A 144,179-nucleotide genomic window follows, 5' to 3' on the forward strand; every position below is an offset into this window, starting at 1 on the left:
CAAACGTAAAAGAAGAGGTAAACCACGAAAGGAACCACAGAGGAGCCTTTTAGAGGAACAACAAGAGACGAGAAGCGCAAAATTTAAAAAAACGTATAACAGATGAGGAAAATAACTGGTTAATAAGCTCAAAAAGAAGACCTGTAAAGAAAAAGAAAATTAAGCAGTCAGCCACAAGAAGAAGAGGAAGTATCCATGCCACAGTTGGTGTGAATAAGAATAAAGTTCTTCAACTCTGCTGGATCCAGGAAAGTCCATGTTTGGTTCTGGTGAGTGACTTTGAAAATGCAGGGATGAAATAAACCATATCTAGCACCAATAGAGCGCAAAGGAGCACAGAGGTTTAGGAATTCTTTCCTTCTAGAAGCAGTAGCATTGGAAACATCTTGAGACAGAAACACTCTCTGACCCAGCCAAGAGATCTGACGCTTAGATCTGGCTGCGGAGAGAACTGAAAGAAGATCCATGAACCTCAGGAAAAGAATGATGACACCACGGGGCTTAGTTGAGGCAGCTGAACGGGGACCTAGCCGATGTGCCCTTTGGATGCTGAGAGAAGTGGTAGATGTCATGTCCAGGAGCTTCGGAAGAAAGGAGGAGAAGAACGTCACAGGGTCATCACCTTCCAAAGACTCCGGTAAACCATAAATGCGTAAATTATTCCTCCTGTTCCTATTTACAAGTCCTCAGTGTACTGCTGAAGAGCAAGGACCGACTTTTCCAGCGATGCGATACGTTGAGAGCTGACTGTAAGTCAGAAACCTGCTGTTCCACAGACGACACTCTGCCATCCATTGATGACCATTTCTCTTCAAGAAACTGCATTTTGTTATTGATCTCCTCCACAAACGGGCGCAAAGCACGAATTTCCTCAAAAAGCATTTCCATAGAGATGGGAGATGGCGTCTTGTCCAGAGAAGGTGGGTCATGTTTCAGGCGTTTAGATGACGCAGCAGGTGGGGAAGGTTTAGTTGAAGAGGACTGGCTGGAGGAAGAGCGATTAGGCGTGGCACCCGCCATTTGGTTTGTATCAGAAGGAGAGCCCGGATCAGAGGAGGGAAATGATGGAGCAGCCTTTGAAGGTATAAAGACAAACTTTGGATGGCGCAATTTACCCATAGAGAGAAGATCTTCCGTGAGGAGGATGAACAAAGAAACTTTATGATAATTGAAGACAGTGGCACCAGAAATATTCCTCTCAAAAACAATCATCCATGGAAGGCAGGTAAGTCAAAGCTTCTTTCTCAACAAGAAAGACATCCAGCCCAATGAGAAAAGGAATGCACCACAACAGCGACACAGAGAATCGTGAAAAATTGATGATGAGAGGGCACAGGCAGAGGTGCAAAATCTGCTCACATATAAGGCTTCAGGAGGGCTAGGAACTCTGATGGCAGCCAATAAAGAAGCAAATGGAGCTTTATAGATGGATTAGCCTGAGGCAGAACAATTAAACCATTCCTCCTCACTGAATTAAATAGTAATTAATAATAAAAAACAGACGGAAGTCCATTGAGACAATAGAGGAGCCAGCGTGTGAGAGGCATCCCTGTAAGCCAATTCCCAACATTGAGGCAGTGTAGGAACTTGCAGGCAAACAAAATGGCGGCCGTTGTGAGGAGATACAAAAAACTGTGAAAAATCGGCAAACGCGGCTCTTTAGACATCAGGAGAAAGCTCACCAGGGGCAGTCAAGTTTCCGGTTCATGATGCGTGCAATGACAGGCGGCGAACTCCAGGGGAAACGCTGTAAATACGCCGACGTGCGTCTCGGTGCGGCGGAGCGAGCCCTCTAAGCGGCCATCTTACGCGGCGTCACAGCCATGCCCCCCCTCCCTCTAAGCGGCCATCTTGCGCGGCATCACGGCCACGCCCCCCCCCTCAATTTTCAGTCTCTTTGATCCACTGTCCATTCCTGATTAGACTGATTATTTAAATTCCTGGAATAGATTTGTATCATTAATGGTCAATATCTACCAACTCATGTCCCTGGATAAGTTTAGTAATTTCATTTTCTTTAGGTCTGGCCTAGCTATAGCTTTAGCTGTTTCGCCAGTCTTAGGTTCAGATTTAAAATACATACATACATGAATGCATCGAGCAGGGGTCTCCAACCTTTTATGTAATAAGAGCTACCTACGTTCAATGAAAATCCACCTGACCCACTAATAATATCAGAGATGTTGTAGTAGCCACATCAGACAAAATCATATTAGTGGCCATCATATACTAAATTATCAGCAGCATCCTCCGGTTTAGGACAACAGCAAACAACAACAATCTAGTAGTAGAACCCGAGTTTTTTAGTTTGAAAGATTTCAGTGAAAATAGTGCCAAAAGGCATAAAGCACTTACTGTGATTATCTGGTAGTGCCAGTCCAGGACAAAGTCTCAAGTGCAGGCCAACAGCGACAGAGCACGGGCTGGCTACATGTACTCAATCAGGCCCACTGAACAAAGTACCATAAATCTTGGTTTGTGGAATATTGCTAGGATCCACATCAAAGACGAGTTGTGCAGCAGAAGCAATGCATCAGTATGAGATGTGGTGAGGATTCAGCTTTGTAGAGGGTCATGCCGATGATAGGTTGCAATTTGAAGTATTGTGGCCCTGAGGCTTTACATCAGGAGGCTAGCCACTTGCCTTTGGAATCAATCTTTGGTTCTGGGTTTAAGAGATGCAGGTCCAGTCCTTCTCACCCAGGCAAGAGGACAGCAGTCCAGCAAGGCAGTAGTCCAGGAGGGCAGCATTCATGCAGAGAAGCACTTCTTTAGCAGCACAGCAGTCCTTTTCCTCACAGAGAATCCATAGGACCAGTGGTGTTTTGAAGAGCTGGTGTCTGAGGTCCAGTATTTATTCCCAGATGTGCCTCTAAAATGGGGGAGAAGCTTCTGGAGGTTTCCTTTTGAAGTCCCCAGGCATACTGCCTGCCCTGTCCTGGCTCCAGACTACTACAGTGGATATGCAGCCCTTTGTGTGGAGGCAGGACAGAGCCTATCCAAATGTAAGTGGGGCTAATAAACAAAGCCCAACTGTCTGCTATACCCAGGCATGTGACCAGATACAGGTTAAAGGCAGTAAATGGCTAAGGCAAGACAAAGGCAACTTTCTAAAAGTGGCATTTTCAAAATTGTAATTTAAAATCCAACTTTACCATAAATTGGATTATTTCATTATAATTCCAGAGACCACACATGAACGAATTACCTGTTCCCATTTGGAAATTACAGCTTATTAAATGTAATAAAGTAACTCCAATATTATTCTATGGGAGAGGAAGGCCTTGCAGTAGATTTAAAATGAATGTAAGATTTTTTCTCTACCAGTACATGTCCACCTTTTTCAGTACACTGTAACCTGCCCTCTGGCCTGCTGAGGGCCTGGGCTAGGGGTGAATTATATGTATTTAAAATGAAGATTGCAGCTTGGCAAAAGGTTTTTTTGCTAGGTCGAAATGGCAGTTTAAAACTGCCCACACGGACTGCAGTGGCAACACTGATCCATGTTTTAAAGGGCTACTTAAGTGAGTGGCACAATCACTGCTGCAGGTCCACTAGTAGCAATTAATTTACTGGTCCTGGGCACATGTAGTGTCACATTACTCAGTACTTGCAAGTACATTAAATATGCCAAACGGGGATAAGGCAATGTTACCATGATTTAAAAAGGGAGCATTTGTACTTTAGCACTGGTTAGGGGTAGTAAAGCGCCCGGGCCAGCAGAAATAAGATAAGCAAAAGCAAAATGTTTGGGGGAAGACAACCCTTAAGCTGACTAAGTCTAACACAACCAGTAAACACTGAGCATCACCATATGAATTCCGAAAATACACACTTTTTCATTTCAAAACACAGTTTTAAATTGTTATATGTATATAATATTTCAACTAAGCAAAAGCTCATATTTTAGTTCACTGGGCTGCAAACTTACTGGTCACTGGAGGGTTTATAGTAGCTCAAGTGCCACTCATTAGAGAGAGCCTGACATGGAGGTGCTTTTGGGCCGTGCTCTTGTTTGACAGGTTTGTTCATTTACTATTCACATTTTATTGCTTGTATTCACACCATAGGAAGGAACTCAGATTGGATCTCCTCTCAATATCAGTTGTCAGTTCATCCAATAAGGGAATTAGATTGTTCCTCCTAATGTGTTTTCCAAATCTATGTTGACTAGGGCCCCCAGGTATTTCAGTTTGATTTTCTTCATTGGAAGGAAGAATTGCCAAGTGATGGTTCCTCTTGGTGGGACTTCTTGTTAAAGTCCAAATTTTCATCCAGTAGTTTTTGGACATTGCAAAAATGCAAGCTGTGTTGCAATATTGCAATATTGGGAGGAGCATCTCCAACAGAGAGATGATGTTGATGGTTTTGCCCTTACTAGCCTCTAAGTAGACCACTGCCACTTTTGTAGTATCATAAAATATCACAGTTTCAGTTAGGCCTCCCTGAGTCCTTTATCACAGATCCCATCCTTCTTTGGGGATCTCTAGATGCAGTCTATGCACCCACCGATGCTGTAACTTGTTGAAAATGTGATCCATGAGTAGTCTGTACAAGCCAAAGACAAAACCTTTAAATGTCCCCACAATATTCAGATATTAGAAGATGGGTGATTTGTCAGTTTATAAATAAGCAGAACCCAACCTGCTCAGCAAAAAGCTTTGCAGTTGGTAGCATCGCCAGATCTGCATATACGAGTGGTTATATTCTGTTTGTCACTCTGTGAATGTTTTATAATTGCTGTCTGATAATAAGTCACTAATCATTTCTATGCCATGATCTTTGTGTGAAGACCATAATATAATGGAATGAGCTATGGTTTTTTCCCGTTTTATAGAAGTGGTGTGTTGGCATAAAATCTAGTGCTCATACCCACATTTAAACACACCCTTCTCAAGTCATTTAGGGCCTCATGTAGGTAGCCATATACCGGTCGGTAACGGCCGATTTTCGGTAATTATACCGTTACCGACCGGTATATTGGCTATTGGTATGTAGGGGGTCAATTTCTGAAATCGGAATTTACCGAATCGGTAAAACTACCGAATCGGTAAAATTACCGAATCGGTAACGTTACCGATGTGGTAATTTTACCGATTCGGTAATTTTACCGAATCGGTAAATTCCGATTTCAGGAATGATATGTAGGGGGAGTGTGTGTGTGTGTTTATGAGTCGGTATTTACCACCAACTTTTAGTTGGTGGTAAATAATTAATGTATGTGTGTATGCATTTGGAAGCGCGTAGCAGTGTGCAATGTGGCATACATACATGCCCTTAGGGCATGTATGTGTGCCACATGTGCACACATGGCCGAATCAGGGGTGCAACAGGGTGTCAATGTGACACCCTGCCACCCTTGCATTTTCTCCACCATTACCGAATCGGTATTTACCGATTCGGTAATGAGGCATACCTTCCCCTCAATGGGAAGGTATGCCTCATTACCGAATTGTAACAAATCGGTAAAAAATACCGACTCATTACCTACATACGAGTTACCACTTCTAAAATACCGATTCGGTATCGTTCGGTATTTTAGAAGTGGTAACTGGTATGCTACCTACATGAGGCCCAAAGTGAGGAATTAATGATGGGACTTGAACTGGCAGGACAGGAAGTCTAGTACGGTACAGTGCTGCAGATTTCAGGAGTGCATTTCCTCATGTGCCTACAGGGTTATCTCTGTGCAGGTATGCAACATATATTTGACTTGGTCTAACGGATAGGTCACCTGGTATTTTTTTCATTTGAAGGAAAACACCAAATTCCGTTAATATGTCCAGTTTAGTGGGCTTAAGCGTTTGCTTAGATCCATGCCTACAGCCATGCCATGTACCCTTGTTCCTCATCATGTGTTCTATTTCTTATCAGTCTCTTTCCATTAGAAAGGAGAGATTCCAAATGACATATTTGTGATACAGCTTGTTTAAGGTAGTGCCTGGCATGTATTGCACTTTATCTTATATCCAGAAAAACTGGGAAATCTCAAAATCACAGAGTTAAGAACATTAATGAATGTCTGAGGTTAGAACAGTGTAACTAAGATATCCGCTATATAAAGGAGTATTTTCTGCTCACCACCGGTCATGGATTGGTCTTTTATATCTTTTCATTTCCGGGTTGCTATAGCTAGTGGCTCTAAAGCCAATAGGAAGAGTACTGGGCCAAGTGGACACCCTTCTCTCATGCCTCAGGTGATTTGAAAAGGAGCAGATAAATAGCCATTACAATCAAACACCACTGTGTGGTCTAGGTGCAATCCCTTTAAACACTGAATGACCTCATTCCCTATTCCCATCTTTTCCATAATATAATATAGATTTGTCTACTCAATCATATGCTTTCTCTGCATCGAGGAATATGGCCAACGTCTCATCCACATCGTATTTGACATGCCAAAGTAAATAGCACAGGTTTCTCAAGTGGGTAGGAAAGGATCTATTCCTGACAAAGCCTTCCTGTATGGTGTGTACTAAGCAATACTCAACTTTATTCAGGTATTTAACCAGCATTTCGGCAAAATGTTCATGTGTACATTAAGTAGAGATAAGGGTCAATACTGGTTCACTCTTAGAGAAATTGGATTATTAGTTGTGCAGGATGTGAGGGCTTTGCAAGTAATAGGGCCACAATTTCCCCTTACTGGGAACCAACCTCTCCATTGTAGCACTTGACTCTCTCTGGATAGCGAAGCAGAACAGTCTAAACCCTACTCCGGAGAGGCGGTGTGGCTAGTGGGCTAGAGGTTGCTGAACTCCCAGGTTGTAAAATAAAATATCCAGCCTTAGGAGTGCTTAACATTTTCCTGAAAAACCAGGAGGCTCATAATTTCTTAGACCCTGTAAAATTAGGATCACTTGCTTATTTTCTTATAGTGGGGAGCTGCTGAGATCCTACAACCATCACACACTCTCCTTTATTCAATAGACATTGGTGGTACCTCTGCCTTCCTTGGGCTAATACATCCTGTAAAATCTATAGGCTGCTTCAGCTTACAGAGTATTATCTCACCATACCTCCCAGGAGCATGAATACACAATGAGGGGCTTGTGCTGCAGCTTTGTTTTTGTAGTGTGGAGCTTTCCATCCCATGACTTCTTTGCTATTAGTTGTTTTTTAAGTTTGTTTGGGACTTTTCTTTACATCGTGCGAAGCTCGAGGAGCCTAACCTCAGCTGCCCTTGCCAGCTCCCCCAACCGCCTGGACTCCTTTACTTCCAGCTAAGGAGGCGACTGATTGTTTCTCCCCTGCCCACTCCATGCGGGCAGAGTCCCATGGTGCGGTGGCTGCCTCGCTCTTCCCAGAAATGGGAAGGGGAGCGGGAATGAGCACACTGCAGTTTGGAGTGCAATGGCACTCCCCCTGTTGTATACCACAGCGGGCAAAGGAATGGGGTTGCTTTCCTCTTTATTGGAGGGGCAAGATGATACTCTTCCACTTGGGGCATCAGAGGCCAGAAATGGGCTCCCTGGGTTCCTTGCTCCATTCTTGAGGGGTGCAATGGTGAGACCCTTTCTCCTATCTCGGTGTGGGCTCGGAGATAGTGTCCTGGGCCCCTCTTTTCATGAACTGGCCTGGGATCCCAGGACCTCAAAAGCTCTGGCTCTGGGATTCCATTCCCCTCCTCCTCCCTGGGCTCAATAATTCATAAATAATGAAAGCTTTGTGTCGTCCCACTTGCATGGGCTCACTCTGGTAGTTTTCTAAGGAAATTCTGGAGGACACCACAAGCTCAGTTTCTCAAAAAGGTAAAAAAAATCCCTGACCTTAAAAGACCATAACTCGGGCCATGTTTGGCTGATCTGGATGGTCCTGGGCTCATTGTACTTCTGGTAATGAGCTCTGGCTACTAAGAGCAGTTTCAGAAGTCCTCTTGGCCTTGAAAGCAGCAAACATTGCAGGGAACTGATTCCACTTCCTCCCCATACCAGTTTTTCCCCTGGTCTTCTTCTTTGGCACAGATGTCCAGATTTTCTGCCAATTGGTCCTCAGGGGATCCAAGGGGCAAGTATCCCTGGTCCTGGAGAGAGAGATCCACTAGTCCTGGTGTCAACTATAGGGTAAGTCCTTAGTCCATTAGGGCATCAGGGGCCCTCTCCTACCAGTTATCCATGGTGTTGTTGTTGCCACAATAACAACAACTCTCTCTCACTTGTGCAAGAGTTTTTGAATGGAGCTGAAAAGTTCTAGAAGCCAGGCATCCCTGGTAAATACCAGGTTGCTACATTACCCCTCCAGCCCTATCCCAATGCTCCTGGGCAGCAAGCTGTGACAGTTCAGACACCCACTGTTCACATCTCCTCTGGGGGCTGCCAGGATCTTAGTCACCAAAACTTGAAAGTGGATCCAGCTCCTGTGCTTGCTCTATGGTCTGGGCTTGCTAGTTTAGTGCGCATGGGTTATTCCAACCCTGGTACATTGTGAAATTTAATTATTAATAGATGCAGATGTAAGGTTACTCTCAGGTGAACACCAAACTAACAGAGTCCACCCTACTCACCAGGCTACCTGTGGTAGTCTCACTTGTGCAGCTGCACATGTGTAACCAGCTAAGTGCCCCTTACCTTAGCTGTGTGACAGCAGCCTTATCTTTTAAGGCTGACACTGGGGGTAAAGAAACATACTCCATTTACCATGTGATCACAGTGGGTGAGACAGGGTAGTGAGGCTCACCCACATTAAAATGCCCAAATCCGGGTGACCAAAAATGCAAAGACATCCGGGCTTACTAAATGGATGGAAACCAATTGTAACACACTCAATAATTTCCATGTTTGGTTTGAGGATCAGGAAGACTTTTGCTGTGCCAAACTCAACTTGAACGCCCTCCATCTCTGGCTTCTATAAATACTTTGCGTATTAGTGGTACAATTAAATAATTATTAAAGTTACAGAATTCCATGTATCTGCATGTCTTTCCCATTTCGTACACTCTATGGTACTAGTAAATTTATCTTCTCATGTATCGTCATCTACTTGAGACTATGATACTGATAAAAGCATGGGGCTTTTAGAAACCACTAACAATCACTGGATGATGTAATTTGAGATGTCATTAGTGATGTCACTGACCATGTCATGAGGTATGTAATGTGTTGGGCCATAAGCAGTGCATTGCGGGGCGTAGGTTATAGTTAGCTCAGGGAACTATAACTGCTAAATTTATTTAATTTTGTATTAGTGAAATACCAGCCTAACTATAACGTCCCTGTAACCTTTGTTTTTTTCAGTGAATTTCTACGTTTTTTAAAAATTCTAATTCCTAACTACAACGTCCCTGTAAGCTTTAATTTTTAAAGTGAATTTCTATGGTTTTTTTACGTTCTATTTCCTAGCTATGATGACCCTGTAACCTTTATATTTTTCAGTTAATCTCAACAGTTTTTTAAAATGTATTTCCTAACTGTAACCTGTTGAGGTTTAATTTTGTGAAATGAGCATTGTGCCAGAATGAATCCTGTACTGCATGTTTACACAAGAAGAGGCAACTGTGTTGTGCAACACCTCTAATGTATAGTGAATTTCCTATACTGCATCTGTGTAAAAAACGCCAAGGAAATGTCTCCAGTTGCATTATGTGTCATCCTGGGATAAGAGGGGAAGACATTGGAAACCGCTAATGTACATGGAGGGGACCAATTACTTGTGACTTCTAAGCAAGGTTACATACTTCTAGTTTTTAAAAGTTTATAACACAATCTCTGGTCTGAGCAGCAGATTACAAAAAAGATCCACCTCATCACAGACACTACGTGAGATATTGCACTCAAAAAAGCAAGGATGCAATCACCTCTTTCACAGATTACAGATATCTTTTCAGTGGAAATTCAGAGAAAAAACACTTGCTTTGCATTGGCCATGCGTACAAAGTAAGGAGGATTAGTTCTTAACAGAAGTGGAGCTTCATTGTGGACACCTGCTTTGTGTATATCTGCAAGTGCTTCCCATTGAGGTTTCATTTCTGTGAAATGCGCATCGTGCCAGAATGAATCCAGCCCTACTTTTTATTCCGAAAAGATGCCACCATTTTGTGCAACATCAATACCCAAATGGAGTACTTTGTAGTGGCTGATTAGTAAGTAGTACCGCATAGTGAAAATATATAATGCATCTCCTACATTGGAGCTGCTTAAAGGATGCAGAGGAAATGTCTTCAGTGACCTTGTGTGTCTGTAACTCCGCCAATGTAATTGTTACTTGAGTATCTTCAACAGATAACTTTACAAGGTGAAATTGCATGGAAAACCCACATGCTTTACAGACGTAAGTGCGTCTTTGTTTGGTTGAGATGCGATTGTATTCCTAGTCATCAAGAACCTATCGACAAAATTGGCATAAAAAGCACTGGAGGGTCTTTTAGTAAGCTGGGGAAAGTATAGGAAGACACTGCATACCACTAATGCATATGTGGCGGGGCCAAATAGGTGGTTTCTAGGCAAGTTTACCTACTTCTAGTTTTTAAAAGTTTATGAAAACCATCTGTGGTCTCAGCAGCTGATGACAAGAAAGTACCCCCTCATCACAGACACAATAATTTGGATATTGCGCTCAAGAAAAGCAAGGATGCAAACACCTCCATCACAGATTACAAATAACTTTTTATGGTGGAAATGCAGAGAAAACACACTTGGATGATTTGTACTTTACATAGTGCTTCTTTTTTTATAATTATGGAGGGGGGCTATGTGGCTCCCCTACCGGGGCCAATTTTGGCCCTGGGGAGCCCATTCCCTGGGGCTTGGTCATGTCACCTGGGTGTCCCTTAGGCACCCAGTGTGGAATGGGACCGTGGGGAGAATCAAGGCTCCTGTGATTCCCTGCTGGCTTATGCCTCCTGTGGGAACCAGCATTTATCTGAAAGTCAGGGGGCTGCTGAAAGGCAGCTCCTTGTTTATCAGAGCAATATTTTCATCTGTATCTCTTCACACATATTTGCTTGCAGGGAAACACATGAAAAATCCGCTTTCTGCAAGCCATAGTTGTTTGGCACCGCCAGATTGCAGAAAGCAAAGTTATGTTTGTTTTTCCTTGTAAGAGCTGTCAGCTCCCGCCAAGCAAAAGCAAACCTCCCGAGGGTGGGCACCTTGGGAGGTAGCAGGAGCCGGCCCTGTGGGGTAATGGTCCCCAGGGTCATAAATGGCTCCACAAGGTGGGGGCATGAGGCCCCCTCCAGCCTTGAACTTAGCCCCGGGGAGGTGGTGGTGCCCGTGGCTGGGGATCTGTGAAGGACTCCCTACATTATTTTATTTCAGCCCTGGAGAAGTGGTGGACCCTTGGGTTGCAGGGGGGCAGCGCAGGCACCCGTAATAATCTTAACTGTTTAGCCCTGGGGAGGTGGTTTACCCTAGGGTGCTGGCAGGCCCAGCGGGCCCTCTCGTACATATATTGTTAAATGCCCCAGGGAGGCGGTGTTCCCTGGGGCTGCAAGGGGGCTGAGCCGGACTCACCACATTAATGTAAAATGTTTATCCCCGGGAAGGCAGCAGTACCCTCGACCACTGTGCTTGTTAGGAGGCAAGGGACATAATTTCCCAACTGGCAGTGCACTGAGAGGCACGTTTGCAGAGGGGTGGAGAAAGGCGGTATGGCCTATGACCACGTCTCAGCAATTCAGCTGTGTGGAACTTACTGAAGGTAACTGGTCTTGTTGGCTACTAGGCACCCTCAGCTGCCGGGGAGCCTTCATCCCCCCACCAGCAGTGCGCAAAGAGGCACAATTGCAGAGTGGAGCAGAAAGGGGGTGGGGTCTCTCACGTCATGCCGGTAGCATTTAGTTTTTTCTTTTTTTTATTATAAAGGAAGGGGCTCTTTTCCCTGCGCTGATTTTAGCCCGGGGACCCCATCCTAGTAGGCCTGCCCTTTATTTATTTTCTTAATGTATAAAACAACGGATGGGGTCTGTGATGCCCCTCTCCTAGGCTGACCCCATCTCCCGGGGCCTGGTCACAATACTGGGTGCCCTGGTCCCACTCATGACTATGTCATCAGCAGTGCATTGCGGGGGTGCGAGTTATAGTTAGCTATATATATATAACGGCTGAATTTCACAGGATTTGTACAAGTGAAATGTCAGCCTAACTGTAACGTTCCTGTAGCCTGTATTTTTTCTGTGAATTTATAAGGTTTTTTAGGGGCTAATACCTAACTATAAAGTCCCTGAAACCATCCTTGGGGCCTGACCCATTTTTTATTTTATAATTGTTATAAAACAGGAGGAGACCCCTTTGTTTTTTTTTCCTTTTCAAAGGGAAGGTGGGCCATGTAGCCTCCCTCCCGAGGCCGATTTCCGCCCCGGGGACCCCATGTCCCGGCCTTTTGTTAACATTATTTTGTATTATTTTAAGGAAGGGGGCTGCGTGGCCCCCCTTCCTGGGCCAGTTTTGGCCCCAAGGACCATATTCCCCAGGGCCTGCCCTATATTTTACTTAAAACTTTTTGGAGGGGTCACACAACCTCCCTCCAGAGGCCAATTTCAGTCCCGAGGACCCCATCCTCCGGGGCCAGGCCTTATGGTTAAAAAAAAATGGGTAGGGGACCTATGTGGCCCCCCTGCCTGTGCCGATACTGACCTGGTGACCCCATCCCCCAGGGCATGGCCTCGACATAGGGGACTGCCAGGGAGCCTCAAGGCCCCTCTGGTCCCTGCTGGATCCCAGCCTTCCGTGGGAGCCGACATTGTTTTTGGACAGAGGGATCTGCAAACATGCAGCTCCCTCTGCCCAAAAGCAATTCTGCTCCACTTCATGGAAGCAAGAGAATATTTCCTGCTCTCGCTTCCATGAAGTGGGCACTGAGTCTGCCACCACCTACTTCTCAAAAGTCACCTGCGTCAGTGGTGCCAGAAAAGAAATAAATACAGGATACTGCTGTGGGCATGTTTAGGCAGGAGGAGCCATACGACCACAACCACTCAACAGCATGTTTGTAGAATGGGGAGCTGGCAAAAATGTTAGTGCTGGACCTCCTCCCTTTTTCTGTTGTGTAAGGAGTGGGATTCTTAGAATTTTCAGCAGCCATTAGTCTGAAATTAAAGTTTCCAAGTTTGACCTATGTTGCCAGAGTTGCTGTTCCAGTACTGCATCATGATGTGCAGCAATTGGTTAAACAAGCTTTGCAGAAAAGTGTTGTTCATACTATCCACCCAATGACAGACATATGGACCAGGTGTCAGTCAACTGAGTACACGTGCATCACTGTACACTGGATCTCATTTGTAGGGGAAAAGCAGAAGCTAGCTGTGGATCTTGGCCCTGAAGAAAGTTTTAGGAGAGTTTGGTGGCATGCAACAGTAGCCATGTTTGCCATGGAGGAATCACATACAGCTGCAAACATCTTTGATGAATTTAACAGCAAGGTGTTTGAATGGCTTTGACCCAGAGGAGTCAGAATTGGAGTTCCTGACATAGACAAAGGCAATAGCATAGTCAAGGCCATGGCAGATGGTGGCTATTTCAGGGTCCTGTGTTTAGTGCATTGCATCAACATGGTTGTGGAAGACCTTCTGCAGAAGAATAAGCACACATTTTAGCTATTTGTTTAAAGCCTGGCAGCAGTTGTGAATCACTCAGTTAAAGCCCTGATACAGGAGGTGTCAAAACACTGAAACATGACATATTACATGATCTGTCTGAGCAGTAAAAACATATCAATGGCTATGTCATTCAAAGAGGAGAGGATACAATTGGGAAAGCTATGACTAAATGTGCAGACAAATGGGGCCCAGTTAAATGCCTGACACAGATGCTACTCTCTTGTGAGGTTTTCACACAGGACGTTAGCAAGGAGGACAGTACAATGGCCCAAGGTATCCCATTGTTGCATCTGCTACAGGACCAGCTAAAGAAGGTGTCTTAAAGGCTTGCACTTGCAGGTGTGAACAAAAACACAGAAGCACATGCCTTGGATGAGAGCTTAATCTTTTGCCTGGCTTGTAATACAAGGCTGTGAAATGACAATACATCTGTGCCGTGCTACTTGATCCACGCTATAAAAGATTGGGCCCACTTTCATTCCTTTTTCTGAAGGGAATGTTTCAAAGTACAGGAGGTGGATTGTTGAATAAGCCAGAGACTTGGAAGAAGAATGGAAATCCAGCAACAGAAGGACTGAACCCAAGCTGTGCATGGGATTGGCATCAAATGACAGGGCTTAAGTCCAGTGCAGAGGAGATGGCTAAAGAGGCCAAGCAAGTGGCAGCACCAATGATAATTCAGAGGATGTTCCAAGAGTATCTGAATGATCCAACAGAGGTGTGTGTGGATCAAAACCCATTAATGCATTGATTATGGGTAGATTCACCAATGGCCGGAGCTCATCAGGCTGGCAATAAAGTACTTGGCTTGTACTGTAGCCAGTGTGTTTGCTGAGTGTGTTTGCAGTGCAGATGGCACAGTGGGAAGGACTAGTCTCTCACCTCAAAATGTGGTGAGATTGGCCATGATCAAAACGACCCAACATTTCATACCACACACTTACACTATTCCTGAAACAGTACAGGTGGAGGAGGATTGGTCAGAATCAAACGTGTTAGCTGACCAACTTCTGAGTTTGAGGATGAACTATGCTTGCCGGACTGACTATGCTAGTCCCACTATAGAACTTTTTAATTATATTTTGTTGGACTTCTTTCTTTGCAAAATAAAAAGTAGCTAGTGGAACATTATGTTTGTGTCAGATATATGCTGCCCACCATTTTGTTTGTCACATATATATCTGGAGTGAAGAAGCCTCCACAATTCCTTCATGACATTGGTGACAGTGCCTGCCTCCCTTGTATGCCTGTCCTTTTTTGCATCACTTAGCAGGGCTGCCCCAGAAGATCATTGATTTACAAGAGTGCCAATATCAAATTCCAATGTGTTGATTGTGTCAAAGATCTAAATATGTACCTAGTAACTAAGCTACCCGTGCTTGGATTGGAAGAGGTAACTATAACTATTGCAACAATGACTAAGTGATTGTGAGTGACAATTGATTTACATGATGGCAGACAGTGCAGGAGGGTGTTCAATAAATTGCAAACGTGATTTTGATGAATTGCAATGTTTGGTGATTATTTTTCCTGAAGGTGATGGGCCTTTTACAAAATTACTTAGCAGAAATTTACCGGTACGGTCCACTCCTGTCCTTCGTTTTTCCATCAACAAGAAGGGCTGCCCAAGAAGATCATTTGATTTAAAATACTGCCAAATTTTAATGATTTGCTTGCATCAGATAGAAGATATAGTTATGTACCTACCACCATGCATGGTTTGAACAAGGAACTATTGCACCAATGAGTGATATATTGTTGAGTGATTGTGAGTAGCAGACAGTGAAGGAGGGGGCTCAACTAATTTGGAAACTTGATTTCGATGATTTGTGTTTGGGGCCTGATGGATAATCATTTTTCCTGAAGCCGATTGGCCCTTTTACACTTAGCGAGATTTACTTGCAGCGTCTACTCCTTTTTTCTGGTTCCAGACCAGTCATGTTAGTTAACAAACGTAAACCTATACAAAATACTGCAATTCTGTTTCTCTACTTGTTCTATATCAGCAGCGCACTGCACATCTATCTTGCTCTGGTCAGGCCTGGGACGGAGTTACTCGGAGTCAGATGCAGGATAGAAGGACTCAGGGCAGGACTGTGTCAATACACACATGAATAAGGAAGTTATCAGCTTCAAAGGGAAACCATGAATCTGAGGCCCAGTACTCAGCTATGTGGAATAAAGAGAGGTGCGTTGATTTGGGAAATCCTGCTGAATGTGTGTGTTGCACTGGTGGCAAAAGTTAAACTCAGAGTCCTCTCATTTTTTGCTCTGTTACTGAATCTGCTTGGTACAGTCCTCATGAAGCTTACCTTCCTTCTGTCCTTCTCCTTGACTGTACCATATAGTTTCTGTTTTACAATCTGCAGGCCTTCTCATCTCCTGCATGAATGAAAGGTGAAAACTGAGCTCAACACTCCTGATTACCTACCGGACTAGTCCAGACAGGCAACCAAGAGTGACAAACATTGCTGAGGAGAATGCAGATGCACCACCCAGTTTGGCAGTACAGTATCATTTTTAACAATCATATTTTTAGAACTGGGTGCGTTCACATCTCCATAATTTGATATTTTCAAACCGATAAGACTGAACATCTGGTATCTGATAACATGGGTGTCTGGGGCAGAAGGACTGTTTGCAATGCATTTTTACTGAGATGTGTCATATTCACTCCTTCGTTTCCTTTCACCATAGATTGATGATGATGATGAGCTACTCATCACCCAGATTAATATTGTCCTTGTGCAGTGTTTGCCTTTGTCACACCTTTCCCCAAATCCCGTTTTCCATCCATTCATCAAAACCTTAACCCTCTTCCCCTGGGCTGGGTGGTTTATTGAGGTGTAACTTAATTTATACCTTAAATGGATCACATACTTGGTGGGGCAGATGTGGTAAAAGCAACACAAAATCACTGCAGGATCTTCTATTACCTAAGCAATAGCCCAAACGGGCCCTATTTACTAGGCCTGGGCAAAATTTCCGTTCCATTCGCGGAATTTGCGAAAATTTGGCATTTCCGCGTTCCGCGGAGAGCGCGGAAATGTCAAAATTTCCGCATTCCGCAGCTTTGCGATAATTTGGTTCTTGCTCGAGCTGTAAAATAATACATTCTCGCACGCGCGCGATCGCCTTACCTGAATCCCCGCGTTCACCAACAAGTTTTCCCGATCCGGTCGCGTTCTCCATGAGATGTTGTATTGTTTTAGCCATTTGCGCTGTCTCGCGACAGTTCGCGTCCGCAGTGACGTCATGCGTCGCGCGATCACGTCTTTCTTCTCGCGATCATGCAACTGAAAACAAGATGGCCGCGCCCGCGAGCAACCGCAGGGGTAAGTTAGCGACCCGCAACCATGCAGAAAATATCGCGAACGGGCGGGAAAAAAACTTCCGCATCTTCGCGATATTTCCGCTTGTTTGCAGAGATTTTTTACATTTTCGCGATAATTTGCGAAAGTCGCTTTCGCAAATTCCGCCCACCCCTGCTATTTACCCACCTACACATAAAAGTGATCCATATTTTAGATATAAAAGAACATCGTTGTCTACTCCAGACTTTGGGTCCACTTTTTATGACTCGAGGATTTCATAACTTTAGTTTAAATACTAGCTCCTCATTGTTCACAAGAGGTTACTATTACTATTTTTTGTTATATTATCACTATCAGGTATTCTTTGTTGTGTCATGTAGTAGGCTGGTCTCAAATCTTTGTAAAGCCAAGATGTAATATATAACCCACTAACTCAGTGATTTTATTGCAATTTAGTTGCCTGCAATGGATAATCCGTCCAGTTAATCCTACAGTTGGTGTCAGCTCACGATTTCCAGACAAGAGATTCCAAACCTCAGGAGCGAAGATTATTCTCCACTCTCCCACCAGGGCACGACCAGACTCGCATATAACCCGAAAACTGGTCAACTACCCCACTGGGAGAGAAGAGACAGCGTAGGACCACCAGGCGTAGAGGAGGACCGGTAAGGAGGCAAGGCTGTCAGGAAAGAGGCTTCCCTACACAGAGAGAGAGAAAGGAACAGCAGGTAAGTGAGGGGATACTTTAGAGAAACACTTGTGTACCTTCCCCCCGCTAGTTATGTTCCTAACCCCTATATTAACTACCCTTCCCAGGATGTGTGCTCTCTCAGACTCACCGGGGCGTTGTACTGCAAAGGGGTGCCTCAGCATAAACAGGAGACTGGACTGGACTCGAGGACAATTAATCCCAGATGGAAATGGCAGCAGGTTTTGAGCTGGTTACTTTCTATCCAACGTATTCACAGATGGCAACAAAGTTCTCCATGCGAGTCTCTCACGCTCCGTGAAGTGCACACCAGGCACTTGATCTTGCCAGCTGGTCAAAGGTATTCCACACAAGGAACACGGAAAGACGAGTCCAGTAACGGCCTTGAAGGGAAAATGCCGTCGTGTGCAGACAAGTCAGGCCTCCTCTGTGGTTTGTAGAAGGCAGAGGTTCTGAAAGTCCCAGAGCTGTCTTAAAGCGGAAAGACGAAGGTGGGAGGAAAATGCTGACTGAAGTATTGCCAAGTTGGTGGGCGATACACCCGACTGAGAGCAAGCAACACTCACGGGCTTCGGGGAATTCAATATGTCTCTTCGCTGGTTCGCGGGGGCCGCGGAGGAACGATAAAGAACAAAATGCCTCAGGGACAGGAAAGGCAGCAATAGTACTTAGCAGGCTTAGAGAAAACGGGAACAAAGCAGGAAGGCAGCAACGCGCTACCCGACGAAACTCAACTGCCGGCAAATTACCGACACACAGCTGAGGGAGGCGTGGTCCATCCAAAGGAGGGATTGTCAAGCACCGGCATCAAGTAGAGTGACGCTATATATCCGCCTCTCTGATCAGGTGATCTCTGCAAGTGCACACAACCTCCTCCCCTTCCCACTGCCTTCTGGGTTATGTAGTGTTCTGACTAAACGGGGACCTGGAACGGGCTCTAAGGTGTAACAGTTGGAGATAACCTGGGTAGGAGTGGGATCTCGCTTGTGAAGTTCTGATGCCTTTCCTGTTATTGCTTCATCTATATTCAGGTAAGAGAACTATGGAGTGAAGTGAACTAGTTAAGATAGTAAGCAATCAATTAACTTCTACTGCAGATAAGTAATCATTTATCTAGCTTGTTGTAGGCAATATAGGTCATGGCAGCATCCCCCAAATGGTCACGATAGTTACATAAGGTTGTAAGACAAGGGTACATAATGAACTATAACTAACCAGTATACGCTATTATAAGCAGATTAAAAATACAGGCTGCACAAAAAGGCAGCAGTGCAAAGTAGAAGGAAAACTCAAATAAACTACTTCAAACATAAAGTTTGGTCAAATAATTTTCCCTTTCATTTTTTACAAAAGAAATCCACCCTCTCCACCCACAATAGGCCCACCCCTCTCCCCAGACAAATTGACCCGTCCCCACCCAATGTCTAAGGGCTTAGAAGAAGGCATTGCCAGACGGATCTGGAGCTGGTACTGGCTATGCTCTCTACTCCCTAGTCAGCTTTGAATGTGCTTGAGCTGCTGCAGGAGGTGGGAGGTGATTCTGTAATTGCCAGTCCAAGCGGGAGGGGTGGCAGTCAGGGTGATAGACACTAGGCTTCCTGTATATTATCCTTGTTGTAGGTCTGAGAACTACCCTTCCCATAATGCATCAGAATGTGTTGTAACTTGTGTGCCATCCCATACTGCACTAGGGTCCTATCAGCTGACAAGCACAGCTTATAAGCTGTAAGCAACCGGTCCCAGGTGCTTGGCTTTGCTTTCTGTTTGGGCCATGCCCAGTTTCTCTTGGATTCCTACAGCCTCTTCCTCCGCCTGTGGCTGTATCCTGTTTGTGCTGTGGAATTATTTTTCAGCTGCCCCAGTACACACTGTTGTTTGCCTTCGTTCTGAACAACAAACAGCGTGAGGTCGCGCTGTTTCTCTCTGATATTCCTTTCAATCGTAGCGCGAGGACGTGCTGGTCTTTATCTTTTGATTGCCTTCACCTGATAGCGTGAGGAAGCGCTGTTCGTTGTTTTCCAACTCTTTCACCCGACAGCACGAGGATGTGCTGGTTCCAGATTTAACACACGCGAGGGCCAGGAAGCACTGCGTGTAATTGCTTTGCCCTGCAGAGATCAAGTTGACTCTCGCTCGTCACTGTTTACAATATGCCTTCAGGACACGAAAAGACATAGCACCCTGAGATGCTAATTTCTTTCATCTCCCTTATAAAGCGAGACTACGTTAAGAGACACCTTTTGTTTTTGTGAATATTCCTGCATAGAGCGAAGTGGCTCTCCTACGTCAGAACCTTTATCCTTCCTCACATGTGGATGCTAGCACAAATCTGCACTGCGTTATTTTTGTCCTTTTATTGGAGCCCTGCTTAAAGTGAACCACGTGAGTAACAAAGAGCTTGCAAGCGCTTTGAACTTTCAAAGCCTCCTCTCTTTGGATTACAATTTGTTGTCAGCTTATCTGGTTTTTTATTTTGTTCTTTGAAGAGAGGCAGACGTATGCCTTTGTCAGAATTCTTTTTGGATGTGATAGGAACTCTCTTTACAAGCTCCATTCTGATGTTTCCAGTGTAAGTGTGTGAAGGTACACATTTCAGACCTATATTAGAGTTATTGTAGCCTGTTATTGAATAGGGTGTTTTCCTTAACCTGTCCCTTTATGCTTGTCTGTTGCTGCAGGTTCCTTTTTACCTACTGAGCCGCTCCACCGTCCTGTAGGATAGGTCAAGACATTCCCTGGTGGCCCATCCTTGTTTCTGCACTCCCTGGGGATACCGCTCTATCCTCTTTTGTTGTACTAACAGAGGGTGGCGGTATCTCAGGGGAGAGGAAAGACTCTCACTTCGCTCCTCTGGATATTAGTGAATTCTGTTCAAGAAGCCGGAGGCCGAGGCAGAAAAGCCAAGCCTACGGTTATATCCCCCGAGCAAAGATTGATAAGGGCGCCTCGTTTGATGCCCTTATGGATAACTCAATGTCCCTTGAGACCTCGCAAACCTCTATGAGTGAGTTAGCGGCAGTAGTAGCAAACCTACAAGCAGAGCTTAGAGTACTGAGAGGGGAAAATCAGCGCCTAGTCTCTGAGTTAGATAGACTGAAAACACAAAAACAGATAGAAGCTAGAGGAAATGACACCACTCCCAAGTTCAAAAGGAGTTACATACAGCCTGCACATTTCCAGGTCCCTTCTTCTGCTTCTGTCACTACACCTGTAGTCCCTTCCCATTCCCCAGTTAACGTAACAGTCGTAACACCACCCCAGACCCCATTAGCGATGCCAGAAAGATTCAGTGGGGATAGTAGCAAGTATGGGGTGTTCATGAACCAGTGTCACCTCCAGTTTTTATGTAGAGCGGCCTCATTCCCGGATGATGCGGCTAAAATAGCCTTTATTATTTCATACCTCAGTGGTAATGCGGCCCTTTGGGCAGTGCCTCTTGTAGAGAATGATGACCCCATTTTATATGACCTCTCTCAATTCAAAGAAAGATTGAGAAGTCTCTTTGCACGTCACTCCTACATGCAAGCAAGTGATAATGAATTATTGAGTCTCAAACAAGGATCAAAAGATCTGTTAACGTATATCGCCACCTTCAATAGGTTAGTGACCGAAACGCAATGGCCTGAGGAGAAAAGAACTTCTTTGTTCTATAGGGGTTTAAAAGACGAACTAAAGGACATACTGTCACAGATAGTGGACCCACCTGAGGATCGCTCTTCTTTCATGGACCTAGTTGTCAAATTAGACCACAGATTAGCTGAAAGAAAAGGAGAAAAATCCAAGGGTGATTACACCCGTCTTTTTCTTGCCAGAAGCGAGAAGAAAGAAGTTAAGGATACTAGTGAACCCATGCACATAGGGGGAGTTAGGGGCCCTCTATCTGCAGAAGAACGTGAAAAACGTAGAAAATTAAATCTGTATCTTTACTGTGGCAAGGATGGCCATTTCGCTAGGGAATGCCCTGTTAAACCAAAACCCCCTTTGAAAACCACAGCGCTCAGAACTGGAGCCGTGGCACAGTCGGAAAACGGAATGACTTGGAGAGTACAGAGGTCGCTCTTCCAAGTCCTTCCCCCATTCACATCTCTCATTTCCTGGCTAATATGCTGGCTCTCGTACCTAAACATTTTGCCATCTCAGTTGTGGTTTTATTACCATCCCAACATAGAAAATCTATGTCCATATTTTTAGACTCTGGGGCAACCGGAAACTTTCTTGATATATCTTTGGCTAAGGCGCTAGAGATAGACTTTGTTCCAAAAGCTCAAGCTGAAAAGGTAAGAGCAGTGGACGGAACAGAATTGTCCTCTGGCTTAATCACCTACCAAACCCCTGATCTTATGATGATGTGTGACAATGGGCATACTGAAGCCATTACATTTGACTTAATTGATGCCCCTAAGTTTGGCGCCATTCTTGGAGTCCCGTGGCTACAGTTACACAATCCGCTCATTGATTGGGTCTCTAGGAAAGTCACGCTACGCTCTTCGTACTGCCTGATGCATTGTTACCATGAAACTGTCATCTGGCAAACTCCTTTAAGTTGTGCCTTGTCCATTACAGACGCCTCTGCCCTACCCCCTGACTATATTGAGTTTGCAGGAGTATTTGATGAAATAAGAGCAGTAGCATTTTCCCCTCATCGGTCCTACGAATGCAGGATTGATTTGATACCTGGTGCGCAGCTTCTTGTCAGCCGGGTGTATGCTCTTACGGAACCTGAAACAAAATACCTCTATGAGTACCTACAGGACATGCTACAAAAGGGATTTATACAACATTCAGCTTCCCCAGTTTCCTCCCCTATTTTTTTTATTCCCAGACGTGAAGGTGGCTTAAGAGCATGTTTGGACTATCGTGCATTGAACAAAGTGACGATAAAGAACAAGTACCCTCTTCCGCTCATCTCCAATCTCTTGGATCAGGTGCGAAAGACCAAGATCTTTACTAAGCTGGATCTTAGGGGGCCTATCATTTGATCCGAGTTAGAGAGGGAGATGAGTGGAAGACGGCCTTCCACACGAAGTTTGGTCTGTACGAGTATTGTGTCATGCCCTTCAGCCTATGTAACGCCCTGTCGGCATTCCAATTCTTCGTGAATGACATTTTAAGAGAGTATTTGGACGTTTTTGTTATCGTCTATAATGAATGAATTAATTTTTATTTTTATTGCACAGTTACTTAAAACCATTTGCAATATGACTTACAAACAATTTAAAAGAGAGTTAGAGCAACCATTGTTTAAAAAAAAAAAAATATTCATAAAATGAGTTTACATACAACATTATCAAAACATGATAAAAGGATGGGTTATATACATTAGTAAAACGGCGAGAGATTGCCAGTGCAGCATTTTTGCAAATTTAATACGAGTTCTATGGTTTGATAGTTAGAAATAACATCTTCACCGTCTGGTTACTGGAGACTAATTATTTAATAAACCAGATTGTCTTTCGTATTGCCTGGCCCCTCTTCTACCATAACCCTTAGTCGGAGCTCGGCCATGTATCTCCCAAACCTGGCCAAGTCTGGCGGTAGAGTGCAGGAAAAGAGTACCGAGGCGGCTTCTTTTACAGTCCGGACCCCATTACGCAGCCATATTTGTTTTAGAAGGATCTGGCGGGGCTGAAGCATACCGGGACAACAACAAATCAAGTGTAGCAGAGATTCATGTTTGAAGTTGCAGATTCTACACCTGATTTTGTGTTCAAGGGACTTCCACCCAGGATTTAATTCTTTGATTGGGAGGGGCATAAATCTGGCCCATACGATGTATTTAGTGCTTTCCTTCCCAGAGCTTGATTAAGATAGGGCTGGATTTTGTGCCCTGCATATGATGTTGACAGCCCTGGAGGACCTCTTCCTGTAACATATTCCGCTAGGTCATTTGTATGAGACAGTTGGTAACATTGTTTATTAATTGAGTTTTTAATGGCCAAATAGTTTATAGACTATATTGATGATATTTTAATCTACTCTCAGAATGACCAAGAACATGTGAAACATGTTAAACTGATTTTACAACAATTGCAGGACAACCATCTGTTTGCTAAACTGGACAAATGCCTCTTTCATGCCCAAAGAGTGGAATTCTTAGGTTTTGTTATCTCCCCAGAAGGCATACATATGGATCCAGCCAAAGTAACCGCTATTACTAAATGGAATAGTCCTAAGACCGTGAAAGAGGTGCAATCCTTTAGAATTCGCAAATTTCTATTGAAGATTCATTAATCGCTTTTCTGATCTAGTCACGCCCATAACCAGGCTATTAAAAACGGGAGTAACTTTTGAATGGAATGATGCAGCAGAGCGTGCTTTCCAAACATTGAAGAACAGCTTCACTTCTGCTCCCATCATTCGACATGCAGATGAAACCCAGAGATACTATGTTGGGGCGGATGCCTCTCAGTATGCAGTTGGGGGGGTTCTCTCACAACGTGATTCACAATCAGGAACACTTCATCCAGTAGCCTACTTTTCTAAGACCCTTTCACAGGCGGAACAAAATTACACTGTTGGAGAACGAGAACTCCTGGCCATTAAGATGGCCTTTCAAGAATGGCGTCATTATCTTTTGGGATCACCTCATACCATCACTATTTACTCCGACCATCGGAATCTCCAGTTCTTTAGGTCTTCCCGAGCCCTCACTCCCAGACAAATGAGATGGGTCTCCTTTTTTTTCTGAATATGACTTCGTTATTACCTTTCGCCCGGGCTCAAAACAGGGTAAAGCAGATGCTTTGTCACGCTTAGGAAAAGATCATAAACATATAGAGGAGACTCCCATGCCTATCATACCTAGAAAAAGATCATAGCTGTTAGCAACATGACTGACTCTTTTGCTTCTCAACTAGATCGTGCTTTTTCTACTCTTGATCGCGAGGAATGGTTGACAGATCCTTTGAACACAATAGTGGGCGAGATGTTCTATCACGAGGACCGTCTGTTTATCCCTACGCAGGAAACCCGTGACTTGATCATGAAATGGTGTCATGCCTTGCCCCTGGCAGGTCATCCTGGAGGAGAAAAAACATTACAAACGTGCCAGCGATGGTTTTGGTGGAAAGGCATGACCCAAGACAAAGATGAGTTTGTCAAGGCCTGTCCTACTTGCGCACGTCAGAAGCCCTCACACTGTGCCCCTGCTGGTCTTTTACAGCCTCTGCCTATCCCAGATGTACCCTGGTCTTCCATCAGCATGGACTTTATCACAGACCTCCCGATAATACGAGGCTTCGCCACAATATTGGTGATAGCAAACATGCTATCCAAATTGGCACATTTCATCCCCCTTAAGAAACTACCAGGTGCCAAAGACCTCACAGACGTATTTATTGACAACGTAGTCAGGTTACATGGATTACCTTTTGTCATTTTTTCCGATAGGGTACCACAGTTCATGTCTAAATTCTGGCAAGGGTTATGTAAGGCTCTTCATATAGACCATTGCCTCTCTTCAGCCTATGATCCGCAAATGGATGGGCAAACGGAGAGAACAAACCAGACTCTAGAACAGTATCTCCGTTGCTTAATAAGTTCTACCACTAGTGATTGGCTCCAGGCTCTTCCTTTGTCTGAATTCGCGTATAACAATGCCACTCTTTCTGCTTCTAAGGTCTCACTCTTTTACTTCACTACTGGATATCATCCTAAATTCCTACCTCTCTCCCTCGCTCTCTCTCCTGTACCAGCCGTTACAGACCACTACACTCGTCTCATGTCTATATGGGAGCAAGCCAAACAAACACTGCTCAAAGCCAAACAAGCAATGAAAACACAGGCAGATAAACATAGACGCCCTTCATCAGGTGAGCAGGTTTGGCTTTCCACAAAAAATCTCCAGTTGCCAGGTCCCCGTAAATTACAACCCAGATACGTAGGGCCTTTCCCCATTGTACGAGTTATCAACCCGGTTACAGTAAAATTAGACCTTCCACCAGAAATGCAGATACACCCTGTATTTCATACTTCTTTGCTCAAGACCTATACCCCTCCCTCATACCCTGAGCCTCCGCCCCTCCTATAGTTGTGGAAGGAGAACTGGAGTATGAAGTGAAATGCATCTTAGATTCACGAAGATATAGGGGAAAGCTACAATATCTCATAGATTGGGTGGGGTATGCCCTGGAAGATAGAATTTGGGAGCCTGCTGAGAACATACATGCTCCTGTGTTGGTGAGGAGATTTCACTCTAGACACCCCTCCAAACCTCGACCTGTGAATAGGCCATTAGGGGGGAGAACTGTTAGACACTAGGCTTCCTGTATATTATCCTTGTTATAGGTCTGAGAACTACCCTTCCCATAATGCATCACAATGGTATGTAACTTGTGTGCCTTCCCATATTGCACTAGGGTCCTATCTGCTGACAAGCACAGCTTATAAGCTGTAAGCCACCGGTCCCAGGTGCTTGGCTTTGCTTCCTGTTTGAACCACGCCCAGTTTCTCTTGGATTCCTACAGCCTCTTCCTCCGCCTGTGCCTGTATCCTGTTTGTGCTGTGGAATTATTTTTCAGCTGCCCCAGTACACGCTGTTGTTTGCCTTCGTTCTGAACAACACACAGCGTGAGGTCGCGCTGTTTCTCTCTGATATTCCTTTCAATCTTAGCGCGAGGACGCGCTGGTCTTTATCTTTTGGTTACCTTCACCTGACTCTCGCTCGCCACTGTTTGCAATATGCCTTCAGGACACGAAAAGACATAGCACCCTGGTGCGCTAATTTCTTTCATCTCCCTTATAAAGCGAGACTACGTTAGGAGCCACCTTTTGTTTTGGTGAATATTCCTGCATAGAGCGAGGTCGCTCTCCTACGTCAGAACCTTTATCCTCCCTCACATGTGGATGCTAGCACAAATCTGCACTGCGTTATTTTTGTCCTTTTATTGGAGCCCTGCTTAAAGTGAACCACATGAGTAACAAAGAGCTTGCAAGCGCTGTGAACTTTCAAAGCCTCCTCTCTTTGGATTACAATTTGATGTTGGCTTATCTGGTTTTTTATTTTGTTCTTTGAAGATAGGCTGACGTATGCCTTTGTCAGAATTATTTTTGAATGTGATAGGAACTCTCTGTACACGCTCCATTCTGATGTTTCCAGTGTAAGTGTGTGAAGGTACACATTTCAGACCTCTATTAGAGCTATTGTAGCCTGTTATTGAATAGGGTGTTTTCCTTAACCTGTCCCTTTATGCTTGTCTGTTGCTGCAGGTTCCTTTTTACCTACTGAGCCGATCCACCGTCCTGTAGGATAGGTCAAGACGTTCCCTGGTGGCCCATCCTTGTTTCTTCGCTCCTTGGGGATACCACTCTATCCTCATTTGTTGTACTAACAGAGGGTTGCGGTATCTCAGGGGAGAGGAAAGACTCTCACTTTGCTCCTGTGGATATTGGTGAATTCTGTTCAAGAAGCCGGAGGCTGCGACATAGGGTCCCTGACAGCTGGTGGTGGCATGGGCGATGGAAGGGTTGGGAGGCTGGGGCTAGCTTGTTGAACTGTGGCTTGGGTCAGAGGTAGCTAATTCTGCCTCTTCCACCTCCAGGGCAACCAGCCACCGGTTTTCGGACATGATGGTCTCCAGCCACTGCTGCCACAGCCAGGCCACAATCTCCTGCCTGGTGGGTAGTGCTGGTGGATCAGCAGTGTTAGATGTGGCATCCTTGGTGTGGATTTCCCCTGTATTTTTGCCTCTGCCTCCTGTGTTTTTGCTGTGTGCTGGACATTGTTTTGCTGGTCTAAATGATTTGGGCACTTTGCCACCGCTGATCAGTGCCAAATTACAAGTGCTACCTTTGTAAATTGTGACAATGGATTGATATTTCCATGATTGGCTTATTTGACTTACTACTAAGTCCCTAGCACAGTGCACTGTATATGCCCAGGGCAAATAATTCAAAAGCTGCTGGTGAGCCTGCAGCACTGATTGTGCCACCCACAAAAATAGCCTTGCAAAAGGCTCTAAGACTGGCCATTACAGTGTCTGTGAGCAGTTTGGTACTGCCATGTCGACCTGGCAAGTGCACCCACTTGCTAGGCCCTAACCTTCCCTTTTCGTACATGAGTCACCCTTAAGGTAGGCCCAAGGTACCCCTGTGGGCAGGGTGCAATGTCATTTTTCACTATTGAAAGGCTATCTGTCCCATGGGGCAGAATGGGAGTTTATATACAACATCTCATAAATCTAACTTCCCATTGGGACAAGATTGGAAGGTGAAGTTTAATATGACTGAACTCAGAATCTAAAGATGCATCTTTTAGTAAGGATGATTTTTACATTCTTTGTTTGAAAATGCCACTTTTAACACGTAGGAATTTTCTTGGTTAGCCATCCTGAGTGCCTCTGATGGTTTGTGGATTGACTGTCTGGCTTTAGAGTGACAGGGCTGGGGATGTGCATTCACTGTAGACAGCCGTGAGGGGTTTGTGGTGTGCCTTACCTTTCCTGGATGAGTCAGGCCTGGGCTGAATAGACATGGGCTGCATTTAGAGTAGGAGGAGGTAATTTCCTTTCACCCAAATGGTCCTGGTCTGCCTTATACAATGCTCTCTTCATCTTCTGCCGGTAAGCTGTACCAGAAAGGACAGAAATACTTTTGACTAAGTACAGAGCCTCTCTGACACCAGAGAACAAAGAGAAATGGAATATAAATATTGGGGCCCAGATCCCAGAACTTTAGATGACTTTTGGAATTGAATAGGAACCTCTGCCAAAGAGAAGAGCTGGGATACTGAGGGAGAAGTACTGCCCCTTTGCTGTGTGCTGTTTGGGGTTGGCCTACAGTGGCGGTTTCTGCCAAGGAGAGGACAAAGACTTTTCTGTGTGCTGTGTATCCTCCTTGAAGAAGATCTTCAAGGGCTTGAAGTACAGCTTGCCTCCTGTTCTGAAGTTTCAGGGCCACAAAGACTTCACCACCAGCTCCCCTGAACTTCCTTGCTGGGAGTTCTGCCCTTTCAACAATGAGGGGGCCCCAAAGAGCAAATTAAAGGTAGAGACTATGGGGAAACTAGTTCAATGCAAAAAGAAGAAAACTCTACCCTATATATGAAAAAAGTACACAGTATCAATAAATATTTTTAAGTGCAGGCTAGAGGCACACAGAGGAAAGGAACACAAAAAAATACAAAAAAATGTATACATACGTATGTACACAGCCACTTCGATTAATATTTCATACAAAATATTTTTATTTTGTTAATTAGGGTGATTTATATATACAAATATAACACATTAAAGACATTTAATACAACAAAATTGAGATGAATAAACAAAAAACACAGGTTCCCACTCGGAATAAACAGTGAAAGAAAAAAAGGTTTAATCACATATACATTCATTCACAGCCAACACACCCATTCATCAAAACACCCATTCATCAAAATTCATACAAATGTGCTGTTTATGCTGGAACTGAATAAGTGGTTCAAGGGGAAACCCAACCCTCAGAAGGTTCTTCACAAAATTACTCAAGAACACGAATGAGTATAAGAGCCTTGGTGGAATAGGGATTTCAAAGAAAGACAGTTTGACTAGATGTTAAGTCCAGTATGGAGAGTCAGGAGGGAGGGGCCCTTGTGCAAAACACCGACGCGCGTTTCGGTGAAAAAACTCCGAGGAACGGAGTACCACCTTCTTCAGGGCAAAACAGAACCACAAAAATCAAAATAGGGACCTGAAACAAAAAAGGGGAGAATGACTTATGTACATGAAAAGAAAAGCCTATATCGGGCCAATAAAAGCAGATTCATATGAGTTATTTTCACAAAGTGTGACTCAGCTGCAACAATTGAACGAATACATATAATAATATAGCAAAATTAAAATCAGGAGGTTGATCGTGCGCACAGAGCAATAACAGAGAGAGAGGCAATCAAAGGCAAAGGGTCAGAATAAAGAGAGATGAAAAGATAAAAGAATGGAGAAAACAACGAAAACTAAAGCAATCTAATGAAATAAGGGAGGTAAGTACAAATAAGACAAAGGCGAATCTTTGTATAGTCAAAACTGATTGAAAAAATCATTTAGTGCTCAGAATTACCTGCATCAATAGGAGAGAAATAATAGAGCGTAATGGCTTCTAAAATATTTCAATGCGACCAAGGGATGCCATACTAAACCAACAGAAAAAAGTATAACATAAGAAATTATGCACAGATAGACCAACATTAAATATACGATATAAATCAGTCACAGCCCCAAAGAAAATTTACCTAGACGGAATACGAATCCAATGGAACCTCAAAGATTATTGTATCGAGAGAAGCCCAAACGCTGAAAATTCGATTCTTGCAGGTGGGGAGCAGCGAGGACAACTCACTTCTAGGAGATTCACCGCTGGAGTAAAGAGAAATGAAGTAAAAAACGAAAAGGGAGAAAAAGGATCAAACTCCTAGAAAAAGTCGTTAGGACAAAAAGACAAATCCACGTCTAGAGCATCAAACAAGATCTACAAGGCAAGATCAAGTTAAAACGTGGTAAGAATTATCGAACTCACCTAGTCTGAAAAACCCAATCCAAATAGAGCGAAAAACGCCATAGAGTCCGTATACGGCAGAGGTGCCAAATGATAAACACCGGGTTAGTCAAATAATTAGAGGACCGGGCAGAACAGCAGAAAGCTGGAGATAAGCTGAAACAACAAAACAAACAGACCAGGGAAGGATAAGGGCGTGAAATAATGAACAGCGAGACAACAGAACGATAAGTCAAGCGCAAGTAAGTAACTTAAACAAAAAACAGAGAGGCTAAAGAGGGCAGCAATACCTTTATCCTTCAAAGAGCGTCCGAACAGGTATACCGACGTCTCAAAGGCGGCGTACTGGAAAGGCGGTCGCTTGCGAGAGAAAAGCCCGCACTAATCAGGCTATTTGAACACTCCAATCAGGTGATCGTCAAACGGGGGAGTGCCAAGAGACCGTTTCGTCAGATTTAAAGGAGAAGGGCCCCATAAAGAAAAAATTAAGATAAATACCCACATATCGCTGGGATTCACGGAGAAAAAATAAAAATGACAATCTAACAGAGAACGAATAAAAACGGTTTAAAGGGGGAGGAAGGGAATAAAATAAAATAGAAAATTGAAATAGAAAAATAATAGAGGCGGGTCTAAACGAATAACGGAATAAGATAAAGGGATAGCTTTAATGTAATAAATGATGAAGATATACCAAAGGCAATCGTTCGTAGTAGGCTGATTAAGATTAACGGAAGCAGCCATTCATAATAGGGAGATTACAAAAAGGCAATCATTCATAATAGGGGGTGCACAAATAAAACAATATAAGGGTCACAGAGGAGAAAAGGACCAATCCGTCCAATACAAAAAAGATTCGCAAAGATAGATGCCAAAAAACTTGCAAAGAACAAGTCACGAATAACAGCAGAAGGCCAAAATAAAATTACAGGAGTGCATTTTCCCATGAGAGGGTCACAGAGGAGAAACGGACCAATCCGTCCAATACAAAAAAGATTCGCAAAGATAGATGCCAAAAAACTTGCGAAGAACAGGTCACGAATAACAGCAGAAGGCCAGAATAAAGTTACAGGAGTGCATTTTCCCATGGTAGGGGCTCATTCAGTCCCCTTTCCTTTGTGTTAAGGATAAAAATCCAAAACACCTCGCGTTTCTTGCGAATGCTGTCTGGGTTATATCCCTTCTGGGGGCGAATTTTCTCAAGGATAGACCAGCGTAGTTCATCTTCTTTATGGTTTTTCTCCATCCAATGGGTCACAATAGGTGCAGCATGTTTGGAACATCTAATGTTGGATTTATGTTCCCCAATCCGAACCCTGGCTTCTCTAGAGGTTTCACCTACATAGGAGAGCAAACAGGGACATTGAATAACATATATGCAATTGGATGTTCTGCAATTGGTCATCTCCTTCAAATCAGCAGTATATCCATTGATACATATGGAGGTGCCAACGATGGCATTAGCACATGCATGGCAAGTGCCACACTTGTGGTTGCCTCTTACAGGAGACGGGCCGTCTATGGATTTTTGCACCCAGGCTTTCTGACCTGAGTCTTTTGCTCTCACCAGAAGATTTCTAAGATTCTTATTTCTGCGAAATGCAAAAATTGGTTTCGGTATAGACGTGGTTTGGTCACCTAGATTTAACAAATGCCATTCAGAATTGATAATTTGCCTTAACTTGTTATTGAATGGAGAGTGTTTTGTGACACAAACAAGTTTGTCTACTTTGTTCTGCGGTTTGGGTTCAAACATGGCATCGCGGTTGTAAAAACGTGCCCTTTTAGATGCATTTCTCACCATTCTGGGGGGATACCCTCTGCTGATAAACTTGAGTTTCATATTTTCCGCATGGAGGAGATAATCCTTTACGGAAGTACAATTTCTGCGAAGGCGCAGAAATTGGCTGAAAGGGATCCCATCTTTCTGGCTCCTGGGGTGGAAGCTTTCAAAATGAAGCAGGGTGTTTCTGGCTGTGGGTTTCGTGTATAGTGACACCATAAGCTTACAATTATGGTGTTCTATCCAGATGTCAAGAAACTCAAGTTTGGTGGTACTAACATGGGCAGTGAACCTGATGTTATGGTCAGCCGCATTCAGCCATTCAATATAATCATTCAAAGACGATTGGTCGCCGGTCCAAATGAAAAAAACATCATCAATGTAGCGCGACCAATGTCGGACATTCTCGAAGAAGGGGGCTACTTCATTAAAGATGTTATTTTTCTCGTAATCGCCCATGTATAGGCATGCAATGCTCGGTGCACAGGCCGCCCCCATGCTAACTCCCTGAACTTGTTGATAGAGTTGCCCATCAAATTCAAAGAAGTTTTCCTCCAAGACAATCTCAAGGCATTGTGTCAGAAAGGTGCCATTCGCTAAGGAGAGATCAGAGGCAATGATGTTACTTACCACTTTGCACGCTTCACTTTGGGGAATGTTAGAGTAAAGTGATTCAACGTCCAGTGTGACTAGAATCTCTCGCTCTGAGTCATAGTCAAGGCCCTCGATCTTAGATATAAAATGACCGGTATCCTTCACATAAGATAGTAAATTACCCACAATCTGCTGGAGAAACCTATCCAGATATTTAGATAGTGGTTCCGTTGCCGAGCCAATCGTGGAGACAATGGGCCTCAAAGGTGGGTCATATTGGTCCTTGTGGGTTTTAGGTAGACCATAAATTATAGGTATGCGGGTGTAAGTAGGTGTAAGAAAGAGGGCCTCCGACAGGCAAATGTCTCCTCTTTCGACCGCTTGTTCCACACTTCGTAAGATACGACGCTTGATTCTGGGTTCGGGGTTTGTCGAGATTTTACAGTAATGTCTAGTTGAACCAAGGAGGTCGTGCATTTTCTCTCTATATCTGACAGTGTCCAAGATGACAATACCCCCACCCTTATCACAGGGTTTAATCGTAAGGTCCTTATCATTTTTGAGGGCAGTGAGTGCAAGATTTTCATCCCTAGTAGTGTTATGTGCAGGCTTGGGAACATATTTGACTGCCTTCTGGATTTTATTGAGGACTGCTTTTTCAAATAAGTTGACTTCCGTGCCTAATGTCTCTAGGGACGGGGTAAAGTTGGAAGGAGGCCTCAAACCAGACAAGTTGTCATGGTTGGTGTTAGATTCTTCATTCAAGAAAAACTTTTTTAGACGCACTTTGCGAAAAAATGCATGTAGATCCTTGAAGAGTTCAAACTTGTTGATTCTAGTGGAAGGAATGAAGGACAGACCCTTGGTAAGTAGTGTCACAGCAGAATGGTCCATTATACTTTTCGATAAGTTAAAGATAGGAATGGTATTCATGTCCTCCAATACTGATGCTGGCGGGTTTGAATATACCTTTGTGGCTGAGCTGGGTCCTGGTATTGACCCTTCTGTTGGAAACCCTGAGAGCGAGTCTGGAAGCGGTTCTGGTATCGTGGGCGATAATTGCCCCGTCGATTGCCTAAAAAACGATTCTCCGGTAAGGGACGCTCAAAAGCCTGTCCTTGTCCTGAGTTACCGTAGGCCTGTCCCTGAGGTGGATTACCATACGGGGAACCCTCACTATCTGAGTCTGTCGTGTCCGAAAAAAAGGTGACACGTCTATTGCCCCAGTTAGAAAAGTTATTACTAGATGTATTTTCTCCACTGTTCGCATAGAAATTCTCAATAAGAAAAGGATAAACACGCTCCTGAGAGAAGTTTCTAATATCCTTTCTTAATTTATCGGTCTTTCTTTTAAGGAGGTATTCACTGAAGGAATTAAGTTCAGTGGTAATGTCCTCCAATTTCTTTTTGCAATCTTCAACACTGTGTGATTGCTTTAACTTTTCCTCAAGTTCTTGGATTTCCTTATTTAGGAGTTGGATGACCTCCCTTGCTGTTTCAATAATGAGGATCATCCAATCTCTGGAGCACCTATTAGAGATGAGAGCCCACTTCTCAAGGAATTTCCTAATGTCAACAAAAAGGCCTGGTATATTTCGGACACGGAGACCAATAGGAATAGTTCCTGCTCTGAGGTATTCCAACATAAAATTTGCATGGGATTCTGTGCGTTTAGTTTTCTTTTTTAGATTGAAGAGCCTGGACCAATCCTCATTAGGACCTTGGGACAAAGAAAAAGAAAGTGGACGATTACCATCTAGGGTTTGACCTAGGAGGCGGGCAAAATCCTCATCAGAGAATCCAAAAGTCTTGATGCTATCCATGAAACAGAATGGAATAACAGAAGAGCACAGGGAAAGAGCACCGACGTCGTTCAAGCACAGACACAAAAAAGTGAATAGAAAAAGTGACTAGAGAGATATTCAGGTGATGAAAAGAGAGGTTAGACAAAAGAAACAAGAAACAGAAAATCAGTGAAGCTAATAAGAAGAATTGTGAAAAAATAAGGAAGTAATAGGTGCTAATACGAGGACTCCTGAAAGGAGAAACAGAAAACACCCCACGGCACAGGGCCGGGAAAATGAGCCAATCAACAATGAGGGGGCCCCAAAGAGCAAATTAAAGGTAGAGACTATGGGGAAACTAGTTCAATGCAAAAAGAAGAAAACTCTACCCTATATATGAAAAAAGTACACAGTATCAATAAATATTTTTAAGTGCAGGCTAGAGGCACACAGAGGAAAGGAACACAAAAAAATACAAAAAAATGTATACATACGTATGTACACAGCCACTTCAATTAATATTTCATACAAATTATTTTTATTTTGTTAATTAGGGTGATTTATATATACAAATATAACACATTAAAGACATTTAATACAACAAAATTGAGATGAATAAACAAAAAACACAGGTTCCCACTCGGAATAAACAGTGAAAGAAAAAAAGGTTTAATCACATATACATTCATTCACAGCCAACACACCCATTCATCAAAACACCCATTCATCAAAATTCATACAAATGTGCTGTTTATGCTGGAACTGAATAAGTGGTTCAAGGGGAAACCCAACCCTCAGAAGGTTCTTCACAAAATTACTCAAGAACACGAATGAGTATAAGAGCCTTGGTGGAATAGGGATTTCAAAGAAAGACAGTTTGACTAGATGTTAAGTCCAGTATGGAGAGTCAGGAGGGAGGGGCCCTTGTGCAAAACGCCGATGCGCGTTTCGGTGAAAAAACTCCGAGGAACGGAGTACCACCTTCTTCAGGGCAAAACAGAACCACAAAAATCAAAATAGGGACCTGAAACAAAAAAGGGGAGAATGACATATGTACATGAAAAGAAAAGCCTATATCGGGCCACTAAAAGCAGATTCATATGAGTTATTTTCACAAAGTGTGACTCAGCTGCAACAATTGAACGAATACATATAATAATATAGCAAAATTAAAATCAGGAGGTTGATCGTGCGCACAGAGCAATAACAGAGAGAGAGGCAATCAAAGGCAAAGGGTCAGAATAAAGAGAGATGAAAAGATAAAAGAATGGAGAAAACAACGAAAACTAAAGCAATCTAATGAAATAAGGGAGGTAAGTACAAATAAGACAAAGGCGAATCTTTGTATAGTCAAAACTGATTGAAAAAATCATTTAGTGCTCAGAATTACCTGCATCAATAGGAGAGAAATAATAGAGCGTAATGGCTTCTAAAATATTTCAATGCGACCAAGGGATGCCATACTAAACCAACAGAAAAAAGTATAACATAAGAAATTATGCACAGATAGACCAACATTAAATATACGATATAAATCAGTCACAGCCCCAAAGAAAATTTACCTAGACGGAATACGAATCCAATGGAACCTCAAAGATTATTGTATCGAGAGAAGCCCAAACGCTGAAAATTCGATTCTTGCAGGTGGGGAGCAGCGAGGACAACTCACTTCTAGGAGATTCACCGCTGGAGTAAAGAGAAACGAAGTAAAAAACGAAAAGGGAGAAAAAGGATCAAACTCCTAGAAAAAGTCATTAGGACAAAAAGACAAATCCACGTCTAGAGCATCAAACAAGATCTACAAGGCAAGATCAAGTTAAAACGTGGTAAGAATTATCGAACTCACCTAGTCTGAAAAACCCAATCCAAATAGAGCGAAAAACGCCATAGAGTCCGTATACGGCAGAGGTGCAAAATGATAAACACCGGGTTAGTCAAATAATTAGAGGACCGGGCAGAACAGCAGAAAGCTGGAGATAAGCTGAAACAACAAAACAAACAGACCAGGGAAGGATAAGGGCGTGAAATAATGAACAGCGAGACAACAGAACGATAAGTCAAGCGCAAGTAAGTAACTTAAACAAAAAACAGAGAGGCTAAAGAGGGCAGCAATACCTTTATCCTTCAAAGAGCGTCCGAACAGGTATACCGACGTCTCAAAGGCGGCGTACTGGAAAGGCGGTCGCTTGCGAGAGAAAAGCCCGCACTAATCAGGCTATTTGAACACTCCAATCGGGTGATCGTCAAACGGGGGAGTGCCAAGAGACCGTTTCGTCAGATTTAAAGGAGAAGGGCCCCATAAAGAAAAAATTAAGATAAATACCCACATATCGCTGGGATTCACGGAGAAAAAATAAAAATGACAATCTAACAGAGAACGAATAAAAACGGTTTAAAGGGGGAGGAAGGGAATAAAATAAAATAGAAAATTGAAATAGAAAAATAATAGAGGCGGGTCTAAACGAATAACGGAATAAGATAAAGGGATAGCTTTAATGTAATAAATGATGAAGATATACCAAAGGCAATCGTTCGTAGTAGGCTGATTAAGATTAACGGAAGCAGCCATTCATAATAGGGAGATTACAAAAAGGCAATCATTCATAATAGGGGGTGCACAAATAAAACAATATAAGGGTCACAGAGGAGAAAAGGACCAATCCGTCCAATACAAAAAAGATTAGCAAAGATAGATGCCAAAAAACTCGCAAAGAACAAGTCACGAATAACAGCAGAAGGCCAAAATAAAATTACAGGAGTGCATTTTCCCATGAGAGGGTCACAGAGGAGAAACGGACCAATCCGTCCAATACAAAAAAGATTCGCACAGATAGATGCCAAAAAACTTGCGAAGAACAGGTCACGAATAACAGCAGAAGGCCAGAATAAAGTTACAGGAGTGCATTTTCCCATGGTAGGGACTCATTCAGTCCCCTTTCCTTTGTGTTAAGGATAAAAATCCAAAAAACCTCGCGTTTCTTGCGAATGCTGTCTGGGTTATATCCCTTCTGGGGGCGAATTTTCTCAAGGATAGACCAGCGTAGTTCATCTTCTTTATGGTTTTTCTCCATCCAATGGGTCACAATAGGTGCAGCATGTTTGGAACATCTAATGTTGGATTTATGTTCCCCAATCCGAACCCTGGCTTCTCTAGAGGTTTCACCTACATAGGAGAGCAAACAGGGACATTGAATAACATATATGCAATTGGATGTTCTGCAATTGGTCATCTCCTTCAAATCAGCAGTATATCCATTGATACATATGGAGGTGCCAACGATGGCATTAGCACATGCATGGCAAGTGCCACACTTGTGGTTGCCTCTTACAGGAGACGGGCCGTCTATGGATTTTTGCACCCAGGCTTTCTGACCTGAGTCTTTTGCTCTCACCAGAAGATTTCTAAGATTCTTATTTCTGCGAAATGCAAAAATTGGTTTCGGTATAGAGGTGGTTTGGTCACCTAGATTTAACAAATGCCATTCAGAATTGATAATTTGCCTTAACTTGTTATTGAATGGAGAGTGTTTTGTGACACAAACAAGTTTGTCTACTTTGTTCTGCGGTTTGGGTTCAAACATGGCATCGCGGTTGTAAAAACGTGCCCTTTTAGATGCATTTCTCACCATTCTGGGGGGATACCCTCTGCTGATAAACTTGAGTTTCATATTTTCCGCATGGAGGAGATAATCCTTTACGGAAGTACAATTTCTGCGAAGGCGCAGAAATTGGCTGAAAGGGATCCCATCTTTCTGGCTCCTGGGGTGGAAGCTTTCAAAATGAAGCAGGGTGTTTCTGGCTGTGGGTTTCGTGTATAGTGACACCATAAGCTTACAATTATGGTGTTCTATCTAGATGTCAAGAAACTCAAGTTTGGTGGTACTAACATGGGCAGTGAACCTGATGTTATGGTCAGCCGCATTCAGCCATTCAATATAATCATTCAAAGACGATTGGTCGCCGGTCCAAATGAAAAAAACATCATCAATGTAGCGCGACCAATATCGGACATTCTCGAAGAAGGGGGCTACTTCATTAAAGATGTTATTTTTCTCGTAATCGCCCATGTATAGGCATGCAATGCTCGGTGCACAGGCCGCCCCCATGCTAACTCCCTGAACTTGTTGATAGAGTTGCCCATCAAATTCAAAGAAGTTTTCCTCCAAGACAATCTCAAGGCATTGTGTCAGAAAGGTGCCATTCGCGAAGGAGAGATCAGAGGCAATGATGTTACTTACCACTTTGCACGCTTCACTTTGGGGAATGTTAGAGTAAAGTGATTCAACGTCCAGTGTGACTAGAATCTCTCGCTCTGAGTCATAGTCAAGGCCCTCGATCTTAGATATAAAATGACCGGTATCCTTCACATAAGATAGTAAATTACCCACAATCGGCTGGAGAAACCTATCCAGATATTTAGATAGTGGTTCCGTTGCCGAGCCAATCGTGGAGACAATGGGCCTCAAAGGTGGGTCATATTGGTCCTTGTGGGTTTTAGGTAGACCATAAATTATAGGTATGCGGGTGTAAGTAGGTGTAAGAAAGAGGGCCTCCGACAGGCAAATGTCTCCTCTTTCGACCGCTTGTTCCACACTTCGTAAGATACGACGCTTGATTCTGGGTTCGGGGTTTGTCGAGATTTTACAGTAATGTCTAGTTGAACCAAGGAGGTCGTGCATTTTCTCTCTATATCTGACAGTGTCCAAGATGACAATACCCCCACCCTTATCACAGGGTTTAATCGTAAGGTCCTTATCATTTTTGAGGGCAGTGAGTGCAAGATTTTCATCCCTAGTAGTGTTATGTGCAGGCTTGGGAACATATTTGACTGCCTTCTGGATTTTATTGAGGACTGCTTTTTCAAATAAGTTGACTTCCGTGCCTAATGTCTCTAGGGACGGGGTAAAGTTGGAAGGAGGCCTCAAACCAGACAAGTTGTCATGGTTGGTGTTAGATTCTTCATTCAAGAAAAACTTTTTTAGACGCACTTTGCGAAAAAATGCATGTAGATCCTTGAAGAGTTCAAACTTGTTGATTCTAGTGGAAGGAATGAAGGACAGACCCTTGGTAAGTAGTGTCACAGCAGAATGGTCCATTATACTTTTCGATAAGTTAAAGATAGGAATGGTATTCATGTCCTCCAATACTGATGCTGGCGGGTTTGAATATACCTTTGTGGCTGAGCTGGGTCCTGGTATTGACCCCTCTGTTGAACCACTTATTCAGTTCCAGCATAAACAGCACATTTGTATGAATTTTGATGAATGGGTGTTTTGATGAATGGGTGTGTTGGCTGTGAATGAATGTATATGTGATTAAACCTTTTTTTCTTTCACTGTTTATTCCGAGTGGGAACCTGTGTTTTTTGTTTATTCATCTCAATTTTGTTGTATTAAATGTCTTTAATGTGTTATATTTGTATATATAAATCACCCTAATTAACAATATAAAAATAATTTGTATGAAATATTAATCGAAGTGGCTGTGTACATACGTATGTATACATTTTTTTGTATTTTTTGTGTTCCTTTCCTCTGTGTGCCTCTAGCCTGCACTTAAAAATATTTATTGATACTGTGTACTTTTTTCATATATAGGGTAGAGTTTTCTTCTTTTTGCATTGGGAGTTCTGCCCTGCCAAGAGTTGCTTGTGACTGTGTTGGGCCTCTGGAGGTTGTTCCTACTATTGGGAGCTGGAAAAGCGGCGCAACTACGAAAAGCATGGCGCATCAACACCTGTTTCCAATGCATCACCAAAGTAACTGATGCAGCACCCGCCTGCAGTTGGAGAAATCACCGCACGCCGAATCCTGGGCACCAATCTCCAAAGTCTGAGATCACCGTACCGATTCCAAAGCAGACCCTGCTGTGCGGCTGCAAGAACCAACGCATTGTGGGACTGTGGCTGAAGAAACCAATGCTGTGCTGTTGCCCCTGCTGAATCAAGAACTGCTGCATCCCCAATTCCCATGCATCGCACCAGTGTGCCAAGTGTACAAAGACACCTGGCCACAGTAAGAAAGTAGGTATATATTGAGAAGGAAAAAAAAGACAAATTGTAAACAATGCTCTGTGCAAACACTTTTTTTTAAATTAAGTAGATGGTGTCACAGTAGCAGTACCTTGCTGGTCTCCTAGGGCCATTGGAATTTGATGTGACTATGATTAGAAGAATCACACCAACTTTATTTCTTCTCCACATATACTGCTTTCACACAGAGCTGCTGGACAGCAGCTATTCAATACGTCACCCTCGTCCACTATTCACAACCCATGAGGAAAGGTCTTATGACCTGAAATACATTTGCTCAAATGAACATTACAACATATCGACAGTGCTGAATATGTAGAGGTAGATTTAAAATGTTTATATGCTGGATTTTTGAAGATACTCCTCACAAATATGATTGGGGACCGAAAAAAAGCCTTAATTAAATAATAAAGACATCAGAGTCCTGAGAAAATTGTTGCTTGAAGTGTATAGACTCATTAAATCAATAGTTCTATTTTTTTGTGCTAAATTAATGAAGGCATGCTAACCAGCGCATCGGTTACTTTGTTGCTGTCGCAGCTGGGGCAGCTGTAGTTGACATTTATCTATCTTTAATTCCTGTCGCACTGTTCTTCTTTAAATGCCTTTCACTTTCTACCCCGACTCCAAATAGGCAGATGAATAATACATATGATACTGCGTAACACAAGCCACCTATAAAATGTAGATATTATTATCCTGTCTTCCAAAAGTTGATAGTGGGGAAAATGATGCACTGCACTATAGGGAAAGGAATGGGCTATATAGATTGTATTTGTCACGTTTGTCACAGAGTATCCTATATGACAAACGTGAAATCATATCAGGCGCTTAGTCCCACTTTACTCACTGGCCTTGCCCACTACCACAAATTATGACCAAGAAATTAATTTGCTTGGCAGTAAGGAAAGTAAACTTGACTTTCTCTACTGCAAGGTAAGGTAGAGGTGTTAGGCAGTAAGGTAGAGATTTTGCTACAGAATACAGGGGTATCACTGATCACCGATTTGTCTTGCACCTAAGATTTGGCTTATTCAGCACTGCAGTTGACGAAAGTGGAAAGGGAAAAATCTGAACAGACGTAATATAAATCTGTTATGGGAAACCATGAAATATATTTTAGAATCACTTCACATGGCCATAAAAAGATGGCACATGCCAAGAATGGATTTTTTTTATTTTTTGGTAGGCTGGGACTGAAGAACTTAGGAAAGAATAAAGGAGTGAAGTACTAGGAGGTGACCTAGTGGGTGAAAGGAAGCACATCTTGTGTGTTCAGTTTGCAATGCATTGAGAGCTTTGTAAATCCTGCATTAACTGAAGCAGATGCACATTGTAAAGCCAACACTGCAGTCACAAATTGAAAACCATACTGCACTTCAGTTTTGGCTGGCGAAATACTATGTGTAGGGAGGCGGGTGATGAATGATGATGGGTGGGATACATATCTGCCTCATATCTGCCTCACTTAGCAAATACAGTGAGTCAAGGGATTAGAACAAAAATGTAAATACTCCCACCTTAAACCATGACTTTGATAACCACAATACAAAGTATGGCAAGTAGGGGAGCACCATGTTCCTCTTGAGAAGATCTCACTTGTTTATTTATCCAAGCAATTATTCATTCATCCTTTCATTCTTCTATATTCACCCATAGCCATCATGATTTAAGCTTTCTCTCATCGAGTTGTGCACCAAAATTTCCAATCCATTATCTATCCATTCAGTATCCACCCTTTCTTTCAGCCTTCCTTATACCCATCCATTCATTTACCCAATACCCACCCACGCATCCTTTTACTCACCCATTCATCCTTTAACTCATATACCATCTCACCCATCTTTTCTTTTAACATTGTGATCGTTCCCATCTCCATCAAGCCATCATTTTTTGTGTTCATTCTGTGAGCTTTTGCTGAGTTACAGCTAGAAGAGGCCATAATTCAACCACTGATGCAGCTGGAACTGTGGGGGGTTCATGATCATGAGTCATGCCACTGCCCTTGTAGCTCGTGCATATAATAGTAATTTTCAATAAGCAAGCAATGTGCCTTACAAGTGCCTGTCCCTGCCGCCAGTTCTATCCCTCCAACTGAATCTTCTTTTCCTCCTGCAGCAGCACTTGAGCCTGCGGTACTCTGTGTGGCTAGAATTAAACAGTATACATTTTTGTTTAATATGCCTCCCCTTCATTTTTTTAATGAAAAAATACAATTGCAATACATCTCTACAGTTTAGTTAGCACTGCAGTATCTTTTATCAAGAATATCACTCTGTGCATTTTGTTGTTTGAGAATATTAGAAAATCCAGGTAGTCAAGCCAACCAAAAACATTTCATAATGGAGGCGTAGAGCTATAGCCTATAATGATAATGACTCTGGGTCACTGAAGCGCAAGGAAAGGATGGAATAATAATGGTCAATGAAAGACATATGGTGTTGGTTGGCAAATGTACTGGGACTTCACACTTTCCAGCCATGCTCCACTGTCATGAAAACTGCTGGTATCCTGTATAAATGAATTACTCAGCTCAACATTCGGTGGGGAGGGAAGGGATGGTCATAACCATCGCCACTCTCTTGTTAACTATAGGAGCATGATCAAGAAAAAGAAAGCCTTCTCAACAAATATCCATGGGACCCGATTACGATGTTGGACGGACCACCACCGACAGTCCGTCGGTGGCAGTTCTTTTGACATCTGAGCCGTGGTCCCACTGTCGCATTATGATGCGGGCAGTCGGAGGCAGAGGGCGGAGGGACTGACTGATACCTACGACAGGCTCAAGGAGCCCACTGACGCATTGGTCTAATTCCCTACAAAGGGGGCGGTGCCTCTGGAGGCACCGCAGTAGGGATTACAATCATGAGAAATGCGCATGCGCGGGCGTCCACGCATGCACATTTGTGAGAAGAAGTTACTGTCAACCAGGAAGAGGGAGGCCCGGGACGCCGCACCGCAGGTAAGGCATTTTACTTACTTTAAATATCTTTACATTATTTTAAAATGAGGGCGGGCGCGTGGCAGGTGGCGGGCAGCTCTGCTTCGCCATGGCGTGTGCGTAGCACAGCCTGCTATGCTTACTTTGTAAACCACGAAGCAGGCAGCGCTACGTACACTCCGTGGGCGGAGCGGAGCACTACGCCCGGGCTTTAAAAAAAACTCATAAGAAACATGAAAAAAATGAAAAAACAGTAAATACACTGACACAAAAACACACATTACTATAATAAAAAAAATGATGGGTGGATTAATTAGGGGTGCAGAGGGTTGAAAAGATTGAGAAGGGTTTCAAAGACAGGCCAATCGCCATCAACAGAACAGGGAAAACAAGATGGCCATGCCCATGCAAACTGCACGGTGCTGTTCATGCGCGATTTCCAACATGAGAACACACTCCGCGCTTCATATGACGTTAAGATGCAACACAAACAGGCTGCAAGAAACTTTGCCCCCCCCCCCAGAATTCCGTGTAGCGCTGCCGACTTTTTCGACCACTTCAAGTAGTTTAACTCAGCCAACTCCGCTCGGGTCTAATCAACACAACAAACACAAAAAAGCTAAAAGTACATAGATCCATAATTTACATTTAATTACTTAAAAGTATAATTCATTACAATAATGAACATCTAATTAATATAGCTCTTATTATTTGAGTACCCACCCAAACAAAAACAACTCAATATAAAATATAAACATATTAATGTATTACCAAAAAACAGATCAAAGTTTTTCCTAACATTTTTATACCTTAAAATATACTAATCAGTTTTTTTTAAATCTACACAATAAACATCATCAATATATCATTTATCTGAACAAAATGCTAGAACAGAGATCCTCAAGGCTTAAAACATCATGGTGCGAGAAAAAACAGGTATATATCAACCAGTAGAAGGACAAAGAGGAAACATAACATAGTAATCAAGTAAACAAGCTGTAAGGCATATTAATCAAATTAGCAAGCAATATTACCAATGTAAGGTTGCAGATTCCCAATTTAAAATGGTTCTAAGGATGATTATCCGGCTGTTCTGATACAATGGATACAAATGTCCCTGCACCAAGGCATAATCTCATTTTATTACTATTTTAAATTCTTTTAATTAGATCATGAAGTCAAAAGACCTGTATAGCTCTAATAACTGCAAGTACCAAACATTTCCTTTTTGTAGCAACATTTCTACAAAAATAAGTCAATGAGGCAGTGTCAATGAACAATGTTTGCAGAAAGGACAACGAGGGGTAGCTACTCAATCCTGGTTGGTCACCTTCCAATGTATACCAGTCGGCACCTGGCTGAAACTGAACTCGGTCCACATTCTGATATCAGTGCTTTAAATATCATGAAAGTAGATGTATCCAATAGGTAAAGCAGGTTTTCTTCTAAATCTTCTAAATCACAATTTATGGATTTTTCCTTTTCACTAATTTTCATTGGAGAACTACAATTCTCTGTGTCTCTGTTGGTGATATACCCAGTCTTGCAACAAAATGCTGGAGATTTCCAACCGAAGGTACTATTTCCTTTTACTGTAGATGATATCTAACTAACTACCTGAACGATTGGTCAGCCACGTTGATAAGACAGGCCCAATAGTTAAGGATCTTTTATTGGTATTTATATACTACATTAGTCAGTCCCAACTTGAGGCTCACTACACTATTAACTTAGCCTCTCGAAAGACTTAGCCATCTTTTCCAAATATTCAGGGGCAGATCTACAAGAAAGTGCCGCAGCGCGGCACCAAAAGCCCTTCGGCTGCACCACGCTGCGGCACTTTCAGAGCACAGGAATGCGACATATTTACAATGATATGGTGCATTCCTGCGCTATCCACTGCGCTGGCGCACAAACAGCTGCCATGCGCTGGCGCAGGCACCCTTGCACTATTGTGCAAGGATGCCTGCGCCATGGGGAGATTGTTTTTGTGCAGGAAGGGGCACCTTCCTGCACAAAAAGAATCACTACAGGCATTTTCCTCTTTCAATGCGTGCTGTAGAATGCAGCACATATTGTAAGAAAAAAAAACGAGGAGAAATGAAAAACATTTCTTCTCGTTGCGCAGCAAACTGACACATTGCCAGATTTACAATTTCTAGTAAATCTGGAAATGCGTCTGGTTCCATGGGTGTTGCGTGAGAACACCCACAGCAACACCCATGGAACGCCCATTTCACGCAAAGTGCTGCGTGTAAAGGGGCCATATTTACAAGGACAGGAAAAGCCACGCGGGGTGGCTTTTCCTGTCCTTGTATATATGATACAGAGAAATGCGCTGCCAGTGTTTCCAAAAAAGAGACACACTGGCAGCGCAAGGGGCTTGTAAATCTGCCCCTCAGTTCTAATAAGATGAATTATGTTTTACCCTGAGAGGATTTCACAGCCATACAAAGGCAAAATTACTAATTCTACAGACTTCTACAAATTATGCCCCAATTCAGAGTCTGATAAACATGTATGAGGTTTTAGTATCTGATGTCACTTCTTGTGATTTCACACCCAGCGGGTTCACTTCCTGGTATGTCACATGAATTGTCAAATGTCATGACATCATGGGCTGTGATGGCATGCGTCCTGATTTCACTTGCATACTGCCTAACATGGTTAGTCCCCCCTCTTCTTTTTTTAGGACATTTGCCCTAGGCCCCAGGCACTATTAGTAATAACACAGACACGGTATCTTAGTTGGTAGAATTGGCCCAAGGCACGTGCACCCGGCCCCTTTTTAGGTCTCGGCTAGGCAGCGCATGCGCTGTCTCGTCGAGAGATGCTGTATACAGTATTGTGGGGGGAAGCTCCGCCCACTTTCCGTCTATGTTTTCATTGGCTTCAATTTTAAATGCTGCCTTCTGATTGGTTTTCCACTCGTTAGTCCCTCCTCCCGACAGCCATGGCGTAATTTTTGCACATCCGAGGCTATTGGCCCTTTTACTCAAACATTATTTTAAGCCCTATGTCTCCTCCCTGCCCCCTTCCGCAGTTCGTCACTTCTCGTCCCTCTATCATCCCCTCCACTCTCATTCTTGGTTTTTTAAATACCCGAAGTCCCATTTGTAATGCAATACGTCTCGTCTAAATGCGAGTCGTATTGCATTGCAAATGCTTGTTTTAAAGTAGTGCCTGACGAAGCCGTAGTGTACTGGAAGAGAACCCTCGGTTGCTCCGAAAGTCTTGTTCTTGACCCCAGCTGCTTCAGAGTACGTGACTCACACAGGCACAGCTGCCTTTAATTACCGCACTTTCTGCTACACTATCATCAGCATGCAAGGATTCACACCAGCGCTTCCGACAGTGGATTCCTTCCACCACTATGCTCCCTTTTCCCTCTATGCCTCGGCCCACTGATGGCTTTAGGGCGGTGTGGTTGGTGCCGTCGCACCGGGCGCCAGGTTTTGGGGGGGGCAACATTTGCGCATGTACACCGAAAGCATGCACCATTGTGAGTTGGAATGGAATGTGCTGTCAGATTGCATAAACAAAATCCCCAGAGTTCCGTGGGGGGTGCAGTGCTTAATTTGTGCTAATTGCCAGAATGTATTTTTCAGCACTAGTATGCTGCTCCTGTCACTGGTCGTATTACCAGTAGGAAAAAATAACTTTCTATGCAATTGCCCGTACTTGCTCCAGCATTCACACCATTGGCTTTGGCGAATGACTGGTGACGTTATAATCAACAAGGCATATCATCGCGCCTCAGTCTTGCCTACCTCCGATTGGTTAACGGAAATTGGGGATGTGTGCGATGCTATGTGCACTATAAGACTGATTTCAGAGCGCACGTTCGGTGGTTATGGCGCCTACAATGTGATGTGTTGTGAGACCGTGCATGCTCTGGCCCTACTTCCCAACCTGTACAGCTTGTCTTCTCGGCTGTCTGAAGTTCCTTTTTTTTTTAAACTGCTTAAAGATGTCTCTATGTTCCGTCGACTGGGGGTACTCTGCTTGGAGTAGTTCTCTTAATCTTTAGCCACACTGCGTCTTAACTTCGACACACTCCAATTAATTCCAGCAAGAATAGGTGTGGTGCCCTTTGTGTTTATTAGCAAATTGTGTGTATTGCTTAATGTGTAACCGGCATTTCTGTACAGCTATAAAAGTAGCAAATTATGTTCTATGTTTCAGTATAACTGCATTGTATGTGTGTGACACATTGTGCATGTATGAATGTGTAACGGTGCACTGTGTTTATTAAGTAAGAATGACAGCGAGTGAGACTGCGCGGCCGATTGCATGATAAATCGTTGTGCAGTCCATAGTGTATCAGACAACAGACGAATGTGATAAGAGAGCCTCGTGTCAGACTGCCCGCGCAATTTGCTTCCTTCTTACAATGAAAGTATTGAAATATTTGATATGTGCTTTTTCAGAGTCTGTCTTTTCAGCAAATGTGAGTGGAATGTGTGCTATAAAAGGAACTATTTAATAAACTTTTCAAAATTTTCTCAGAGGCATCGACCCCACCTCTGCACTTTGCAAACCAGATCAGGGGTACATCCTGAATTTGGATAGAGGCTGTGGTGCCGCCATTGTTTGAGGTGGACCATTGTGTGGCTTAACAGCTAGAGTGTCCAACTTTGAAGCTGGGGAACCTGGTTGGAGTCTCGCGGGAGGCTCACACATCCTGGGATGCTGGGCTAATCACTTAATCTCCCCGTGTTTCCATCTGTAAAGCAAATGGTGCAAATCCTCGCTCAGCCCCACCCTCTTCAACGTCTACATGAGCCCCCTCACGGCCATCGCACGCCAACACAACCTTAACATCATCTCCTACACCGATGACACACAGCTGATCCTCTCCCTCACCAACGACCCCGCCACCGCCAGAACCAGCCTACACGAAGGAATGAAAGACGTCGCCGAGTGGATGGAGAACAGCCGCCTGAAATTGAACTCAGACAAGACGGAAGTCCTCATCCTGGGATCATCCCCCTCCGCCTGGGACATCTCCTGGTGGCCCCCTGCCCTGGGCACCACCACCAAGGCAATGGACCACGCACGAAACCTGGGCTTCATCCTGGACGCCTCCCTCTCGATGACCAAACAAGTCAACGCCGTCTCGTCATCCTGCTTCAACACCCTGCACATGCTCCGAAAGATCTTTCGATGGATCCCCATCGAAACCAGGAAGACGGTCACCCAGGCACTCGTCACCAGCCCATTGGACTACGGGAACACCCTCTACGCGGGATCCACAGCCAAACTACAGAAAAGACTCCAGCGCATACAGAACGCCGCCGCACAACTCATCCTGGACATTCCCCGCCACAACCACATCTCCGCCCACCTGAGAGACCTGCACTGGCTCCCCGTCAGCAAGAGGATCACGTTCAGACTCCTCACCCACGCACACAAGGCTCTCCACGACCTGGGCCCCAAGTACCTCAACAACCGCCTCACTTTCTACACGCCCATCCACGAGCTGCGATCGGCCAGCCTCGCCCTCGCCACCGTTCCACGCATTGGCAGAGCCACCGCTGGAGGAAGATCCTTCTCCTACCTGGCGGCCAAGACATGGAACTCCCTCCCCATCCACCTACGGCTGACCCAGGACCATCTCTCCTTCAGGAAGCAACTCAAGACCTGGCTTTTCGAGCAGTAACGGACCCCTCCCCCCCCCAGCGCCTTGAGACCCTAGCGGGTGAGTAGCGCGCTTTATAAATTGTTTGATTGATTGATTGATTGACTGTACTGCACTCTGATAATTTCGGGTCTTGTTTGCAAAATATAAAACTGCAAAAATAAAAGAAAATGCCAGTGGTGGAAAGGGTGGGAGTCTCCTGAGAAAAGGTTTGGGCACCTGCACCTATTTTTTAAAATTTAAATCACTGGTTGGGGGGCGCAACAGAAATTTTCGCACAGGGCATCACCAACACTAGAGCCGGCCCTGTCTCGGGCTCGTCCCGCTAGTATTCATCCTCAGGTGAGTGAACAACTCTCCTGTTTGGCGCTTGTGCAGACCATTCACTTTTGTAAGCGATTGTATGTAAACCTGCAGCAGGCAGTAGTGTCCAAACAATCTGCTGCAACTCTTGTTTTTTAGGTCTCGCTGAGACAGCGCTGTCTCTTTGAGACATTTCATAAGTGGGCTTTCAAAAGTGCTACCCACATGGTTTTGCTGGCCTAGGGCTTGAGTGCACGATGGTGTGCACGTGCACAGCTGCTCCTCTGCTCCTTGCATTCCCCCCTCGATTACTTTCACTTTCGTGGCCGCACGGCCGCTTTGATGTTTGATCGCAATCGGAATCACTTTCACGGCCGTACGGCCGCTTGTTTAATTGTTGTTTTCCTCCCATCGCAGGCCTCCATCGGCACTTCCTCCCTGTCTGCACTCGACCCCTTAGTGTGTATGGCAAAGCGAGCAAAGTTGCTAGTTTCTCTGGGAGACCTCTCATTGATTGTTTGAATTGCTTCATTTCATACCTGGAAGGCTCAAAGTACACATTCAATTTTAAGTTGTTTTTCCGATGAAACATATACATCACAAACAAAGTATGGTAAAATATATTTATACCTTTTAATTCCAATGTGTGCATAAGCAGATTTTGTTGGAAACAAAGTGTGTCTCGAGACAGGGAGCTTGGCCACAACTCGTTTGGATAAAATGAATAGCTGCTGAATAGCATCCTGAAGCCCTCATTAATCACTCTGCGAAATGTATATGATCAGATTAACGTAGGCATCGTCGTCTCCTGATATTAAAAACATACGTTAATAGAACCAAGCCCGTTTCGTCATTCTTATGTTACCTCTTAATCACAATAATACAAAACCTACCGCAGATGGGGTGAAAGGAAACGCTGACCACACGTGCTTTAATATTTTCGCAGCAGTGGTCCCTGGAGGGAGTTCGGTGGGGCAGTGAGGCGGGCGGGGGAGGGGCAGGGTGGGGAAATGTAAACACCGGATAATGGATAAACGAAGGTAAGTACATATTTAAATTAATAAAACGAATTCCTTTGCGCGTGCTGCATCGCAAAATGCAATGCAGCGCACACAACGAAATTCGTTTTATTTATTTAAATTCCGGTGTTTACATTTCCCCGCCCCGCCTCACTGGTGCACCGAACTCCCTCCACGAACCGCTACTGTATTTACGTGCTTTAATATTTATGTAAGTAATTGTAACACAGCAGGGATAATGCGAGGTTCAGCAACTTAGCAATCACGATATAAGGATGAATCAGCCATCCTTTACAAACCACAGGGCAGAAATAATATATAGGATATTACTGGCAGAACAGAGCCGTATGAATTGATCACAGGGGATAAGCTTAGCTCTGTACAGATTAATAAAAGTGTTTTTCATGGATTAACAAAGACACGGGGCGAGGCACCATCTTCAGGAATTAACCTCCCTCCGTACGGTTTAAGAAGATAAACACGCACAGCTTGGCTGGAGGATCTCCGTGGCGCCCTTGAATACTCCGGTCACATTCCCTCTGCTGCAAAATGACACTGAAAGATGCTGCACATTTCTTAACAAGCATTTGCAATGCAATAGGTCTCGCATTTACAAGAGTTTGAGTTATTTTCATTTTAAATGACAATGCCTTTTATTAATGTGTTTTGAAAACCTGCAAGAGGTGCGTAAACACGCACTTTGTACTTATAGTCCTTGCTTACGAGAAGCAAGGCTGGCAATAAAAGAGGCACGGTTACTGCCAGCCTTGCTTCTACTAAGCAATGACTAGAAGTTCAAAGTGTGTGCTTACGCATCGCTTGCAGGTTTTTAAAACACATTAATAAAAGGCATTGTCATTTATAATGCCAATAGCTCAAACTCTAGCAAATGAGAGACCTATTGCATTGCAAATGCTTGTATTTGTTAAGCATGAGGACTTTAGGTAATTTGCGGTGAATCATAGGCTGAATATGAACCCAAGCCCGCTGTCTGCCAGGTATGCTTTAAACACTGGCCATGTGAGTGCCACATTTTATCTTATCCCCCAGATCGACATCTACCTCTGTTCCCAGATTGCCCGCCTCCTGTCGGCCGCTCGCCGCGACACCCAGCCACATTGCCCCTCCCACTCATAGCCTCCCTATCTCACTTATCTGATTCTACAGAGCAATGCTGCGAATGGCATGCTAATGCCCCGCAGGACGCACGAGCCGCCCCTTCTCACTCCCTGGCAGCTGAGAGGGACTGAGGAATGCCAAATATTCAGAGTACCAAAATCCGCCCCTTGGTGGTATTAGCACTGCTGTCTTGTAGTACAGTAGCGGTAACTCAACCGGTTACCATGCTGGTTGCAGATTTAACACTGGCATCAAGTGATTTTATATGGATAACGATCTCTAAACCAGCTGCTAGCTATTTGAAACCTTGCATATGAAAGGAGAGCCTGGCTTCTCGTAGCCCCGTTACCAACTGCGACCTCTATCTGCTCCAACAGGTACACAGGGTGAGAGAGAACAGAGCATGAAGTTTGTTAGGTAGACTTCAAATCGAATATTAAAGCACAAGGGCACTTTCGGACCTTTAACCAAAACCCCGCAATGGTGCTATAAAATGCATTCTACAGCCCCCAGGAGCGCAGTCTGGGGGAACCTATGTGGAGCACATCTCTGCCGGCCTCAGCCTGGTCTCCAAGAAAAGGCTTGATGTTCAACAAAGAAACTCGGCTAACGTGGGCCAGAACAATCCCAGACAGAGGAATATCATGCGACTGATTTCATAGAAACAAACTTTATTGGCCACATTTACAACTAAATATAATTAAAGCTTTACCCATCACAAATATTTTTGTAACGTCTAATATGCTGTCAAACGGTACACCAAGAATCCGATGACAAATTACATGTTTGTTGATAGGTACCATTTCATTTCTTGCCCCACCCTTTACTTAGAAAGCCACCTGCCATGCTGCGTTTTGCAATTTGTTCAAAAGTCTGCTACCACATCTCTAAGCAACATAATTTGTTCCATTAGTACCAGGGCCTTACTGGGAAGATCAACCAGTCCTGGCGACTGCTACCTGACTGGTTCTGAGGGCAGGGTATGTGGGGTGCTAGTGAAACGCACCGCTCTTGCTTTTGTTACAAGGGGCCCTGCTGCAAAACCGGCTCCCTGTAACAAAACCAGCCCCCACAGGCACAAAACCGACCCCCACCGCTCTGGCCCACCAGGGAAATGCCCGGTGCCTGCTACGGCCAGTCCGGCCCTGATTAGTACGCCCTCATATGTTTTTGCGTGGAAGTTTAACCACCAGCAGTAGGGTAGCTCTAGCTGCTTTGGGGTCACATCAATTGGATATTGAAAAAAAGTGTACTCCGAGTTTTGTTTACTCAAACCATCTTGTAAATCAATGGCCATTGACCTCCCATTTATTCCAAATATCACACATCCCCTCAGTGCATGCATTTGTGCATCAATTCGCACAAGGACTGCTCCATGGTTCAAGTCGCCACCTCCGCTTGATGGACCAGGTTCCTGCTTTGGCTGGCGCACCTTGCCTTGCTGCCTTCCATGAAAAACACACGAGAAAGCGTAACGTCCGAGCCCCTCGCTAAGCTTCCGAATGCAGATGCGCTGTCTCTGCCTCGGCGGACATGATTGGACGCCTCTGAGAGCCTGGACGAATCTCTGAAGGAGAGTCAACTCTGTTCACCAATGGGAGCAGCGACAGAACAGTTGCCCGCTTCTGTCACTCTTGAGAGCGTGGGCAATAGGCAGGAAAAATCCTTAACACTAAAATAAAAATCCTATAACAAACGTCTATAATTTGTTGCTCCTAAAAGCCAACAGAGAGATAAAGGGGCCTATTTACAAGGCGGCGATAGAAAATGATCAAGGTCACGCTAACGCGTGAAACCTTGCATTAGCGCCCCTATTGTTAACGGCCAGCTTTGCATCTCTAATGAGATGCAAAGTGGGCGTTCCTGACCTGACCTGACAGGAGAAATGTTGCTAAGCGACATTTCTCCTATCATCAAGCCCCACGCTATGAAGCATAGCGGCAGGAAAAGTAGCGATAACCCCTATTATCGCTACTTTCCTTACGCCTGCTTCAGGACTGACTTAGCCATGATATCCTATGGAGGGTGGATATCATGGCTAAGTTTGTGAGTCCCTATCAGCAAGCTAACGCCACATTGCGTGCGATTATCGCTGGGTTTCCAGCGATAATCTCACGTTAGGCAGTTAGTGCTAGGATTTTTATCGCTTTTGAGATAAGCATTGCTAATTGCACGCTATCTCAGCGATAAAAATCCACGCTAGCCGGCGATAATTATCCTCACGCTAAGAGCGCTGAGCGATAATTATCACCGGCCCTTGCTGATATGCCCCCATATTCGGTAGGCCAAATCCCCCGGTGTACCTCCCAGATTTGTCCGTGGTCTCTTCATGCCCCCTCAACTGTTGCTTTAAACGGGCAGCTGCTGGTGAGTTTGATCTGATGGAGGTTCCCCTTGCCCCCCTCTGACCCCCATTCATGATTGGAGGCAGCCAGTTAGCCTGGTGTATCTGAGTACACTGCATGACCACGAGGCTATTTTTTACAGCTAGAGCAGGACCGGGTAGTACCTTCTGCAGAAGAGGCCCCTTATTGTATGGGCGCTTCTCTGTACTTAAACTGAATGAAACAAAGATTTATGATTATTCTTCATTCAAAAAACAATTTGGAGAGAAAACTGCCCAAATATAATGTATATCTTCTTGAAAAGTTACAAAGACCGTTGTATTTTCATGTATATTTATTTTATGAACATCAACATAACATTTATATCGATGCATTACAAGGATAGTCAGAGAAGAGGCCTGCTGGCCTCAAGTAGTGCCTATCTGGGCAGATGCACTGGAGCTGGGGGGGCGGCAGGTGCTGTACCCCCCCCCCATCACAGGAGGCGGTTCAGAGAGATAGTGGACACAGTGAGGGGTTTCAATCCGCTTTCTCTCCCTTCATGCAGCATTGTCAGCGATAGTCAAGCAGAGCCCCGAGGATAACGTTTGATGAACCGGCGCCAGGTGTTCTGTCGCTTCAGTTTATCGGCCCTTTGCGAACAAACACTTCTCACTGTCAGGCCCTATGAACGATGAAAGGAGGAGCAGCATGAAAAACAAAGTTACAAATATATCCTGTTTATATTCTACAAATGATAACCATTGGGCTGCCTTGGGCTTTTTTATCATGGACTGGAGCGGCAGGAAGGTGAGAAAACAAACCGATGCACATGTGTTTCACGCTTGAGCGCAAACAGACGCAAACCCCTTCTGACCCCACTCCAAAAGCATTTCCTTTACCTCATTCGATGCGCTCACTCGTTTGGTAACACTAGATTCTTTTAGAGCACCTTTAGTTTTAGTGAGCTGCATGTGGGCAGAGTTTAGCACAATAAAGAGAACAATACATTCTCCTCAAATGTTTTAAATAGTAACCGAGCTGTGTCAGATGCCACGAGGCACCGTGAAAGACGCACCTTTAATTCCATCCCATTCCCGTCCAGCAGCAGGGCGCACTTGTTTATTTTTAAGGATGCCCCATAAATGAAGTTCTCTGCCTCGTGCACAGGTGACCGGGGGCAGAGGCAGTGCACAGGGTCCTCGATGCAGCTGCAACTCAAGGGCAAAGCAAGATGTCACCAGAGGAGTTTGATGGGAGGTTTCATCTAACGCCGTGGATCATCCACCAATCAGAAATGACCCCCTGGGATTCACAAACAATATGCCAAGCCTGGTCCCATCTTTCCCATTTGTCGCTGGATCACAACATAGTGCATTCTGCAGCACACATAGAAAGAGGGAAATGCCTCTTGGATTGTTTTTCTGCAGGATGGCGCCCCTTCCTGCACAAACAAATCCTGCGTGCGACAGAGGCGCCCTCGCACCATGGCGCAAGGCTGCCGCAACGGCACCAGTGCAGGGAGAAAGGACAGGAATGCACGATACTGCTGAAATACCGTGCGTAGGGCAGTGCAGCAAATGGCCCTGCAGCGCTGCCCTACGCCAAAATCCCACAAATAATCCCCTTAGCCCTCAAATAAACTGAAAATGTAGGGGAAAGCAAAATGTCACCATAGTACTTTGATGGAGCGATTTCATTCATCTTATGAGCCCATCCTTCAGTGAGAAATGAGTCCCTGGGCTGAGTAAACAATATGGGCTGCCTGACCCCTTCCCACTCATCTGACACTGGAGCACATACCATGCTCTCCATTCCCTTTTTGTTGCACAACCACAATAGCACTTACCAGAGCGGTGCATTGATGTTTGAGGTTAACTCTGCAGCACTCACCGTCTGCTGCCCTCTTCCCTCACAAGCAGCAAACATGTTGGAAAACGGATCTGATGAGAAGCTTGCACTGGTGAGTTCGTTACTTCAAAGAGATTATTCAGTTTGTTGTCTGAGCACTAAAATGGTCAACATATATAATACGATCACATTGGGAAATCCGTTAAACTAAGGAAACCAAACATTTACTAAGCACCCCTTGAACGCTCAAACCTTCTTTTAAAATGAGGCCACTCACCTTGGGGAAGAGGGCACAAAGTGTCAGATGGCAGGCACAAGGTCACACCACTGGCTCACAGAATTCAAAATGTTTCTGAAACTCACATTTTAAAACATATATATTTTAGATTCTGTAAGATAGGAGTGGAAAGGAGAGAGCTGGACAATGGGAAAGTGACTGCGGTCAGCTCCAAAAACAGAAAGGAACAAAAGCTGTGATGCTCCTCAAATGTATCTTGACGAATAGAGTCAGGCAATAAACATACTCAAGCACCTGAGGAAAAGTGCAAGCAAGGCGGCCTCTTTCTCTGAGTGGAGTCTTCCACTGGTACTGAATGACAGCAGGTATTTATCTGTTCTGGGATTCTAAACTTGTCCAAAACAAAAAAAAAGGTTTGCCAGGCAGCTGTGGGAGAAAGCAATTAGCACTTATTCCTTGATGTCAAATTGCTCCCCAAGACAATTTTTTCAGTTTAACAACCTGCCTCAAAGCTTGACATGGAAACTGTTTAGCGTAAATAAAGAAAAGTTATTTGTTCATTAAAAGGAGTGTCCTTTAAAGTTGTACTTATCTCTGGCAGAGTTTGTAAAGTTTCTAATTTTCATACCGCCGCACATTGTTTCACTCCATTTCGAAACTTTATTCGATTGTTAAAAACAGTCATAAAAGCACATGGCATCAGTAATACAATACAATACATAAAATGATAAAATAACAATACATTCAGTTAACAATAAGAAAAATGGGTCAGAAAGGGGGGGTGAGCCAGATGGACAACATCGACAGGTATCATTTCACATGTAATTTCAGTAGATCATACTTTTCCTGACGGACACAAATTGCAAAATATCGGTCGCTGTAAAAAAGCATACATCCGGTTCGTCAAGTGCAAAAAGAAGGCTCATCGCAGATCTGACATTAGACAATGAATATTTTTTAAAGAGTGGTTTAAGATAGGCAATTCGGAGATATAAATACAGGGGTCAAAGAAGCATAAAGTGCTCAGTGCTCTGCTTCGATGTCCCATCACAAGAACTGGGCATTACCGTGTAATTATTAATCAACGGAAAGGCCACTAAAATGTGGGCAATACCTAGACGTAGTCTGGTGAGGACAAACTGATGAGATTGTTTGGTGACCACTTTTAGGTACTTGGCGAAACCTAAACTTGCCTGGTTAAGGGAATAATAAAATTGGTGAGTAGCCAACGGGCAAGTTATATCTCTACGCACTTTGGATTTAATCCCCAAGTAAATAAGTTTTAGCTCCTTTTTTGAGGAATCTACAGCCCTGGCAGGGTCCACCAAAACATTCATATCGAATATCTCTCTATAGGATAGGATCACGTAATTAAGCCATGGGATCTGGTTATATTTATCCAAACGGAGGCAATCTTGGATAATTTTCCTAGCAAAGCCAGTTTCCTCCTTAGCCCAAATCGATCTCCAGGTCATTAGTGGGCCTAACCCTGTAAGGTCAGTCAGATATTCCAGCCCGACTTCAAGGTGGGACAGTCCAGTAGAGGCTGAAGTTGGGAGACAAAGAAGCCTCTTTAAAAAGCTATTTTCCTCCACCTGGAGGTTTCCATGGCGACAATGACCCCAAACCCCTGATCCATAGAGGGCCACAGAAACACATCTAAGGCGGTAAATGTGCAACATATCACAAGGACGCCGGCTTCCTAATTTTGAGGCGAATTTAAAAACACCAGAAATGGCTTTGCCTATCTTGGCCTTAACGTTACGAATCTCCTGTGCCCACATGCCATTACTACTAAAAGTGATGCGTAAATAGCAAAATGTATCCACCACTTGTATCTTTTGGTCCACAAACTGGAAAGATCTCAGGTTTTTTATTTTCTAGCCACAAGCCATAATAAACATCTTGGAGTTATTGATTTTTAATTTCCTCCCCTGGATAAAACTGAAAAAACTATCCATTAATCTCTGCAGACCCACTGGAGTTCTAGATAATAAAACGGTATTGTCTGCATAGAGCAATACAGGAATGGCTTGGCCCTCGGCTTGTGGTGCATCAGCGGAGACCAATCTCAATTCAGAATCCATGTCATTAATAAAAAGAGAAAAGAACAGTGGGGCAAGGACGCAGCCTTGTCCGATACCAGATTTGACCTCGATATCATCAGTGCATTCACCCGCTTGGCCATAACGAATCCTGGCCGATAGTTTACTGTATAATCTGGCCAGAAAATAAATAATTGCGGGTGGGGCGCCCATATTTTATAACTTGGTCCACAGGAGGGCATGGTTCACCAAATCAAAAGCGCTGGACAAATCAGCAAAGCAGAGGAATAAGGAGCCCTGTTTGGCTCGGGTGTATTTACCTATAATAAGATCTAAATTAACACACTGCTCAACTGTACCAAGGCCCCTACGGAACCCAAATTGGGAGTCAGCCAGGATACCATTGACCTCTGCCCATTCCTCCAGACGCTGTAAGAGCACCCTACTCATTATTTTTAGGGAGGAGTCCAGAAGGGAGATAGGGCGGTAGTTCTTTGCCTCGCTCCTAACGCCCTTCTTGTAGATTGGTATAATAATTGATTCACCCCATGTAAGAGGGGTGCTTACCATAACTGCCGCGTTAAAAACTTTGGTCAGAAGGGGGCCCCACAAAAAAGCGTCAGCCTTGTCTCCTCTGCTTTTGGCTGCATTTTCACTGCTCCTGTGCTTGTTTGTTGATATTTTCCTTCTGGAACTTTTACCTGTACAACATTGGGATAAAGAGCCGCACACAACATTGCTGATATTAGCTTGATGTTCTCTGAATTTAAGTTTGCCTCCTCTCCAGTGGCATCCATCACGCCATCTCCTCTCTGCCCCCACCTCTTCTCGATGTCCCTGGCTCTTAACCCCTCCTTTACGAACCCGATATCAGACAGCAACTCAGTGAATTGTCTTTTAAGACTGGAAATTTCCTGTAGGACTCTTCCAGACAAAAAGTTTTGTCTGCAATAGGAAAAACCAGCACACTGACTTTCTTTGCTCGCTGAAATCCAACCCTTATATGCCTGTAAGAGAGCCGGTGGTTAGCCAAAATATCGAGTTTTTAATTTCGACCTACAAGTATATCGAGTTTGTAATATCGTAAGGAAAGAATATCGAAGTCAAGAATATCGATGGACAGAATATCGACCCCAAGGTAAGTAATATCGAAGTAAATAATATCGAAGTAATTAATATAGTTGTAAGTACTATCGTAAGCAAAAATTTCGATGTCAATAATATCGATATTTATTTAGTGTTATGTATTTTAATATGTATTTTATTTGTATGTTAAAGATTATTGTAATGTATTTTAATACATTTAAAAATAAATGTTTAGAGATTAATAATTATTTTAAATTTAATTTAGAGTTTTAGTATCAGAGCGGGTTGTGGGGTTATAGGGGAATAGGGTGGGCAGTAATTTAATTATAATTAATGAATTAATATGTATTGTTTAATTGGTATTTATGATTAATTAATTGTTAATTAATTATTAATTGTAAATTATTTATATTAATTGATTAATTAATTAATTAATTATTAATTGTGAATTAATTGTATTAATTGGTTAATTATATAAGTTATAATTAGTTTATTATTAATATTTATTTATTGTTATTGTTAATTGATTAATTGTTACTTACTAATTAATTGGTGATTTAATTTTATTAAGTGATTAATTGATAATTAAATTAATTATGTGAATTTTTATGTGTAGTGGGTTGTGGGTTTATAGGGGAATAGGGTGGGATGTAATAAAATAAAAATAAATAATGATAATTTTTATGTATTTGTATTTATAATTAATTAATTGTTAATTAATTATTAATTGGTAATTAATTGTTATTAGTTAGTTAAATATAGTAAATATAAATAATTCAATATTTAATTTTATTTGTTGTTATTGCTAATTAATGTATTGTTAATTAATAATTAATTGGTGAATAATTGTAATTTGGTAGTTAATATGTATTAATTAGTAAATTAATAACTATATTAATTATAAAGAAAGTATTATTAATTGTAAATAATAGATACATTGATAGTTAAATGTATTGTGTATTTTGTATGTGTAGTGTGTTGTGTGTTAAAGGGGGAATAGTGTGGGATGTAATTTAAAGTTATTTATTTAAATATTTAGTTTAAATAATTGGTATTTAATAATAATTATTTTGTAAATAAATTATTAACATGCAATTTTTTAATAACAAATTATTTAATTGGTTATTATGTTCATAGAATCCATATGCTATCCAGTGCTTTCCCAACGGTTTTACTATCTGGATTTGGAATAGTAATTTTTACACCTACGCTATCCAGCGCTTTCCCTACTGTTGCACTCTCTGGAGTTGGAATAGTAATTTTTACCCCGACGCTATCCAACACTTTCCCTACTGTTGCACTCTTTGGAGTGGGAATAGTAATTTTTACCCCTACGCTAGCCAGCGCTTTCCCTACTGTTGCACTCTCTGGAGTTGGAATAGTAATTTTTACCCCTACGCTATCCAGCGCTTTCCCTACTGTTTCACTTACTGGAGTGGGAATAGTAATTTGTACCCCTACGCTATCCAGCGTTTTCACTACTGTTGCACTCTCTGGAGTGGGAATAGTAATTTTTACCCCTACGCTATGCAATGTTTTCCCTACTGTTGCACTCATTGGAGTGGGAATAGTAATTTTTACTCCTATGCTATCCAGCGTTTTCCCTACTGTTGCACTCACTGGAGTGGGAATAGTAATTTTTACCCCTACGCTATCCAACGCTTTCCCTACTGTTGGACTCAATGGAGTGGGAATAGTAATTTTTACCCCTATGCTATCCAGTGGTTTCCCTACTGTTGCATTCTCTGGAGTTGGAATAGTAATTTTTTTCCCTACGCTATTCAACACTTTCCCTACTGTTGCACTCTCTGGAGTGGAAATAGTAAGTTTTTACCCTTACGCTATCCAACTCTTTCCCTACTATTGCACTCTCTGGATTTGAAATAGTAATTTTTACCCCTACGCTATCCAACGCTTTCCCTACTGTTGCACTCTTTGGAGTTGGAATACTAATTTTTACCCCTACGCTATCCAACGTTTTCCCTACTGTTGCACTCTCTGGAGTGGGAATAGTAATTTTTACCCTTACACTATCCAACACTTTCCCTACTTTTGCACTCTGTGGAGTGGGAATAGTAATTTTTACCCTTACGCTATCCAACACTTTCCCTACTATTGCACTCTCTGGATTGGAATAGTAATTTTTACCCCTACGCTATCCAACGCTTTCCCTACTGTTGCACTCTTTGGAGTTGGAATACTAATTTTTAACCCTACGCTATCCAACGTTTTCCTACTGTTGCACTCTCTGGAGTTGGAATAGTTATTTTTACCCCTACGCTATCCAACATTTTCCTTACTGTTGTTTTTGTTGGAGTTGGACTAGTAGTTTTATTGTGTCTGATATTTAATATGCTTTGTATTATTTTAGCTATTGTAATATAGCATTAATAATAAAAAATATTTAAATTAAAAATATTGATTATTATTTGCTATATGTAATTATTTAATATTTATTAATGTTATTGTTTTATGTGTATAGATGTATTTGTAATTTTTAAAAACATTTAGGTGCCGATTAAGATCCGGTAAAAAAAAATCCCGTACGACTCGTATCCGGTCTTTTTACCGGAAGAATCATACAAGTGCCTTACAAACTGGCAAGTACGATTCGCATGGGAAAAAGTCCATACGAATCGCATTGGGAATTATTCCCCACACGTCCTCGGGTCGGAAAAAGTGTCCGACACGTCCTCGGACGATTTACCGTACAAACGTGAAAAGCGAAGTCCGACCGTGCAAGTACGATCCGTCCCGGGCGTCCGATTTTACAACCGTATGGTAAAAAGACCGTCCGCACCGAACTCCTATAGCAACCATGGAGACGTCCAAACAGGTGCCCGGTACGTGCCGAACGCCCCCCAGCCCCCGTATGTACGCGCCGAACCCCCCCAGCCCCCGTATGTACGCACCGTACCCCCACCATGCATGTACGCACCGTACCCCCACCATGTATGTACGCACCGTACCCACCACCGTGTATGTACGCACCGTACCCCCACCGTGTATGTACGCACCGTACCCCCACCCGTGCATGTACGCACCATACCCCCACCCGTGTATGTACGCACCGTACCCCCACCCCAACCGTGTATGTACGACACATACCCTCACACGTGTATGCATGGAGCGTAACCCCACCCCAACCGTGGATGTACGCACCGTACCCCCACCCGTGTATGTACGCACCGTACCCCCACCCCAACCGTGTATGTACGACACATACCCTCTCCCGCGTATGCATGGAGCATACCCCCACCCCAACCGTGGATGTACGACACGTACCCTCACCCACGTATGCATGGACCGTACCCCCACCCCAACCGTGGATGTACGCACCGTACCCCCACCCCAACCGTGTATGTACGACACGTACCCTCACCCGCGTATGTATGGAGCGTACCCCCACCCCAACCGTGTATGTACGCACCGTACCCCCACCCCAACCGTGTATGTACGACACGTACCCTCACCCGTGTATGCATGGAGCGTACCCCCACCCCAACCGTGGATGTACGACCCGTACCCCCACCCCAACCGTGTATGTATGACACGTACCCTCACCCCAACCGTGTATGTACGACACGTACCCTCACCCGCATATGCATGGAGCGTACCCCCACCCCAACCGTGTATGTACGACACGTACCCCCACCCCAACCGTGTATGTACGACACATACCCTCACCCGCGTATGCATGGAGCATACCCCCACCCCAACTGTGTATGTACGCACCGTACCCCCACCCCAACCGTGTATGTACGACACGTACCCTCACCCGTGTATGCATGGAGCGTACCCCCACCCCAACCGTGGATGTACGCACCGTACCCCCACCCCAACCGTGTATGTACGACACGTACCCTCACCCGCGTATGCATGGACCGTACCCCCACCCCAACCGTGGATGTACGCACCGTACCCCCACCCCAACCGTGTATGTACGACACGTACCCTCACCCGCGTATGTATGGAGTCGGATAGCCGACAACATGGGCAACCCTCCCTGTGCCATCAGGTGTAGAACAGCACCACCCACAGGGAGGGATCAGGAGGAGGAGGAGAAAACATCCGACGGAGCTTCCCAAGCATCGTCACGGCCTGCTTCCGAGGTTTCCCGCAGGAGGGCGGGTCGTCCACGGAAAAGACTGTGAGGGTCGGCGCTACAGCACCATCTCCCAGGACACCTGGCCTGGCACCTGGCCCACTGGAGCAACACCAGCACAGCAGCAAAAGACATTCTCTGCCACATGGACTTGCTGGTCACTGTCTGACCAATGTTGACAAAGACTGTGGCATGGACTCTGAGGATTTCAAATGGCAAGGACACCAACTCCCCTAGTGAACTTTGGATTCCACACACCCGGAAAGCCCCTCATGTCAAACCCCCGCCCCCCCTACCCCAACCAAAATAAAAAGTCACACCATAAAGAGAAGATGCCTACTGATTGCATTCTTACCTTACATGTGTCTTGTAAAGTGTAACCATGCCTGAGTTCTCATTTGACTTCAACCATCCACACCCTGGGGCCTGAGTCTGGCACAGGAAAAACACATGGGTCACATTGTATTAGGCAAGACAGACATGGAGCACCATACACACCCGTGATGGGCCCAAGCAGCTGAGGGGGTGGCCGCACAATCGTGCAGACAGACATATTGAGTACAGCGACAGCCATGCGCAGAGGTCAGGGATCATGTGGAGTGGCCTGGGGGGCACACAGGTATGTGTGAACAGGTGGCAGAACCATGTCCTGCAAGCTTGAGTCAGGTGGATGCAGAGAATGGTGGGCTGGCCAACGTTGGATGCATTGGGATGGCACATGTCACAATACCCACACAGTCATGGACATCATGCACAATACACAGTCTAATCCCACACAAACAGCTTGCATCTTGCTACTTGACACATAGACACATAGCCACTATCACGGAAAACCATGCCAGACATGCCGGATGCACCGTGGCAACACACCAGCATTGACTGAGAAGAGGCACCTTTGAGGCATAGGGACACCTTTATTAGTCATGTATTCGGGATTGCAGAGGCAACTCGGAGTACACATGAACGTGTCATGTGGAGTAAAAGGTGGGTCCAACACTGGCACCCCCCTTCTGCACCACAAATGCGTGATAGCCATGGAACTGGCACACAAGTGTTGGCTAACAGCTAAACAACCCCTGCTGCTCACGGAGAGACTGCCATACACCATTGATCCGCTGATGTGGAAGTCAGCACACGATGACGTGTCCATGAGGAATAGCAGTGCCACAACAATGCAACCAGCAGACGGCATGCGCAAGTACCTGGGGAAGAGAGACACACAAGAAGTCAGCCACAAAAAGCACAGCCACTTGCATGTGCATGTACTCGACACATGTAAGGATGACAACATGCTAGGTCACAATTATGACAGGGGAAATTCACATCACTGGCACCATCACTCCAGTGACACATCCACACACACCTCTGACTCACGTGGCATACATGCAGATGGACACACACATCGCAACACATGCCACACGGGGACCAATGCGTGCACACACATACACTGGTACTCACCACTAAGCAAAGAAGTCGCGTATGAGCCGAGTCCGGATGTCCTCTTGCGGATCCACATCCTCCACATCACTAGCTCCATTGCCAAGACCTTCGTCCTCCACGGGTGGATGGTCCTGATCATCTTGATCCAGGATGAGTGGCACAGCTTTCTCAACTGCCATGTTGTGCAGCATGCAGCACACCATGAAGATTTTGCAGACCTTTGCCGGGGCATATGGGAGGGCGCCGCTGGTCTTGTGGAGGCATCGGAATCGGCTCTTCAGGAGGCCAAATGTCCTCTCTATCACTCGCCTTGTCCGGCCATGGGCGGTGTTGTAGCGGAGCTGGGCCGGCGTGATGGGGTTGTGGAGAGGTGTGATCAGCCATGGCATGTTGGGATACACAGCGTCCCCTACATGGAAAGCACATGGACATAAGTAGGACAGGAGAAGCGGTCGTGCTGGAAGTCTACTCAAAATACAGGACAGACAGAGTGTACCCACCAACAACACATGCTCGTTCGTTGCGCATCTGCGTCATCATTTCAGGCACCCTGCTACGCCTCATGATGTAGGCATCGTGTGCTGATCCTGGAAAACGAGCACAGACATGTGAAATCACCATGTTGGACAGACACACCACAAGGGCATTGATGGAGTGGTAGTGTTTGTGATTCCTGTACGCTACCTCCTGTGCCTGTGGTGGTACCAAAGCCACATGTGTCCCATCTATGGACCCAATGACATGGGGCATCCCTCCCAGGGCATAGAAGCCACGCTTGACAACAGTCAACATTTCAGGGGTTGGGAAATGGATGAACTCATCCAGGTGAAGCAACATGGCCTCTAAGAAATCATGCAGCACACGGCTGAACATGCTCTGGGACATGCCACCAACATGAGCTATGGTATATTGAAAGGTACCCGTGGCAAGAAAATGAAGGGCTGCCATTACCTTCAGCTTGGGTGTCAGTGCTGTAGGATACCTGTGCAGCGGTTGCAGGTGTGGTGCCAGCCTCGCCGTCAACTCCAGAATCAACCGTTGGGGGAAGCGGTAGCACCAGATGCAGTCATTCTCCCGCATGTCAGCCAAGTCCGGAATTGCTCTGGGAAGAGGCGGCGCTCTGCAGTAATTTGGAAGTGACAAGGAAGAGTGACTGCACTACAACAACAATTTCTTGGTGCTGAGCACATGTTAATCTGTCAATACACATATGCGACATACGGAGTCAGGTATGTGCCACATGCCCTGGACACGTATGGCTGCCAGGTGACACTCCTACCAAGACCCAGCTACACACGGAAATTGTGAACCTCCACATGCCATGGCATGGGATTAGCTGTGTCCCAGTGTAAGTGAACAGCCAGACGCAACATAGGAGTGACATACATCCACACATCAGCAGAAGTAGGATGTCGATGCAGAGACTGGTAGCGGAACACTAGAGCCACAGGTCACATGACATTACACTAGGACAGCCCACACACCTTGCCATGAAGGTGTACATGTAATGACTCACCACACATTCATAGAGAGGACGCAGACTTGTCCTTGTTATGCTACTCCGTGTCCCATGCATACATAGGCACCTCACATCCGATACCGCATGTGGCCTGGTGTGCGTAACAGTGTGCCATGTCCATCTACACACAGACACATGTTGGTTGCTGCAACAGCTGATGCTGTTGAGGGAGCTCCAACATCAAGCTAATGGGAACCCCCGACACATACATGACATAGTCACATCGTGCACCGTGGGTAGTGACATGTCTGGTGTGGTAACCCCTGTAGCGGCCATCAGGGGACACTTGCGTGTGTTGTTGACCGTGCCATGCCAGTGACGCTCATCCCAAGTGTGCAGTACGACATGCACACATGTCAAAGGAGTCAAGGGCATGCCTGGCACACATTGCACCATCACACATAACACCTGTACACATCACATCATACATCTGGTGCCTTCTCGACTCTGGAGTAATGTGCCACATCACAGCCATTCACACCTGTGCCCCACACATGTAGTACTGCCCAGACAATGCCTTGATGTCCATCCATGGCAGCCCTATTCCTTCCTGTGTGCTGCCTGTCACCACTGTGATGTGTGAAAGGCACCGTACATCCGCTAAGAGGGCCTGTGTACGTTCCCTATCACAATGGGAGTGCTGCCGTATGTGTACCCATAGTGATACGGACCGTACAAACGCGTGTATGCTCACTATCACAACGAGTACGCATACGCGAGGACACCCATAGTGGTACGGACCGTACACACGTGTGTACGCTCACTATCACTACGAGTACGCATACGCGAGGACACCCATAGCGGTACGGACCGTACACACGCGTGTACGCTCACTATCACAACGAGTATGCATACGCGAGGACACCCATAGCGGTACGGACCGTACACACGCGTGTACGCTCACTATCACAACGAGTATGCATACGCGAGGACACCCATAGCGGTACGGACCGTACACACGCGTGTACGCTCACTATCACAACGAGTACGCATACGCGAGGACACCCATAGCGGTACGGACCGTACACACGCGTGTACGCTCACTATCACAACGAGTACGCATACGCGAGGACACCCATAGCGGTACGGACCGTACACACGTGTGTACGCTCACTATCACAACGAGTACGCATACGCGAGAACACCCATAGTGATAGTGAGCGTACACGCGTGTGTACGGTCTGTACCACTATGGGTGTCCTCGCGTATGCGTACTCGTAGTGATAGTGAGCGTACACGCGTGTGTACGGTCCGTACCACTATGGGTGTCCACGCGTATGCGTACTCGTTGTGATAGTGAGCATACACGCGTGTGTACGGTACGTACCACTATGAGCACGCATACGCAAGCGTACCCATAGTGATACGGGCCATGCACACGCGCGTACGGGCCGTTGCCATACATTTGGGGTACCCTAGGGCACCGGTACGCACCATACCTGTGTGTGAAACTCCATATTACATAGGGGACACATGAGGGACAAGTATAAATGCCTACATGCATGCTGGTTGTCATGGAGACCAATTTTAAAGTTTGAATTGCTTCTGGAAGGTGCACAGCAGAAGTCAGTTTGAATGAATCTACTTTGTTGCAATGGGGTTCTGGAGTTGACATCATGCTGAAGAAAAAACAGTATGAAAAACAAATGAGTGTACTAGGTTTGAAGGGATTGGAGGAAACATAGGATGCAAATGTGAGTGACCAATTACTCTGTACTCCTGTGCATGAAACAGGCCAGCAATGCAGATATAAGGCAGCCAGGTCCCATGAGGGAGCACTTGCCTGCACATATTTGGATTCGACTACACTGCTGCTGCTCCTGATTCCCTGGAACCATGTCAAGGTCTGTGGAGAGGTCACAGCCATTCACCCTGGAGGAGAACCTGGCATTGCTGGATGTGATCCTCCCACAGTACCCCATGCTGAATGGGCGACCAGGGTATCAGGTGAGTGCAGAGGCTACTAGCACAGACTGTGTCCCTTTTTTGTGACTGTGACTTCTGCCATTGTGTCCAGGTGTGACACACATGCTATGTACTGTAGGGAGGGTCCCAGGGGGGGAATGCCTGATGTCTCCCAGCCAGTGCATGCTGTGGTGCATGTCTGCTCTCCTCACTTGCATTTTGTGTACTGTGACAATCACTGCATGTGGCATTACACATTCAGCCTGTGTAATCCTCCTGGTAATGTTCTTACTACAGTCCTCATGTGAATCTGTGTCCCACCCAGTGTGACAGGTGGCAGTACCCACAGATGTGTGTGTGTTCAGTGTACGTGTGCTGAGAGTGTCCAAATGATGTGTTTGTCCCCTGGACATTGGTGTGTGTGTGTAAGTCCCCTGTCATGTGGGTGAGTGCATATGTTGAGTGTAGCACCTGGGCTGCATGAGGGATGGATATTACCTGGCCATCTGATGTGAGCAGTGCTGTGTGTCTGACGTGCAGAGCCAGCCCCACACCTGTGAGCCCCCCCGTCTAGTGGCACATGTGCAGAGTGAGGTTTGTAACTGCATTTGGCAATGGCAGGTGTATGTCCTGTGACTGTGTGTGTCTGTGTACTCTGCTGAGGTGGCGTCAGTGGCCTGTGGCAAGTGACTGCTTCGAGGTGCTGCCCAGAGACAGGAGGGGTGTGTGCAGAGTCCTCCCAGCAGTGCCCAGACATGAGAGGGGTGGGTGCAGAGTCCTCCCAGCAGTGCCCAGACATGAGAGGGGTGGGTGCAGAGTCCTCCCAGCAGTGCCCAGAGACAGGAGGGGTGGGTGCAGAGTCCTCCCAGCAGTGCCCAGACATGAGAGGGGTGGGTGCAGAGTCCTCCCTTCAGTGCCCAGAGACAGGAGGGGTGTGTGCAGAGTCCTCCCAGCAGTGCCCAGACATGAGAGGGGTGTGTGCAGAGTCCTCCCAGCAGTGCCCAGAGACAGGAGGGGTGGGTGCAGAGTCCTCCCAGCAGTGCCCAGAGACAGGAGGGGTGGGTGTGATGCACAGTGTGAGCCTTGATCATTGATTGTGTCTTTGCCCTCATTCCACCTGTGTACTTTCACTGGCACGTACTGCTTTTGCCCTTCCCCAGAGGAGAATGTCCCTGTGGCAAAGGTGCAATGCGTTGGCTGCATGACATGCCTTGTTGTAACCAGCTAATTTGTTCTCATATGTGTCTCTGTGACATGTTGCAGGTGTATTGATGTAGTGTCACTTGTTCATCCTCACAGGTAGGCGCCACTGCCAAGGAGCAGATCTGGCTGACCGCCGTCAGTGCCGTGAGGAGTGCGGATGGTCGCAAACGGCGCCTGTCCCAGGTGAGGAAACGCTGGCAGGATATCCGGTGCTGGACGCGGAGGATCGCACGGGTCCTGCTGGGGGACTCACCTGAGAGCCATAAGAACCGCGGGCGCCGCCGTCTCTCCCACATCCACAAACGTGTGCTGGCGGTGGTATTTCCAGACTTGGACAGGCGCTTACAGGAGATGCAGCAGCAGGAAGGGGGTAGGTACATGTGTGTTTGTTGTGTTTCACCAGCATTTGTAAGTGCACTGTTCCATGGAAACACTGCCAGGGTTTAATGGTGCTGTGCAGATCCTGTTACCCACAGTATAGCAGTGCTCTCCTGCCTCCCTTCCCCTCCTTCCAATGTGTTCCCTGGTCTGTGTGTAGTCACTCCGTCACAAGGTTATGTAGCCTGGCACCTTCTCCACGTGTACAATGCCTGCAGCATCATGTGTGGGGGTGGTGTGTAACAGGTTTTGGGACCTTGCCTGTGCCCTGTCCAGTTCCGGTCTTGTGGGTTCCATGTCAGTTGGCACTAATGCTGAGTCCAGACATGGGAGTTAGTCTCTCAAGTGTGAGGCCTTACAGCACGCATGTCCTATGTGGTGGCCTGTGACATGATGTGCATGAGTGTGCGGTACGCATAGTGCGGGGATGGTAGCGTGTGTTGCAGTCATTCCCATTCAGGAGCATGGAGTTGTGTGGCCACTACTGTCCCCAGGGGCATATATTCCTAGGTATCATGTGTGTAATCCGAAAATGTCGACAATCTCTGTGTCTACAGCATAGGTTGTGCTCTGTGCCATTGTCCCCTGGCCCAATGTATATTGACGTGAAATGTAGTACAAGTGTCCACTGTACAGCCTGGCCTGATTTTCCTTGTTCATACTCATGGTGGCCATTGCCTGTGTGTCTTGTTACAATCATCTGATGATACCCATTTGTACATGATTATTTGGACAGGCGCACCTTGGGTATTTTGTGTGCAATCTTGAATTTTTGAATCCCATGTGTATTTCACCCAGACTAAGAGATGTAAGTGCTTCCTGTGTCTCCAAAGAATTGTCTCATGTAGGGGGTGGGTGGTGCAGGCATGGCCTACATGTCAAAACCTGATATCTCCTTGCTAGGACTGGGCAGTGTGTGATGTTTGTCTGGACATACACTCAAGGTGCAGTGAGCCAGTCAGGGTGGGCATGTTTTCAGTATGACCTATGCTGCATGTGCCTCTTGTTCCTGGATATGGTCCCTGCTCATCCCTATTTCCTGGCACGCTGTGTGGTGCAGATGCAGTGCTGGATTGTCCCCAGGGCCTTGCTCCTCAGTCAAAATTCCATTTCATCTAATTTGCTATTGTGTCATGCTCTCCATAGTTTTTCAGTGTCATGGTGGGTCAAACTACTGTGTCTTGCATGCCCTACATATGTACCTTGTTTTGTAGATGTAACTCTTCTTTTGTTTCAGGCTATGCACTGTAACCTATGTAGATTGGACTCATGTGACATATGTATACAGGTGTATGATTAATTTCTGTCTCTTCACCCTGCCCACAGCATCGTCGGGGGACACGGAGGGAGACATGGGCACAGACGGAGCAGAGGGACCGAGCACCAGTGCCAGCGGTGACATCGTGGCTGGCACATCGAGTGGGACTGAGGCGGAGGAGAGTGAAGCCGGGGACCTGTCGACTGGCACAACAGAGTATGAAGCTGACGGGTCCGAGGATGATCTCTCCGAGTGGGCGGAGGCTGCACCACCAGCTGACGGCGGCACTACATCTCGCCCCGCCCCCTCCATTGCCATCAGCCGCCTCCCACTTGCTCGTGTCCCTTCCCAGCGTGCCCAGTCACCGCATGTCTCCTTCATGCCAGGCACCGCACCCCCTGTCCCTGTCTCCACTGCTGCCGCCAATGCCGAGTCTGTGGACATCCAGCGGCAGTTGCAGATTGGTCAGGCTGCGATCCTTAATGTTCTCCATGGCCACAGCCAGGTCCTCAACAACATGGAGGCATACTTGGAGGGCATTCATTCATTGCAGGCTGACCAACGCAACTTTCTGAGGTCCATAGACTCTACACTGACTGCAGCAGTGGGTCTCCTGCAGCGCTACATCCCACCCCCTACCCCTGCCCCATCCACAATTCCCACTCCCATGCCTGTCCCACGTACACCCAGACGTCAGCATGCACCCACCACAACAGACACAGGCACCACACCAGCAGGGAAGGTCCGCCGCACACCTCCTGACATGCACACACAGGGTGAAGTAGGCACACCCACTGGGTCGGGGGGCAAACGTGTGACACGCAGCCAGAGTGGGAGTCCGCATTCCACCAAATCCACTCCCTCCAAATCCCCTCCCCTCAGCTCTCCTGGCCACATCTCCCCCAAAGACTCCTTCATGGCCGCTCTGTCCCTGAGCCCCACAGTGACACCACCCCGCAAGCGGTCAAGGAAGTCCCCGGTCAATGTGGTTGAGTCCCCCCCTGTCCACACCCTCCCCCAGTGGCGCTGCGACCCATCCCTCTGACCCCCCCCTCCTTGGGGCCTGTGGTTCCTTCGGGTGCAGGGGATTCCCTGGAGGACCTTGCTAAGGTGTGCAGCGAGATCCTGGCCTCCGCCTTTGGCCCTGCCCCACCCCCTGTGGTGGAGTCCTCCATCCCTCCACCCACGTCGCCTACCCTTCGCCCTCATGTCCCTGCGGTGCCTGGTCCTTCCCCCCCACATGATGCCCTCACCCCTGTGGAAGACGACGGAATGTAACTGTGCAGGCAAGCTAGGGGACACGCATCCCACTGTGTCCTCCATCCAGCTGTGACTTCTGGACTGCCCTATGGGCTTTGTAAATATTGACCTTGCTACATACACGTTTTTTTTCATCATGCTGAATAAAGCAATTTATTATTTTCCCTTGGTACACTCCTGCTTTGCTGGTATTGGTGTTGGTGGGGCTGCTACATGGTTTTGGGTGGTGTTCATGTGTTGGGTGTGTGGGAAATGTAGTAGTGTGCTGCTCATTGGGGGGACCCTGGGATCTGTGTGCCATCACAAGGTGTTAGCTAACTTTCTTTGTTCATGTGGGCAGTTACTGCATGGTGAAATTGTCCCAAGGTGTATTCCTTCCTCTGTGTACCCTGATATCTTCCCTGCAGGGTGTTCCCAATATTTAGCGCAGAGCTGTGTCTACATTGGCTGGGTGTGTGACGGACAACTTCAACTTTGGCCATGCATGCAGGGCGATGTCTCCACCTGCATCATTCGTGGCATCCTTGGTGATCACTGTACTTGTGTATGTAGTCCCTCGACATGACTTCATGTGAACATGTTCCCTTTTTGGCTGTATGCATGTGTGTACTCACAGCATCGCACACATGTGTTACATGTACTGCAGGGTCTTTGTGCACCTGACTGACAATTGAGTCAATTGGATCTGTGGGTACTCCAGCCTTTTTCTGTCTCTGGGCACTGCTGGGAGGACTCTGCACACACCCTCCTGTGTCTGGGCACTGCTGGGAGGACTCTGCACACACCCCTCCTATGTCTGGGCACTGCTGGGAGTGATAGGCACACACCCCTCCTGTGTCTGGGCACTGCTGGGAGGACTCTGCACACACCCCTCCTGTCTCTGGGCACTGCTGGGTGGACTCTGCACACACCCCTCCTGTCTCTGGGCAGTGCTGGGTGGACTCTGCACACACCCCTCCTGTCTCTGGGCACTGCTGGGAGGACTCTGCACACACCCCTCTCATGTCTGGGCACTGCTGGGAGGACTCTGCACACACCCCTCCTGTCTCTGGGCACTGCTGGGAGGACTCTGCACACACCCCTACTGTCTCTGGGCACTGCTGGGAGGACTCTGCACCCACCCCTCCTGTCTCTGGGCACTGCTGGGAGGACTCTGCACACACCCCTCCTGTGTCTGGGCACTGCTGGGAGGACTCTGCACACACCCCTCCTGTCTCTGGGCACTGCTGGGAGGACTCTGCACACACCCCTCCTGTCTCTGGGCAGTGCTGGGTGGACTCTGCACACACCCCTCCTGTCTCTGGGCACTGCTGGGAGGACTCTGCACACACCCTCCTGTCTCTGGGCACTGCTGGGAGGACTCTGCACACACCCCTCCTGTCTCTGGGCACTGCTGGGAGGACTCTGCACCCACCCCTCCTGTCTCTGGGCACTGCTGGGAGGACTCTGCACACACCCCTCCTGTCTCTGGGCACTGCTGGGAGGACTCTGCACACACCCCTCCTGTGTCTGGGCACTGCTGGGAGGACTCTGTACACACCCCTCCTGTCTCTGGGCACTGCTGGGTGGACTCTGCACACACCCCTCCTGTCTCTGGGCAGTGCTGGGTGGACTCTGCACACACCCCTCCTGTGTCTGGGCACTGCTGGGAGGACTTTGCACACACCCCTCCTGTCTCTGGGCACTGCTTGGAGGACTCTGCACACACCCCTCTCATGTCTGGGCACTGCTGGGAGGACTCTGCACACACCCCTCCTGTCTCTGGGCACTGCTGGGAGGACTCTGCACACACCCCTCCTGTCTCTGGGCACTGCTGGGAGGACTCTGCACACACCCCTCTCATGTCTTTGCACTGCTGGGAGGACTCTGCACACACCCCTCCTGTCTCTGGGCACTGCTGGGAGGACTCTGCACACACCCCTCCTGTCTCTGGGCACTGCTGGGAGGACTCTGCACACACCCTCCTGTCTCTGGGCACTGCTGGGAGGACAATGCACCCACCCCTCTCATGTCTGGGCACTGCTGGGAGGACTCTTCACACACCCCTCCTGTCTCTGGGCACTGCTGGGAGGACTCTGCACACACCCCTCCTGTCTGTGGGCACTCCTGGGAGGACTCTGCACACACCCTCCTGTCTCTGGGCACTGCTGGGAGGAGTCTGCACCCACCCCTCTCATGTCTGGGCACTGCTGGGAGGACTCTGCACACACCCCTCCTGTCTCTGGGCACTGCTGGAAGGACTCTGCACCTACCTCTCCTGTCTCTGGGCACTGCTGGGAGGACTCTGCACACACCCCTCCTGTCTCTGGGCACTGCTGGGAGGACTCTGCACACACCCCTCCTATGTCTGGGCACTGCTGGGAGGACTCTGCACACACCCCTCCTGTCTCTGGGCACTGCTGGGTGGACTCTGCACACACCCCTCCTGTCTCTGGGCAGTGCTGGGTGGACTCTGCACACACCCCTCCTGTGTCTGGGCACTGCTGGGAGGACTCTGCACACACCCCTCCTGTCTCTGGGCACTGCTGGGAGGACTCTGCACACACCCCTCTCATGTCTGGGCACTGCTGGAAGGACTCTGCACACACCCCTCCTGTCTCTGGGCACTGCTGGGAGGACTCTGCACACACCCCTCCTGTCTCTGGGCACTGCTGGGAGGACTCTGCACGCACCCCTCTCATGTCTGGGCACTGCTGGGAGGACTCTGCACACACCCCTCCTGTCTCTGGGCACTGCTGGGAGGACTCTGCACACACCCCTCCTGTCTCTGGGCACTGCTGGGAGGACTCTGCACACACCCTCCCTTCTCTGGGCACTGCTGGAAGGACTCTGCACCCACCCCTCTCATGTCTGGGCACTGCTGGGAGGACTCTGCACACACCCCTCCTGTCTCTGGGCACTGCTGGGAGGACTCTGCACACACCCCTCTCATGTCTGGGCACTGCTGGGAGGACTCTGCACACACACCTCCTATTTCAGGATATGTACACTTGGAACATACACGGGTGGGGGTACGCTCCATGCATCCGCGGGTGAGGGTACGAGTCGTACTTACACTGTTGGGGTGGGGGTACGCTTCATGCATACGCGGGTGAGGGGTACGTGTCGTACTTACACTGTTGGGGTGGGGGTACGCTCCATGCATACGCGGGTGAAGGTACGTGTCGTACATACACGGTTGGGGTGGGGGTACGTGTTGTACATACACGGTTGGGGTGGGGGTACGTGTCGTACATACACGGTTGGGGTGGGGGTACGCTCCATGCATACGCGGGTGAGGGTACGAGTCGTACTTACACTGTTGGCGTGGGGGTACGCTCCATACGAGCGCGGGTGGGGGTACGTGTCATACTTACACTGTTGGGGTGGGGGTACGCTCCATGCATACCCGGGTGAGGGTACGAGTCGTACTTACACTGTTGGCGTGGGGGTACGCTCGATACGACCACGGGTGGGGGTACGTGTCGTACTTACACTGTTGGGGTGGGGGTACGGTCCGTACATATGCGTCCCCACGCTATGTGATGCTTGTGCGGCCCGTACCCAGGCCTTTGCCACGTGGGTACGGCCGTCCAGCCATAGTTGGGATGACGTGGGTGTGGGCGGGGTACGACTCGTACCCACGCTCTTAAGGCGTGGGTACGGGACGTACCTGTATGGTTGTGTTGCCGTTCGCGTCGTCAGGCACTTCCGTTGTGGCGTCCGCTGGCTTTGCTGTACACGCCCCCACCCCCTCGTAGTGACCAGGGCCTGGGGGTCAGGTATGTCCAGGGTATGCGTGCTGTATGACTTGGGTGGGGGTTTTGTGGCCTGCCCATGCTCCTGCCCCCCCCATTTCCCCCCTCCCTTTGTTGTTCTGACCTTCTGCGGCGTCTGCGTCGTAACCTGTAGAGGAGGTCGACTGCTATGAGGGCCGGGAGGACACGTGGGTTCGGGTCCATGTCTGTCCGTCGCGTACAGGTGCTCCTTGTTCGCGTCGTCCTGATTTCCCGGGAGTTTTTGGCTGTCGGAAAATATTCAGCGTGCGGGATGACGTCGGTGCGAATCGTGATTCCTGGTTTGTGAATGGCAGGCTGCGTGCGTCCCGACGTCGTGTCGGCGCTTTCCCGGATCACATTTGTATGGTTTTTTTAGTCGGTCGGGCTTTTGTACGAATCGTACGGAACTGTAGCGTCCGTGCGAATCGTACTTCCATGTTTGTAGTTTGGTACGACCGGGTATGCGTCGGACGGAGAATATGCTCCGTCCGACTGTTCGTACCCGTTTTTTGCCGATTCGTGATCGGCACCTTAATAATTTATACGTTACAGAAATTATTATTAAAACTAATTATTAAGTAAGTATATATATCATATGTATATGTTTAATTAAAGTTTTATTAAATTATATATATTATTATACATTTTAAATATTATAAAATATATTTAATTATGTTTATTTTATTTATAAGTATTTTTTGGTTTATTTTACTTATTTTTAAAGTAACAAAAAAACGATAGTTTTTAATAATGATATTTTTGACATCGATATTTAATTATCGATATTTTTGTACTTACCATGTTGTAGATAGGATGTCGATATTCTTGACCTCGATATTTTTGTTGCGATATATTTGTAGGTCGATTTTCTGACTTTCGAAATTATGTCAGACAATCAAGAGAGCCAGATGATCACTGTTTGCTACTGCAAATTCTAATTTATTGATCCAGGCAGCGGAAAATGGTACCAAATAGCATGAGTTTCCCAAACCTAACATCGACAGGCAGCGAAGCCAGATGGTAGCCCAGAGGGGTCAGTTTTTCATCAGGGGTCAAGGCTCCCAGATCCTGTAGTCGTGTTTTTGACGCCTGGAGGGCTTGTAAACTTGGTGGCTCAATCAGTTCTGATATAACTGATTCCAGGCGGTACTCAGAGAACATTTCCAAAATGTTTATTCTGAGACAGAGTTGCTCCAGCAGCACTCTCTGGATTTCAGGGAGCTGCTGTTCCAGCAGCTGGTTGTTGTAGTGGTGGCTAGTGAACAGATGAATACACACCCCTGAGGCCACTCGCCCTGCTCGTCCTTTCCACTGCAATGCATTTGCTCGAGATACCCAAGTGTCCTCCAGACTTTCCATTCCTTTGCATGGATCATACCTCTTCTCTCTCATTTTTCCAGAATCAATAACGTATACAATATCATCAATCGTGATGGAAGTCTCTGCAATGTTAGTGGAGAGGATGATCTTGGTGACCCCTGCAGGGGGTTTCAGAAACACAGACTGCTGCTCTTCATTGGAGAGTGATGAGTGGAGCGGATAAATGAAGCATCGCTTGTTTCGCCGGTTGCTGAATAAAGCATTTGACAGTAACTGCTCATAAAGTGACTTAATTTCTGCCAGGCCTGGAAAAATACCAGTATAGCACCTGGCGGATATGAGTGAGCACCATCCACAATCCACTCCAATACAGCCTCAATTAAGTCCAGATGAATCTTGTCCAAGTCCATGCCAATCAACGTCTTTATTACAGATTTCTCAAGTCCTTCATATCGATCGGAGAGCTGTTTAAAACTGAGCTGTTGATCTGGGATGGAGTCTCTGACCCTTCGGGAATCCTCGACGTGCAGGGAAGAGCTCATCTGCTCATCTAGCTCATCCATGACGTCTTGATAGCTCTTTCCTTTTCCTGGTTTTTGGGGCTTTCCGTGCACGTCCCTGATGGCCTGCTTAGCAGAGCGAGCATACATGCTTACGTCCTCCACCACATACCTAGTCATTGCAATAGTATCTTCTAAGAAATATTGATCAACGGGGAATGTCCGGCCTGGTATATTTATGACTGGACATGATTTGAAATATTGTGAGAAGAGGTCTGCATTCAGTGTAGCACTCATAAGTATAACATGCACGTCTGGTCTCTGAAACATTACATCCTTTAAGACCAGCAGCAGGAAGTCACTTTCTTCGGTTCTTTCATGCACTTCATCAACAATCACATGAGTGACCCCTTGTAGGCTTGCGTCTCCCTCAAGCCTTCTCAGAAGCACTCCAGCGGTACAGTATAACAATCTAGTGGCCATGGACTTCACGGTTTCCAGTCGAAGTTGGTATCCTACAGTAAGTCTGACCCGTTCAGCTCTCTCCTTGGCTACAGTAATGGCAGAGATCCTGCGAGGCTGAGTACAGATGATGTTGGCCACTTGATCTGGAGGACCTTGTAGGGAAGCATCCAAAATAAATTGCGGGATCTGTGTTGTTTTTCCACACCCTGTCATTCCACTCACAACGAGAACTTGGTGCTTGGTCAACAAGTCAAGAATGATTTCTCTCATCTGCCAAGCAGGGAGATTCTTTCTCTCTTCCCACATTGATTGGTAACTTCGAGAACCCTTTTTCAATCTAAAGTGTTTGCAAATTTTAAGGTTTTCTGCAAGGACACTTTTTGGCTGAGGGTGGCACTTTTTAGAGAGTTTCTTCTTGAGATTCACATAGCTTTCATTCTCCACAATTACATCTTCAGATTCTACTTCATCCGCATCGTCATCCTCTTCTTGAGTGAACATCACCTCCTTCATCACTTCCAATTGCTGATTTGAAATCAAAGGCATCTCTTGAGGCGCAGGTTTTCGAATTACTGAGCTTGTTCGGTCCGAGGATGCACCCGCTGAACCAAGGGTTATCAAAGGCGGGGGTACACTATATTTGTGGTGAGTTTTAGTGAGCAGCCTTGTTATTTCCTGTTCATCTTCCAGGTAGGTCATCAACGTATACACCACAGGTTCGCACCTTTCTGCCATTTCTAATGCCTTACAGAAGAGGAACTCAGCAATGTGCAGACGGCAAGCCAAAGGCAAATTTTCATTGGTGGAATTAAAAGCCACTAACAGTGCTTGGAAGGGGTACTTATTATCAGCAGGGAATCGTGTTTCAAGGTCATATAAAAACTCCCCTTGCCAATGGCTGTTGAGATGGGCATCATCTTTCTGAGCCTGTGTTTCTTTTGAAATGTCGTGTCTAAACTTACATCGTGCACCAAACCTGCAATCTCCTCTCAGCATAAACCAACACAAATCTCTTGAATTCAGTTTTAGCTGTTCTTTGGCACTTTCACGTTTGCTGGGTTTGTACAGCATGGCTGTGAGGTGATTTAGCTCTAGGCCAATGGTCCAGAACCTGTTTTGAATCCTTTCCATAAATTTGTCTCCACAAATTGATTGCAGAGTTTTGAATCCTTTCCATAAATTTGTCTCCACAAATTGATTGCAGAACAAAGGCTTCCTCGTGCCTGCGCTCCACACATTCCTCCATGCTGACAATCGAAGCTGTCTCAGGAGGTTTTATCCTTCCACCGAAAGTCTCCGAAAGGCAGAGCTGCATTAAATGTTCCAAGGACTTTCCCACGTCAGACTCACAAAGCTGCAGTGCAGACACACAGCGCTCCTTATCAAATCCATACCTGGAGAGTTTTCCAATAGCAAACTGGGAAACCATGGTCTCTCGTACTTCCACTGGCTCAGGAGGATAAAAAGAAAAGTTATTTGTAACATCTGGTGCCTCCACTTCAGTTGACCAATAGTGATCATCATCATCCCGGTAATCATGTTCATCATACTCCTCCTCCTCTTCACCTGATCCAGCATCTTCTTCAGCAGGTTCGAGGTCCTGTCCTTGGAGATGTCGCAAGAGTTCTTTCACCCTCTCCTGATTTTCAGTGGTCATGTGCAATTTCTGTAGGGGCGCACTTGTTTCCGGATTGCGTCGCACCACCCTTGGTCTTCTAACATAGTTTGCCCTGTTTGGGGTCTCTGGCTTCTGGGAAAAACAAATATCGTCCCCATCGTCCCAGGCTTGGTTGGAAGCTTTTCTATTTCCACCTCCAGGACCAACAGCTCCACCTCCTCCTCCTGGCCTTGAAAACCTCCCTCCTCCACCACCACCTCCTCGGCCACCTCCTCTTCCTCCTCCTCCTCTACCACCTCTTCCTCCTCTTCTTCCGCCACCTTTGTTTGGCTTTCCCTTCCTTCTTCTGGGTTCGTTCATCGTCAGTTGCTGCCACGGGTTCCCATCATATGCCTTCGAGTGAGACTCTTTCTTTACATTTACCCGCTGTAGAGTTCCTTCTCTGGACAATGACAAATGACTGCAGAACTTTTCTCTGCCAGTTTACATCATGCAAGGTTATGAACTGCCTAGCACACTGCACAGCAGGAGAAACTATATGTGTGATTACAGCCAAATCGGGATTTCTGCAGGAACAACACCTACTCAATGTCTCACTGTGCACATTTCAATAGAAAAAAGATCCAGAAAGAGGGACACACCTCTGGGAAGCATTGTGAGAACTCAGGCCTGGATCTACCGACATTTGACGCGGCGCAGCACAGTGCAGCGCAGGAACTGAAGCTGCTCACTGCATTGTGTGAAAGGGAGAGAGCAGAACCATGCTTTATTCCCCCAGTAATGGCACAGTTCTACTATCTCCCTGCCCTGGCAGACTTTGGGTCAATGAAGGCACATGGTGGAAAGATGCCTACATTATGTTCAGAATAGTTTTTGTGCAGGAAGGGCACCTCCTGTCCAAATAAACCTTGTAGGCTTTTTCCTCTTTGTACGTGCTCAGCAGTATCCACCACACAGGCAAGGAAGAAATAACAAGGAGAAATAAGGATCTTTCACATTGCTACACTAGCCTCAGGCAGGCGCACGATTTGGCGCAGACCCATGTCTACACATCTTTGTAAATCCGCCTTTGCCTCAAAATCCATGGATGGATGCACAGGAACGCCCATGCATCACCTGTGAAATGCGTCCATGATGCAAAGTAAGGCAAGTCAGTGCAATCCACTGCCTTGCGGTACTTTTTCTTTCGCAAAGCAATGCATTTCCTTGCAAATACCAATATGGATTTTGCATCAGATCTGCATCAAAAAGTGAGGCAAACCTGACGTAAAAACGTTGTAAATCTAGGCCACAGTTTTCTGTGGTATTCCCCACTCTCTATGGGCCTACCCTAAAATACTGGGGTAATTGTGCATCTCAAAAATATTGAACCTGGCAATATTGGTAAATTCAAGGGTGGAATTACTGATGTGGAAATCCAATACACACAACATTTAGGGGCCTAGTCACAGACTGCATTTTGTTGTATATTTAGTAGTACTACAATCAATATACTAAACTACTTCAAAATTCAATTCACAAAACCTACGTGCATAGGATTAGCCTCTGCTACTCCCATCTTTTTCTGCACATGTAAAAAAACATTTTAGTAGTAAATGAGGGGGAGAGCTATGCGACTGGAAAATGGGGAAAGCTTGCATCTAAAGGGGATGGAATTTGGAAGGAGTAAGGAGGGGTTAAGGGAGGATTAGGCAGGGTTTAGTGAGGGTCATGCACCCACCACAAAAGAGTAGAGGTCATTGATATTCACATCTGCACTTCTAACAGTACAATACTCAAAAAGGCCCCAAAACATTAGTAAATTACTCTAACCCAGAGATGGAGTAAGTCCATCACTGCACATGGCCAACCGCTGGTACTGCACCATCCTCCCATATCAAATAATGAAGGTAGGGACTTAAACTGGAAGCCCAACAGGAAATAAAGTTAAAGTAAATGAATTGTAATAATGAAAAATATAAAAAAATAAAATTATCTAACAATAAAGCATACTCGTTATTAATTATTTTTAAAATATATAATATCTTTTTTTCACATTGAAAGATTAATGTAACATTAAAATTGTACAAAAATGTCACCAAACTTGTTTTAATTAATTTAAATATGACTTTTAGTAATTACTGGTACATAATACAAAATATAGCTTTAATATATTATTTTTTTTTAAAGATTTTTTATTTATTGAAATTTAATATACCTTTATTAATTACATATTGAATTCAAAATCAAATTAAAAGTTCTATATAAATGTTTTGTTTTGTTCAACATTTGAAAAATTTACATTAATATTTAGCATATTTTGTTTTGCTAGTTTAAGTTTAAAATTTCATTCATTCATTCAGAAAGTCTTTATTTATGATTATTCATCTTAAAAGACATACTATACAAATCAATTTAAAATACAACAGTCAGGATTAATAACATTGTAGTTACAATATAGTAACACAATTCATTAAAATATAAAATGGTCATAAAATCAGCTTATAAATAAAATGGAAGGAAGCATGTTGGGCACGATCCTCCGCTCCTTTCCCTGATAGCCCAAGACCAACTAAGGAATTTGGCTACTCCAACAATAATTAGGTCTTTGTCACCAATTTTTAACAACCTTTTAGCAGTCAGGGCAGAGGCTGTGCCCAGTGAACGACACAAAGGTTTAAGCCATGTGTTTCTAGGTAATTGATAAGCTGGGCAAACATAAAGGAGATGGCTTATGTTTTCAGTATGTTCAGGGCAGAACGGACACCTGTCTCCCAAGCCTGTTTTCCATTTTCTGGTAAAATCCCTTAAAGGGAGCGTTTCCACCCTGAACTGGTGAAACAGCCTACGATCTCTGGGCTTGGTAATCAAGTCCCAATAAGCTTCAAGAGAAGGTTCGTCTTTAAAGTTCAAAAAGGCTCTGGTCAAAGGAGAGTCCAGTAGTGTGGAATGCCTTCTTGATTTGACCAAACACCAGAAAGCCACTCTTAAATCTGCTTTTCTTGGAATATCAGTAGATGCCGGAAAAAAAAACAGAGGTCTCTCATGCCCATATCAATGAGGAGGTTTTTGATGGTTTTTAGCCATGAGATCTTATTATGATAGTCCAACCCCCTTACTTCAAGAAGGGCCTTAGAAAAGTGGACTAATTCCTGGTTCGACCACAACCTTCTCCAGAAATATAACATTTTTAGCTTAACAACATCCTCAATTGGATTACAGCCAAGATCAAACAGTAAGGGAATTCGTGGGGTCGATTGTGGGAGGCCTACTAGTGATCTAAAAAATTTATTCTGGGCCAGTATTAGGTCGGACAAGTTACAGTTCCCCCAAATTTCTGCACCGTATAGAACGGCTGGAGCTATTTTCGTTGAGTACAACTTGATTACTGGGGCTATAGGTTTGCTGAGAGATAACCTGTGTTCTCTTAATAGAGCTCCTGCCAGCTGTGAATGTTTCAAAGCCAAGAGCTTCATCTGGGGGGCCCAGCTCATTTTCTCGCCAATGGAAATGCCCAAGTATGTAAAGACCTTGGCCTGTTCTAGTGGCTTCCCCCCCATGGAAACTTTTGCTGAAACATCACCTGCCCCATGAAGGACCATAAATTTTGTTTTGTCCACGTTAATCTCTAACTCATGTTCGCTGCAAAAAGCCTCAAAGCGATACAACGCCCGTTGTAATCCCTGACGAGTTTTGGATAATATCAGGGTGTCATCAGCGAACATGAGTAGAGGTACCCTTTGTCCGTCTAATTTTGGTGCGTCAGTGGGGTGGTCCTCAAAGTAGTGTACTACCCCATTAATAAACAACGAGAACAGTGTAGGTGCCAGGACACACCCCTGCCGGACTCCCTTCTCGACCTTAAATCTTTTAGTGACTTCGCCTGGTTCCCCCCACCGGACCTGGGCATAGTTGGAACTGTGGAGCTTAACCACAAAGTCAACTAACTCCCTGGGCATCCCTAGCCTTAGTAAAACTTCCCATAATTTGAGTCTTGGGACAAGATCGAATGCGGATTTTAGGTCCACAAAAGCTGCAAAAATGAGGCCCTTACCCAACAGGACCTCCTTCCAGTAGATTAAAACAAATTTAAAAACCTGATCCAGTGTCCCCATGCGTGCCCGGAACCCAACTTGGAGGATAGATAAAATCTTGTTATCCTCAATCCAGCTGAGTATTCTACCTAAAATGACACGAGCAATAATTTTTTGCAGTGCGTCAATAAGGCTAATTGGCCTGTAAGTCCCTGGTGCAGCACGGTCTCCTTTTTTAAAGATCGGTATTATTTCAGGGCCCGACCAGGATTCGGGGAAGGGAGTTCCCCTAGCCAGGGAATTCATTAGGTTAGTAATGTAGGGAACCCAAAGTTCCTTATCCTGTCTAAACAGGTCTGCGGGAATGCAGTCTGGACCGGGGGCTTTGCCACTAGGTATGTTTTTCAGAACCACTTCAATCTCCTTGGTGCTAAATCTTAATGGGACCTCTACATTTATTTGTAAGATAGTTGGACTAGGAGTTCGTACTGGGCCCTGTTGATATTGTGCCTTGAAGTGGGCAACCCAACTGTCAGGTTCCACATTGTTGTTTGGGATTAGAGGCCTTCGTCCATCTCCCCGCCTTATTAAGTCCCAAAAGTGGAACATATTCCTACCTTTACAGGCTTCCAGCAGGTCCTTCCAGCGACCCTCATCCCACTCTTTTTTTGCTTGTTTTAAGGTGGATTTATACTTTATCTGTGCCTGCTTGATCAGTACATAGGACCTAGATTTAATAGCAGACTAGAGGGCTTTATGGGTGGACCTACAGTGAGCGTTGTACCATGTAATGGGCTCATGTTTCTTATTACACCCCATGGGTTTTGTGTTGATAAAGTCGGTCTTAAGCCTATTTATAAGGTCCGAGTGGATTTTTGGCAATTTATCATTAAGGGACTCTTGTGTGTTACAGGTGTTTATTTCGCCCAATGCACTTGTTATCAAAGCCCTTACTCCTAGCACCTTGGACTCGTCCAGTGCCACCTTGTCCCATTTGACCCGCCTAAAGTCATTGCCAATTATTAATGGGACACCACTTTTTGTTAAATTTTCTCTAATCAGTTGTGCGTATCTCTGGATATCCACTGTCAAAATCAGTGGATTATGATCGCTTTCTGGCCTAGCTTGTATAACCATGTCAGACACGATGTACCAGATTTCCAAGTTGACTAGAATGTGGTCAATTCTGCTTTTCGTTCGACCATTATTAAAGGTCGGTGCTCCCTGGGCATCAGATTTTGTTCTGCCGTTCACTGCCCTAAGGCCCCGTTCCAGGCACATCCCTTTGAGCTGTAGCGCTACCTCTGTCCATTTGTTTATAGGTTGGGAGGTTAACAAGGGGACGCCCCAAAGGGCATCCTCCTCCTCGCTCAGCCTACCATCATCGCCATCCAGGGGTTCAAAACATGTATTGAAATCCCCTAGGATGATCAGATTGTTTTTGATGGAGCCTTCTGCAAGAAGGGATTCCAGTACTGTAATGGTCTGGGAGCTCTTTCCACCCGCTTGTCCCCTAGCATATACATTAACTAAGGATAGTGTTGGCCCATTCTGGAATTTAAGTTTGATTGCCAGGATGTCCGGGTTGTCAATAGGAATTTCTTCGATAGAAACCCCATGAGTTTGTCTGACCCAAAATGTCAGGCCCCCTACCGGTCTACCCCTAGGCCCCTTTCTCGCGGGTCTTGAGAAATTCAGGTATCCAACATTATATATATTCTCTACGGCCCATGTTTCCTGGAAAGCCCATATATCCACTTCATTAACTAGGGTTACCCAGTCAACTATGGCAACCTTGGATTCCAGGCCGGCAATATTCGAAGAGGCAATGGCCATGGAATCACTTGGGACTAGGTTAGTTGAATTCCCGGCAGCATTTGGATGCACAACAGGGTGTCTATCAGGGCTTATTTGTGATGAATGAATTGCCCTAGGTTGAGCATCAGGCTTTGGGCGTGGAGATTGGTTGCTTGTTAGAGCCTCTACGGTGGTGATGACTACACCTTCCATATGAACTCCTGAGCCACCCGTTCTTTGTCAATCTATGTCTTCGAGGGAAGACAGTGCCTCGAAACGATTTTTGGATACAAATCGATGCTCAGGGCCTGAAGTTGCTCCCCTAAGGGTTTGATCATTTATATGATGTCTTACTGTGTCCTGTTTATAGAAATACCATAATGGCAATAAACAGATTGATGACCAATCGCTTGATACATATCCAGCGGAATCGAGGATATCATAAACCAGTTCCGGAGACCTAAAGCTTAGAACCACACAGTCCCCAGCGATAGATTTTTCAGAGTGACCAACCCAATCTATCCTTCTAACCATTTTAAAGTCCCTGTATAGCCTATTGCCTATATTAGTCATTTTGTTCAAATAGTGCAGGGCTTTGTTCTTAAGAGACGTCCAGTGCTCTTGTGAATTGTGTGGTAATATGGGCACGTTTGCCAAGATAACAGTATATGGGGTTGCTTGGGGTGGCAGGTGAAGAAAGGGGCACCTAGGACGGTCACCTGTCATGTTATTGGTAGCCTGTCCTCGAGTCTTCATAAGAGTCGAAGTTCCGTTGTTCGATGATGCTACCATGATGGGTATGGATGGCGGTATTTTTGCCCTAACTACCCCCTCTTGATCTCCCACACCCCCCATTCGGTCTAGAGAAGGAGTGTCTCTAGTCTGATTATCACAATTTCCCTTGGCGGGTGGCAAGGATAAGGGCGCCCCTGCAGCTGCCTGGGTGCGAGATTTAAGCGTGGCCGCTTCTGCTGCACAAGCACAGGCCTCCTCTATTTTATCTAACCTATGGACTACCGTGTCAAGGCGTTTGCATAGTGGCTCCAGAATGGTAGCTAGCTTTTCTTCTAAAATGGAGGTAAAATCCCTAATAGTTAATAAAGGATTTGCCACTGCTGGGTCGCTAGCTATTACTTCATTCAAGGAGATATTAGAGTCATCTAGGGCAGGAGTGTTGGCCAGATCGTTAGTAGCGGATGTGGCAGAGGCTTTAGTTTTAGATCTAGTGATTTTAGGTGTATAGCAGCCCTTCTTAGCCTTTTTGTGTTGGTCCTTGACAGTTTTCCCTGAAACTTTCGTTCCCCTTATCTTGGCCCTTACAGAGCTGCTCTGGTTGATCTGGGTGGTAATGGCGGGGGGAGATACAGACAAGGTTGGAGCAGCGCTGTTAGCAGGAGTCAGGGACTGGTCAAGGGAGTCATTTGTTGTCCTTAACGGGCTGGGGGCGTAAAGTGGAGTATTGGAAGTGGCCCCCCCTCCCAACAGCCTAGGATCCAATGATAATCTTCTCTCTGTGGCCTCAATTTCATGTATCAACACTGATTCAGCACGTACTAAGAAAGCGTCCAGAGTGCCCACTACCTTGTCTCCAGATTTCCATTTTGGCATGGTGACGTCAGTGGAGTTGTTGTCTTGGAGGCTCAGAAAGGCTCAATATCGTAACACCGGGCCAGTGTCTGAAGACAAGTCTTAGCAAGGGTAAACGAGGGGTGGCCCAGCCCGGCCTCCTCCGGCCCCGGACGGCCACAGACGGTCCCGCCCTTGTCCCGGGCTTCTCCCGGCGCTGCCCGCGCGCGGTCCCGCGATGCGGAGGGCGGAGTTATTTTTAAAGCGCCTTCGGGCGCGAAATGCCACTTCCGGGTTCAAAGTCAAAGGGCAAAGGAGCCTGGGGGATGCAGTCCCGCTGCACCCTTCTCAGCACCGTCTCCGCACACACCACCACAGCGGAAAGAGGGGAAAGGGCCACACAGCAACGAGGACCCACCAGCCCTCGCAATCAGCCAGCAGGTAAGATAGGACCTCGAGCAGTTGCCTCCAAGTGAGTCAGGTTTAAAATTTAATATGTTTTGTGCAGTATCCATATAATTTAGGATTTGAAGCTCTTAAGGTGCTGACCTAATTTAGTTACATATTAATAAAAAGTAACCTACATACATTTAAAAAAAATCATAGATAATAAAGTTGTTTTATTCTTATTTATCTTGAGGTATAAGTACTTATAATTTAACTATTTTAAATAATGTGATTTAAATTAACATTATTTCATATGGGGTCTTGTTTTAAGTTCTTACCTTCATTATTGTCTAAGGGTGGGTGTTGCACAACTAGTAGATTGCCATGCATAGTGCAGGACCTGCTATTGTTAATTTTTTGCAGTAGTAACATACACTTCAGAATTGTGCTCAACCCCCCTTTCAGGGTTGAAACTATGTAAGTCTGCATATTTGAGTAACTTCACACTTGTAAATGATGAGTAGGCAAAGGAGTAAAGTTAATCAAAAGTATAATGAGCAAACTTACATGTGTAATTTACTAATAATTGTAAATTATCTTGGTGATCCACATAACACCCAGGTATATGAATGTATTAACCTAGCTTTAACTACACTGCAGGCTGAGTTACTTTGGGCCTTAATTGTTTCAGTAAAAAACATTTCATGCCGAGCCATTTGGTAGTGTTAGATAAGGATATACAATCCCAAATAGTTTCAACAGTGTGCAATTTCCAGCAAGATGTGGCAAAGTGTGTTTTTCACACATCTTTGCAAAGGCTAAAAAAACAGTCATGCATCTCTTTGCCTTAAATTTCAGTCGGTATAATCTGCCAGTATTGATCAAAGGAAACTGCCCAGTATGTACTGGGTCATGGGATGTTTGGTGCATCAGATTTGAGTATTTTTTTATAGAGAGCAATGCACTAGCAGGTTTGATTGATAATGAAATCATTTCCACCTATATGACCTTTATGCTTCATTTTGCTCTACCTGGCTAAGTTCCTTAGCCTTCAACGATTACTCCAGAGCACCACAAACACCTCCATTATATTTAAGCTCAGCTTTAGGAAATCCTACACATTGCTTTTATATGGATCTGCTTTAACATAACTATGGCTATTATTGTTTAAACTAACTATGACATGATCGTATTTTGTAGTATATATGAAACTTCAAAAACATAATTTTATGTTCATGTAAAAAATAAGTTGCATTTTATTTAGTCTGTGATTTACAAACCAGTAAAATCTACTGTGTTTCATGGGTAGTGCCATAGATTGTTGTGGTGAGAGGAGAAACATCATGATGTATGTGCCATTGTGGTCCTTCTTCACTGTCACTGGTTATGCACACCTCTGTACTGCTTCTCCTGTGTTGCTGGTTTTATGTGCCACTGTTGTCCTTGTACAGTAAGTTTAGGAGCAATGTTTTTAAGGGCAAATGCAATATTATTCACACAACCAGTGTTGCTGCACTGCATTGCATACCTGTCAACATACTCAAAGTAGAAATTGGGATTTTGGAAATGAAATCCCGGGACTTTATTTTTGCCATTAACGTACATTAAAGCCAACTCATATTTAGGTGGGAAACAGCTCAAATAAAGCCATTTTTGGCATAAACAATTGTGAGCCTCTCTCCTGAATCGGGCATGTTGGCGTGTATGGCACTGCATGGAAAGGCGAGAGCAGGAAAGCCCATTTATAATAAGACATGGTGTTTCTACTCTCTCCCCTATTGCTTGCACACTTTATGGCTTCTAGCACCACACACACCATTGCACTGTTGTGCACAGGTGTGCTTGGGTGAGTCTAGCATAAGTTTTGAACTAGAAGGGTATTCATCCACTACAAATAAACAATACTTAGACTAACTTAAAAGCTTCTCTCACTTTGTGCGTGTCCTATACAGACAGCCCCCATGCAAAGTTGGAAACGTTTGAAAAATAACAGTTTTCTCCTATTTAGTGACTGCTTCAAATTGGTGTATATTTATAGGGGCCAAGCCCTGTCTGTTAGTATATAGAGCACTGCAGCAAAAACCATGGGTGGTTGCATAGGGGTGCCCATGAACGGGCTGGTACATCCACTTGACGCACAGTAGTTAAAAGCAGCTCAAGGAGTTACTTTCATTACTTTTCAGTGAAAAGTTAAATACATCTAAAACCAACACTTTGCGCTGGCTTCCATTAATTTGGTGACTTTGCACAGGTGCAATGTGTTGATCAACGTTGCCCTTAGGCTCTCTGCTATTGGTGTTGCCTCATGTCTAGGCAGCCCTACTGAATACAGTATGCTTAGAGGGCATTCTGGGTCCCCCTTTCAGCAACTGGCTTCTTTGACCAGTCTTTTCCAGCCCTTAGATTGAAACTATTCATCTGCTGGCTCAGCCCAGAGGTTCAGTTCTTGATATGGATTCATTGGAACACATCCACTAACACCCATGCGATTGCCATGCATTTGAGTGTTCAACAGATTTACAAGTGGAGTCACTAAGCATTTTTGGGTTTTTTTTAATAACTTTGGTGCCAATTGATGAATCTGCAAGGCACTTTGAAAAATTGTTTTATTAACTTTGGTTCTTTCATGTAAAGCTTTATGCCGATCTGTCAAGGGTGGGCAAGAAAAAGAGGGGGTCCTTAAATTGTAACTGCGATGTTAATTCCAATGGAAAACCTTGCCCTTCAACACCAAAAAACATTTAAAGAGAATTACACCAAATTTAGCAAATAGTTAGATCTTTTCTCGGCGTTCTTTTTGGTGTAAGTCTGTTCAGCCATTTTTAAGAAATTATGGTTTAAAGAGTGAATGTCGCTGGGCGTGAGGGGGTTAACCCTAAGAAGCAATTAAGTATATCAGGATGATTGGCCCCACTGAAGTCAATACAAATTAATACAAAAATAGGCCATTCTTATTGGACCATGGAGCTTTTTTTACTGGTGCTGGTACTGTGATACCGAAGAATCTGACTGACTGCCTCCAACACTGAAGACAATGTTGCCGGCACCATCACAGACCTCGTGAACCCAAATTCCCAATGTATGACCATCTTGGGAAAAGGTATCTGTCATGAAACCAGCAGCAAGCAAGAATCCATCTGTACCATTGATTTACTGGCAAAGAGATGATTATTCCCCTTCTTTAAAAATCTGCATTAAGGTTAGTTTTATTTTGTACACTTGCTTGCAGTGGTATCATTTCAATTCATGTTGATTCAGTTGGAGGCTCACAATAAACCCCAGCAGAGGGCGCAATAGTTGAAACTGCAGCATCAGGTTCACTCAGTGAAAGTGGCCCTTGGTCGTGAATCTTGAGGCACAGCATGCTTCTTGGTCCCCAGAATGGGGATCAGGATTTCAGCGTTGCGGTACTCTTCTTGGGCTGTACGTATCGACTCCTAAGGTACCAAAGGAACCTGTAGAATGAATCGATCACAACCAATATATATTTATATCAGTTAACACCCGGGATCGGCCCAATATAGTCAAGGTAAATTACACTGAAGTGATTATCAAAGCTAGTAAGGACAGTCTATGCTGTCATTGCAACAGTTGAGTGTTTAATCTGTTGACAAATAATGCATTACTGCACATCCTTTAAAGCTTTGGTAAATAAGGCTTCCAGTATGTGTCAAAATGCTGCACCTTCCAAGGGGAGGCCCAACAGAAGAAATATATGTATGTCTCCTGGTTGTTTTCTCTTTCTAATTGTGATGCATTTTGCAGCACACTTATGAAGATGAAAACACAGCAGAGGATTGGTTTTGTGCAGGAAGGTGAACAAAAACAATCCTACCTGCAATTAAGTCACCGTTCCACTGAGGTGCAGGGACACCTGCATTGGTGCTAGGCAGTAAGAGCAGACATTTGCCATATCATGCTAAATATGGCACATTCCTGCCCTCTCCCTTTCACGCAGCTCAGCTGATTGCATTGGATGATAGATTTATAAATCTGGGCCTCAGTCTCTGTCATGTTTGCCTGCAGTCCACTTTAGAAGTGTGTGTGTGCTTACATTCATTGTGTTCCAGAAATTGTAGGCCACACAAGGCTTTCATTCACTCTGCCTAATGTGGCAAGTAAGCTCTTCTTAAGTTAAGAAAATCCATTAGGGCATGTAACTTCATTAGTGTGTTTGGAGGCTGTAAAGTGGCACGTCAGATACTAAACCTCTACCATGCTGGGTAGCTTGGATCATAGAAAATCATACTAAGATATACAATTTGAAATTTCTTAAAACTAATGTTCTACCCATGTCTGGCTCAAAGGGTCACTTTCATGTCCAGCGTAGTCAGGTGTTCAGTTAAGTCATTGCCAGTAATTCAGAAATGGTCAAACAATTATAGATCCTCAAGATCTTCTTGTAAGTTCTCCATATTCTTGCTGCAAAAAGTCAACAGCTATTCTTACACCCTTATGGCAGTCGTGCACGAGCGCATTGAAAACCACTGAATATGCCAAGGTTAGGTATTAGGAATCAGGTAGTTTTCATATTTTTCCTCACTAAATTTCTCATTATTCAAGTACTATGATTATTTCTACTACGTGTGTGCACATATGTGAATTTAAATTTCTATGATCTATATCTGTTCTTTGTGAATTATCAGGCGGCACTAACGGGAAAGGTGGGATGTTCATGGTCGAATGAAAATACATTAATATACCTTGATATTGCAGTTGAGCTAAAATAGCTTTTATTTCAGATTCTTTATCTGACCTGCATGGTATCAGTACAGCACAGGAGCCTGTTTCAGAGCCCACACTTCATATTTTTCCCTGAGTTCTTCAGGTACTAAGAAGGAATATGTTTTCAGTTTCAGCTCCTCCCCTTGAGATCATCCCTTACAAAAACCATGGCCCAGCCACCCTCTGGAAGAATGATATCATGATCATCTGATAAATGAGGCTGGCATATAGCTTTTATTGTTGTTGCTATATTACCCCCAATTTGCACTTATACAACATGAACAATATCTGAAGGGATTACAAGCCCACCCAGTGTATCAATATATATGTCTTATTTGGTTGGAGTGACCACCACTTGCTAATTGAGAGTCTGGTGAACTATCATCACTTCTGCTGTGCTGTCTAGAAGTCATACTGCCAAAGTTCCATTCTGCGTAAGTATTCAGAGTTTGCAGGCAATGCTTTTTCACTAGATCGGCCTCTTGCGCATTCTTAAAGTGAGTCTTTGAATCTGAACCTTTCTCTTCCTTCTTTATTTTAACTTCAGTTTCACGTCCTTCTTGAATTTCTTTCTTGATTTTCTCCCATTCCCTATGATTCTCCGACCATCCACTTTTTTCTGGCCTTTTTAAAGTGCCAAGAGTCTTGTAAAGAATGGGAAGAACAATCATTGATACTGATCTTACTATCTGATTTTATCATAATCCCTGAGATTATATCTACCACTACTAGATTTAATCATTTTGGGAGATCCTGCCCTTTTTAATTTCCAGCATGTCCATTTTCTTTCCTGAACACTCATTCACAAATTTTTGGTTTTAGATGTGGTTTTATCGTCCGTGAACCAAGGGTATCATGACCCACAGAGTTGTAAACTTCTTAAATAATCTTTGGAACCTCCTTTTCATGAACCTACAGGGCAACCACTGCCAATAGGTGGGGCGCTGCCAGACCTGCAGCTTCTCCACAAACATTACTCAGAGCTATCGAGGTGACTGTCTCGAAAAGGCTCACGGTGTTGCACATGTAGGGCCATATTCTCAGGGAGCTTTCGCCGAGTTAACGGCATTTTATCACAGCCAAAGTCGCGATAAATGTATCTCCCCATTCACAAGCTGGTGCCAACAGCCCATAGCACCAGTTTACCTGCGATAGCAGCCGCAAAAAACATCGCCACAAAGGACCCCCGCAACTATCGTTAATGAGATGCAGAGTAAGCGTACCCATGCAAAAATCAGCGACAACAACACTCCACAACATTCTCAACGACCAGCCACATCGGCGATACAACCACAAAACATGCAATTAGCCGCGTTAGCAGCAGGAAATTAACACCTGCTCTGACCTGGTGTAAACGCGGACGGCAGCCGGCACCACAAAAGGGAGCCCAGCCCACAGCCACACGTGAAGAACAACAGATGCCATGGAGCTACTCATCATGCAGCTCGGAGCCCCAACAGGCCCACAACACCCAACGCCACCACCCCCAGGCCCGCCACCATCCCCAGACCGCCCGCACCCCCGGACCACCACAGCGGCAGCTCAGACACAGACCGCGGACCTTCCGAAAATGCACCAGCCTCACAGACATGACACCAGAGTATGTCATTGCCCACTACAGGCTCAAAAGGACAACCATCCTCCGTATCCTGAACATTGTCACCCACAGGCTGACGGTACCAACACTGCGGATAACCAACATCCCACCTCAGACAAAGCTGCTGGCTGTGCTGCACCTGTTGGCCTCTGGGACATTCCAACTAAGAACCGCCAGAGGGGTCTCACAGCCAGCCCTATCATAGTTCCTCAAACCTGTCCTGGACGCCATCATCAGCTTGGTTATCCAGTACCTCTACTTCCCACACAGTGCGCAGGAACAGCTGGAGACCAAGCAAAGCTTCTACGCCATAGCTGCATTCCGGCACGTGTTGGGGGCAATTGACTGCACACGTCCTACTTGTGCCCCCTGCTGACACTGCACACAATTACCGCAACAGAAAGCACACGCATTCCATCAATGTGCAGGCAATAGTGGACCACCGGGAACTCTTCACCAATGTCGTCACCAACTACCCAGGCAGTGTGCATGATTCCTACATCTTCCGACAGTCCATCATCAACCGGCACTTCCAGGATGGCACCTACGGAAATGTCCTGCTCGTCGGTAAGTACCAAATGAACACACCACACACCTCAACTCCACAATTGTGCATCTCACAACTCTGGGAATGCCCACCTTACAAACTCACATGCAACATGCCAAACAACATGCCCACCAACCAGACACGACAGCACAACTTACTGTGGTAACCTGGGCTAGCCATGTACATGAGCCACCAAGGGCATGGCACATCAGCCACACAATAGCAGATTGTGGGGAGAGGTGGGAACAAGGCATGTGCGAAGGAGGCAAGTGACCCTTTAATAAGCATGTACACAATGCCAAGTGCGGCGTGGATGTGCTGGCCTGACTTCAGTATGCATACCACACACATATCCATTTCGACATACACCGCTGGTGTATGGAGTGTAGTGGACAGTGGACGCAACCATGTCACCCCAGCTAGTGGGGAAGATCCTGGAAATGTAGCTTTTTACATCCCTCCTGTAAGCATGAGCGGAGTGGGCTGACCCGACGTACGACAGAAGTGCATAGTGGTGTGGATCCTACACACGTGGATCTGGGTGTGGTTCAGTGTGGGCCTTGCCAAGGATGTGGCTGATGCGTTTGTCTCTTTTGTAGTGTCTGCGCCACCCATCACGCCATCGACAATGTTGCTTTGTGGCATGTCCCCTGTGTGTGTGGTCGGCCGAAGGGGTACATGGGGAAGGGCATGCTCACTCAGACTCAGGAATCACACATGCCAACTGTTGTGTGAGCCGCTATTAGCGCAGCATGAGCCAAAGATGTACCATCAACTGCATGTCAAGTTCACCCAGGCAGGTGCTCTACATCTGTGCCAGCACTGTCCTTGCAATGGGCCTACACACACATGGACAGCCACATTCTGCACAGCATCATGACTGTGTCATACTCTGGCCAGTAGACATGCACAGACAGGCATGTCAATGGTGTGCCGTAGGGGTGGATGTGATGTGATCGCGCTGTGCACACTAGTGAATGTGCTCGGGGTAGGTGCAGCAGTGAGGCTCCATTGTACACAGTGATGCAGCTCATTTGCAACACGCAGTACATGTCATACAGGAATCACAAAGTCACACATATCACACGCAAATGAACCAGTGAGCCTGCCAACACATCATGCAGTATGTAGTTGTGACTCATGTCTCTCTGCACTGTCGCAGGTGACCAAGGATATGCACTCTGCACTTGGATGATGACACCCCTCTGAGCCCACACAGGCACAGAGGCAGTACAATTTGGCCCACAAATGCACCAGGGGCATCGTGGAGCGCACAGTTGGCGTGTTGATGTCACGTTTCAGGTGCCTGAATGTCACAGGTAGAAAGCTCCTGTACAGCCCAGACCTTGTGTGTAAGATGATCGTTGCATGTTGTGTGTTGCACAACATATGTGTACGCAGCAGAGCCCCATGGATTTGAGTGCCAGAAGCACTGGACGATGAAGATGAGGCAGGTGGACCACACCCCACTGCAGCCGCAGCAGGAATAGCCCGTAGGGACTACATCATTGACAGTTTCTTCTATTGTATGGGTCCTTTGCGGTAATGGCGCAGTACGTTGACTGTCACAGGCACTGCATGTGCTAATAAAATCATTCCGATACACATTCCCTGCGTGCATGTCACTCATCTGTACAGGCACTTCACTCAGACAAGTGTGGGTGCAACATGTTGTGCTGTCAATTGAGGGATTTGTGGATGGATGGTGGGTGTGTCACCTCTGTGCAGTGAGGCTGTTTATGGTGTCACGTATTCTAACTGCCAGTTCTGTGTGTCAAAGTTGTTAGGGTATCCCACTCTTCGGAGTTTCACATGTATCCCATGTCATTCCATTTTGGCTGTCATTTGTGGCCTACAGGTGACAACAGGGATTTGTTTGTGCTCTGATATGTGCCGCCATGATGCAGGGATGCACTCTGTGACTCAAGGCCCATTAAATGGGCAACATGTGCGAATGGGGGAGTCACGGCCCCTGCATTGGTCCGTGCTTTCATTCTTGTCTAGTAGTACACTATAAAGTGGTCCCAGCTAACAGTATTTAAATAGACAATAAAAACGTTATACAAAATTGACAACAATGTATGATAAGCAGCAAATGTTATTTAATCACACTGCTACATTCAAAGAATTGCATTAATAAATACATCAAAATTCAATTGCATACATATTAAGTGCCCAGAAAAACAGGGAAAGAAAAAGAAGGGGGGTGGGTGATTTCCGTGAGGATAAAAGAGTGTTAAGAAAAATAGTGCAAGCAAATAATGCCAGGTTCAAGCGACCAAAGAATTCAATTATGGCCCAATTTTTTGCCAAAAGTACATATACTGTTCATATAACTTGACAGTTAGACCATACAAAGGAAACACAGTCACAAAGGGCCTCATGTAGGTAAATAAAATTTACCGATTCTTAAATACCGAACCGTACCGAATCGGTATTTAAGAATCGGTAAGTTATATGTAGGTAATAATTCGGTAATATTTACCGAATCGGTAACATTCGGTATTCAAGAATCGGAATTTACCGAATCGGTAAATACCGCGGTGGTATTTAGCGAATCGGTAAATACCGAGGTGGTATTTACCGATTCGGTAAATACCGAATCGGAAAATACCGAATCGGAAAAACGAAATCACATTACTGTTTGAAACAGCCAATCATGTGCAACCAAACCCCACCCAAGTAATAAGTGGCCACACCCAGGCAGGTGCACTCAATCAACAGACTCAGGAGAGGCTGGGAGTGCAGAGGAGAGGCAGGGAGCCAGTGCCTGATTGTTGAGATCAAACTTCACTATGTCCAGCCAGAGGACAGGAGGGGAAAGGAGGCGCAAGGTGAAATTCAGCCCCAAGGAACTCCAGGTGCTAGTGGAGGAGGTGGTGAAGCAGCACCAGAAGCTTTTTGGGAGGCAATCCCTGCAAGTGGCGGAGTGTGAGAAGCGCACTATTTGGCTGGCAATCCAGGCGCAGGTAAATGCTGTGGGAGTGACCCACAGGGACATTGATGTACTAAAAAAACGCTGGTACGACCTGCGCATCGTGACTAAGAGGAAGATGGGGGACATCCAGAATGAGGGCAGCCGGACAGGAGGTGGAAGTAACAGGGCACCTGCCCTCACCAAACTGGAGGAGCTGGTGCAGTCGACAATCGAGCCCGAGAGTGTCGTGGGCCTTGGGGATGCCGACAGCTCTGCCAGAGCGGCCACCCAACAAGGTAAGAGGAATGCACAGCAATGTAGCCCCCCTACCCCTATCCCACATCCCCCATAGTGAAATGAGTATCCCACTCCAGTCCATGTGTTACTGCAGACAGGCAATGCATTATGGGAGATGTAGTCAGGGATCCCCCACCATGAACAGAATAGCACAGAACAATGATGCATGGTACACACATTAGCCTAAAGCAGACAGAGGACAATGTGAGAGTGTTACATCAATTTATTGTCAAGCTTGCAATGCATGCCTTCAGGTACACTGAGCTGATGTTGCATTTCTGTCCACAGACGTAACATCGCGCAGGACTGCACATGGCACAGGAGAGGGGGCACACCGTCAAGCCAGTTCAGCTACGGGCAGCACAAGTTCTGGCCAGAGAGCGTTGCCACAGCCACCATCCCCAGTACCTGAGCCAGCATCCCCAGTACCTGAGCCAGCATCACCAGTACCTGAGCCAGCATCCCCAGTACCTGAGCCAGCATCACTACTCATGCTGGAGTCACCGGCCACATCACCGCCTGCAATAGTGAGGTCGAGGAGGCGTGCTGCTGCCAGGCTGCGCGTGTTACACACATCATCTGATGACAGCAGGGGCCCGGAGCCAAATACTATGCCCCAGGATGGGAGACATACCACTGTGCCCTCCACCTCACAGGGAGAAGACACGGGTGCAGGACGGCGCCGCAGGTCGCGTGAGCAAAGTCCACCACCAATCGATCACAGCCATGGGGTCTTTGGGGGCCTTGAGGCCAACATGTTAAAACAACAGCGCCTGCAAACAAAGGCAGTCATTTCAGTACAGCGGCATGTGCGGGGACTGAGAACCACATTCAAACACATGGACAGGAACATCTGCGCAATGGCGGCGGGGATTACTGACATGGCAGCGGGCCTGCGGGACGTGTCACAGTCCATGCAGCTGTTGTGCAGCAAGTTGGACGCAGATAGAGATGCAAGGTGCCGGGAACGGCAGAGGGGAGACAGGCACACCAGGGCACTCAACCGCCTGGCAACTGCAACATCACTACTCTGCCGGCGCTCAGTGAACATGCAGGAGGGCCTGACACTCTGCAGCAGTGACGTCACTAGGGGGATGGTGCAGGTCACCAGTGCCCTGGAGGTCCTATTGACCAGTCAGGCGGCCACAAGTGGTGCAGGGGATGCTGCTGAAAGCATGGACACCAGCAGCAGGAGCAGCATCACACCCCCCGTCCCAGAAACACGCAGGAGCAGCAGGCGGCATGGGGCTGGCACCAGTGAGGAGGCTGAATCCGTGCCATCCCACAATGTAGCGCGTGGCCGCAAACTTTGATGCTGCACCGCGTAGCAATAGACTATTGGGTGACGTAACCCTGGACTTCACACTTGTGAATGAGCTATGTTGCCAGAATGGCATTATCCTTGTTTAGTGGCATAGTGGCGCATTATTTAAACTACGTCATTACAGACAACAACTGACTGTGTCCCCTTACTTACTCAGAAATAGTTGCATGTGATCTCTGCCCGTCTCTCTCTCCCATCTGTTGCTGTTGGCACTCCAGCAGCGTTGTCCTCTGGCTGACCTGATTCATCATCATTGTCCTCAAAATCTATTAGTTCCACCTCTGTACCTCTCTTTGTGGCAAGGTTGTGCAGCATTGCACAAGTGGCAATGATCTTGCAACAGATGATGGGTGTGTACTGGCGTGCACCTCCGCTTTTATGGAGGCAGCGGAACCTGCTCTTCAATAGTCCGAACGTGCGCTCCACCACATTTCGTGTAGATTTGTGTGCCACATTATATCGTCTCTCACTCTGGGTTGATGGGTGTAGGTAGGGAGTCAGAATGAATGACCGCACGGCATATGCACTGTCGCCTAGGTGAGTTAAAGGGAACCATCAGTCACATGCCTCAATACACTATGATTTGCACTAAGTATTAGGGAGCGTGACTTTGACTTACCTAGCAGGTATCCTTCTCCAAATTCTCTGGCAAGCAGTCGTATGTAGATCCCACTGTTCTGGAAGATGTAGGAGTCGTGGGTGCTCCCAGGAAACTTCGCAACAATGTCAGTGATGATGTTCCCTGCATCGCAGATTACCTGCACATTGATGGAGTGGGTGGACTTTCTGTTCCTGTAGATGTGCTCAGTGGCAGCTGGTAGGCAGATTGGGATGTGTGTGCCATCAATACAGCCGATGACATGGGGGAACTGTGCCATGTGATAAAAGTCAGTTTTAGTTTTCTGCAGTTCAGCCTGTGTGTTTGGGAAGCTGATGTAGTGGTGCATTCTCTGCATCATGGCATCCAGGAACTTCCTGAAGAAACGGGACAGGCAACTCTGGGATACTCCGCCCACCGCAGCTATCACCACCTGGTAACTTCCAGAAGCAAGTAGATGTAGGCTGCAGAGAACCTGCACATGTGGTGGTATGGCATGCGCCCTTCTTGTTGGCTGGTCCAGGAGTGGGTGCAGGTCCCTTATCAGGTCCATGATGGTTTGTGGGTGTAGCCTGTACCTTTCATGTATCTCAGCCTCAGTCAGTTGGAAGAGTGTGATGCGCTGTCTGTATATGCGTTCCTCCCGTCTCCATATCCTCAGACCTGCTGCCTGTAGATGTAGGCGCCTTGCAATGACATACAGAGCGGCCATGTTGTCCACGCTGATGCATTTTGGGATTTCTTTTATGCACTGTTGAAGATTACCACCTGCTTTGAATCTGTGTTAATTACCGACTCTTAATTAACGAATTTCATGGATTTCTAAATTACCGAATTTACCTACATGTCTTTTTCCGTTTTACCACTTCATATTTACCACTTCATATTTACCGATTCGGAAAATATGTATTCGGTAAATATGAATCGGTATTTTAGAAATCGGTAAATATGAATCGGTATTTACCGCTTCATATTTACCGAATTTTGGTTTTTGGCCTCCTACATCTCACTTGACTAAATACCGGTCGGTAACGGGAAATTTACCGAATTTCGGCCGTTACCGACCGGTATTTGGCTACCTACATGAGGCCCAAAGTCTCTGTTGATCCATAGGACTAGCTCAAGTGAAAAATAGTCGACGTTTCGACCCCAAGGTACATTGTAGGTCGTTTAGCACCTTACACAGGGGTCTTCCTCAGGACTGCATTAAGTAAAAGGGCACCATATCCAGTCCTACAATGAGGACTATAAATTCAAGGAATCGGGCCCAATAGCTCCAGATGCTAGAGAGCGGCATCAACACGCACAACGCAGAAACATCAGCGTGTCCCTACTAAAGTCCGAACCATTTGTTAGGAAATCCTGCCCATAATCGTCGGCTAGCGTGGTGATGCAGCTCATAATACTCCATAAGACGTCTGGAGTGGGTAGGGATAATATCCGCCATGGCTGAGTAGGACAAAATCCTATGTATTAGCTGTTTGGTTTGTTCAACGTTGAAGGATACAGTGTTCCAAAATATTTTGCACCTTATCTTTGTTCCCTTGAAACTTGCGCTGAAACTTTCATTAAACAATGACCGAAAACGGCACAAACACCGATACTGGTGGAGCTGCGGCTGACCAAGTCACAGCAGCTTTTAATCGTACAGGTTTTCAAGAAACCGACGAGGATGCTATAATCATCCCTTCAAATTTAAGGAGAGCCATCACTCTAAAACTTATAAAACATGGCCTAACACCAAGAGGTGGTAGAATAGTTTTTGTGATAGAGGCTCATGAATCTCACCAGACAGAGGTATTCTATTTATGGATAGTATTCCCAGAATCAAATCCAGTAACACATATGTTTCACTTCTACAAAGAAGATGAACCACCTGAGGAATATTTTCATTTCGAGGATATTGAAATTCCACTCACATACCAGGAGCATGATCTCTGATTACCAGGCTCGGTCCACTAGGTAGACCAGGATCAACATGGCCGATTTTAGCCGGCTACACACCTCATCCTGACATTGAAGAAATGTCAGACGTAGAATTACTTGCTCAACTCAAGGAGGTAATCAAAATATATAGGAAATTGGTTCAATATGTCATGAGTACTTTCACAGTCCAACCACCATTAACCATTCAAAATCCAGCCCCTCATCAGGGGAATACACAAAAAATTACTCCACAGACTTTAAACGCAGTCATGGGTAAAATGTGCACGAAACGTGAACAAATTCCATTCTGGATAGCTCAAAAAATTACTCAAATCGAAGCAGTATTTCCTATTACTAGCCCTTATGAGAAACACAGAATTCTAACAATCTTTTTACCAATGGGGATCACACCACATCTGGAAGACTGCACCACTAGGGGCACAGTCTTTGCTGCAATCTACACAAAAACACATGGTGTTCCATCCATGGCGGTAATACCTGATGTCCTGAAACAGATTCAAAACGAATACGGGGCAGAGCCTGCTCTGAATTTAGGTATGAAGTTACTTAAAAATTTCGACCAGGTCTTAACAATAATATTATCTAATATTAAAGGAGAAGCAGCGTCAGTGGCAATCCGCCAGAAACGAAGGGATTTCGATGTAACAGAACAGCCACAAGAAAGAGCCATAATAATTGAAAAATCATATGAAGAATTAGGCAGAGACAGTTTGGGAGGGAAACCAGTTAAACCACAACTGTCTGAAAGTCCTGATAAGGTCTTTCCTAAAAATACTCCTACCTCTTCTAAAAAGAAGTGGGAAAATAGCAAACAGCATTGCAAAGAGAAGCGTTCTGAATCCCGAGGTAGGTCTCCTCAAAAGGAGCCCTCTGAAAGGAGGTACAACCTCAGGAATAGGGATAATTTGAGAAAACCTGACAGGTATCACGATACTGATACACGTTCCTCTACAACCTTTCAGATATCATCACAGACATCCGAAAGAAGAGGACGGTCAGAGAACAAAGAAGAACTCATGAAGTCCAAAGACGATCAACACGTTCAGAAAAATAAACAAAAACCTCAATTCTCCAAGAAAAAAGTAGCAGGTCTGAAGATCAGACATGTCGAGGATTCTGAGAACGCAACTCAAGAACGGAGAATGGGCTCAGACAACGTTGGACAGTGCAGCAGAAGTTACAGGAGCTCGCAAGAACCTGAAGGGGCTTCGGGAGACAGTGGACATGAATGAGGACATTCAAATTGAAACTGCAGACACCAGGGTTAGTTTTCCGCATAGGTTATATGAAATAACACACCGGATGGAGAGAGACATACCAAGAAAAGTGAAAGCACTCTTTTGGGAGCATCTTTCAAGGGGTTATGATATACTTCTAGCAGAACGAGACTGGCCACCAGAATTTGTCAGGGAGTGCCCACATGGCAAGGACATCATTATGCCAGCTTTCTCCAACTATGTTCCAGTACATTCAAAATATACTTATGCCAGGAAATGGGCAGTGGCTCAGGCCCCAGCATTATACAAGAATCATGTAGGATGGGATGGGGACTCACCTCACCACAAATTCCAGTTAAAAAATCAACCAACTGCACAAAGACAGTATCCAATTTAGCAAGAAGCTAAAAAACAGGTCAGGGAGATCTTAGATCAACTTGAATACCAGGGGGTGATTGAAACATGCACCTCATCAATGAACAATCCTTTGTTTCCTGTCTCCAAACCAGACAATCCATATTGTCTAGTTTTGGATTACAGACACCTGAACTCATGTTGTAAAACATTTGCAGTGCAAAATGCACATAGTACAGCAGTAATGAACAACATTGTGCGTAAAAAGTACAAAACCACATTAGACATTTCAAATGGTTTCTTTTGTCAAAATATTGCACGTGAAAGCAGATATTTGACCGCTTTCTCAATAATGGGGACCCAGCGTCAATTTTGGCGACTCCCACAGGCATTCAAGAACAGCCCAGTGTTATTCTCAGCAAGAGTAACAGAGTTACTACACATTTATGATGACGAGGCATTGTCATATGTCGATGATATATATCTGACAGACGATGACCTGGACAGACACTTGAACAGGGTGAACACCATTATATTGGGCTTCGCCTCTGGGGGTTACAAATTCAACTTTAGAAAGTCCAGAATTGCCCATCTCAACATCCTTTTCCTAGGATATGAACTTTCAAGTGAAGGCAAAAGCCTGGCTGCCAACTTTTTAGAAAAGTGTGCGCTGCTCCAACCTCCAACAATGCTGAAAAACTTACAGTCTCTTCTATGTTTCCTGAATTTTGGAAGAACTTATATTCTAAACTACACACAGAGGGTTAAACCTCTCTACAAATTAATCAAACCTGATTTCAAAACCACAACATGGACACAAGGACACACAGAAATTCTACGTTCACTTCAAACAGACATGTTAGCAACAAATCACTTGCAAACACGCGTAAACATACGCAACTTAGTGATCCGAATTATTCCGGGTCAATGCGGATTCACCAACTTAACTTTTAACGAAGGTGAAAAAGTACCAATTTCATACAAATCACACTTGAAATTCACTTCTACAGAAAAAATTCTGACAGCAGTTCAAACCGCTGTAGCAAAAGAAAGAGCCCTAGCACAGGGGAAACGTATTGTGGTTGTGACTCCTGTACCAGCCTTAAAGGCAGTTACAAAAGCTAGCATTCCGAGTGCAAAAGCATTACATCCGAGATAGATACAATGGGTTAATTTTCTTGCTGCAACTGATGCTGAATATGTTTTTGATCCTTATTTGAAAACACAAGCATTCCTGCAATACGAACACGAATGTCCTCTGCTTACTGAAATTCTCCCTCTGGATCAGTACGAATTTATAATTTATACTGACAGATCTGCACAACCTGCTAATGAGAGTAAACAAGCTTACAGTGCAGCATGCGCAATCGTTAAAGATCATATGCGCGATGGCAAATTCAGACCAATGGTCACAAAAATGCAATCTCTAGGAGATTTTACTGATCAGCGAATGGAACTACAAGCATTCAAGATGACACTTGAAAACACGGATCGCGAATTCCCCACACTCATAGTTTGCGATTCTGTTTACTGTGTTCAATCTTACAATGACTATTTACAGAACTGGCTTCAAAATGGTTTCAAGGATACGAAAGGTGGCACAATCAAGCATAAAATGCTTTGGGAACAAGTAGTTCAATTGCGAAACGGACTACGAAACACTAACGTGATACACACGCTGAGTCATCAACGTGATGGCGTTCACGTTGAAAGGAATTCATTGGCTGATGAAGCCGCGAAAGGGGCTGTGCGAACGTCTTCTGTAGCTGCAATCACTCGTTCAAAAACAAAAATAGACAGTGAAATAATGCTGGCTGTCAATGCTTCGAGCAAAGGCAGCGGTGTAGCGTTACCTAAAAAGTTTCCACTAAAATACTCATATATAATTGATGCGAACAGCGTTCCATTTGCTCGAATCCCTGGAGTGGGGGACAGAGTGATTCCAAACATGGAACGAGGAGCAGCTTTGATTTACGGAGCACATCTGGGAGAAGGTCTGACCCATCAGGGGATCTCTAAAACAGTTTTAGAGCTAAAAGAGATGTACTGGTGGCCAGGAATGAATACACTGAATCATATCTTCATCAATAACTGCATAGACTGTAATAGAGATCGCAGTACAGAACTCCACCAGATACCTGACTACAATATAGCTAGCCCAGTTCAGACAACATTATTAGACAGCATTAGACTATCTACTTGCAGGCGTCGTCTTGGACAAATGCAATCCCACAAACACTAAGTCACGGTTCCTATGGATGTGGACTTAGTGCTCGGCTGACGCTCGAACTGTTATAAAAGATTTGCGAGTCTTTATCGGCACATATGCAATTGGCACACTATATTCTGACCAGGGTCCTGCGTTTAGCTCTCTGGCTTATAAAGAGGCTTGTGGTTCCGTGAATCCTGAACCCGTTCAATAAAGGTTGTCGTATCGTGACAATTTTGGTATCAGCGAACCGCAAATGATGAGTGCGGTATGCATGAGTGTTTTCATCATGTTACACCGATGGATTCACTGTGTATTTGACGATCTAGTTTGAACCCTTGGGTTCTATTTTGTGCAGAGTAGCCATTTTGTGGTTGCCCTCACATAGGCTGATGACTACAGGATGACTGTGGCCAAACAAGTCTCTAAGGACACATACACCTTAGCTTAGGTTTGTGCTGACTCCTGCATGACCTGGCGAAAGCTGACTCTATTGCCTGAGGCCGACCTTGCCAAGCCAGTTCCTTCCCTTTAGCTGATCAAGATTAAGGATCAGAGCACAGGACATTGTAAATATTTATTACACACAAACATGCCTTATCCTCTTCCTATCTGTTTCTGTTCCTGCTTTTTTGGTCTATTTACGATGGGGAGGTGACCATTTTTATTATGGGTTTCACCAGCTTGTCTAAATAAGAATGTTGGTTTTGTCCGGCTTTTTACCTTTGTCAACTGTAACCTTTATGAAACCCTGTAATTATAATGTTTTGCCCATATCCTGCTAAAACCCCAAAGGCTACTCACCTGTTGCCTCTCTAGCTTTTTCATTTGTTTAGGAATGTGACTGGTACAACTCCCTTGCATGCCTAGGGCATAATAAATGGTATAAAAGGTCTGAGCTAAGACCATTCTGGAGGCTGCCTCATTCAGTTGCTTTAGGTGCTCCTGGGCGACGTAGCCTCACTCATTTGAGTTTAATAAAGATGTCTTTTCATATTTCAGCTTCTTTGCCAATTTCTTTGTTCTATTACCCTGAGGATGAAATTTTCAATTACCACAGGCTATGGCCAGTTTGGGGGTAGCATTGCGGTATTCTTCTCCATTCCATCCTGAGGGAAATTCTGTTGTGGAAAGAAAAAACCGGGACATAAAGCAGTCTATAACAGCTAGAGTATTAGGTTCGGGTGATGGGTGGGTCAAACACCTTTATGGGGTCCAATGCGCACTTAATAACTTGCCAAGAAGTTCTCTGGGGCGTGTCACTCCATACAAAGTTCTATTTGGAACTAGAATGTTGGTACCGGACCATGATATGCAAGGCACAGTGATGGAAAATAAGAAATTTGATATCAAAGATTGTTTGGCTGTTTTACAGGACTTAAATGAACTGAGAACAAAACAAAGCAACATGATCCTGAAGCCAACCATCACTGAGGAAAAATCGGCCATCCCAGCAAGGCCTGTCTGGATCCCAAAGCTTGGTGATCTAGTCAGAGAAAAGATCGCGGACAAGAAGGAATTTGGGCCTTCTTACAGACAATCAGTACCTGTCCTAGCAATCCACGGATCAAGAACAGTACTACTGCTGCCCCTTGCTGGTAAAAAGGAGAAAATATTTGTGTCCATCGACCTGATCAAACCACACTATGTGGCCGATACTAAGCAGTAGGCCAAGTGGACTCCGCCAATGTAGCAGACGCACTCCTCTAGCTACAATCCAAGAGGTTCAAACTGAGAGACTCATCACATTTGAAGATTCTACAGTGAGAAATAAAGGACTAAGCAACAATGCCATGGAACTTATACCTCTTGAGACCCATATGACAGTTCGTCCAGATACACATGTCTACAACGAAGTAACAAGTGATCAACTGGTTCCAGCAATTTCAACAAATCCTGATGCAATTCAAACCATTGACAGAAGTGCTTCTGGCTATTTCAGAAACTTTGATACGTTTTCTGAGGATCCCAGCCAACCTGAAACAACGCCAGCACAAAGAACTTTCAAAGAACAAGCAACAGACATTTTTCATCTCCTGAAAAAGACTTATCTGGTTTCACCAGGGAATGAACTGTGGATTGTTTTGGGAATATTCTTCTTTCTACTTTGGTTAGCTCTGGTATTAACTCTGGGTATGCTGATAAATGGAAGATATATTCAAATGGACACAGCAAGTAAAAGAGTGAACTTGCTTCTCCAGCCACACAAATCATCCCATCGTGAAGTAAGAGACTTGTCTGCAGTGAATATCACAGCCGTTGCTATACATGATGTTATAGTTTGGGACCAAACAAAATATGCCATTTTTGGCCCATCGGAGCTTTTGAAGATTCCAAATTTATTTAAAATTTCACTAAGGGGCATATGTATCAAAAACCGTTATTGCGATTCTCAAATAGCGATTTTTTGAGAATCGCTATTAGAAAATCGCAAAACGGGATGTATTTAAAAATTCGCAAATATTTTGCGATTTCTTGTTATTACTTAATTGCGATTAGCAAATTGCGAAAGCGCAATTAAGGAATATCTTCCCATTCATTCCTATGGCTCAGGAGGCTCATAGGAACGAATGGGAAGTCATTCTCAATTTGCGATTCGCAATTAGAGAATCGCAAATTAAGAATAATTTCAAGGGTGCAAGGGTGTCTTAAGGACACCCTGATGCACCCCTGAAATGAGCATGTGTGGGCATATGGCGCACATACATGCCCTAAGGGCATGTATGTGCGCCACATGGCACTTTGAAAAATGCCAAAAAGTGCATTTTTCAAAGAAATCGCAAATTACCACCAACTTGAAGTTGGTGGTAATTTGCGATTTCTTAAGGAGAAATCGCACAACTTGGGTGCTTGTTACATAGCATTTAAGGAATTGCAACTTGCGATTCCTTAAATGTTTACGCAAAATTAAGAAATCTCAAAATTAGCGATTCCTTAATAATGCGATGCGAAAATGGCTCATACATCGCGTTTTGCGATTTTGTATTCGCAAACGCTGTTTTTTTGTGAATCGCAGCGTTTGCGATACAAAATCGTTTGATACATATGCCCCTAAGTGACTTTATTACCTCTAGTACCTTTTCTGATAATTGGGACTTCGAGACTGTTAATAACATGATGTCTGATCTAGAGATGTCTACTGTATTCACAAATCATGAATATTTAGAGGGTTCATCAGACTATGAACAAATGTATTGTTATAACCACTATGGTCATCATTTCTTTCATAAATCTGCAACACCTAGAAATGTATTTATGTATAACCAATGGGAACATTGTCCTACATCTCCAAAGGGTAGCTAAAAACGTTTGCAATGCAATTTCCATATTTTTCGGGCTAGAATTTGTCTAATCCAGAAACGTTTTACTTTAAAAATGTGAACAAGACAGGAACGAAAAATATGTTAACCAATACAAAACAGATTTATACTGCAGCCTTTGTTGCCCAACTGTCTAGACAGGGTTTCGATTTTTGGAAAGACAATATTGAGACAAAATCTGTCTGGGGTACATAAGATTGGCAAGTACAGGGGGTAGACGCTTTGTTTAGAGCCTGTATCATCCCTGAGCAAATTATGTTTTTGAATGACACTGTCCAACAAACGTCTTGCCTTGGATTAGCCAGGATCAAAGACATGAACACACCGACCATACCTACACCTGCAAGTAATAGCACTACAAGGGGGCAGGTCGATGTACATAATATTTTGCATCACAACAGATCAGATCCAGAATGGAAAAAATGGTTGCTCTGGCCCGAGACAAATTGTAAACAATGCTCTGTGCAACCACTTTTTTTTAACCCCTTCAGTGCCCATGACGAGCTGGACTCGTCATGGGCCGCGGTTGCTCTGTGCCCATGACGAGTCCAGCTCGTCATAGACCCCGCCCGCTAATGCAACGGCCGGCACAGGACGGGGAAAGGGGCGGGCACTGAAGGGGTTAAATTAAGTAGATGGTTTCACAGTAGCAGTACCTTGCTGGTCTCCTAGGGCCATTGGAATTTGATGTGACTATGATTAGTAGAATCACACCAACTTTATTTCTTCCCCACATATACTGCTTTCACACAGAGCTGCTGGACAGCAGCTATTCAATACGTCACCCTCGTCCACTCTTCACAACCCATGAGGAAGGGTCTTATGACCTGAAATACATTTGGTCAATTGAACATTACAACATATCGACAGTGTTTAATATGTAGATGTAGATTTAAAATGTTTATATGCTGGATTTTTGAAGATACTCCTCAGAAATATGATTGGGGACAGAAAAAAAGTCTTAATTGAATAATAAAGGCATCAGAGTCCTGAGAAAATTGTTGCTTGAAGTGTATAGACTCATTAAATCAATAGTTCTATTTTTTTGTGCTAAATTAATGAAGGTGTGCTAACCAGCGCATCGGTTACTTTGTTGCTGTTGCAGCTGGGGCAGCTGTAGTTGACATTTATCTATCTTTAATTCCTGTAGCACTGTTCTTCTTTAAATGCCTTTCACTTTCTACCCTGACTCCAAATAGGCAGATGAATAATACATATGATACTACGTAACACAAGCCACCTATAAAATGTAGATATTATTATCCTGTCTTCCAAAAGTTGATAGTGGGGAAAATGATGCACTGCACTATAGGGAAAGGAATGGGCTATATAGATTGTATTTGTCACGTTTGTCACAGAGTATCCTATATGACAAACGTGAAATCATATCAGGCGCTTAGTCCCACTTTACTCACTGGCCTTGCCCACTACCACAAATTATGTCCAACAAATGAATTTGCTTGGCAGTAAGGAAAGTAAACTTGACTTACTCTACTGCAAGGTAAGGTAGAGGTGTTAGGCAGTAAGGTAGAGATTTTGCTACAGAATACAGGGGTATCACTGATCACCGATTTGTCATGCTCCTAAGATTTGGCTTATTCAGTCACTGGAGTTGACGAAAGTGGAAAGGGAAAACTCTGAACAGACGTAATATAAATCTGTTATGGGAAACCATGAAATATATTTTGGAATCACTTCACATGGCCATAAAAAGATGGCACATGCCAAGAATGGATTATTTTATTTTTTGGTAGGCTGGGACTGAAGAATTTAGGAAAGAAAAAAGGAGTGAAGTACTTGGAAGTGACCTAGTGGGTGAAAGGAAGCACAACTTGTGTGTTCAGTTTGCAATGCATTGAGAACTTTGTAAATCCTGCATTAACTGAAGCAGATGCAGTTTGTAAAGCCAACCCTGCAGTCACAAATTGAAAACCATACTGCACTTCGATCTTGGGTGGCGAAATGCTATGGGCAGGGAGGCGGGTGATGAATGATGATGGGTGGGATACATATCTGCCTCATATCTGCCTCACTTAGCAAATACAGTGAGTCAAGGGATTAGAACAAAAATTAAAATACTCCCACCTTAAACCATGACTTTGATAACCACAATACAAAGTATGGGAAGTAGGTGAGCACCATGTTCCTCTTGAGAAGATCTCACTTGTTTATTTATGCAAGCAATTATTCATTCATCCTTTCATTCTTCTATATTCACCCATAGCCATCATGATTTAAGCTTTCTCTCATCGAGTTGTGCACCAAAATTTGCAATCCATTCTCTATCCATTAAGTATCCACCCTTTCTTTCAGCCTTCCTTATACCCATCCATCCATTTACCCAATACCCACCCACGCATCCTTTTACTCACCCATTCATCCTTTAACTCATATACCATCTCACCCATCTTTTCTTTTAACATTGTGATCGTTCCCATCTCCATCAAGCCATCATTTTTAGTGTTCATTCTGTGAGCTTTTGCTGAGTTACAGCTAGAAGAGGCCATGATTCAACCACTGATGTAGCTGGTAATGTGGGGGGTTCATGATCATGAGTCATGCCACTGCCCTTGTAGCTCGTGCATATAATAGTAATTGTCAATAAGCAAGCAATGTGCCTTACAACTGCCTGTCCCTGCCGCCGTTTCTATCCCTTCAACTGAATCTTCTTTTCCTCCTGCAGCAGCACTTGAGCCGGCGGTACTCTGTGTGGCTAGAACTAAACAGTATACATTTTTGTTTAATATGCCTCCCCTTCATTTTTTTAATAAAAAAATACAATTGCAATACATCTCTACAGTTTAGTTAGCACTGCAGTATCTTTTATCAATAATATCACTCTGTGCATTTTGTTGTTTGAGAATATTAGAAAATCCAGGTAGTCAAGCCAACCAAAAACATTTCATAATGGAGGGGTAAAGCTATAGCCTATAATGATAATGACTCTGAGTCACTGAAGCGCAAGGAAGGGATGGTATAATAATGGTCAATGAAAGACATATGGTGTTGGTTGGCAAATATACTGGGACTTCATACTTTCCAGCCATGCTCCACTGTCATGAAAACTGCTGGTATCCTGTATAAATGAATTACTCAGCTCAACATGAGGTGGGGAGGGAAGGGATGGTCATAACCATCGCCACTCTCTTGTTAACTATTAGAGCATGATCAAGAAAAAGAAAGCCTTCTCAACAAACATACATGGGACCCGATTACGATGTTGGACGGACCACCACCGACAGTCTGTCGGTGGCAGTTCTTTCGACATATGAGCCATGGTCCCACTGTCGCATTATGATGTGGGCAGTAGGAGGCAGAGGGGGAAGGGACCGACTGATACCTACGACAGGCTCAAGGAGCCCATTGACGCATTGGTCTAATTCCCTACAAAGGGGGCGGTGCCTGTGGAGGCAACGCAGTAGGGATTACAATCACGAGAAATGCGCATGCGCGGGCATCCGCGCATGTGCATTTGTGAGAAAAAGTTGCCGTCAACCAGGAAGAGGGAGCCCCGGGACGCTTCACCGCAGGTAAGGCATTCTACTTACTTTAAAATTCTTTAAATTATTTTAAAATGAGGGCGGGCAGGAGGCGGGCAGCTCTGCTTCGCCATGGTGTGTGCGTAGCGCTGCCTGCTACGCCTACTTTGTAAACCCCGAAGCAGGCAGCGCTACGTACACTCTGTGGGCGGAGCGGAGCACTACGCCCGGGCTTAGAAAAAACTCAGAAGAAACATGAAAAAAATGAAAAAAACAGTAAATACACTGACACAAAAACACACATTACTATAATAAAAAAATTATGGGTAGAGTAATTAGGGGTGCAGAGAAAACAAGATGGCCATGTCCATGCAAACTGCACGGTGATGTTCATGCGCGATTTCCAACATGAGAACATACTCCGCGCTTCATATGATGTTTAGATGCAACACAAACATGCTCCAAGAATTCCGTGTAGCGCTGCGGACTTTTTTGACCACTTCAAGTAGGTTCACTCAGCCAACTCCGCTCGGGTCTAATCAACACAACACACAAAAAAGCTAAACGAACATAGATCCATAATTTACATTTATTACTTAAAAGCATAATTCATTACATTAATGAACATCTAATTAATATAGCTCTTATTATTTGAGTACCCAGCCAAACGAAAACAACTCAATATAAAACAGAAATATATCAATGTATTACCAAAAAACAGATCAATGTTTTTCCTAATATTTATATACCTTAAAATATACTAATCAGTTTTTTTTTTACATCTACACAATAAACATCATCAATATATCATTTATCTGAACAAAATGCTAGAACAGAGATCCTCAAGGCTTATGCTTCTTTAAAAACATCATGGCGCGAGAAAAAACAGGTATATATCAACCAGTAGAAGGACAAAGAGGAAACATTACATAGTAGCAAGCAATATTACCAATGTAAGGTTGCAGATTCCCAATTTAAAATGGTTCTAAGGATGATTATCTGGCTGTTCTGATACAAAGGATACAAATGTCCCTGCACCAAGGCATAATCTCATTTTATTACTTTTTTAAATTGTTTTCATTAGATCATGAAGTCAAAGGACCTGTATAGCTCTAATAACTGCAAGTACCAAAAATTTCCTTTTTGTAGCAACATTTCTACAAAAATAAGTCAATGAGGCAGTGTCAATGAACAATGTTTGCAGAAAGGACAACGAGGGGTAGCAACTCAATCCTGATTGGACACCTTCCAATGTATGCCAGTCGGCTCCTGGCTGAACCTGAACTCGGTCCACATTCTGATATCAGTGCTTTAAATATCATGAAAGTAGATGTATCCAATAGGTAAAGCAGGTTTTCTTCTAAATCTTCTAAATCACAAATTCTGGATTTTTCCTTTTCACTAATTTTCATTGGAGAACTACAATTCTCTGTGTGTCTGTTGGTGATATACCCAGTCTTGCAACAAAATGCTGGAGATGTCCAACCGAAGGTACTATTTCCTTTTACTGTAGATGACATCTAACTAACTACCTGAACGATTGGTCAGCCAAGTTGATAAGACAGGCCCAATAATTAAGGATCTTTAGTTGGTAATTATATACTACATTAGTCAGTCCCAACTTGAGGCTCACTACACTATTAACTTAGCCTCTCGAAAGACCTAGCCATCTTTTCCAAATATTCAGGGGCAGATCTACAAGAAAGTGCCGCTGCGGCACCGAAAGCCCTTCGGCAGCACCACGCTGCGGCACTTTCAGAGCACAGGAATGCAACATATTTACAATGATATGGTGCATTCCTGTGCTATCCACTACGCTGGCGCACAAACAGCTGCCATGTGCTGGCGCAGGCACCCTTGAACCATTGTGCAAGGATGCCTGCGCCATGGGGAGATTGTTTTTGTGCAGAAAGGGGCACCTTCCTGCACAAAAAGAATCACTACAGGCATTTGCCTCTTTCAATGCGTGCTGTAGAATGCAGCACATATTGAAAAAAAAAAAAGGAGGAGAAATTAAAACATTTCTCCTAGTTGCGCCTCATGGCGTAGCAAACTGACGCATTGCCAGATTTACAATTTCTAGTAAATCTGGAAATGCGTCTGGTTCCATGGGTGTTGCGTGAGAACACCCACAGCAACACCCATGGAACGCCCCTTTCACGCAAAGTGCTGCGTGTAAAGGGGAAATATTTACAAGGACAGGAAAAGCCACACAGGGTGGCTTTTCCTGTCCTTGTAAATATGATACAGAGAAATGCGCTGCCAGTGTGTCACAAAAAGTGACGCACTGGCAGCGCAAGGGGCTTGTAAATCTGCCCCTCAGTTCTAATAAGATGAAATATGTTTTACCCTGAGAGGATTTCACAGCCATACAAAGGCAAAATTACTAATTCTACAGACTTCTACAAATTATGCCCCAATTCAGAGTCTGATAAACATGTATGAGGTCTTAGTATCTGATGTCACTTCTTGTAATTTCACACCCAGCGGGGTTCACTTCCTGTTATGTCACATGAATTGTCACATGTCATGACATCATGGGCTGTGATGGCATGCGTCCTGATTTCACTTGCATACTGCCTAACATGGTTGGTCCCCCCTCTTCTTTTTTTAGGACATTTGCCCTAGGCCCCAGGCACTATTAGTAATAACACAGATACGGTATCTTAGTTGGTAGAATTGGCCCAGGACACCCGGTCATTTTTAAGTCTCGGCTAGGCAGCGCATGCGCTGTCTCGTCGAGAAATGCTCTATACAGTATTATGGGGGAAGCTCCGCCCACTTTCCGTCTATGTTTTCATTGGCTTCAATTTTAAATGCTGCCTTCTGATTGGTTTTCCACTCGTTAGTCCCTCCTCCTGACGGCCATGGCGTAATTTTTGCACATCCGAGCCTATTGGCCCCTTTACTCAAACATTATTGTAAGCCCTATGTCTCCTCCCTGCCCCCTTCCGCAGTTCGTCACTTCTCGTCCCTCTATCATCCCCTCCACTCCCGTTCTTGCTTTTTTAAATGCCCGAAGTCCCATTTGTAATGCAATATGTCTCGTGTAAATGCGAGTCGTATTGCATTGCAAATGCTTGTTTTAAAGTAGTGCCTGACGAAGCCGTAGTGTACTGGAAGAGAACCCTCGGTTGCTCCGAAAGTCTTGTTCTTGACCCCAGCTGCTTCAGAGTACGTGACTCACACAGGCACAGCTGCCTTTAATTACCGCACTTTCTGCTACACTATCATCAGCATGCAAGGATTCACACCGGCACTTCCGACAGTGGATTCCTTCCACCACTATGCTCCCATTTCCCTCTATGCCTCGGCCCACTGCTGGCTTTAGGGTGGTGTGGTTGTTGTCGTCGCACTGGGCGCCAGGTTTTGGGGGGCAACATTTGCGCATGTACACTGAAAGCATGCACTATTGTGAGTTGGAATGGAATGTGCTGTCAGATTGCATAAACAAAATCCCCAGAGTTCCGTGGGGGGTGCAGTGCTTAATTTGTGCTAACTGCCAGAATGTATTTTTCAGCACTAGCATGCTGCTCCTGTCACGGGTCGTATTACCAGTAGGAAAAAAACCTTTCTATGTAATTACCCGTACTTGCTCCAGCATTCACACCAGGTGGGCAACTAGAGCCAAATTTCGGGGGGGGGGGGCTGAAAAAGTTTTCGGGGGGAACTAAGTCTTCCAGCCATAGGCAGAGTGGCTGTAAAAAGGGGTGAAAACCCAACAAAAGCCTCATTAACGAGTAAATGGTCTTTTAAAGACCTGTGAAGTACTCGGGTCCGGCTGCAACTAGACGGACGCCAGCCCGCGAGGCTGTCTCAGCCGGGCTGACACACATAACGGGGGGGCTGAAGCCCGGTGAGCCCAATGGGTGTTGCGCGCCTGATTCACACCATTGGCTTTGGCGAATGACTGGTGACGTTATAATCAACAAGGCACTTCATCGCGCCTCAGTCTTGCCTACCTCCTGTTGGTTAACGGAAATTGGGGAGGGTGACCTCTGTGGGACGAGCTGTGTGCGATGCTATGTGCACTATAAGACTGATTTCAGAGCGCACGTTCGGTGGCTATGGCGCCTACAATGTGATGTATTGTGAGACCGAGCATGCTCTGGCCCTATTTCCCAACCTGTACAGCTTGTCTTCTCGGCTGTCTGAAGTTCCTTTTTTTTTTTAAACTGCTTAAAGATGTCACTAAGGGGCATATCAACAAGGGCTGGCAATGTAATTATCGCCGCTTTAGCGTCCGTTTTTTGGCGAAAAGCGGCGATAATTATATTGCATTATTTACAAGGACACGCTATTGCGTGTTTCCTTGATTCAGCTCCTGTTCAGTTCACGCCTCGCTTTGCATCTCTAATGAGATACAAAGTAGGCGTTCCCTGCAAAAACTAAGGGAAAATGATGTGTAACTGCCCTACTCCGTATTTACAATACGGCCCAGGACACCCATAGCGATGTAAAATACAGTGTTAACCGATGTTATAGCCGGTATTTTAAGTCTGCTATTTTTCATGACTACCCTATCTATGGCATGGGAGGTGGATTCAGTGTCTGAATCCACAGCTCCCTATCATCAAGGTTTCTTCTATCGCTGTGGGAATATCGTTGCTTTAACAGTGATATTCCCACATAACGCCACTTTTGATGTAAACTTAATCGCCGTGGAGTAACGCGTTGTTAATAACGCGTTATCCGGGCGATAAATTACAGCGATAGGTGGCAATAAATATAAAAGCGCTAAGCGCGCTTTGCGATATTTATCGCCGTCTGTTGCTGATATGCCCCCAAGTTCCGTCGACTGGGGGTACTCTGCTTGGAGTAGTTCTCTTAATCTTTAGCCACACTGCGCCTTGACTTCGACACAGTCCAATTAATTCCAGCAAGAATAGGTGTGGCGCCCTTTGTGTTTATTAGCAAATTGTGTGTATGGCTTAATGAGTAACCGCCATTTCTGTACAGCTATAAAAGTGGCAAATTATGTTTTATGTTTCAGTATAACTGCATTGTATGTGTGTGACTGTGAGACATTGTGCATGTATGAATGTGTAACGGTGCACTGTGTTTATTAAGAAAGAATGACAGCGAGTGAGACTCTGCGCGGCCGATTGCATGATAAATCGTTGTGCAGTCCATAGTGTATCAGACAACAGACGAATGTGATAAGAGAGCCTCGTGTCAGACTGTCTTCTTACAATGAAAGTATTGAAATATTTGATATGTGCTTTTTCAGAGTCTGTCTTTTCAGCAAATGTGGAATGTGTGCTATAAAAGGAACTATTTAATAAACTTTTCAAAATTTTCTCAGAGGCATCGACCCCACCTTTGCACTTTGCAAACCAGATCAGGTGTGCATCCTGAATTTGGACAGAGTCTATGCAGGCAGTGGTGCCGCCATTGTTTGAGGTGGACCATTGTGTGGCTTAACAGCTAGAGTGTCCGACCTTGAAGCTGGGGAACCAGGTTGGGGTCTGGCGGGAGGCTCACACATCCTGTGATTCTGGGCTAATCACTTAATCTCCCCGTGTTTCCATCTGTAATGCAAATGGTGCTCTTGTACAGCACTCTGATAATTTTGGGTCGAGTTTGCCAATTACAAAACTGCAAAAATAAATAAAATGCCAGTGGCGGAAAGGGTGGGTGTCTCCTGAGAAAAGGTTTGGGCACCTGCACCTATTTTTTAAAACTTAAACCACGGGTTGGGGGGCACAACAGAAATTTTCGCACAGGGCGTGACCAACACTAGAGCCGGCCCTGTCTCGGCCCGCTAGTATTCATCCTCTCCTGTTTGGCGCTTGTGCAGACCATTCACTTTTGTAAGCGATTGTATGTAAACCTGCAGCAGGCAGTAGTGTCCAAACTATCTGCTGCAACTCTTGTTTTTATTTGTTAAGCATGAGGACTTTAGGTAATTTGCCGTGAATCACAGGCTGAATATAAACCCAAGCCCGCTGTCAGCCAGGTATGCTTTAAACACTGGGCATGTGAGTGCCACATTTTATCTTATCCCCAGATCAACATCTACCTCTGTTCCCAGATTGCCCGCCTCCTGTCGGCCGCTCACCGCGACACCCAGCCACATTGCCCCTCCCACTCATATGATCCCTTGGTCAACCCTGTAATACTGCTCTCTGTGTCCCTATCTCACTTATCTGATTCTACACTGCAATGCTGCGACTTGCATGCTAATGTCCCTGGCAGCTGAAAGGGACTGCAAGGCTGCCGGGGGGGGGGGTTGCGCAGCAGCCCCCCCTAAAAGGGTGGCCGCCTTAGTGCCACAGGAAGGCATGGGAGGCACCGGTCTGGTCCCTGGGCCACGGCCAGGGAGGACGTCCGGTTGACCCACTTCTGGGAAAGGGGGAGGGGACAAGGGTATTTAGGTTGTCCCCCCGCGATGTTCGCCCTCTTCAGAGACGGACGCTTCGCTTCGCATTTTGGCGATGACCATGACCGCATGTACCCTGTGCCTGCGACGACGATGATCCGACGCTCCTCGAGGCCATCTTGCCAGCGCCAGCGCAGTGACGATCGGACCGCGGACCTTCCTGCATCGGTGGAATCGGTGGATCGGATGTCCGGTGGTGGTGATTTCTGCACCAGCGACGCTCCTTTTCCGAGCACCAGAGAAGGCCTGAGGACTGACCCCCGTGATTCCTGCTTAGCAGCCAGCCAGCAAGTCGACCTGGTAAGCGCCATTTTCTATCCTTAGTGATAGATGGGCCCTGCTTTCTTGATTTACTTATCCTGTATGTCGTTTTTTGCTTAATTGCTTGCTTAAACTGCTGCAGCTTGATTTTCTTTTTTATAATCTGATTACAATGCATTATTGATGCTCTCTGTTTGACTTATTTTTATTCAGATTTCTTCAGATTGCAAGTTCTCATTTATGCGCTCTGCTTGACTGATTTTACTTTCAGACTGCAATTTATGTGCTCTGCCTGATTGATTTTTATTCAGATTGCATTTATCACCTATGCGCTCTGCTTGATTGATTTTTACCCTGATTGCATTTTATCATTTATGCGCTCTTCTTGACTGATTTTACATTCACATTGCAATTTACGTGCTCTGTCTGATTGATTCATATTCAGATTGCAATTTATCATCTATGTGCCCTGCTTGATTGATTTTTACTCAGATTGCATTTTACCAGCTATGCGCTCTGCTTGATTAATTAATTTTGTACTGAGACTTATCATTTATGCACCCTGCGTGATTGCTTGAAACCCTTTCGCGCCCCGATTCTCGGCGGGAGACTCGCGGTCCGACCCGCTCCGCCCTCTCTCCCAGGACTGAGAGTCCATACCCTGTGCGGCTGAACCCCAAAAGCTCGGCCCCTTGCCCTCTAGCTCCCCCCACCAAGCAGCACCAACCATGGAGTCCGACATCACGGCTCAACCAGACAACACCGAAGACGACATGGAATGGAAGACCAAGGCAAAGAGAGAACGTGAATCGTGCCCTAACTCACCAGAAAAAGCATCAAAGCTTGCCCGCGCACCCCCCACACACAACACGATTCCAACCTCAAACCGCTACCTGGTTCTCCAGAGTACCCAGGACAATGACGCCCAGGACAACACGGCATCTGAACCCGGGACCTCTTCAGGCCCCAAAAAGCGACAACGGATCCCTCCCATCATCCTGAAGAACTTGGCCACCCACAAGGACCTCGTGGAACTACTGGACGAACACTGCATCTCGCCCTTCACAATCAAGCCCCGGCAGGACCACGCCAAGATCATGCTCACCACACCGGACGACTACAGGAGCGTGACCAGCATGCTTACAGACCAGAAAATGGAGTACCACACCTTCTCACTGACTACTGCAAAAGCTCAGCGCTTTGTAATACGCGGGCTCCCGGCAAACGCATCCCTTGGGCACATCACTGAGGACTTAGCGGAACTTGGACTCCCAGTCAAAAATATAACGCAGATCGTCTCTCCAGCGGACAAGAACAAGAAGTTTCCCCTCTTTGTGGTAACCCTGTCGGCAAGCAAGGATGGGAAGCCAGCAGACCTCTCATCAGTCACACGGCTCTGCAGTTGCACTGTCACCACAGAAGCACCTAGAAGGAAACGAGGACCGGTCATGTGCTACAACTGCCAGCGCTTGGGGCACACCTCTGCTTTCTGCCACCAGAAGCCAAAGTGCGTACGCTGTGGAGGCGAGCACACCTCTAACCAATGCACTAGGAACCGTGAAACCGAACCAGCAATATGTGCTAACTGCACAGGACCCCACCCAGCAAGCTACCGCGGCTGTCCCTACCTGCAGTAGGCAAAGAAGGATGGACCGCGCAAACCACCCCAACCACAAAAGACTTCCCCACACTCAACTGCAACAGACCAGGGACAAAGGAAGAGTTCCAAACCTGCATTGGCTCACAGGACCCCAACTGGCAATCCAACCAACAGCCATAGCGACGCGCGTGTGGATGGAAGAACATACGCAGAAGTAACAGGACCCAAACAGAACAGCCCACCACCACCACCACCAACGCCACCACGACCACCTGCCCCAGCACCATCCTGTGAAATAGGCTCAGCCATCAACTGGCAGGAACTCATCACGAAGATTGCGAAAACAGTCGCAGACATGAACATCCACCCTTTGGTGACAATGGTGGCGAATCTCATCGCCAAACTTTTCCACGGTGAAGAAAACACACACAATGGCAGCAAAATCTAAAGGAAACTCCCTCTTCTTGATGTGGAATGCTAACAGCATTCAGAAGAAAACTGCAGAACTCCTGCACCTGATGGAAACCATGGATGTGAGCCTAGCGCTTATCTCCGAGACCCATCTCCAAGGAAGCCAGAAGCTCAACCTAGCAAACCACAGGGTGTACCGCACAGATCGCACCACCGGAGCCAAGGGCGGAGGAACAGCGGTGATTGTCAGCACAAAAGTGAAGCACCACGAGATCTCACTACCACCAGTGGGGAGCATTGAAGCAACTGGCATACAGATCCAGACAACTGCAGGCCCCCTACGGCTGATTGCCGCCTACTCATCCCCAGGCAAGCTAAGCCCGAAGGACTTGGATGCTTTATTGGACCCCCGCATCCCAACATTAATTGGCGGAGACCTCAATGCCAAGCACCAGTGCTGGAACTCTCGCATTGTAAACAGCAAAGGACACGCTCTACTTGCCCACTCAAAGAAGGAGGACTTTGTAGTGGCTGGCCCAACTCAACCAACACACTACCCAGGCTCTGCACTGCATAACCCGGACGTTCTGGACATCGTCGTCATGAAGAATCTCTCCCAGTCTATGGAGCTGGAAACCTTAACTGCACTGACATCCGACCACAACCCAGTGTTGATCACAGTTGGCGACGTGCTTAAAGACCAACAACAGGGCACCAGACACAACTACAAGAAAGCAGACTGGAGCTTATACAAGAGAAGCCTAGAGGAGACACTGGCCCCTGGCCCTCTATGCTGCATTGAAGACATTGACCAGGTGGTCCACCACTTCACAGCTGCAGTCCACACTGCCATCGAGCGCAGCGTTCCTGAGCAGAAACTCCAACGCTGTTCTATCTACGACTTCCCGAAGGGCATCAAGCAGTCGATTGCTGACAAGAACAGAGCCCGGAGAGAGTGGCAAAGGAATCGCACCCCCGACCTGCTGAAGAAATACAACGAGCTGACAAGACAGCTGAAGATGCAAATAAGCCAGCACAGAGGTGAAAAGGGGGAAGCAGCTATGGCTAACTTAAAGGACTCGGACAACTCTCTCTGGAAAATGACCCGACGCTTGACCGGGAAGAAGGAACCAAACCCACCGATACAAGGGAAGACTCACCTGGCATGCAGCAACAGGGACAAGGCTGAGGTCTTTGCTGACACGTTGGAGGCATCCTTCAGGCCTAACCAGGCTAGCAAACTGGCAGCAGAAGTTGAGCAAGAGGTCGCTAAGCACCACCGGGAGCACCCACCAGAAACCGAAGCTGCAAACATTGAGGAATGCTCCACAGGCGAGTTATCAGCCCTGGTAAAGACACTAAAAAACGGCAAGGCACCTGGAAAGGACAGAATAGTCAACCAAGCCATCAAGATGCTTCCAGACGCTGCAGTGGATCACCTTGCTGATATATTCAACGCCTGCATGCAGCACCAGTATTTCCCTAATGCCTGGAAAGAAGCAAGAGTCATCGTATTCCCCAAGGCTGGGAAACCACTACGAGATCCAGCAAATTACCGCCCTATAAGTCTGCTATCTGGCCTATCAAAGCTCTTCGAAAAAGTTATCCTTGCCCGCCTTGTGGACTTTGCGACAAGTGAAAACCTACTCGCCAAAGAACAGTTTGGGTTCCGGAAAGACCATTCGACAAATCACCAGCTCCTCAGAGTTGTGGACATCATCAGCCATGGATTCAACATCAACAAGTCCACTGGAATAGTCTTTCTGGATGTAGCCAAAGCATTCGACCGAGTATGGCATGAGGGACTGCTTTGCAAACTTATCAAGCTCAAGTTTCCAAGCTATCTGATTAAACTTCTGTCTAGCTACCTGTCAAAACGGACCTTTCACGTAGCGGTACGAGACGAATGCTCAACGCCACGCCCAATCCTTGCTGGAGTGCCCCAGGGATCAATCCTAGGACCATTCCTCTTCAACATATTCACAAACGACATCCCCACGGACCTAAAGAAGACTGATCTGGCTCTTTACGCCGATGATGCAGCAGTAATCTCCCAATCCTTCAGCGAACAGGAAGTGGCCAAGAACCTTGAGGCATCACTCAGCAGACTCTCCGAATGGTACAGCGACTGGCAGATCACCCTGAACACTAGCAAAACCACAGCAACACTATTCACCAGGAAGCTGAACAGAAAACACCCAGCGATCCTCCTCAACGGGGACGAGATCAAATGGGAAAACAGCAGCTCCTACCTGGGGGTGACTCTGGACTCTAAACTCACATGGAGAAACCACATAGAGAAGACCTGCCAGAAAGCAGCAACAAAACTGACTGCATTATACCCACTCCTGAAGACCAAGTCGATGCCCCTGCAGAGCAAGGTGCGAGTAATCACCGCAATAATTCGACCAACCATGACGTACGCTGCGCCAGTTTGGAGTGGCTGCCGCCCGCAACATCGGCAAGACCTGCAGAGACTACAGAGCAAGGCCTTGCGGATTGCAGCAGGTGCTCCACTCTTCACAAGAACAGCAGACCTCCACAGAGACCTAGGCGTTGAGATGTTGGACGACCATCTCCGCAAACTCAACAGGACATTCTACAAAGGACTGGATCAAAAAGATAACCCACTGATCAGGAAACTTGCAGACATTTCTACGAACCCATTTGACCGCTACCCGAGGCCCATCGAAGCGCTAAACTTGTGAAACTGAAACAACAACACAGCATCCAAAAAACCCATCACTGCCTGAGGGCAAATCGCCCCGGCAGGTACCCAAAACTCATCACTGTCAGAAGGCAACCGCCGCGGCAGCCATCAAAAGCTCATCACCGCCAGAAGACATTTGGCAGACTAATACAAGACTCTGCGATTAAACTTGCTGAAACTTCCGCAAACCATATTGACCGCAACCTGCGGCCTTTCACAGCGCTGACCTTGTGATCCAACCTCAACTGTGACAAAGCGTCACATCAATAAGACAACCGAAACAGCGACTAAAAAACTCAAAAATGAATGTGGAGTAATGAGGCTATCGCCTCGGTATCCAAAAACTCACCGCTGTCAGATGGAATCTGACAGGCGAAAACAAGACACACTGACTGTTCGCCCTCTTGTCCCTCGACGTCTCGTCTTAACGCGTCGTTCGCCGCTCGTCGCAGTTTGTTGCCTCGTCCGGATCGGTGAGTTGGCTTGCATCCCCCCTCGCCCTGGACCCTTACCTGGGAAGCTCCAGGTCGACGGTGCCCTGTGGTATGGACTACCACGGGCGGGGGGGCAAGCATTGGCGAGCGTTAGGCCCAGCGTCCTGGCGGTGTTGTGTAGTTTGGCGCTAGGGGGTTATAAAGTTTGCGGGTCGCTGTGCATGGGGTGCAGGGGGGCGGAAAGCTCCTGGCCCGCAGACAGCAGCTGGCTGGCGTCCCTTCTGCGGGGCGCGAGGCGGGGCTAAGATATCTTGAGGCCGATGGCCGGTTGCCTCCCTGCCCTCCCTTTCCCTTTTGTAGTTGCGGGCTACGCGCATGGCGACAGGAGAGAGCATGCGTTGTCCTCTGGGCATTGTTCGGAGCTCCTAGTTCGAGGCCACGCCAGGCCTTGCTGGTGGCAGCGGGAGCACGCGATATCGGCATCCCGCGGAACTGGCTGGAATTTGGCGGTAAGGGTTTAATTAATTTGCGGGTCGCGGTGCATTGGTGCGGGGGGGGCGGAAAACTCCAGCGCCGCAGACAGCAGCTGGCTGGGCGTCTGTTCTGGGGGGCGCAAGACGGGGCTCAGATGCCATGCTATTTACGTAAATAGAATGAGGAATCCTCACTTATAGCACATTCGGGTTGCTAGGAAACGCAGCAAGAGTAATTCCAAGTAAGACAGCCCATCTGCGGTTGTCACGTGACTCATGCAATGCACAACTTTCCACTTTTAAACCTGCCTTTCTCTGGATAGTGTTTAAATGATATTCTACAGTCATATTCAGTAAGTAACATCATAATTACAACTAGTCAGACTTATGATAACTATGCAGCAACTATGCCTCGTTAGATATAATATTGATAAGCGTCCACTTATAGCCCTGGTGACACGACCACGATGTTGCTGCTCCAGAGTTGCATAGGAGAAAGGAAATTTAGAGAGAAAATGACTCTATCTATGGTTTCCCCTTCCCCTACACTGCTCACCTGGCTTGCCGTCATGCCGTAACTCCTGCACTAGTGAGAAGTCAGCAGAGTAAGCAAGCACACATCTATGTGTCTGCTGATGACACTGCAGTATGGAAACTAATGGACGCCTGGGCCAGGGAACAAAACAGAGCCCGATAGAGACCCGTTTCAAGGCCTCATTTAAAATACTGCCGATGCCCAGCACCGGCGAGACTCGGCACACTTAAAAGCCCTGCCCACAGCCAATAACCAGGATACAGTGCAGGTGCCAATGTACCTGCTGCACCAAGGGAATACGCGCCCTTGCATAATATCATTAAAAACCACAGTTGCTGTTTTTATTAAGAGTGACTATCGCTGTGAATCATGGGAGCCGCGGGAGCATCCCATGAACTCATGACGTTCCTGCCACACTCTATGCGTTGGCGCACTTCCTGCAGTGGTCAGCAGAGCTGCAGCTAGCACAAGTACAAACCCCCCCGGCCTTCCTGATCTCATACAAAAATTCGCTCCCAACAAAAGAAAGCTAACGGGATGTGGCTGGGTCACTGCTAATGCCTCGAGGTAGCGCAGAGCAGCTCGCGCTGTTGAGCACAGAAGGCTCCGTCCCCTCGGGCGCGGCGTCACTGCTGAGGCCTGCGGTGGATCTGGAGCGTGGCGTCGCTGCTCAATTTGTACAACTTGATAATAGAAAACCGAAATGTGCGAATCCGGGACGTATCCAGAGCCTTCGATAGCTCAGTTGGTAGAGCGGAGGACTGTAGTGGGGAAGCTGACATCCTTAGGTCGCTGGTTCAAATCCTGCTCAAAGGAGTTTTGCAAAGTCTAAACTTTTGAATTCTTGACAAGACAAGTATCTCGCATTGGGGGACATTAACCGGGCCCAGTCAACAGAGCACATCTCCCTCTATTACAATTTTCGGGCCCGGAACGGTGAATGCCACGTGAGACATGGAATAAAGTGAATTGTCAAAAAAAATAAAAAATAAAGTGCAGGCCAGCCAGGATGGCTTACGCCTCAATTAGTGAGAAGCAGCGGGCGTAATAAACAAACTTTGGATGCAAGCTGATAAACCTGCAACCACCAATGTTGTAAAAGTACTGGTATTATAGAAGACTCAGATGTGTCCCAGGCCCCCTCCACGCGCAGTCCGTGTCAGCTTTCCCTGGTGAGTGCAGGGGTATTGGTATCCCTCCTCCCACATAGTGTTGCCCACAGTAGGGGGCCGTGCAGGGGCAGTCGTGCGCCGTGGTGGTTGTGCCCAGGCCCCCCCCCCCCCATGAGCAGTAGGGGTCCGGTTTCGCGTCAAGTGCTCCTCCGGCTGCCCCTTGGGTCCCTAGGCTGCGAGAGCACATCCGGACTCGGACATGATCTCAGGCTGTCTGGTGCCCTGTCTCGGCAATATCAGGATTGTTGCGGCCAAGTTGTCAGCTTTCTTTAGTATCCACAAGCCTTAGTTGCTGCTTAATTTTCTTATGCAACGAACAACCATTGACGAAGTCTATAGTTCTGACGGGTAGGATTGAGTCTAGTGGTGTATTGGCCACCGGGTGGCACTGCCGCATTGTGTTCGTTCAGCACATACCGTCCTATTGAATTATCGAGTCTCCACTATTTCCAGGGGTGTGTTGAACATTGGTGACAAAAGGTGCGATCTGCAGAGTTGGTTGTATTTGTCTTCGGAAACGTGGACCTTCGAAACATTGTTGTGCTGATTTTATTTCCCTCCCTGGCATGAATTGAAGCCGTGTAGATGGCTGCAGCCTGCAGTCGTATTTGTGTTCATCAATCTCATTGTAAGAGCGTTTTTGGCCAGACACGATGTTCAGCAGCCAGACATGTAGGCACATATCGAGTCTTCCGGGTTATTGTGGCCAGGGTCACGCATGTCAGGGCCAGCGGACTAGTTGAAATCGGGTGGTGTTCCAGATGCCAGGGCCGCCCAACCTAGGTGATGTGGATACCACCTACTCCTGCGCATTCATGGGTTGCCTAGTTTCTTGTCGGAGGGGTGAGTTGGCATGCATGCGCAATTTTGAGTTGGTTTATTTGCTGCCACATAGCACCTACTTTCTGCATTGAACTGTCATGACTTCGCATGGGGCGTGTTCATGTGTGGCACGGCATGCATTCACACACGAGGTGTCTCGGCCTGCAAAGCAAGGCACGTTTCCCGGTAAGAGGATCAGCTTTGTCCTAGGGGAGGCCTGGGTGCTTTTGGCACAGTTACCCACTGGGGGAACACTGGTCATCATTCTGGTGTTCCCGATTCCCCTAAGAACGATATGCTCCTACCATGCACCCTGGGGATGTTTTTCTTTGCGGTTGAAATGATTAAGGGTGCCTGGTCCCTCGGGAAGCCGTATGCGTTTCTCTTCTCGGTCTGCGGGTAATTTGATTATAAATTTAGGGTGTTGAGATGATGCCTGTCTTTTGGTTGCCAATCCCAAATTAATGCGATGGGGTGTGTGTGTTCCATATTGGGCAGGGTGCCAGTGCTGAGATCGTCAACCGTGTCCTCTGGGCAGCACAGTCTCTGCAGTCCTCAGAGGTGAGGCGAGAGGTTTAATCTGCTCGGATCAGCACCCGCCTTGGGGGAATTTTGACATTAATGTGTCAGCTAAGATGTGGGCTCACCGTTAAAAGGGTTTACCGTTCGTAATGAGCTTGGAGCCCCGTGTCCGCGCTACGGAAACGATCAGGCATAATCAAGTTGCTGTCGCGTCGCCCAGGTTCCTTTTGCCCATTTCCAGCCTTCTCCGGTTTCCTGCTTTAGATATGGAAGACTACAGGGGAGGGGCTGTTAACCGTTCAACCTTGTCAGCGAAGCAGCTGTGTTGCGCACTTTCCGGCTGTGCAGTAACGGCCAGCGCCCCAAGACCGTAAGGGTGTAAGGAAGGCCTGTGCTTCAGGGTCTCGTAGGCAATGAGCCTATTGAGCGGCAGCCGGCTAGAAGGTGGTCGGCTTCACCGCCGGCGCAAGGAGTGTACATCAACAGTCAGGCTGTTGCTTTCCAGTGGGCCCACGGCACGTGCACGTGTGACCCTGTTTTAATCCGCTTCTGTTGGTTCAGCTGGTTAGCCAATAGATGGGCTTGTTGTAGGGAGTGCTTATTTGGTAGTTAATATAGGGATGCATGACATGTGCGCAGTATCGCACGTAACATCATTTACATGTGTATAATTGAGATGTGAGATTAACGCCATGAATAGTGATCAGTCAGGCTTTTCAATGCGCGGAACACCTAGTAAAGGCGCGGTGTGCTGGTGGCCGGTCTGCTTGCCATAGTGATCGCCTGAGCAAGCTGTGTAGCCCTGCAGATTAGTTAACTGTTAAACGATCCTTGAACCCTGCGCAGGGCTCCCTCTGCTCCGTAGGTGTCTTTATGTTAGCCGTTCACTTTGGGTGCCCGGTAATTTCATGAGTGAGGCAGTGGAACCTATACCACTAGGGCTATCATGACGGTCTTTTGTTGGATCCTGTTGAAGGTAGGAGTACCCATTTTCGCAGTAACTGTGTGCTCCCCTGTGGTAGGATTTGGCTCATCGGTTACATTCAGTTTTCCTCCTACCCAAGCTATCCTTCTAGCCTTGGGGGGAGGCGGGTTTGCCTCTATTGGCCTCTTGGAGTTCAAGGGAAATAGAGGCGTGTCAGCTCCCCAAGCTTGATTGCCACGTTGCTGCGCTTCATGACAGATGTTGAATGTCTCCAGACAAGTGCTGCTTGCAATTTTAGTTTACATTGGTTTGGTGAACACATTATCCTTCACTTGCTGTCGGAGAACGTAGATTATGTGGTGGATTTAGCATTTCATGTCCTGGGACACTGAGCAGTAAGCTGGCTAGCATTAGGACTAATGCTCCGTTAGTAAGGGAACCCCCTGGGTTAGGTGTGCACGGCTAGGATCTGAGGGTAAACAGCAAAGGCTTGCTTCCAAGGTTTGTGAAGTGGATCAGAGGGGCCAAGATGTGCTGCATAGCACCACGCATATTCTATAGGTCGCAGTTTGAATACTAGGTCCTATGCACAGTCACTGTTAGGTTCTGATTCCTATACGCCTGCACACCTTCGCGTATATTGTACAGTCGGGACGCATGTTATACGTTCCACCGACCCCCCCCCACGAGAGGTGATCACACAATTTCAGCGTTTTAATTTCCAACGGGCCAAGAGGGGCGAGTTGTGGGGCAGCAAGATTCCTGCAGCAGGGAGCGCCGCCAGGCGGCAAGGACTTGGAGAGTATCTGGGATTTGAAGGCCCCGCTGGGTGCCTGCCACCTGGCCACTGCTTTCGTGGATGGTGATCTCCAAGGGCTTAGGAGAGGTCATGACAAAAATCACCCGGGCTGATTCACAGGCGGTGCGGTGGTCCCGACCTCATTTCGTATGATGCTCCCTGCCGGGTCTGTCTAATGTTCATCTAAAAGGGTTTTAAATCAACAGCCTCTCTTCTCAGCCATACTGTGAGCAGTATGCAAGCGGTCTGTGGATCAGTAGGTTGGGGGGAGCACGTCCGTTCCGGGGGTTGTGACTGTGAGTCCTGGTGTGACGCTTTGAGTCCTAGTCCTGCTTGCTGCAGGGCCGGATGAGGGTTGATTCATATTGATTGCGATGGATGAGGAGGCAGAACCCTGCAGCACACTCTGCTAAGCTATGTTACTGGCGAATTGTTTAACCTAAGGCTGAAGCGGGCGCTTCTAGAGCAGGGCCAGATTGATTAGGCCAGCCAGCATGAAAAATGGCCTTTTCAGCAATGGCAGAATGGTGCAGACTGCTAAGTAGTGCCATTGCAGAACATAGATTTGTCAACATTCTTGTAGGAAACGATTATTAGCAGGAAGGTATTGAACCATGGTGAGCAATTGGTTGTGGGTTCGTGCTCAACAGGAGTAAGGGAATTGCATTCTGTTCCATCAGGCTACGTGTACCGTCGATAGCACCAGAAACTGTAAAGCTTCTATTTTCGCACGGGACTGGTGCTGCCAATGTCATCAAACTTTGCAGCCAGACACTGAATAGGCATAAGACATACTTGCGATGGTGCAACGGGCACCATCACAAGTATGTCTTATGCCTATTCAGTGTTTAGAGTCAGCTGAGTGTCATCATACCCTGGTATACCGTCAGTGATAAAACGTAAGGTTGTGGCTACACACGAACAGGCACTCTAGGGCAGCTGGGGCGGGAGTGTGCCAGTGCCAAGAGGGTGCGGGTTGCCTGGTTAGGGCTGCTGGTTGGGAGGGAGCACTAATACGGATAGTCACAAGAGCACATCTTGCATTCATAGAAGGCTAAATTGATACTTTTATGGCATGGTGCCAGTTGCTTCAGTTATGCGCATGTTCCTTGGCAGTGTCAGGAACATTCAGAATGCAATGTTGGTGGTTAGCCTGTTGTCATGCTTTTCAGAGGTGTTTTAGCTCAGGCATGGCCAAGCATGGGTTAGAGGCCGGTGGTCTGCCCTGGGATTCGTGTTAACAGACAGGTGAAGCAGCAGAACTTAGAGGGGCTTGGGTCTGACCTCTGGTTACAAGGGCAGAGCCTGGTAAGCTCACTTAGTAGCCCGTCCTTGAGTTCGACGAACCAGGTACCATTGATGTGAGTAACGGTAACGGGTAACGTCTCCCGCCCTCCAGCACTGGCTGGCAGCTATGCAGGTTGTGGAAGTGGCCTTCCAACGGGGGCGATTTGGTCCATATTATTGGGGGAAACTCCTGGGAAACATATTTGGGCTACAAAGTAGCAGGAGAACTATTGGCATTCCCAGTTTTCTAACAAAGAGAGGTATTTATGCTTTGGTTCCCCCCTGGGTCACGCTGTTCTGTCTGCTCCCTGTTATGCTAGCAGAAGTTTGGGAGGGCAAGGCTTCATATAGGGTGGTGACTGTCGGAAGGTGATGGTCATACTCCGAATAGTGCTAGACTCAGATAACTGAGGAAAGAGGAAGTAGAGCGGGCTTGTCAACTCTTACCTCCACCCGCATTGGCACTTCCTGGCAGGAGTGGCTTGTCATAGGTATTGTTCTTCAGCCATGCAAAGTTAACATTGGACCAACGCCTATTTATAGGTTCCAGGTCATATCAGTCAAAATCCATGGGGAGTTTTGAAAGAATGGGGGCACCTGTCCTGATGGGGCATGCTGGCTCTGGTCCTGTATGGGCTAAGACTTGTTTTGACTGGACCTGGGGAAGCCCGGTTATCAGCATGTTGTAAGTTAAAAGGCCTACCTTGGTGGGGGGCCCTGGTAGTGACGGTGGCCACTCCCAAGGCTGTGGAGGAGTTACAGGGCGATCCAGAGTCTGCAGATACCAAGGGGTACTTCATGCAGCAGCACAGCGTTGTGCTAAGCCAGGATACCCAGGGATGTTTAGCGTTGTCCCCTGGAAGAACTACGGGGCCCCGTTAGTCCTACGGACGGTTGTGGGTCTGAGCAACCGGGGGCTGCCATAAGACGCTTCGCCCACCTCTTTCGGGGGGGTGTGAGTAAGCGAGTGGACTGGTGGTCCACGGATGGGAGGGGTGGCCCTCCCAAGATTTGGTATGCACCAATTGGCGACTGCCACGGTGTAATTTAGGCTTGTCAGACGGGCAGGCGGCATAGAGGTCGGCCTGCCCTGGGATCGGATCACCCGTAAGATAACCCGCCATGTTTGCATATTAGTTATGCTAATAAACCTGCAGCAATATTTCTCCACTTATAAAAGTGTCGTGTGGATTATTGATGTATTATGTGTGTTATGAGACTACAGTTGCCGATATTGGCACTAAGCAAGGCTGCCCGGGGGGTTGCGCAGAAGCCCCCCCTAAAAGGGCGGCCGCCTTAGTGCCACAGGAAGGCACGGGAGGCACCGGTCTAGTCCCCGGGCCATGGCCAGGGAGGACGTCCGGTTGACCCACTTCTGGGAAAGGGGGAGGGGACAAGGGTATTTAGGTTGTCCCCCCGCGATGTTCGCCCTCTTGTCCCTCGACGTCTTGCCTTACCCACCCCTCCGCTTACCCGGCAGCCGGAGGTACAGGGAGTGAGGGGGGGTTCGGTTTTCTAACCTGTTATTTTGTGTTGCAGGAGGAGTTACAGGGCCATCCAGAGTCTGCAGATACTAAGGGGTACTTCATGCAGCAGCACAGCGTTGTGCTAAGCCAGGATGTTTAGCGTTGTCCCCTGGAAGAACTATGGCGCCCCGTTAGTCCTACGGGCGGTTGTGGGTCTGAGCAACCGGGGGCTGCCATAAGACGCTCCGCCTACCTCTTTCGGGGGGGGGCGTGAGTAAGCGAGTGGACTGGTGGTCCACGGATGGAAGGGGTGGCCCCTCCCAAGATTTGGCGACTGCCACGGTGTAATTTAGGCTTATCAGACGGGCAGGGGGCATAGGGATTGGCCTGCCCTGGGATCGGATCGCCCGTAAGATAACCCACCATGTTTGCATATTGGTTATGCTAATAAACCTGCAGCAATATTTCTCCACTTATAAAAGTGTTGTGTGGTTTATTGATGTATTATGTGTGTTATGTGACTACAGTTGCCGATATTGGCACTATGAGGAATGCCAAAAATTCAGAGTACCAAAATCCGCCCCTTGGTGGTATTAGCACTGCTGTCTTGTAGTACAGTAGAGGTACCTCAACCGGTTACCATGCTGGTTGCAGATTTAACACTGGCATCAAGTGATTTTATATGGATAACGATCTCTAAACCAGCTGCTAGCCATTTGAAACCTTGCATATGAAAGGGAAGCCTGGCCCCGTTACCAACTGCGACCTCTATCTGCTCCAACAGATGCACAGGGTGAGAGAGAACAGGGCCATGAAGTTTATTAGGTAGACTTCAAATCGAATATTAAAGCACAAGGGCACCTTCGGAACTTTAACCAAAACCCCGCAATGGTGCTATAAAATGCATACTACAGCCCCCAGGAGTGCAGTCTGGGGGAAAACCTATGTGGAGCACAGCTCTGCCGGCCTCAGCCTGGTCTCCAAGAAAAGGCTTGATGTTCAACAAAGAAACTCGGATAACGTGGGCCAGAACAATCCCAGACAGAGGAATATCATGCGACTGATTTCATAGAAACAAACTTTATTGGCAACATTTACAACTAAATATAATTAAAGGTTTACCCATCACAAATATTTTTGTAACGTCTAATATGCTGTCAAACAGTACACCAAGAATCCGATGACAAATTACATGTTTGTTGATAGGTACCATTTCATTTCTTACCCCACCCTTTACTTAGAAACCCACCTGCCATGCTGCGTTTTGCAACTTGTTCAAAAGTCTGTTACCACATCTCTAGGCAACATAATTTGTTCCATTAGTACCAGGGCCTTACTGGGAAGAGCAAGCAGTCCTGGCGGCTGCTACCTGACTGGTTCTGAGGGCAGGGCATGTGGGGTGCTAGTGAAACGCACCGCTCTTGCTTTTGTTACAAGGGGCCGATATTGCAGCACTGCTGCAAAACCGGCTTCCTGTAACAAAACCAGCCCCAACAGGCACAAAACCGACCCCCACCGCTCTGGCCCACCAGGGAAATGCCCGGTGCCTGCTACGGCCAGTCCGGCCCTGTACTACACAGACACAAAAAATGTCAAATAATTCTACAGTAAAGAAAAATTCTCCATCCCTAAGTTCATGCAGTAAATGAGGAACCAACTATCTCTGTTGCTAGCGCCTCATGGGGGCAATGCTTTAATGAATGGTGGATCACAGTCTGCAGCACCAGTTCCACCTTTTGCTGTGCAGAGGGTGATTGGCCTGCATTTGAACGGTGGTCACAGATCACCTGCCGATAGATGCAACAAGTGACTGCACCCGCCTGCACTGGAATGCCGGGGGGTTCTCTGTGACTTCCTTCTCCCCTTCTGAGAGTCTGCTTCCAGGGTGCACTCGCTGTGCATCACGTCAATGTTGCACATAGTCAGTACACCCCCTGGCAACTTCCTCCCCCATGTGTATAAGAACGGACATGGACACAAGGTGTTTCAACTTTTGTATGGGGCGATGTCCCTGTACAAATAACAGAATGCCTTTTTGTGACTGTGTCATTGTGTAATGTACACCAGTGCAGTCCATATTATAGAAGGGGCTGGACAAGTGCTTGCAGACCCTTCTATAATACCAAAGACCATTTGGAGACCAAAAGGTAGGCGTGAATGCGTGTTGCACCCTCAGGGCACTTAATGTGATACAGTCCATGATGTTATAGTGTTAACTACACCCTATTGAAAAAGCTTCAAACACACAGTGCCACAAAACCTCTTGTATGAGTATACAACGGAGGGTTCATCACACCCCTCCCAATGCTACTTCTCATGGGATGACTTCTGTTTCATTTGTAAAGAACCTTGTATTAATTGGAGCAAATATTTCCAATGACATACAATTATTACATACTTCCTGGAGTTTCTTACTCCTGGACAGGACTCCACACCTGCCTGCTTTAAAGGGTACAGTCTAGTGGCAACAAACTGGCATCAATCTACCCATGAGTACTGAGGATGAATTAAATATCCTAGTAAACCACAACCAATAATGCCACAAGTACCAACTACTGATATAGTGACAATAGCAGTCTATTTCAGTGTTGCTATGTGGTGGTTATGGTTGAAGGTAGCCCAGACGGATATTCATCTAATGGCTGTGTTTGCTAATTTTCATAAATTAATGTATACGTGGGCACATGAGCAACTTCTGTAATTAAACATTGTAATACGTTTTTAGGATGACTTTGGTTTTACTCTGAAACCTTCCATGCTGAATTACAAAATAATAATATATATATTTAATTGTAACACATTGCCTCTGTGACCAGATTTATTTTCTGAATGACATGGTGTCATATACAGTTGGATGCATGACTGGTAGAATTTAAAGTTGTGTGACTCAAGTGCAACAAAGGCTTCAGTAATATTTACAGAGCCACGCAAGGCTTTGTAAAGAAATGTACACAAGCAGATGCTTGAGCTGAGTTACGTTATATTTCATCTTCGGAGATGTTCGATCGGTGGAAATGGACTTTTCCATGAATCCACCCATGGGTTTTGTTGCATTCCCAGATTTTCAAGGACTTGTAAACCTGTGAATGTGTCAAAATGCTACGCCTTCCCAAGTGAGGCATAACAAGGAGATATGTGTAATTCTTCTCTTTAGTTCCTCTTACCACATGTGCTGCATTCAAGCACACTTAGAAAGAGGAAAAGGCCTCTTAGGATGGTTTTTTTGCAGAAAGGATCCCTTCCTGCACAAAAACAATCCTGCCTGTAATGCAGGCACCTTTGCACTAGGGTGCAAGTGTGCTTGTATTGGCACTCGGCAGCACACAGTGCACCAGTGCACCAGCGCAAGGCGAGATCATAAATACTTTATATCTCTGTGAATTATGGAACATTCCGCTCTCTCTTTCATGCATGGTACTGCAGCAACTTTGCTTGCTGCCCTGCATTGCATGACAGTTTAGCAAACTTGCCCTTGGGGTTGTGCGTGAGGACCTCAGTGGTGCTCACGTGTCACTGTGAACTTGTTGCTGCGCATAGCCATGCTTGTGTAGCAGAACATAGTAAGATTAATAGTGTTGAATTAATTAATTCATATACAAAATGAGTCCTGCTTTGAAAGACTGACTTATTCATATGTAACTTCATACGTCTTATACTGCTCTAGGACTCAAAGCAGTGGATGAAACAGGGGGTTAGATGCAGCCCGGATTGCTCTCCTGAAGCTGACGTGGCCTGTGAGCCTCTTGGATTAGAAGGGTTTCATCGTTTGAATGTTTGTACCGAGAACAGAGTACCCTCCATATGAGACTTGGATTACTCAGGAATGTTACCTAGGAGTACTGACCTTCATCTGAGGTTCCTCCTAGGCTAATGAGTCTGAAGCTGTTGTTGCAGGGACATGAGGTGCACCCCACGATCACAGAATGCATTACAATACATTTCTCTGTGGATAGAGAGGCTGCAAAGGGCCTTTAGGGTTACATGAGACTGAAATACTTAGAACTTGATGCACACCCTTTTGGGAGTCTCAAACCCTGCAATTCACAAACACACAGGGGCTCATTTATGAGTCCTTGCGTCACTTTTGCGCCGCCGGTGCGTCACTTTTTGTGACGCATAAGCGGCGTAAAAACTGGACCTTGTTGCACGATATTTACAAAGTGACGCATCTAGGTAGATGCGTCACTTTGTAAACCCCTGCGCTACATTATACCTGCGTCAGGTATAATGTATGCAGGGTGGGCGTTCCCACGTACGTAAGCATTGTAGAAGTGACTCAGTGAAATCTACGAGATTACACTGCGCCACATCTAGGGTGCAAATGCGTCAATATCTTACGCCTGCCTCACAGGCATAAAACTGACGCAGGCCCTTTCACATGGGGCTTGCCCCATGTGAAAGGACACATTGCTGGAGTTGTGTCACTTTTGTGACACACTCCAGCAATGCGTCACTTTTGCGCTTACAGATACGTCATAAATACTGACGTATCTGTGACTCTTTGCGACATGATGCGTCATACTGTAAATATGACGCATCATTGGAGTCGCAGGGAGGGCGCAGTGAAAAGTGACGCATCACTGTTTTCACGCAGTGATGCGTTGCTTTTCATAAATGAGGCCCAGTGTCTGCGATTACAATTTTAGCAAAGTTCTCCTTATTGTACGATAGCTTTTGTAACTTTTTTGGATTGAAATAGGAGGGGGCACAAATGGATGTTCCCTCATATTTACAATTCAGAAAATAATTTATCAATGGTTTGTAATTGCAATTGGTCAGACAGCGACCCTAAGCTGGCATGTTACCTAGTCTGGAAAGTGGAAAGCCAACTCTGTGGGAAGCTTGTGAGTGATGTTGGGGGTAACAGGCAGTTCTCCCATGTCTTCCCAAACGCAATGCATTTTTTTAAGCAGCCTGTGTCCCTGCAATGGGAAGGGGATGCTTTTAAAAAATACAACGAGGTCTGTAATCCCTTGTAGTTTGACATCCCCGAATTTGCAGCCATTCGCAGCCATTCACAAATTGAAACCTGCCTAATCAATATTCATTAGGAAGGTCATTGTGCAACCACCAGTAAATTGATCATTTTTATGCCTCCTATTAATATATCTCACATTGCAAATTGTATTCCATTCGCATTCAGATGGGTGTTCACACTGCACATCCCTGGGTTCTGAATTGGAATCGTCTTGTATAATGTCCCCCTTCAGGTGGAGCAATTTACCAACTTCCATGAGTTCCATAACAGATACAATTTGTACTCCATGAATAAAGTGGAATTTGTAGCTTTTCTCGAGGACATTGTCTATGCAGAATGTCCATGTGTAGGATTGTTTGCATGTTTAAATGAAAGGCAAAAGTGGTATTGGCACATTGACATTTAATTATTCGCGAGGCAATTTTTTTCCAATGGAAACTCCCTTATGCCACAGGAGTGATCATTCCACATTCTTACCAAAGAAGCAAACTTATAATTGCTTTCTGGACCGTAGATAATTTGCATATGTTTTCAGGCTGGTCAATAAGCCTTGGCACACCTTTAGGTGACCACTTCAATTTAGAGGTGACCTTCAACTATTTTGAGGTCCAAAATATTTCGATCCTTGTCCAACTATATCATATGTTTGATGTTTTGGACTATCTATGCTGTGTAAAGTTATGCCAACGTTCTGTGGCTGTGTTATTCCACCTCCCTTTGTTCCCTACCAACCCGCACTTTTAAGCAAGCCCCAACATTCCATGCATTCAATAGAATCATGATTGGTAATTTACTTGCACAAAGTGCAGTTTTTGTACTCAACCGAGATGCCCAAAGTACATGTATATTGAGTCCTACAATGTTTTCTTTGCTTTCCAGAGGGCATTTTTAAAGTCTTTATTTTTTATAGTATATATAAAAGGGTTACACAGTGGAGTAATCGCAGTGTATGACAATGATAATAGCTTGTTGTCATTCATGGAAAAAGTTGACGTTGGTCGTATGTAGGCAGAACTCAGAGATCCGTAGAATAGAATAACCACAGTGAGGTGAGAGGTGCAGGTGGAGAAGACCTTTCGCCTCCCCTGTGCGGATTGGATTCTAAGGACGGCCATGATGATGTTGACATAAGATATCATCACTAAAGAAAAAGGCAACAGACCCATAACAGACCCAAGGATGTAGCTTGCTGTCTCTATTGTCTCAGTGCTGCTGCAAGAAAGCGTCATGAGGGCTGTCACATCACAGAAGAAGTGGTTGATGGTGTGAGATGAACAGAAGGAGAGGCCTGACAGAAGTATGATGTGTGGTATTGGGTCGACAAGGCCAACTAGCCAGGTTCCCACTGCTAGCCGAATGCACACAGCCTTGCTCATGATGGTCATATAACGTAAGGGATTGCAGATCGCCACATACCGGTCGTAAGCCATGATGGCAAGGAGAAGGAGTTCTGTAGATAAAATAGCTAGAAAAAAATACATCTGGAGCAGGCATTCTGTGAGGGAAATTAAGTTTTTTCCCTGAAAGAAATGTGCCAACATATTTGGTAAAATAATTGTCGTGCAATTGATGTCAAGGAAGGACAAATTTGTGAGGAAGAAATACATAGGTGTGTGCAAATGTCTATTTAAATAAACATTTGCCATAATAAGAAGATTTCCAAGTAAAGTTATAAGGTAAATTACCAGGAAAGTTACAAAAAGGATAGTTTGCAGCTGTTGCACACCCTCAAAACCCACAATGACAAACGTGTTTGCTTCAGTTTGATTTTCTCCTTCCATTTGGTGATGGAGGCACTCAGGCAAGGATGTTAGGAGCAGCTGTGATAAAAAATACAAATGTCACATTATCCATCACAAACTGACATAGGTGTTCCAGAAATGCGGATACTTGGCAGGCACAATTTAACCATGTTCAATAAGAGACGCAATATTAAATTATGAACACACGATCACACTCTCAAGACACCTGCTGATAATAATTAATAATTCACATATTTATAATTCAAATTCGAGTATGTTTTTAATTTTCAGTCTCTTTATGTTTAAAAAGCTTTATTGAAAAATTGATTAACAAGTAAAGACATCAGCATAAACAAGAAATGTATTCAAACAAGGTATAAAAGATTAACAATGCTAATATCAATGTTAAGGAGACAAAAAGCATTTTATAAGGATTTTGAAGATAAGGGGAGGAAGAGAAAAAGGAAAAGAGAAAGGGAAAGACGGAGGAAGGGGAGGAAAAACATTATGATCAAATATAAACACTAAAAGTAAATTCCGGCATATGATCAGCTAATACATGTAACAATAAACAAAATGATCAGCATAGAAACTGGTATAACAGGGAAATCAATCAAAATAACAAATAACAAGGAGGAGAGAGTTGAAGTCCTTCAAGGGGGTTTAAAATTTTCTGAATTGATATATGCAGATTTCTTCAAAGCCAAGCGAGCTAGGTATGTAGTTAGGGGTAGCCAGAAAAAATCTACATTGCGCTTTGGATTGCAAGAGGAAGCAAAGGCAACATCAAGTCTGTGAAAATGACATACAGTATTCCACCAGCCTTGTATGGAGATATTCGTGAGAGTCTTCCAGTTAGATGTTATGTGCTGAAATGCGAGAGCAAGCATGAGATCAAAAAGACCATGTGAGTGTGCAGGAATATCTAAAGAATCAGAAAGACTACCGAGAAAGAGGACAGTTATTGAGAAAGAAGCAGAAAATGTAAAAATGCAAGAGAGGTACAACCAAACTTTTTTCCAGAAGACAGAGTCAGGAGGACAGAAAAAGAACAGATGAAGAAGGTCAGCTTTCAAACTACCACAAGTCCAGCATTTAGAATCAGAAGAGGGTGTAAAACGAGATAAGTAAAGAGGAGAGAGGTAAAGTCTATGATATAGATAAAATAAAGATTCAGTAAGAGAGGCTGAACGAGAAATTTTTAAGGATCTGGACCAAAGCTTATCCTAAAGGGCAACCGACCAAGTGCACCCAAAATCTGTTTCCCAGGAAAGCTCCACTTTTGTTTTGGTGCGTTCTGGGTCAGGAGAGACGAAAAATGTATAGATAAGCGAGGCCTTAGGAAGGGCAGTGAGAATTTTAAGAAGAGGAGAAGATGGAAGCACTGATGATAAAGATATGGGAAGAGAATAATAATGGTCAAGAATTATTGCCATGAGAATAGTAAACTTCTGCAAAAAAGAACGGGGACAGTGAAACAAGGTTTGAAAATTGGGGAAAGAGCAAGGTAACGATCCATCAAAGAGCTGGTTAACCCATATAACATCTCTTTGTCTCCAAGAGTTCCAAGATATGGGTCTATTATTTAAGAGAATCATTGAATTATACCAAATAGGGGTGTTGAGAAAGGAGTCATGTGTAACGGTAGAAGGGTGAACCAAGGGTCTTAAAAGAGACGCCGTATGTTTGAATAAGGGAAATGAGGAATAGAGAGACCTGGCAGAGAAGCGTACTACTTCCCCAAAGGAAAAGGGCAATAATAATGTTTGTTCAACGAGGAGCCAAAGAGGCGTAAAAGGGGAAGAATTTGATGAAAGCCATCTCGAAGCCTGACGTAAAGAAAAGGACCTGTGATAGAGACGGAAATTTGGAAAGTTAACTCCACCATTAGATTTGGGTTTATGAAGATGTACCAGAGAAATAACTAGATTTCTTATTTTTCCAGAGAAATTTTGAAAGGAGTGAATCGATACGTTTAAAAAAGAGTGCAGGGACGTGGACGGGTAACATGGAAAAATATAGATTAGAATAGGAGCTATCATCATCTTAATTGAGTCCAGTCGACCCCACCAAGAAAGAAAAAGAGGCTTCCAGGTATTGAAAAGTTGTTCAATTCTAGATAAAACTGCCAACATGTTCAATTTAATTGAAGAAGGAATAGAATTAGAGAACCAAATACCTAGATATTTAATCTTTGAGCTATTCCAAGAGAAGCCAGTAGAAGAGAAAAAGTGAGGAAGGCAGGTTTTGGTTAAAGGGAGGATTTCAGTTTTATCAGAATTAATCTTATATCCTGAGACTAGGGAGAATGAGTCGAATGCAGAAAGTAAGGGGGGGACAGATACTTCTGGATCGGAGATAAACAAGAGAATGCCATCTGCGTATGCAGAAAGCTTCAGTTGATTGCTAGCATAAGGAAAACCAGAAATAGAAGTATTGCTACGAATGGAGGATAAAAATGGTTCAAGAGCCAGGACAAAAAGAAGAGGGGATAAAGGGCAGCCTTGACGAACACCACGCCGAAGAGTAAAGGGCGAAGAGAGCTGACCGTTGACAAGCACCGAGGCCTTGGGCGAAGAATATAACAACGAGATAAGCCAAATGAAATTGGGACCAAAACCATGCCAACGTAATGAAGCAAACAAGAAAGACCTATCAACTCTGTCAAAGGCCTTTTCCGCATCAACAGAAATAGCGGCTAAAGGAATTGAAAGAGATGAGGCTTTGTTTAAAACATTAAGAAAAAGACGCAAATTATCAGATGTTAGCCTACCTTTAATAAAGCCACATTGCTCCTTGCCAATGAGATGGGGCATAAAGGGATCTAAACGCAACGCAAGTATCTTAGCAAACAGTTTATAGTCCACATTGACTAAAGAGATCGGTCGGTAATTTTTACAGAATTGGGGATCACGACCTTCTTTCGCGATAAGACAAATGGTGGCATCCTGAAAAGTGCCTTTGCCTTACCAGATGAGTAAAAAGACTGAAAAAGAGACAGAAGATGGGGCAACAAAAGATCAGAAAAATGCAAATAGAATTCAACAGGAAAGCCGTCAGGGCCAGGTGTTTTACCCTTCGTAAGGGATGACAAAGCGATGGAGATTTTATGTAATGAGAGGTCAATTTCAAGATCCGGAAAATTGAGATGAGAGTTAGAAGGTTTAGGAAGTGTCTCAAAATATTTCTGAATGAGAGAGGGAGTACGGGGAGATTCTGGAGTGTAAAGTTGTTGATAAAATAATTGAAATTGGTCAAGTATTTCCTTATCTTTATATAGGAGAGTATTATCAGAGGAATAAATAGACTCTATAAGAGTACGTTCCTTACGGGATTTAAGGTAATTGGCTAAGAGTTTCCCTGATTTTTTACGACCTCCATAATAACGAGCACTGCTACGAAGAAGAATTGAAGCAGCATTATCAGTGGTAACTTTATTAAACTCTAATTTTACACGTAAAATATCTGGTGGGATAACTTTATCTGAAGAGGTGTAATATTTATGTTCCAAAGATTTTATGAGTGCAAGAGAGGTTTTCCGTTTTTGAAGATATAGCTTATTTTTTCTAGAAACTAAATCGATAATAAACCCTCTTGCCGTTGCTTTAAAGGAATCCCAGATGATGTGAGGAGGTGTGCTAGGGTTGGAATTAAATAAAAAGAATTCCCTAGTAAAGGAGCGAAAAGAAGAAGAGAAGTTGGGATCAGCAAGAAGTGCGCTATTGAAGCGCCAACAGGAGGGTTTGGGAAGCAGTGGAAGCAAGTCAAGGTCTGTTACAATCGGGGCATGGTCTGAAATAACGATGGGCTCAATAGAAGAAGACAATAAGTTTTGAGATAGAGGTTGAGCAAGAAAAATATAGTCGAGACGAGAAAAAGATGAATGAGGAGGAGAGAAAAAAGAGTAATCCAAAGTATCAGGATGCGTGAGCCGCCAAGAATCAATAAAGCGTGATTGCAAAATAGTGTCAAGAAAATGTTTGTGAGATTTGTGGGGTATGAAGCGGACTGTAGATTTACGATCAAATAATGGGTCAACAATCTGGTTACAGTCTCCTCCTAAAATAAAAGATTCATCCTTATACTGGATACATTTTTTTGTAATTAAGGGCCAGAAGGAACAATCTGGTTGTGTAGGACCATAAATATTGAAGACAGTCAATGGAATATGTTGGAAACCGGGCAACCGGGCTAGCGGTCACCAGGTTCCCAGCACAATGGTAGCTTGGCTCGAGCGGTCGGGGGTCAGGCACCGTGTTAAGCGTACGTCACACCCTCACAATAACCATGCGTTCATCCGTTCCAAAAACGACACTACACCGTAAAAATAATGCAAGTCAAGTTGAAAATATATATGTCTTTATCTTATTTTCTCTTAGTTGCAGGTTTCATAAAATAAATACAATACAATAAGACTTTCCTTTAAAAGAGCAGGTCAAATAAATAATATCACATTGGAATTTCAATAAATAGGTTCAGGTCCTCATTTAGCAAAGAATAAATAGATGTGCAATAAATACAGATGGCAAATAAATACAGTCAGACAATAAATATAGTGCAGGAATAAATTAGTGGATGACAATAAATAAAGCACCTTCAATAAATAAAGTAAACCAATCAATGACAGTTACAGTTCAAATTACTTTTCATGAGGTCACTTGGTCTTACTTTGCCCATACACAACTTAAGGACAATTGGATGGCATGGGGGGTGTCCCACCTAGATTGATCAAGGCTGGGGCCTAAGCTGAGGTATAATAAGAGTAACCTAAAGATCTGGCCCTCCAAACCACACAATCCTTTATGGAGGTCACTGTACCAGTCTCAGTTCACCCCTGGCACTCCCAGGCTGGTTCTAACACCCCTCTAGCCCCTAGAATGGTCTTTTAGGGCTCCACAGGGCCTCAGATTCCCCCTCTACCACTTACTGCCCTTTTCAAGATGATCGGCTCCGCTCGGCACCGTGTCGACGCCGTGAGACGGCTCCGGATCGATGTCGTTGGGCGGTCTCGATTCGATGTCGCTGGGCGGTCTCGACTCGATGTCGCTGGGCGGTCTCGACTCGATGTCGCTGGGCGGACTCGACTCGATGTCGCTGGGCGGCCTCGACTCGATGTCGCCTTCCGGCGTCACAGGGACTCGGACTCCCCACTTCCTGGTGTCTCCGGAGTGCGATCTCCACTCCCGACCTCTGGCGCGCTTCACCTCAGCTTCCGGCGACGCCGGTGGGCAGACTTCACTCCCCCGTCGACGCCTCACCTCGACCTCAGGTGACTCCCGACTCGACCTCCGGCGCCTCTCCACGACCTCCGTCGGCGCCCTCACCTCGACCTCGGGTGACTCTCCACTCGATCTCCGGCGCCTCTCCACGACCTCCGTCGGCGCCCTCACCCGACCTCGGGTGACTCTCCATTCGACCTCCGGCGCCTCTCCACGACCTCCGTTGGCACCCTCACCCGACCTCGGGTGACTCCTTACTCGACCTCCGGTGTCTCTCCACGACCTCCGTCGGCGCCCTCACTCGACCTATGGCGGCTCCGGGTACGACGTCTGCTTTCTGTCAGCGCCGCTTCTCGACCTCAGGCCCCAGGTCTCCAGGCTTCTCGACGTCAGGACTCCAGGAGGACACTGCTGAACAGGTCAGGAACTTGCTGTTCTTCTTCTTTAAGGCCTGTTCCAAATATTCAGTTCTTTAAGATGGTTCTTCTGGTCTTGATCCCACACAGGGCTTTAGGTTGGGCTTGGTCAGTAGAGACTAGCATCAAGGGTGGGTTTCTGGACCCCACTCCAAGCACTGGTTTCCACCTCTGCTGCCTTACTCCGACCTCCTTCTATCTCTGTCCTCTCTCTT

The 144,179-nt window shown here is 45.6% G+C and overlaps 1 protein-coding gene and 1 pseudogene across 1 annotated transcript; both read right to left on the reverse strand.

Moving 5' to 3' along the window:
* Window positions 1-58,294: 58,294 nt before the first annotated feature.
* On the reverse strand, window positions 58,295-79,895 carry LOC146813105 (putative ATP-dependent RNA helicase DHX57 pseudogene; annotated as a pseudogene).
* A 57,546-nt stretch (window positions 79,896-137,441) lies between these two features.
* Window positions 137,442-138,368, reverse strand: LOC146813106 (olfactory receptor 5V1-like). The gene has a single exon (XM_085615263.1). It carries the CDS (start codon window positions 138,366-138,368, stop codon window positions 137,442-137,444), a length of 927 nt encoding a protein of 308 aa, XP_085471389.1.
* Between the last annotated feature and the right edge of the window lie 5,811 nt (window positions 138,369-144,179).

The sequence above is a fragment of the Triturus cristatus genome, chromosome 7 (genome assembly GCF_964204655.1).
Source record: "Triturus cristatus chromosome 7, aTriCri1.1, whole genome shotgun sequence".
Lineage (NCBI taxonomy): Eukaryota > Metazoa > Chordata > Amphibia > Caudata > Salamandridae > Triturus > Triturus cristatus.

Bases quoted from the DNA above. Each gene is read 5' to 3' on its own strand.
- LOC146813106 (XM_085615263.1), bottom strand. From the start codon at position 138,368: ATGGAAGGAGAAAATCAAACTGAAGCAAACACGTTTGTCATTGTGGGT.